The sequence below is a fragment of the Centroberyx gerrardi genome, chromosome 19 (genome assembly GCF_048128805.1).
Source record: "Centroberyx gerrardi isolate f3 chromosome 19, fCenGer3.hap1.cur.20231027, whole genome shotgun sequence".
Classification (NCBI taxonomy): domain Eukaryota; kingdom Metazoa; phylum Chordata; class Actinopteri; order Beryciformes; family Berycidae; genus Centroberyx; species Centroberyx gerrardi.
The window spans coordinates 1,181,980-1,296,143 of NC_136015.1; the positions used below are offsets into that span (position 1 = coordinate 1,181,980).

A 114,164-nucleotide genomic window follows, 5' to 3' on the forward strand; every position below is an offset into this window, starting at 1 on the left:
TAATAATAATAATAATACTTGTTACTTATTTGTATAGCACTTTGCAAAACAAATGTTACAAAGTGCTTGACACAGACGAATCAAAAAGGTAATAAAAACTGGATGAAGATAAAACATAAAAATATAGTCACCAAGTTAATTCAGATAAACTGTCAAATAAAACAAATTTACATAAAATGAAATACAATACAAAATTAAAGCTGCAAGCAGCGATGATCGGGCACTCGCACTTTGCGCACGTTGGGGTGTGCTGCAGCCGCCGCATCGTTACTGGACACTGACCGATGGACGCAGCTCAGAATTTTCAGTATAGAACGTGTCATTTCCTGTGTTGCCAGTAGGTGGCGCTATGACTATAACTGAATATTGGCATGTAGGTGTCTTCAGGCCGGGACTGTCATCAAACGTGTGAAGTTTGGGGCAGATGTGACCACGTACAGTGGAGTTACAAAACACTTCCTGTGTTGGCAGTAGGTGGCGCTATGACTATGATTGAAAATTGGCCTGTAGATGTGTTCAGGCCGGGACTCTCATCAAAGGTGTGAAGTTTGGGGCAGATTTGACCACGTACAGCTGAGTTACAAACCACTTCCTGTGTTGCCAGTAGGTGGCGCTATGACCATAAGTAAATATTGGCCTGTAGTTGTGTTCAGGCCGGGACAGGCATCAAACATGTGAAGTCTGGGGCAGATGTGACCATGTACAGCCGAGTTACAAACCAGTTCCTGTTTTGCCAGTAGGTGGCGCTATGACTCTAACGGAATATTGGCCTGTAGATGTGCTCAGGCCAGGACACTTATCAAACATGTGAAGTTTGGGGCAGATGTGACCATGTACAGCCGAGTTCCAAACCACTTCCTGTGTTGCCAGTAGGTGGCGCTATGACTGTAACGGAATATTGGCCTGTAGATGTGCTCAGGCCGGGACTCTCATCAAACATGTGAAGTTTGGGGCAGATTTGACCATGTACAGTGGAGTTACAAACCACTTCCTGTTTTGCCAGTAGGTGGCGCTATGACTATAACTGAATATTGCCATGTCGATGTCTTGAAGCCATGACACTTATCAAACATGTGAAGTTTGGGGCAGATTTGACCATGTACAGTGGAGTTACAAACCACTTCCTGTGTTGGCAGTAGGTGGCGCTATGACTATAACTGAATATTGCCATGTCGATGTCTTGAGGCCATGACCCTTATCAAACATGTGAAGTTTGGGGCAGATTTGACCATGTACAGTCGAGTTACATAGCACTTCCTGTTTCGTGGCGAAACATGGAAATTCGACGCCTCGCCACGCCCACACCGTTGGACGTAAACTCAAGCTTTTGATAATTTTTCATCGTCAAGGTCTGTTATATACGCTGATCAAGTTTGAGGTGGATCCGATTAACCTCCTAGGAGGAGTTCGTTAAAGTATGACCCCTGTAAATGGCCAAAAATGACACAATAAATACAAAATGGCTGACTTCCTGTTGGGTTTAGGTCATGGCAGCCATTGACCTTTTTTTTAAGTCTGGACATGATACATGTGCCTGGCAAATTTCGTACATGTAGGTGAAACGTAGCGCGACGGGTATTTATTTGAAATTTTGTAGGGGGCGCTATTGAGCCATTTTGCCACACCCATGTGCAAGACACATAAAATATAAAATTTTTCAGCACTTGTGAGGCATGTGCAAAGTTTCGCAACTATCCGAGCACCTTTAGCCCCTTAAAAATGCGATTCATTGGAGGGAAATATAATAATAATTAAAGCTGCAAGCAGCGATGATCGGGCCCTCGCACTTCGCGCACGTCGGGGTGTGCCGCAGCCGCGGCATCATTACTGGACACCGACTGGTCGACGCGGCTCTGAATTTTCAGTATAAAACAAGTCATTTCCTTTTGCCAGTAGGTGGCGCTATGACTATGATTGAAAATTGGCCTGTAGATGTGTTCAGGCCGGGAGTCTCATCAAACATGTGAAGTTTGGGGCAGATTTGACCACGTACAGCCAAGTTACAAACCACTTCCTGTGTTGCCAGCAGGTGGCGCTATGACCATAACTGAATATTGGCATGTCGATGTCTTCAGCCCGGGACTCTCATCAAATATGTGAAGTTTGGTGCAGATTTGAGCATGTACAGTGGAGTTACAAACCACTTCCTGTGTTGCCAGTAGGTGGCACTATGACTATAACTGAATATTGGCCTGTGGATGTGTTCAGGCTGGGACACTCATCAAACATGTGAAGTTTGGGGCAGATGTGACCATGTACAGTGGAGTTACAAAGCACTTCCTGTATTGCCAGCAGGTGGCGCTATGACTATAAATTAATATTGCCATGTCGATGTCTTGAGGCCATGACACTTAGCAAACATGTGAAGTTTGGGGCAGATGTGACCACGTACAGCCGAGTTACAAAGCACTTCCTGTGTTGCCAGTAGGTGGCGCTATGACAGTGATTGAAAATCGGCATGTAGAAATGTTGAGGCCGGGACACTTATCAAACATGTGAAGTTTGGGGCAGATGTGAGCATGTACGGTGGAGTTACAGGCACTTCCTGTTTCATGGCGAAACATGGAAATTCGACGCCAGGCCACGCCCACACCGTTGGAGGAAAACTCAAGCTTTTAATAACTTTTGATCGTCAAGGTCTGTTATGTACGCTGAGCAAGTTTGAGATGGATCCGATGAACCATCTAGGAGGAGTTCGTTAAAGTATGACCCCTGTAAATGGCCAAAAACGCACAAAAATGGCACAATCAATTCAAAATGGCTGACTTCCTGTTGGGTTTAGGTCATGGCACGTATTGATGTTTTTTGTAGGTCTGGACATGATACATGTGCCTACCAAATTTGGTACATGTAGGTGAAACGTAGAGCGTTGAGTATTTTTTTGAAATTTTGTAGGGGGCGCTATTGAGCCATTTAGCCAAACCCATGCGCAAGACCCATAAAATATGTAATTTTTCACCACTTCTGACATGTGTGCAAAGTTTCGCAACTTTTCCAGCACGTTTAGGCCCTCAAAAATGCGATTCATTGGAGGGAAAAATAATAATAATAATTAAAGCTGCAAGCAGCGATGATCGGGCCCTCGCACTCCGCGCACGTCGGGGTGTGCCGCAGCCGCGGCATCATTACTGGACACCGACCGGTCGACGCGGCTCTGAATTTTCAGTATAAAACAAGTCATTTCCTTTTGCCAGTAGGTGGCGCTATGACTATGATTGAAAATTGGCCTGTAGATGTGTTCAGGCCGGGAGTCTCATCAAACATGTGAAGTTTGGGGCAGATTTGACCACGTACAGCCGAGTTACAAACCACTTCCTGTGTTGCCAGCAGGTGGCGCTATGACCATAACTGAATATTGGCATGTCGATGTCTTCAGCCCGGGACTCTCATCAAATATGTGAAGTTTGGTGCAGATTTGAGCATGTACAGTGGAGTTACAAACCACTTCCTGTGTTGCCAGTAGGTGGCACTATGACTATAACTGAATATTGGCCTGTGGATGTGTTCAGGCTGGGACACTCATCAAACATGTGAAGTTTGGGGCAGATGTGACCATGTACAGTGGAGTTACAAAGCACTTCCTGTATTGCCAGCAGGTGGCGCTATGACTATAAATTAATATTGCCATGTCGATGTCTTGAGGCCATGACACTTAGCAAACATGTGAAGTTTGGGGCAGATGTGACCACGTACAGCCGAGTTACAAAGCACTTCCTGTGTTGCCAGTAGGTGGCGCTATGACAGTGATTGAAAATCGGCATGTAGAAATGTTGAGGCCGGGACACTTATCAAACATGTGAAGTTTGGGGCAGATGTGAGCATGTGCGGTGGAGTTACAGGCACTTCCTGTTTCATGGCGAAACATGGAAATTCGACGCCAGGCCACGCCCACACCGTTGGAGGAAAACTCAAGCTTTTAATAACTTTTGATCGTCAAGGTCTGTTATGTACGCTGAGCAAGTTTGAGATGGATCCGATGAACCGTCTAGGAGGAGTTCGTTAAAGTATGACCCCTGTAAATGGCCAAAAATGCACAAAAATGGCACAATCAATTCAAAATGGCTGACTTCCTGTTGGGTTTAGGTCATGGCACGTATTGATGTTTTTTGTAGGTCTGGACATGATACATGTGCCTACCAAATTTGGTACATGTAGGTGAAACGTAGAGCGATGAGTATTTTTTTGAAATTTTGTAGGGGGCGCTATTGAGCCATTTAGCCAAACCCATGCGCAAGACCCATAAAATATGTAATTTTTCACCACTTCTGACGTGTGTGCAAAGTTTCGCAACTTTTCCAGCATGTTTAGGCCCTCAAAAATGCGATTCATTGGAGGGAAAAATAATAATAATTAAAGCTGCAAGCAGCGATGATCGGGCCCTCGCACTTCGCGCATGTCGGGGTGTCCCGCAGCCGCGGCATCGTTGTTGGACACCGACCTGTAGACGCGGCTCTGAATTTTCTGTATATAACGTGTCATTTCCTGTGTTGCCAGTAGGTGGTGCTATGACTATAACTGAATATTGGCCTGTGGATGTGTTCAGGCTGGGACACTTAGCAAACATGTGAAGTTTGGGGCAGATTTGACCACGTACAGCCGAGTTACAAACCACTTCCTGTTTTGCCAGTAGGTGGCGCTATGACTATGACTAAATATTGCCATGTAGATTTGTTCAGGCTGGGACTGTGATCAAACATGTGAAGTTTGGGTCAGATTAGACCACGTACAGCCGAGTTACAAGCCATTTCCTGTGTTGCCAGTAGGTGGCGCTATGACTATAACAGAATATTGGCATGTAGAAATGTTGAGGCCAGGACTCTCATAAAAAATGTGAAGTTTGGGGCAGATTAGACCACGTACAGCCGAGATACAAAGCACTTCCTGTTTTGCCAGTAGGTGGCGCTATGACTATAACTGAATATTGCCATGTCGATGTCTTGAGGCCATGACACTTATCAAACATGTGAAGTTTGGGCCAGATTTGACCACGTCCAGCGGAGTTACATACCACTTCCTGTTTCGTGGCGAAACATGGAAATGCGACGCCCCGCCCATGACTATAACTGAATATTGGCCTTTAGATGTGTTCAGACTGTGACACTTAGCAAACATGTGAAGTTTGGGCCAGATTTGACCATGTACAGTGGAGTTTCAAAGCACTTCCTGTTTCGTGGCGAAACATGGAAATTCGACGCCCTGCCCATGACTATAAATGAATATTGGCCTTTAGATGTGTTCAGACTGTGACACTTAGCAAACATGTGAAGTTTGGGGCAGATTTGACCATGTACAGTGGAGTTACAAACCACTTCCTGTTTCGTGGCGAAACATGGAAATTCGACGCCCCGCCCATGACTATAACTGAATATTGGCCTTTAGATGTGTTCAGACTGTGACACTTAGCAAACATGTGAAGTTTGGGGCAGATTTGACCATGTACAGTGGAGTTACAAACCACTTCCTGTTTCGTGGCGAAACATGGAAATTCGACGCCCCGCCCATGACTATAACTGAATATTGGGCTTTAGATGTGTTAAGACTGTGACACTTAGCAAACATGTGAAGTTTGGGGCAGATTTGACCATGTACAGTGGAGTTACATAGCACTTCCTGTTTCGTGGCGAAACATGGAAATTCGACGCCTCGCCACGCCCACGCCGTTCGAGGAAAACTCAAGCTTTTAACAATTTTTCATCGTCAAGGTCTGTTATATACGCTGCGCAAGTTTGAGGTTGATCCGATTAACCGTCTAGGAGGAGTTCGTTAAAGTATGAACCTTGTAAATGGGCAAAAACGCACAAAAATGGCACAATCAATTCAAAATGGCTGACTTCCTGTTGGGTTTAGGTCATGGCACGTATTGATGTTTTTTGTAGGTCTGGACATGATACATGTGCCTACCAAATTTGGTACATGTAGGTGAAACGTAGAGCGATGAGTATTTTTTTGAAATTTTGTAGGGGGCGCTATTGAGCCATTTAGCCAAACCCATGCGCAAGACCCATAAAATATGTAATTTTTCACCACTTCTGACCTGTGTGCAAAGTTTCGCAACTTTCCGAGCACGTTTAGCCCCTCAAAAATGCGTTTTTTTTTTACAAAGAAAAATAATAATAATAATAATTCCTTGAAATACAATAGGTCCTCGCACCGGACGGTGCTCGGGCCCTAATTAAAGCTGCAAGCAGCGATGATCGGGCCCTCGCACTTCGCGCACGTCAGGGTGTGCCGCAGCCGCGGCGTCGTTACTGGACACCGACCGGTCGACGTGACTCTGAATTTTCATTATAAAACATGTCATTTCCTTTTGCCAGTAGGTGGTGCTATGACTATGATTGAAAATTGGCCTGTAGATGTGTTGAGGCCGGGAGTCTCATCAAACGTGTGAAGTTTGGGGCAGATTTGACCACGTACAGCCGAGTTACAAACCACTTCCTGTGTTGCCAGTAGGTGGCGCTATGACCATAACTGAATATTGGCATGTCGATGTCTTCATGCCGGGAGTGTCATCAAACATGTGAAGTTTGGGGCAGATTTGACCATATACGGTGGAGTTACAGAGCACTTCCTGTGTTGCCAGTAGGTGGCACTATGACTGTGATTGAAAATTGGCATGTAGAAATGTTGAGGCCGGGACACTTATCAAACATGTGAAGTTTGGGGCAGATGTGACCATGTACAGTGGAGTTACAAACCACTTCCTGTTTTGCCAGAAGGTGGCGCTATGACTATAACTGAATTTTGCCATGTTGATGTCTTGAGGCCATGACACTTATCAAACATGTGAAGTTTGGGCCAGATTTGACCATGTACGGCCGAGTTACAAAGCACTTCCTGTTTCGTGGCGAAACATGGAAATTCGACGCCTCGCCACGCCCACGCCGTTCGAGGAAAACTCAAGCTTTTAATAACTTTTCATCGTCAAGGTCTGTTATATACGCTGAGCAAGTTTGAGGTGGATCCGATTAACCGTCTAGGAGGAGTTCGTTAAAGTATGACCCCTGTAAATGGGCAAAAACGCACAAAAATGCCACAATCAATTCAAAATGGCTGACTTCCTGTTGGGTTTAGGTCATGGCACCTATTGACGTTTTTTGTAGGTCTGGACATGATACATGTGCCTACCAAATTTCGTACATGTAGGTCAAACGTAGAGCGATGAGTATTATTTTGAAATTTTGTATGGGGCGCTATTGAGCCATTTTGCCACACCCATGCGCGAGACCCATAAAATATGTAATTTTTCAGCACTTCTGACGTATGTGCAAATTTTCGCAACTTTTCCAGCACCTTTAGCGCCTCAAAAATGCGATTCATTCTGCAGAAAAATAATAATAATAATAATAATTCCTTGCATTACAATAGGTCCTCGCACCGGTCGGTGCTCGGGCCCTAATTAAAGCTGCAAGCAGCGATGATCGGGCCCTCGCACTTCGCGCATGTCGGGGTGTGCCGCAGTCGCGGCATCGTTACTGGACACTGACCGGTCGATGCGGCTCTGAATTTTCTGTATAAAACGTGTCATTTCCTGTTTTGCCAGTAGGTGGCGCTATGTCTATAACTGAATATTGGCCTGTGGATGTGTTCAGGCTGGGACACTTAGCAAACATGTGAAGTTTGGGGCAGATTTGACCACATACAGCCGAGTTACAAACCACTTCCTGTTTTGCCAGTAGGTGGCGCTATGACTATGACTAAATATTGCCATGTAGATTTGTTCAGGCTGGGACTGTCATCAAACATGTGAAGTTTGGGTCAGATTAGACCACGTACAGCCGAGTTACAAGCCATTTCCTGTGTTGCCAGTAGGTGGCGCTATGACTATAACAGAATATTGGCATGTAGAAATGTTGAGGCCAGGACTCTCATAAAAAATGTGAAGTTTGGGGCAGATTAGACCACGTACAGCCGAGATACAAAGCACTTCCTGTTTTGCCAGTAGGTGGCGCTATGACTATAACTGAATATTGCCATGTCGATGTCTTGAGGCCATGACACTTATCAAACATGTGAAGTTTGGGCCAGATTTGACCACGTCCAGCGGAGTTACATACCACTTCCTGTTTCGTGGCGAAACATGGAAATCCGACGCCCCGCCCATGACTATAACTGAATATTGGCCTTTAGATGTGTTCAGACTGTGACACTTAGCAAACATGTGAAGTTTGGGGCAGATTTGACCATGTACAGAAAAGTTATAAAGCACTTCCTGTTTCGTGGCGAAACATGGAAATCCGACGCCCCGCCCATGACTATAACTGAATATTGGCCTTTAGATGTGTTCAGACTGTGACACTTAGCAAACATATGAAGTTTGGGGCAGATTTGACCATGTACAGTGGAGTTACAAACCACTTCCTGTTTCGTGGCGAAACATGGAAATTCGACGCCCCGCCCATGACTATAACTGAATATTGGCCTTTAGATGTGTTCAGACTGTGACACTTAGCAAACATGTGAAGTTTGGGGCAGATTTGACCATGTACAGTGGAGTTACAAACCACTTCCTGTTTCGTGGCGAAACATGGAAATTCGACGCCCCGCCCATGACTATAACTGAATATTGGCCTTTAGATGTGTTCAGACTGTGACACTTAGCAAACATGTGAAGTTTGGGGCAGATTTGACCATGTACAGTGGAGTTACAAACCACTTCCTGTTTCGTGGCGAAACATGGAAATTCAATGCCCCGCCCATGACTATAACTGAATATTGGCCTTTAGATGTGTTCAGACTGTGACACTTAGCAAACATGTGAAGTTTGGGGCAGACTTGACCATGTACAGTGGAGTTACATAGCACTTCCTGTTTCGTGGCGAAACATGGAAATGCGACGCCCCGCCCATGACTATAACTGAATATTGGCCTTTAGATGTGTTCAGACTGTGACACTTAGCAAACATGTGAAGTTTGGGGCAGACTTGACCATGTACAGTGGAGTTACATAGCACTTCCTGTTTCGTGGCGAAACATGGAAATGCGACGCCCCGCCCATGACTATAACTGAATATTGGCCTTTAGATGTGTTCAGACTGTGACACTTATCAAACATGTGAAGTTTGGGGCAGATTTGACCATGTACAGTGGAGTTACATAGCACTTCCTGTTTTGTGGCGAAACATGGAAATTCGACGCCTCGCCACGCCCACGCCGTTCGAGGAAAACTCAAGCTTTTAACAATTTTTCATCGTCAAGGTCTGTTATATACGCTGCGCAAGTTTGAGGTTGATCCGATTAACCGTCTAGGAGGAGTTCGTTAAAGTATGAACCCTGTAAATGGCCAAAAATGCACAAAAATGGCACAATCAATTCAAAATGGCTGACTTCCTGTTGGGTTTAGGTCATGGCACGTATTGATGTTTTTTGTAGGTCTGGACATGATACATGTGCCTACCAAATTTGGTACATGTAGGTGAAACGTAGAGCGATGAGTATTTTTTTGAAATTTTGTAGGGGGCGCTATTGAGCCATTTAGTCAAACCCATGCGCAAGACCCATAAAATATGTAATTTTTCACTACTTCTGACATGTGTGCAAAGTTTCGCAACTTTCCGAGCACGTTTAGCCCCTCAAAAATGCGTTTTTTTTTTACAAAGAAAAATAATAATAAATATAGCCACAAGCGGCAATGACGGGGTCCTAGCATCTGGTGACCTCTGGGTTAAATGTGAGATATAGACACCAAATATTGCACATGTCCTCAGAGTAGATATGTGCACAAGTGTACCAGATTCAGTGAAGATAGCACAAAGCCATCACGGGTTATGGCTCATTTTGTCAAATATGTGCCACGGCATGAAATTGATTGGCATATTGCGGCCAAACGATATGGAGTACCAAATATCTTTTAATGTTTTTTAATGATGGGAGTCCAGAAATGAAGCATACCAAATTTGGAGTAGATAGGTTCAACGGTGTAGGAGGAGTTCGCCAAAATGGGTTTTTGAGAAAATCCAAAATGGCGGAAAGTCTAATATGGCGGCAATGGGCGGGGCCTATGAATATGATGTGGCTTCACCCAAGGAATACAGGAAAAAAAGAATTTAGTTTCTATGATTTATAGTGACTGAATTATGGGCATTTAAAATGTAAAATGTTGCTGTAGCGCCCCCTATGGGCATAATGACAGGACATTCTGGTTGGTATTTCAGAGTAGACATCTGCACACGTGTACAAAATTTGGTGAAGGTAGCACAATGCACTCATGAGTTACTGCAATTTTTGTAAAATAGACCCCGCCCACAACCTTTGACTAAACTTTGGAAGCTAATTATATCAGAACGGTATGGAATATCAAATATCTTTTAATGTTTTTTAATCAGGGGAGTCCAGAGATGATGCATGGCAAATTTGGAGATGATTGCCTCAACGGTCTAGGAGGAGTTCGCAAAAGTAGGTTTTTGAAAAAATTCAAAATGGCGGAAAATCTAGTCAGACGGAAATGGGCGTGGCCTATATGGCTAGATGCGTAATGATCCAAGGAATCCAGGAGTAGAGGAATTTTGATTCTATGACTGACGGTTCAGGAGTTATGGACCAAAACGTGAAGTAGGCTGTTATAGCGCCACCATCAGGTAGATTGGGGTAAGTTTTGTTTCCTGAGTAGTGGGTGAGATTTCCAACCTATGTGGAAAGTTTGGGTGCTGTGGGGCTTATGGTTTCTGAGGTCCAGATACTTTTAGGGCACGAGAAGAAGAAGAAAAATAATAATAAATATAGCCGCAAGCGGCAATGACGGGGTCCTAGCATGTGGTGACCTCTGGGTTAAATGTGAGATATAGACACCAAATATTGCACATTTCCTCAGAGTGGATATGTGCACAAGTGTACCAGATTCTGTGAAGATAGCACAAAGCCATCACGGGTTATGGCTCATTTTGTCAAATATGTGCCACGGCATGAAATTGATTGGCATATCGCGGCCAAACGATGTGGAGTACCAACTATCTTTTAATGTTTTTTAATCATGGCAGTCCAGAGATGATGCATACCAAATTTGGAGTAGATAGGTTAAACGGTGTAGGAGGAGTTCGCCAAAATGGGTTTTTGAGAAAATCCAAAATGGCGGAAAGTCTAATATGGCGGCAATGGGCGGGGCCTATGAATATGATGTGGTTTCACCTAAGGAATACAGGAAAAAAAGAATTTTGTTTCTATGACTTATAGTGACTGAATTATGAGCATTTAAAATCTAAAATGTTGCTGTAGCGCCCCCTATGGGCAAAATGACAGGAAATTCTGGTTTATACCTCAGAGTAGACATCTGCACAAGTGTACAAAATTTGGTGAAGGTAGCACAATGCACTCATGAGTTATGGCAATTTGTGTAAAATAGACCCCGCCCACAACCTCTGACTAAACTTTGGAAGCTAATTATATCAGAACGGTATGGAATATCAAATATCTTTTAATGTTTTTTAATCATGAGAGTCCAGAGATGATGCATGGCAAATTTGGAGATGATTGCCTCAATGGTCTAGGAGGAGTTCGCAAAAATAGGTTTTTGAGAAAATTCAAAATGGCGGAAAATCTAGTCAGACGGAAATGGGCGTGGCCTATCTGGGTAGATGCGTAATGACCCAAGGAATACAGGAGAAGAGGAATTTTGATTCTATGACTCACGGTTCAGAAGTTATGGACCAAAACGTGAAGTAGGCTGTTATAGCGCCACCATCAGGTAGATTGGGGTACTTTTTGTTTCCTGAGTAGTGGGTGAGATTTCCAACCTATGTGGAAAGTTTGGCTTCTGTGGGGCTTATGGTTTCTGAGGTCCAGATACTTTTAGGGCACAGGAAGAAAAATAATAATAAATATAGCCGCAAGCGGCAATGACGGGGTCCTAGCATCTGGTGACCTCTGGGTTAAATGGGAGATATAGACACCAAATATGGCACATTTCCTCAGAGTAGATATGTGCACAAGTGTACCAGATTCAGTGAAGTTAGCACAAAGCAATCATGGGTTATGGCTCGTTTTGTCAAATATGTGCCATGGCATGAAATTGATTGGCATATTGCGGCCAAACGATATGGAGCAGCCAATATCTTTTAATGTTTTTTAATCATGGGAGTCCAGAGATGATGCATACCAAATTTGGAGTAGATAGGTTCAACGGTGTTGGAGGAGTTCGCCAAAATAGGTTTTTGAGAAAATCCAAAATGGCGGAAAGTGTAATATGGCGGCAGTGGGCGGGGCCTATGAATATGATGTGGCTTCACCTAAGGAATACAGGAAAAAAAGAATTGTGTTTCTATGATTTATAGTGACTGAATTATGAGCATTTAAAATCTAAAATGTTGCTGTAGCGCCCCCTATGGGCAAAATGACAGGACATTCTGGTTTATACCTCAGAGTAGACATCTGCACAAGTGTACAAAATTTGGTGAAGGTAGCACAATGCACTCATGAGTTATGGCAATTTGTGTAAAATAGACCCCGCCCACAACCTCTGACTAAACTTTGGAAGCTAATTATATCAGAACGGTATGGAATATCAAATATCTTTTAATGTTTTTAAATCATGAGAGTCCAGAGATGATGCATGGCAAATTTGGAGATGATTGCCTCAACGGTTTAGGAGGAGTTCGCAAAAATAGGTTTTTGAGAAAATTCAAAATGGCGGAAAATCTAGTCAGACGGAAATGGGCGTGGCCTATCTGGGTAGATGCGTAATGATCCAAGGAATCCAGGAGTAGAGGAATTTAGATTCTATGACTCACGGTTCAGGAGTTATGGACCAAAACGTGAAGTAGGCTGTTATAGCGCCACCATCAGGTAGATTGGGGTAATTTTTGTTTCCTGAGTAGTGGGTGAGATTTCCAACCTATGTGGAAAGTTTGGGTGCTGTGGGGCTTATGGTTTCTGAGGTCCAGATACTTTTAGGGCACGGGAAGAATAATAATAATAATAATAATCGGAACAATTACAATAGGGTTCCCAGCACTACGTGCTAGGACCCCTAATAATCGTAACAATTACAATAGGGTTCCCAGCACTACGTGCTAGGACCCCTAATAATCGTAACAATTACAATAGGGTTCCCAGCACTACGTGCTAGGACCCCTAATAATAATAATCGGAACAAAAACAATAGGGTTCCCAGCACTACGTGCTAGGACCCCTAATAATAATAATAATAATAATAATAATAATAATAATCGGAACAAAAACAATAGGGTTCCCAGCACTACGTGCTAGGACCCCTAATAATAATCGGAACAAAAACAATAGGGTTCCCAGCACTACATGCTAGGACCCCTAATAATAATAATAATCGGAACAAAAACAATAGGGTTCCCAGCACTACGTGCTAGGACCCCTAATAATCGGAACAAAAACAATAGGGTTCCCAGCACTACGTGCTAGGACCCCTAATAATCGTAACAATTACAATAGGGTTCCCAGCACTACGTGCTAGGACCCCTAATAATAATCGGAACAAAAACAATAGGGTTCCCAGCACTACGTGCTAGGACCCATAATAATTCCTTGAAATACAATAGGTCCTCGCACCGGTCGGTGCTCGGGCCCTAATAATAATTCCTTGCATTACAATAGGTCCTCGCACCGGTCTGTGCTCGGGCCCTAATAATAATTCCTTGCATTACAATAGGTCCTCGCACCGGTCGGTGCTCGGGCCCTAATAATTCCTTGCATTACAATAGGTCCTCACACCGGTCGGTGCTCGGGCCCTAATAATAATTCCTTGCATTTCAATAGGGCTTCGCACCGGTCGGTGCTCGGGCCCTAATAAAATATAAAATAATAAAATAAGTAAGGATGCACTGATCTGACACGTGGTATCGGTATCGGGACGATATTGGCCTAAAATGCTGGAGCAATCAGTTTGGTATAACGAGCCCCTGGAGTAATAGACTGGCGTAGTCGTAACATGCCGTAAAACGCACAATTCACCTGCCATAAAACATGCCTGAGATTGCACATGACTCGACGAAAGTGAGTGAAAAAGTTGGAAAAAGGAAGAGAGCATGGAGGCAATGTGTGGATGTAAACATGTCTGCGATTGGGAATTATTTTAGCCCCAAAGGGACGCTAGTAATGGCATAGCCATCTGGCGTCAAAGATCTTTATCTAACTCACCGTTACCGAGAGCTTCATTTAGTGACGCCTTCCAAACGCCTGTTCCTTGGCTCAAACTTACATCGAGTGTCCTTGGGCTTAGTATCATGTACATGCCACCATAAAAGTTTCAACAAAGTCTTCCTTTTTCACAAAACGAAGCTTTTTGGAGCTGGGAGCTAAAGCTAATGCTACCGCGCTGATGATGCTGAAGCGACCTATGCATGCGTCAGCGTCAGTGACTGTCAACAGTCACTGAATGAAGGAACAGGCTGACAGCAGAGAGAAGTGAGATGCTTCTGTTTCTGAAGAAAAACCTGCCCCTTGTCCTTAAGTGATTCCGATGAGTGACTCAACCATGAGTCGTCCATATAGTTATGGACTTGAATGTCATGGCGACGAATGATTTGGCCGAGAGGAAGCATATACAGTATATAAAACAGGATCGGCCCTTGAGGCACACCGTATTTAGCCATTGAAAATGAGGACACATATTCTCCTATGGAAACAAAAAAAATTAAAGCTGCAAGCAGCGATGATCGGGCCCTCGCACTTCGCGCATGTCGGGGTGTGCCGCAGCCGCGGCGTCGTTGCTGGACACCGACCTGTAGACGCGGCTCTGATTTTCTGTATATAACGTGTCATTTCCTGTGTTGCCAGTAGGTGGCGCTATGTCTATAACTGAATATTGTCCTGTGGATGTGTTCAGGCTGGGACACTTAGCAAACATGTGAAGTTTGGGGCAGATTTGACCACGTACAGCCGAGTTACAAACCACTTCCTGTTTTGCCAGTAGGTGGCGCTATGACTATGACTAAATATTGCCATGTAGATTTGTTCAGGCTGGGACTGTCATCAAACATGTGAAGTTTGGGTCAGATTAGACCACGTACAGCCGAGTTACAAGCCATTTCCTGTGTTGCCAGTAGGTGGCGCTATGACTATAACAGAATATTGGCATGTAGAAATGTTGAGGCCAGGACTCTCATAAAAAATGTGAAGTTTGGGGCAGATTAGACCACGTACAGCCGAGATACAAAGCACTTCCTGTTTTGCCAGTAGGTGGCGCTATGACTATAACTGAATATTGCCATGTCGATGTCTTGAGGCCATAACACTTATCAAACATGTGAAGTTTGGGCCAGATTTGACCACGTCCAGCGGAGTTACATACCACTTCCTGTTTCGTGGCGAAACATGGAAATCCGACGCCCCGCCCATGACTATAACTGAATATTGGCCTTTAGATGTGTTCAGACTGTGACACTTAGCAAACATGTGAAGTTTGGGGCAGATTTGACCATGTACAGTGGAGTTACAAAGCACTTCCTGTTTCGTGGCGAAACATGGAAATGCGACGCCCCGCCCATGACTATAACTGAATATTGGCCTTTAGATGTGTTCAGACTGTGACACTTAGCAAACATGTGAAGTTTGGGGCAGATTTGACCATGTACAATGGAGTTACATACCACTTCCTGTTTTGTGGCGAAACATGGAAATGCGACGCCCCGCCCATGACTATAACTGAATATTGGCCTTTAGATGTGTTCAGACTGTAACACTTATCAAACATGTGAAGTTTGGGGCAGATTTGACCATGTACAGTGGAGTTACAAAGCACTTCCTGTTTCGTGGCGAAACATGGAAATTCGACGCCTCGCCACGCCCACGCCGTTCGAGGAAAACTCAAGCTTTTACCAACTTTTCATCGTCAAGGTGTGTTATATACGCTGAGCAAGTTTGAGGTGGATCCGATAAACCGTCTACGAGGAGTTCGTTAAAGTATGACCCCTGTAAATGGCCAAAAACGCACAAAAATGCCACAATCAATTCAAAATGGCTGACTTCCTGTTGGGTTTAGGTCATGGCACCTATTGATGTTTTTTGTAAGTCTGGACATGATACATGTGCCAACCAAATTTCGTACATGTAGGTGAAACGTAGAGCAATGAGTATTTTTTTGAAATTTTGTAGGGGGCGCTATTGAGCCATTTTGCCACACCCATGCGCGACACCCATAAAATACGTAATTTTTCACCACTTCTGACGCGTGTGCAAAGTTTGGTGAGTTTTGGAGCAGCTTTAGGCCCTCAAAACTGCGATTCATTGGAGGGAAAAATAATAATAATAATTCCTTGCATTTCAATAGGTCCTCGCACCGGTCGGTGCTCGGGCCCTAATAATAATAATAATTCCTTGCATTACAATAGGTCCTCGCACCGGTCGGTGCTCGGGCCCTAATAATTCCTTGAAATACAATAGGTCCTCGCACCGGACGGTGCTCGGGCCCTAATAATAATAATTCCTTGAAATACAATAGGTCCTCGCACCGGACGGTGCTCGGGCCCTAATAATTCCTTGCATTTCAATAGGGCTTCGCACCGGTCGGTGCTCGGGCCCTAATAATAATAATTCCTTGCATTACAATAGGTCCTCGCACCGGTCGGTGCTCGGGCCCTAATAATAATTCCTTGCATTACAATAGGTCCTCGCACCGGTCGGTGCTCGGGCCCTAATAATAATTCCTTGAAATACAATAGGTCCTCGCACCGGACGGTGCTCGGGCCCTAATAATAATTCCTTGCATTACAATAGGTCCTCGCACCGGTCGGTGCTCGGGCCCTAATAATAATTCCTTGAAATACAATAGGTCCTCGCACCGGACAGTGCTCGGGCCCTAATTAAAGCTGCAAGCAGCGATGATCGGGCCCTCGCACTTCGTGCACGTCGGGGTGAGCCACAACCGCGGCATCGTTACTGGACACCGACCTGTCGACGCGGCTCAGAATTTTCAGTATATAACGTGTCATTTCCTGTGTTGCCAGTAGGTGGCGCTATGACCATAACTGAATATTGGCATGTAGATGTCTTCAGGCCGGGACTCTCATCAAACGTGTGAAGTTTGGGGCAGATGTGACCAAGTACCGCTGAGTTACAAACCACTTTCTGTGTTGCCAGTAGGTGGCGCTATGACTGTGATTGAAAATTGGCATGTAGAAATGTTGAGGCCGGGAGTCTCATCAAACATGTGAAGTTTGGGGCAGATGTGACCACGTACAGCCGAGTTACAAAGCACTTCCTGTTTGCCAGTAGGTGGCGCTATGACTATAACTGAATATTGCCATGTCGATGTCTTGAGGCCATGACACTTATCAAACATGTGAAGTTTGGGGCAGATTTGACCATGTACAGTGGAGTTACAAACCACTTCCTGTTTCGTGGCGAAACATGGAAATTCGACGCCTCGCCACGCCCACGCCGTTCGAGGAAAACTCAAGCTTTTAATAACTTTTCATCGTCAAGGTCTGTTATATACGCTGAGCAAGTTTGAGGTGGATCCGATTAACCGTCTAGGAGGAGTTCGTTAAAGTATGACCCCTGTAAATGGGCAAAAACGCACAAAAATGCCACAATCAATTCAAAATGGCTGACTTCCTGTTGGGTTTAGGTCATGGCAGCTATTGACGTTTTTTGCAGGTGTGGATTTGATACATGTGCCTACCAAATTTGGTACATGTAGGTGAAACGTAGAGCGATGAGTATTTTTTTGAAATTTTGTAGGGGGCGCTATTGAGCCATTTTGTCACACCCATGCGCAAGACCCATAAAATATGTAATTTTTCACCACTTCTGAGGCATGTGCAAAGTTGCGCAACTTTTCGAGCATCTTTAGCCCCTCAAAAATGCGATTCATTCGGCAGAAAAATAATAATAATTCCTTGCATTACAATAGGTCCTCGCACCGGTCGGTGCTTGGGCCCTAATAATAATTCCTTGCATTACAATAGGTCCTCGCACCGGTCGGTGCTCGGGCCCTAATAATAATAATTCCTTGCATTACAATAGGTCCTCGCACCGGTCGGTGCTCGGGCCCTAATTATTTCTGCTAAATGAGATGTAACCCATTTCAGAACTGTTCCAGAGATGCCCACCCACCTCTTTAGTCTGTCGGTAAGAATGTTGTGGTCAATGGTATCGAATGCTGCACTTAGGTCAAGCAGCACTAGTACTGAGAATTCACTGGCATCTGCGTTCAACAGGAGGTCATTAGTGACCATAAGAAGTGCAGTTTTTTCATACAGGTTGTTACATTCTACCACAGCAAGCAGCCTTCTCCAGAACATTGGAGGTAAACGACAACTTAGAAATAGGCCTGTAGTTACTGAGGTCATCTGGATTGATTCCAGGCTTTTTAAGGATAGGTTGTACACATGCCATTTTGAAGTAGTCTGGGATGCAGCCAGTGGACAATGAGCTATTGATAATGGACAGTAGGCAAGGTCCAACAACGTCCATAATTTCAATGGGGAAATGAGTGGGCATAATGTCAACAGGGCTAGATGAGGGTCTCATATGTGAAATAATGTCCCTAAATTATTGCGAAGAAAGCGTGTTAAGGTGTTATGGTGAGGGTGAGTTATAGGCCAATTACTGGTTGTTGAGTGGGAGATCTTGGCTCTGATGTCACTTATTTTATTGATAAAGAATGATTTCAATCTTTCGCAGTCTGCATTTGAAGAGGCAGCAACAACGGAGGGAGTTGGGTTCACAAGGCGGTCAATAGTGTTGAATAGAAACCTGGGATTATGGCAGTTAGTGGATTTGTAGGAGCCTTTTTCTTTTGGTTTTGTAAAAGAGAACTACAAAGGCAGTCGCCTAGTTATGAGCGCGAGATGACACAGTCACCGTGCATCCGCCATCTAATAATTGACACAGGTGTGTCTAACTGGTTGAGACGCCAGGCAGATACTGTTTTTCAACCGTGCACTCACACACGTTTTTTCGCTTTAGTATTTTGTTTGGTTTGAACTAATGACGCTTTTTGTTGAACGTTTTGAAATCCACGTTAGCCTTTAGATGCATGCATCTAGCCTTATTTTGATAGCTTATACGCACCTGTACAGTCCCATCCTACGAGCAAAATGATAAGACATGCTTTTCCTAGGTCTTCAATTCCATGCGCAATCGACAGGTGATAACGGATAAATCACGTCCACTGCCAATTTCCATAAATCCCTCCCCCTTAGTTGTGGTACATGGCAAGAAAGAACCTAGACTGTGTGTGGACATGCACAGAGCAAATTAAGCTATAGTGCAAGAGCGGCACCCCATTCCCACTATTGACGAAATACTGGAGGACATGACAGGCGCCACAGTATTCTCTAAGTTAGATCTAAAGTGGGGATATCATCAGATCGAGACAGCTGAGTCTCGCCCACTGACAACATTTGTGACACACAGAGGTCTGTGGCGCTACAAGCGACTGATGTTTGGAGTCTCTTCTGCCCCTGAGATTTACCAGCACATCATTGGCCAAGTCCTACAGGGCATCCCAGGGGTCCATAACATCTCCGATGGCATCATTGTTTCAGGTGAAACCATTCAACAGCATGATCAGCGACTTCACGAAGTCCTGCGACCACTGCAAGAGAGGCAGCTGACAATGGCAGAAAGTATGAATTCCGCATGACAGAGTTGGAGTTCATGGGTCATGTGCTTTCCAAGAATGGCGTCGGAGCAGCACAATCAAAAGCTGAGGCAGTAGAGAACACACGCCGCCCAACAAACGCTGCTGAGGTACAGAGTTTTTTAGGGCTAGTCATCTACTGTGGCAGATTCATCCCCACTTTAGCCACCACAGCAGAGCCGCTGAGGAGACTCACGAGGAATGCCTGCGAATGGACATGGGGAAAGGAGCAGGAAACAGCCTTTATGTAGCTGAAGAGGCAGTTAGCCAGCTCACATACAATGGCATACTTCAACCAGGATGCTGAGACACACGTGATAGTCGACGCTAGTCCAGTGGGGCTAGGAGCAATCATGAGCCAAAAGCAAGGAGATGGAACACACAAACCAGTGTACTATGCTAGCCGAGCCTTGTCTATTGGTCACAGACCACAAACCCCTTGAGACAATATACTCACCAAAATCCAAACCGCCAGCCAGAATCGAAAGGTGGGCTTTGAGATTACAGCCTTACAGGTTTAAGGTTGTATATAAACCAGGGTCACAGAACGCAGCTCCAGATTATTACTCTAGATGGGTAGAGGTTGGTTTAGTCAAACACCCCACTTCAGCCAACATAATCAAATATCTGAGGCACTCCTTTGCAACTTATGGACTTCCTGAATGCATTGTGACAGACAATGGAGCTCCGCTTGTTGCAAGTGAATTCAACATCTCAAGGAACATGGCATTGAGCACCGCCGCATCACTCCATATTGGCCTCAGGCAAACGGCAAGGTGGAAAGACAGAACAGAACACTCTATCACGCTATACGGGCAGCTCACTTAGAGGGTAAGGATTGGCGCACAGAGTTACAAGTTTTTCTTATGGCCTACAGGAGCACCCCTCATTGTGTCACTGGCAGCAGTCCAGCTGAGCTGCTGTTCAATCGCAGGATTCAAACCAAACTCCCTGAGTTGTCAGCAAATTGCCAGCTAGATGCTGGAAGTCGCAACTGTACTGTTTGGCTCACAGATGCTGTGAGGAAGGAGAAAGGCAGAGCGAATGCAGATAAATCCAGGAGAGCAAGAGAGAGCAAAATCCAGCAAGGTGACAGAGTCCCCCTCCGTCAATGGAAACAAAACAAACTATCCACAGTGTTTGAATGAGACCCATACACTGTCGTGGAAAGAAAAGGGAATTCTGTTATCCTTGAGAAGGATGGCAGGCAGATGATGCGTCATGTTTCATTTGCCAAATTGTGGATATAGCCAGGACAAGAGACTGCTCCAACTGGTGCTGCTGTAACCAGCCCTAACACAAAACCTGTTACAACGCCAACACCTGATGAAACCAGCAAGCAGCAAAGTCAACCAGTTTATTAAGTCAGTAATTGTTAACAAATTGCACTGTGTAGCAAGTAGTATTGTTTACATTAAGTTGAGTACTTGAAAAGGAGTTAAATATTTTAAAGGAACTACAGCCTTACTTCTGGGATATTTAGTTGAGAGATATTAATGGACATTTGAAGTGTATGTATGTACTGCCTGCAAAACAGTTAAAAATGATGATGTTGGATCATATCTAAGAAGAGGAGGGATGTAGTGTATACGTCACCTCCGGGGTAAAAGGTAAACAGACGTGGCAGCCGCAAGTGCAAGAAAAAACATATCTTGACTCCTGAGTGTGCTTCATATTAGTATGTATAAGGACACTACAGTATGCCACTTTAACATGCAAAGAAAACACACTCTCTCCTGTCGCCTCCTTGGAGAAATACCTGTCGCTTCTGCATCCCAATCCACCAGTCTTTTTTCATATTATTTATGCCCCTTTTCCTCTATTAGCCAAGCTACATTGTCTCTTTCACCAGCATTATTCAACTTTTGTATCATTTTGGTTACAATGTAGCCCCAATGTAGCCCCAGTGAGTTATGTGCAATACCTCAGCTATAAAAGACTTTCCCAGTGTATATGTTTGATACAGTAAAAGAAATGCCTTGACTTCCTCTCATTATGATTTTCATTCAACAACCAATCAAGCATCATCTAACAAATTCCATTTTTACTGCCTCAATCTTTGGTACAAAGTGGATGTGCAATCTTTGTCTAGTTCTGTCTTTTCCGCTGGCAGGCTTTGTGTTTTTAGGCATGCACAATGTTGCTTCAATATTGTGTGTTTGCTCTGTGTTTCCCCTACAATTTTATGCATCAGTGGGGGAAACACTGATCACACCCATTCTCAGTTCCAGTGTTTGTGGTTTATAAAAAGCCCTTACTTGAATGCTTATATATTGAGATATGGAATAATTGTATTGTAATTGCCCTGTTTGGGTCAGCAATAAGGTCAGATGACATCCTTTTTCTTTTTTACATTTTTCTAGCAGTTGTGGGCAAATTTCCCATTTTGCTTCAAAGTGGTTTTCAGCTCTGGATGTAAGTGGTAAAGCTAGCTGTGAGAACTAGTTGTGACAATGCTGGTGTTGTGGAAATGAAAGGACACTGCCTGGAGCAATGATCAAATTATGTACTGAGCACCACAGCCCTTAAAATGACATCACATGCTAGGCAGAGAATTGGCCTTTGGCTCAGCTTTGTGCGTGTGTGTGTGTGTGTGTGTGTGTGTGTGTATACATATGGGTAAGACTTTAAAATAATGTTTATAAGCCCTTAATAAACAATGAATTATTGATGAATTAATGATGAGTTAATGTGGAGTTAATCATCAATTCATTATTATCAATGATTTATCAATAATATATTAATCATTTATAACAAATTAGTACATCATTAGTAATGACAATAAAATCTTTGTATTTGATTTAAGTCAAGAATACTTTTGCTAATACATAATTTGTAAAACATTACCTAATGTAGTCATTATTGTTCTCAATTAATGATGAACAAATAATTTGTTCATCATTAACAAATGATATCTAAATGCTCGACAAAGTATTTACACAGGTTTTATTCTATTATCATTTATTAAATTATAAATAAATATGTATTATTAAATAATAATATATTTTATTCTTATTTATTTATTGTATTATTTTATTATAAAATGTTTGTTAGAATATTTATTAACAATCTGTTAAACAGTTGTAGACATTTTGCAGCCCCTAATCTAAAGGTGCAGCAAATAACATTAATTTGCTATTGTTTAGTAAGACATTTGTTGCCATGACTGTGACACAGGAAAGACAAACAAAAGTACAATGACAGTAGTTATATTTTATTGTTCACTTCCTGCAGAAAAAAGACTGCTCTCAAACAAACTGGATTTGATCAAATAGACCAGTGTAAAACCACACCAAAGTGACACATGCATAATTACTTGGGTTACCAAATCAACCTCTAATAATAAATAAAGTTCTTTCCAGGAAACTCCTTTAGAAATTTAGGTTAACTCCACCAAACTGGTGTTCTGGTGTTCAAACTGTTTTCTATAACTACTACATAATTTCATGGTTCTTTCTTGGAAACTCCAAAAGAAATTACCAGGTACTTACCAACTCCACCATTGACCTCTTCCTCTATTTTCCCTATAATTAGTACATAATGTCATGCTTCTTTACAGAAAACTTCTTAAGAAATTAACAGTTACTTATCAACTCCTTTCTAGGAAATTGCTAGGAAATTGCTAGGAAATTGCTAGGAAATTGCTAGGAAATTGCTAGGAACTTGCGGACCTGGAAACTATAGTAGTGCCGGGAAGTTTGAGTCTTTTTGTTGATTCGTTCATGTCGGGTCAGTACATCTAAATTAATTGAACTTTCGAGTTTTTGGGGTTTTCAAGCTTTTTCTTAGACGTTATCTGGTCTTCATACAGCTCCAGGCAATGTCTGAGTGTTGTACTCATTTTAGGCCAACAGAGGGCAAGATATCCTATTTAATTGCTGTTAATTGTTTCTATTTCATTATATTTTAGATGACACAGTATCTGCAGGCTGTATGAGACAAGCAGCATGTCGAGCGTTCGATACTCCTGCCAGTCGAGTTCGAGTTTTCAGTATACTGGCACATGAAGAAATCATTCAACAAAGCAGTATCTAAGAGGGGAAAAACACAAGTCGGCACATGACACAAAACTATACAACCGCTCAATACAAGGACATACAGTTGTCATACTAACACAAACAATATTATTTGTTTGTTCAGTGAAACCATGTCTATCAACGTATCGTCCCCACAACAAAACCGTAGTTGTTCTGTGGTAAAATACCGCAGGCACAGTATCATTTGCAGGCTGTCGGCGACGAGCAGCAATTCAGTATCGCTACCATGTCGAGTTGAGTTCCAGTATTCCGTATGCGGGTTACGTACATACCAGCGGCGGTTCATTAATGCAGGGTGCTTGGGCGCCCCCCCCCTCCAACTAGAGAAGAAACACTTAAACATCTTAAACATAAATTAATTAGATAATGCGAAATAATTATAAAATAAAAATTGTTTACTCGTACAATGCGCCTGGTAGCCTGTCAGCGCCTGTCAGCATTCATTAAAAATTGGTTCCAAATTGTGTCTGTGTGAATACATATACTTCATGGGTGAAGGTCGCCGGCGAAATGAGTGTGTATGTAAGTCCTTCAACTTTTGGCAAGCAGGTGACCTGAGGCTCCTCTCTAATTGGTTGCTTCAGATTTTCCACGGGACGCAGTTCTCTGCGCCCCAGACACTCCCACTTTTATTGGCAGCGAATTCTCTCAGAAATACAAATTTTAAATGGTTTAGTCTACAGGAGAAGCTTCATACCAAGCAGTTTGGCCCGGACAGACCCGATATCGATACCCCTATCAGCATCAAACAGCGCTCTGGTGACAGACAGAGGGAGAGCTACACCTGAGTATTCTGCAGAAGCGAGTATGAAAACAAGCACAGATCCTGTACAGACCCACGGCGCACGTGTACAATTCAACTCAGTTCAGTTCAGTTAAATGCACTGAAGCACTGCACACTGTTATCGGATAAATAATTCCACTAAAGTTACTTAGAGTCCCACTGAAACGGAAGTTAGAGCATCTTTAGCTTCTGTACTGTGACGTATTTCCCAGTGAAACGGAATATTTGAGCGGTGTACAGTTACAAGAGGGATTTAAATCAAATCCTTCGCATTTGATTGGACCGCTAAACAGTGGGCGGGGCTTAGAGTTCAGCGCGATACAGAGCTACAGAGAGAAACGGAGCTACAGAGGACTGTTGGCTCCACACACACCTCCCTCACCTGTTGTTAGATCAGGAGGAGGACAAGGTAGAGATGAATGAATTAGACCTCAGCGACATTGTTTTGGAAATGAAAACAAAGTTTTTGCCCACTGATGTCCAAACACACATCTCTTCCTATCTCTCTCCATATTGCTCTGTCAGCTACTACGACCCAGATATGGTGAAGTGCGGTTTTATATGACCGGTGTGGTTAGCTAGAGGTTGAAGAATGATTGATGGGTGGATGTCATGATATTATTGGTTGAAATTGGTTGGTTCATGCTTACGTAAGCACGCGGCATATTTTGTTTTACAGGAAGAAAACATGATTGGATTTTGATATAAGAATACAAAGAAATTGATTTTTTGTATTTTTTTTGGCATATATTGTTAAATAGGTGATCTAAAAGGGTTAAAAATGCATTTTTCATTTCATCTCAAGTTTAATTTGGCTACCACAAGGTAAAAATGTTACCTACTGTTAAAGTGTGTAGGGCAGCAGACGAGCTATTAGGTTACTGTTGTTTACAAATCCGTTACTAACTAATCATGTGTGGCTGCTCCATTCGCAATGCAGCATTTTGTTTCCGTTCCTCTGCTGATGGCCAAGGTGACAGGTTGTGGACTGTCTTTTTTTAATTTTGTAAAAAGTAGCCTACACTGTCTGCCCAGCCCTTGGTTAGATGCTAGTTGGTTTGGTGGCAGCCCACTGCACCTGTGAATATGTGCTTCCATTGATTTTATTTCCTCTATTTATTTGAAATATATGTTAAGAGTTTTCCTATAATAATTAAATCGCCAATTAGGAAATATGACTTAATTTCACTATATCAAACTAAGAGTGAATTTAGACTAATACGTAGTAGTAGTTTGTTTTATTGTTTATGTTTTGTCAATCATCCATCCATCCATCCATCTTCAACCGCTTATCCGAGGTCGGGTCGCGGAGGTAGCAGTTCCAGCAGGGGGCCCCAAACTTCCCTTTCCCAGTTCTTCCCTTAAAGTTTTTTTGTCAATCAATGAGAGCCATATAGTCCTGCCCCACTCAGTCAGCTGATTACCGGCTGCCACTGGTACATACTGAAACTCGACAACCCGAATGAACGGCTGGCTCAGTGAGGAAGTAGTACTACATTGTTGAGCGAGCCGTTCAGTCAGGTTCTCGAGTTTCAGTACGTACGTAACCCGTATACGGAATACTCAAACGACTCAAGGAACCCCTCGACATGGAAGTATTGATGCTGCTTGTCTTGCACAGCTTGGATAGTGATTTGCAAGTGAAACTAGAAATCCTGAATGAACCGACGTAACCTCTTGTTTACTGTGTCCGATTTTCAGTACCCTACCACCGGTTGGATTTATCAGCATCATTGCCTTGAGTGAAAGTACATAAGTAATATAACTAGAACTTAATAATAATAAAGTAATAAAGTAAAATAATAAAGTAACTTAATCACACATACTTTTAATAAGGAGTACTTAGTAAAAAATAATATATTACATTTTTAAAGTAACTTCCCCAAAACTGTTCATCACTATGTCTGTTGTGTCTGTGTGAATGTCTATCCATAATAATTATGGAACTATATTTACACCAGAACAAATCGTATGTAACCCAAAATTGTGAAATGGTTCAATTGCGAAAAAAAAAAAGTAATTTGAAAGCCCAAACTCAGTTCTGTGAACACAACTATAACCTATGCTTTGCAAATGAAATCCTTATGTTATCCTTACACCTTCAGTTCTTGAATCTCTGTTTTTATTTTTTTCCGTTCAGACTTTTGGCTGTTTGTATCCTCACACATAAAACACTATTTTTACATAGACCGCGTTCTTATGATTCTGGACTGCAAGTAATGCATTTTTAATGTGGTTTCCACATTTGCAAAACAAGCATAGATCCTGTACATCCTGTACCCCAGGGCACGTGTTCAATTCTATGCACTGAAGCACTGCGACACGGTTAAATTACCTGATTCCACTAACGTTACATAATACCACAAGATAACAATGTTACCTACTGTTGCAGCAGCACTATCTACAAATCCTGTTACTAACACAGGCGAGTTTGGAGCAAATTCTGGAATGTTAAGTTTCACTTTTGTTTTCACACCGAGAGACTGTTGGCTTGAGTACCATGCTGCTGTTCTGCTGGTCTGTGCATCTCCAAATGACAAACATTTTCTATACACAGACCAACTTTTGATTTTGTGCCTCTGTATGGGAAACACTGCATCTCACAGTCAAAGATGCCCTCTAGAGGCCATTTCACGAAGCACATCACCTCACCAAGCGACAGATGACTGACTGACTGACTGAGTGCCTGCCTGACCTGAATTTGTCTCTTGATGCCCTCAGCTGTGCTGTGGTTTAACCAAGGCACTTTAATTACACCAGTAGATGGCAGTAGGCTACAACCTTGTCCTATTTGCTTTTATCATTATTATTATTGTTATTGTTATTGTTATTGTTATTGTTATTAATTGCAAAATATGACTACAATCATATTTTCATATATCTGGGATGTGGTAAAATTAGAACCTGCTGGTCCTATACATATGGCAAATTATTACACAATTCATGTAACGTCATCGTATCCCTGTGGCCGCAGCTGCTATGCCATCTTCACCAATGTAAAAACTGAGGCAAACAGACTTTTACATTGTAAAACCCCAGCAACTTCCTCTCTGCTTATGACTCCTTCCTGTTGGAGTTTTCCGTAACAATCCGTGTTTGTCTTTAGAGACATAAATGATGATACATAATCGTAACCTAAGGATTGCACCTGCAAAATGTGGGTTATAATCCTGTTTACAAATTTACAGAACTGAATTTGGTTTTTCAAATCACTTTTTTAAAGCTGAAGCATTTCACAATGTTGAGTTTATGTAAGATTTTTTTGGGGGGAAATATACCTCCATAAATAAGAAATTAAACACTATGCTGCCCACATTGTCATGTCTATGAGAACTATAGGCTACATCAACACAGAGCAGAGCAGAGGAGCAGGCTGTTGAAAGGACAGCAGCCGAGCCATAGGCAATATTCGCGGGGATTAAGAAGAACTTGCCGTGGTCACAGCAAGTTAACATTTATCATAGTAGGTCTAGAGACATTTCACTTTGTCTATAATGTCTGTCAGAGTATGCCACCAAGCCAATCATGTTAAAAACCTTTTCAATTAGTAGAACAATTAGAAAAAATGGTCCATCCATGCATTTCTCTGGCCCACCCAAGATTGGAATCCGGATACTCGTGGATTTGGAACAAGAGAGAAAAGTGTTTACTGTAAATTTTAAAAGACGTAAAAATATTTAAAAAGACATAAATATGTAAATATGAGAGAAAGTGATATGTGGCAATCTTATGAGGGAAAGAGAAATCAAATTTCATAGGCGCATTTTAATGCTAGGCATAAATGTAACCCAGCTGTATCAGATCTAGACACAATCCGAATACGTGACACATGTGTTAATGCCAGGTGTAAACCCCTTTACACCTGGCATTAACAGGTGTAACAGGTGTAACAGATGTACCAACACACATCTGGACAACATGTGTCCTTCTACCATTTTTTTCATCATAGCTTTTCAATTTGAGTGTAGATGTGCATTTGTGGTATTAAATGGTGTGTCTGTGTGTGTGCATGCGTCTGCGCATGCATGCCTTTAAATAGGATGTGTGTGTGATAGTATATCTGATTATCTAACATACTGCAGTATCATACTAAGAGTGCATGGCATTGTGTCAAAACATTGCTGCTATACTGTAAGTGCAGTCTTCCCTCCCTCGTCAGAAGGGTGTCCCCTTTGTACTGTAAAGCACTCATAACAACACATACATGCACACACTCATACATACACACATCTACTGCAGACAAATACACACTTGCATAGAATGTTCAAAGTTGCTCATCTCAGTAGCCGAGTGGTAACCAATGGCAACAAAGAAAAGTGGATGGGCTCTCTGGTTTTGCCAAACCTGCAACTCTGTCATATCCTGAAGAATTAGAAAGACACTGACAGATAAAGACTCCTATTTCTTTATAGATGCATAGTTAATGCATTATGATTCCATGTCGCTTTTGTATTTATTTGTTTTAGTAGTCAAGCTATCTGTACACCTTCAAAATGATCCACTTTGCTCTGATGATGGCCTAAGGCTGAAAGCTCAGCATTAAATTGTGATGTATTGCAAGGCAGTGTGCATGGAGTCTGTCGGTTCTATTTAGTATTTCTTTGTTTTAAAATCATTTCTTTTTCATTGCTTTCTTACATTAAGACAGAAAATACAGATGTTTGACACAATAAAAAAAAATGCATGCTGACTTTTCTGTACTAACATTTCTTACTAGGCTATGTATTTCATCATGACACTTCTGCCAATCAAATTAAGCAAAAGAAATAGTCCCAGGTCTCCTAGGTGTGTAATGGATCAAACAGAAATAATTTATTTGTGGTTTTGGTTCACCGTCAACCAAAACCACTAATCATAATCGCTGGACCATAGAAAGATGTCAGCCAAAACCACTAATCATAATGAGACTATGGAAAGATGTCATCCTAAATGCACTAATCATTATGGCTGGACTACAGAAAGATGTCAACCAAAACCACAAATCATAATGGCTGGACTATAGAAAGATGTCACCCAAAACCATGCATCATAATGGGACTACAGGAAGATGGTCTGTCTGCCTTCTGCTGGGAGTGCTGGAGACAGATGCTGTTGAAACAACATCACAAGGGCAGCAACTTGGACCCACAAGTAACCAGCCCACCCACTGAATAGGGCCTATGGGAGTTGCACTTTTCAAATGCTTGTGGCGCGATTTGAGGTTCTGTCATTACAGATGCCATCAGTATGGGAAACGTGTGTTTTTAATCCAGTTTCAGTTCTCAGTTTGAATTGAGGTTTTCACTGTCATACAAGCCACTACTTCCTATTGCCTTACTGTTAATAAAAGCTACTCTAAAATGTAAATATTTTGTAAATGTTTAAATGTTCAAATACGTAAAGGAGGGCAGGCATTGCAAAGTTCAGACCTGTACAAAAGGCATTCGCGGTGTTTTACATACGGTTGTGTGTGTGTGTGTGTGTGTGTGTGTGTGTGTGTGTGTGTGTGTGTGTGTGTGTGTGTGTGTGTTTGAGGGGGCGGTGATGATGCTTAAGTCAGATTTCCTGCAGGAAAATCAGCAGTAGCAGCAGAAGCAAAGAACTGTTGGCCAAGTGAGGAAACGCCGTTTCTCCTCATTTTCCGTTAGCTAGACGTTTCAATTACTTACAAACGCTAACGTTGGATATTTGAATATTTGTTTGTTGACTTGCTCAGGGATCAAGGCTATCGTTGTAAGGAAACTCAAGTGTCACCATGTCCAGAGTTGCGGATCTGTCGAAACTCCGACAAGAGAGGATGAAAGAGATCAGTCTACGGGTGAGTTGGCATTATGTTCAGCATTGACTATAGTATAACATTACAGCCGATGACAGTAACATTGACGGTCACATAGCAGACACCGACAGCTGGCTGACTTTGTTCCTGCCAACCATATAATATTTTTAATAGCACAACACAACCGCTCTTTTTCAGGAAGTTAGCGCAAATGGTGTGACTTCATTTACAAGAGGAAGAGGCTCACTTATTGCCAACGCTAGTCTCTCTCTCTCTCTCTCTCTCTCTCTCTTTCTCTCTCTCGCCTCCGTCCCCCCCCCCCCCCCCCCCCCCCCTCTCTCTCTCTCTCTCTCTCTCTCTCTCTCTGTCTCTCCGGGAACTGAAAGATGACTATGTTGTAAATATATGTTGGCAAATGTGCTATATTTACTGTGGGTTGTGTTTCCACATTCTATTATTATTTGCAAGCATTACGATTTTTATGTTCGTCCTTAAATCTCAACCCGATATGCCTGTAAGACTGCTGCGTTAGTTTGGGGCTAAAAGTGTATTTGTGGACAGATGTTATTTACTAATTTTGCCATTGTCTTAGCACGACAAACTACATAACCGTTTGATTTCACTGCGAATGGTCCACTGTTGAGAATTAGAAAGCAACCCGCAAGCAACAGCAACAAGGCTGATAAGGATGCTGACTGTATGCTTTCTGATTGGGTAGTTCTCAGATAATGACCTCCCCAATTAATCAAATAATTACCTGTTTCCTTTTACAAGTTGCAAATTTCATTTGTGCAGAATTGTGTCAGTAGCCTATTGTGACAGTAATAATAAAATAACTAATAAGAACCCGACACAAGTATTTCCACTGGGATATGTGCTCAGATTCAAGGCTTCAGGTATTAATTTAGAAAGAAGGTTTAGTGATATGAGTGAAACATCAGGCTGTGGATGTAGATACCAATAGAGTGGTTAGACACAGTGTATTCCTCCAGCTTGTATAGTTTCTAAAGCTGTATCAGCGAACAACACATTTTTATTTACACAAAACGACCTGGAGGTGGAAGGGCGGCACACATTCACACTGCCTTCTACTAGTGGCCACTGACTAGCTAAAGTGGAGCAGTTGGGGTTTAAGTGCCTTGCTCAAGGGCACATTGATAGAAGTTGTTGAGGGAGGGGACAGTGTTCAGCGTTCACGTCCTGACGAAAGAAGTGATGACCTCTTGTTGCTACAACTTGGAAGCGTTCACTGATTTTTGGTTGTGGGCATTCAGAGTTAAATAACTCAGAATGCCCACATCCATAAATCAATTATAAAATCAACCATAAATTAACTACAGCAGATATTGCTTGATTTTGGTAAGTAGAGTTGATTGTATTCATGTGAATATAACTGATCATTTTTGCCAACATCAGTGGAATGGACTGCTGACATTGGTGGATTCACTACCTGTTTGTGTTACCTGTGTTGACACACTATCACACTTCATGACGCCAAGTGGGAGATATCAGAGCCTTCTTGTAATTACTAGGAGACTGATGTGTACGGATTTTTCCAGTCGGTAGCTTCTACTTGTGGTAAATCCTATGTGACATGAACCAGGGATTCAGATTCAACCTTCTGGTCACAAGCCTGCTTCCGTAGCCAAAAGGCTACCACTGCCCTGCACCACTGCTGAATGAATGAAAACATTGTACTTCTAATGTAGATTTGATAATAGTCTGTGTGTGTGTTTGTTCACACACAGTATGCTTGCTTGCTGAATGTTCGACTATAGCAACTGTTGCCATAGAAATGCCAGTGGGTTGGTGTGATATTACTGCTTTCTTTGGCAATGTAGAAGGCTTCAAAAACCCTTGCCCTGCCAGCACCTTACAAACCACACATATACCCTGGATTCAGTGTTTGTTAACAGCCGTAGTCTGTCATGCATATACACCATTTCTTACATTTGAATCCCATATGACACATATGACATGACTCTAGCACTAGGAAGGAGGTGAAATTTACTTCCCATAAAGGTTCAATGATATTTAGATCCGCTGATTGGGGAGGCCCTGGAAGGAGTTTGACTACATCCTGGTGTTCATGAAACCAGCAGTGTGTATGGGGGCATTATCATCTTGGAATATGGGACAACACCCTAGGATACTCCTGGGCCTGTAAAATGGCCGCATATTCCTTGTCCATTTTACAACCATGCAGAACAATCATGACACCTAATGACTACCAGTAGATGGCTGCTTACAGATCCACCAACATGTTTAACAGTTGGCAACAGACATTGACTGATTATTTCAGGGTTTCCCCTAAAAAGTTTTTACAAGTGCTCTGCCTGAGGATGAGTGTATAGGATGACTGTTTCCAATAAGTTCAATATCGAATATAATAATGAACAGGCATAGACAGTATAATATTGTTGCTGAATGATACTGATGAAACTGAATTATGTTTAGGTTACCCATGTTTGAGCATGTTCGCACATCTGTGCAGTTTTACCAAGATGTAAATCTGGCAACCCTATGATTATTCCAGGACTGTAGTGCTGTTGCTGTAGTAACCTCTACTACTACTTGCTGACGCAAGCACAACTAATTGCTGACGCAAGCACAACTAATGACGTCCAGTCACTAAGTCTCACAGACCGAAAAAGTAACGTTAGATCCAAGTGAAGCTTTGTGTGACGTAGCCCTATGACTAGGAGTGTAAACAAGGAAGTGGAGGAGATTCACAACGTTTTTCTAACATTTTTCGGGCAATGTGCTTTGTAGTTTTTCAATGTTTTATCAGAGAATTTGAAAACTCTCCATTGTGTATTTAACTGCACCATGTAAATACAATGTTCTCACCCTGCACATTCAAAAGCATATAGCTTTCATTGATGAAAAAACAACCGTTTTATCGTGGCTCCAGTGGTTTCCACTGGCGGCATGCTAAAGAGTGGAACCTGCCCCTCCCCTATGGAAGGAAGTTTGTCTGACATAGTATATGACAGGACTGTGTAGCTCCCATTGTAATTGTGATTTAGTTACTTCAAAGTTGTGTAACTAAATCACAATTACAGAAGTGTACAGATGGCATTTTTCTCTTTTTGATTACTTCAAAGTTAAAATCCTTTTTTATGTGGTGTTTCTCGTTTTTCGTCTATCGCTCTGTGTTTTCATTCATTTCCATTAGGGATGCACCGATGCCACTTTTTCAATGCCGATACCGATTACGAGTATGAAAGTTTAAGTATCGGCCGATACTGAGTACCGATCCGATCCATTACTTTTACTGAACAGTGCAGGCTTACTTCCTTAGTTTGGGGTCAATGGACAAAATTATTGAGATAAAATCCTTGTTTTTCCCACTGTTTGAGAAATACAGGCTTCTATGTGCCACAAATGCATAAAATCAAGACAGTTTGCTTTTATTTCTTACATGTTACTCATGGCTTTCGGTATCAGATTTTAGTCTTGGGTAAAATCTCCGATACCGATATTCCATTTTAGCCTGGTATCGGCACCGATACCGATACCAGTATCGGTATCGGTGCATCCCTAATTTCCATCCTCTATTAGTCTCCTTTCAGTGTTTGGCATTGTAATATGTCGGTCAGGGAGGCTAAACTTAAACTACCCAAGGGTGCTGTGCTGCCCCTGAGGAATCAATCCGGGTTACAGGGCCACTTCCATCCTCACAGCAGCATACAGCTGTCCTCAAAGTGGAGCACCCGACATACACACCACAAACGCACGCATACACAACTATGTGCAAGCATTTAACTGTTGCTTTTACATTTTGGTCACTACTGATCTAATTACAGTAAGTGCATCAGTAGAATAATCTTAGATACCTGTGGGACAGGTAATAAACCAGGAGACGGCAATCTTTATCCAGACAGGCCATTATTTTGACATGGTGGAAGTGCTAAAGCCATCTGCAGCTAAAGCATTCCCTATCCTTTTCAGACCTGGGCCAAATCATATTTGCATGTACTTTTTCTGGCTTTGTTTCAGTCTGCTTTAATGCTATATTTGAACCTTTCCTTAAGAAGCCAACTCATTTAATTCCCTAAACCATTAAATTACCAGGTGGGCGATATGGTGACGCAGTCGGATATCAGCGATGATTAACTGCAATCCCGATGCCAGTGGGAGATTGTCCTTGACAGGCGACATATTCTGTCTATCTAGTCTTCCCCTGCTGGTGCTGTATGGCAAAAGATAATTGACGCGCCTAACAGAGAGGTTAAGGGGAGACAAGTAATTCACTCATTTGCAATACAATAACGTATTCACAGTCAATAGTATTAATAAATTGGGTAAACTCAGCCATAATAGGGATGGCAAAAATGTATACACAAGGCGTTTTGCAATGTCGATGCCATTATGACAGAGCTCCACTATTTGAGTTGCGTTGTGTTGCCATCAATGTTGCATCATGTTGTGATGCTGTACCTGCTGCACAGAGTGCGTTCAACTTTGGTGCGTTATTTGGACTTGACAGTGGAGAGGAGCAAAGGGGAACAGTGATTATACTAGTGCCATATTATATGGGTAGGCTGTTATGATAGGATGTTTAGGAATTTCTTTATACAGAGGCAGGACAGGTTTGGTGATACTGTAGGTTTTGGTGCAGGGACAGACAGTGATACTGATTGAGGGGAGGCGGCAACTCGCCAATCAGTAGCTACTTGGTTTTAGCAGTGAGTGGCGGGCCTCACTTGAGTGTTTTCCTCATCATTTAGACCGCCACACATTTAAGGACAAACAGCACCACAATAAAAGCTGAACTCTAAAACTGTCATGGACCAGAGCTAGCTGCTCACACAGTACCAGGAGTGGAACGGCATGCCACGGCCTAGCTAGCCAGAGGAACCGCCAGCCTGGCCCACCCGCTGCCCTGCCCCAGTAACACTGTTTCTCCCCTTCGAGCTAAACTTCAGTTTCACTAATTAGGTATAGTTAGGCTCAAGTCCATGTTTAATACACACACAGGGTAACGTTTAGGTTATGATGCTAGGCTAACTTGGTTAGGCAGACTAAGTCAGGTAGGTTTAATCTTCCCTAGACCAGTGGCAATAGGTGGCAAGGTTAGGATCTAGCTTTGAGTCGTAGCAGTAGGCCTAAAGCTCTAGTATTTTGTGCAAGTACTCAAGTGTTGCTAGCTGAGTGTGCTCTTGTTATTACTTGGAGTAGGTTATATAAATCTGGGGGTAGGCCTAATGTTTGTCCCTTTGAAAAATATACCACAACATCCATTTTAAAGTAAACATCATAGTCATTTATTTTATGATTTAATTAGTGATTAACCACACCACAAAACATTCAATATAAACTTTATTGGTCGTTATTGAATTATTATGATTTATATTACAGGTTTTCTCAATCGCTTAGATGCATTTTCCCAAACGCTAACCTCAATCTCAAAACTCTAGTGCAATTTCCAAAAGAGTAAAAGTGTTTCTCGCAACACCAACCGTGCAAAAAAACCTAAAACACTCTAAACATTAATAGCCTAGTGACTAACTGTCAAAAAGGGCTTTAGTTTTTGAGATACCCCTACCGGAGGTAGAACAAAACACAACAATGTTTTTCCTCATCTCTAAGGTCTCCCATATATGAAATGGATTCTTGTATAAAAATATTTTACTGCAAAAATGGTTTAATTGATAGATATTGTTATACACCCCAAAACTAAAAAAGAACCAAAATATAGCCTGGCCGTATGGGAGTTGAGACATATAAACTCATGTAGATTAATAATACAAGCTCTGAGAGCTTTCAAACTTGACATGCTAGCAGTCAGAAAGTTGCTTAACCTAATAGAAAAAACTTAATGTGAATATCTTGATGCATGTAGGAAATATAGACCTATGAACACATACCTAAAATAAGCGGAAATGTAAAAAAGGAATATCTATGCAGAATGTTCTCATTTACTTTGTAGTAGCTCTGCCTCGGATTGTCATAGAAACACAGATGAGGGCTTGTTGGAAAGGCATGGTTATGCCGAATCCAGCAATATCACAGGTGTAAATGTAGCTTGCATAGTCAGGGAGTTACATCACTAAATGTATGAGGTGTCCCAAACGAAAGAAAATGAAACATTGACATAATGAAGTCTCCAGTCTAACACCCATTATCAGTGGTGAGAAGAATGTTGACAAATTCAGTGTTACTATTTAACAACATAACATTGTGCCAACTAACCCCATAACCTGTGCCAACCAACCCCGTGATGGGGCTGGTTGGCACAAATGCACAACATGACTTTAATCACAAATCACCTAATTTTAGAAAACATTTGTGTATACCGTATTTCCTCTAATATTGGCCCGGGCCTTTATTTACCTCAACTGCAGAGGGTACCAGGCCTTTATTGGAAGCAGGCTTATATTAGAGACAGGCCTTTATTTCTAATTCCCTCTGTTTGATAAGTATATTTGCTCATATTTTAGTACGAAGCCTCCTTGTTTTCTGATCTGCTTCTGTTGGGGTACGTTAGGTAGACGTTTTTTTGTTACTGCAATGCATTATGATAATTACGGTAATCGACGACGGCATGCTCCAGAGACTTCCGCTGGCCGAGCCATCTTGTGGCACTTGTATGTTACTACAAACTACAGTTACAAACAGGCACCAGGAGTTTACTGGTATCCACCGTTGTTTGCATGTAAGCTGAAGCTAATGAAGCTAACTGAACCTGGGCGCCGATGTGTTCCCGGTGATCCGGCCGAGATTTCGGCGGCGGTCCGGGGCTTGGATCGGGAGGATCAATGCGGGCCATGGGTGCGGTGGAGAGGCAGCGGCGGAGAGAGGAGACGGACACGGTGCAGCCATATACTAGGTTTTGACCTAGTCTTGTTTCCTTTGTTTTTTCCCCCGGCCTGTATTTGAGACCGGCCTTTATTTGTTCGTGTCGACGACGGCCCCGGCCATTATCGGAGACCCGGCTTTTAATTGACTACAGGCCACTATTAGAGGAAATACGGTAGTATATACAAATTGTATGACATTATCAACATAAAGTACGTGATTTAATTAGACTTTTTGGGAATTGCCTCTGTTGAAATAAGTACCAATTAAATTAAACAATACTTACAGTCACTATAAGTTAAACTATAAATTACTTCTTGTGAGACCGGGTGTTCAGTAAGAATACCTACCTCCATGCACGCGTCCCTCTGAGCAAACGCTTGACGTTTGCCAAGGGGCCATGCACAGAGAAGCCCGGGGAGGAACTCAAGGCGAGAGCTGCTGAGATGGAGCGGAGCGCTCTCAAGGCAGTGATCGACCTGGTTGAGGTCAGTCAACTTGTGAACCTCCCCGTTGCTGGAACATCGTGTTGTCGAGGAGTGTGTGACCTTATTCAACTCCAACGGCACATACAGGAAGACGCAGAAGAGCAAGCTCATCCAGAAGCTCTCTCTCCAATCTGTAGATCTGCAAGAACACTACATCGCTCTCGTTGACATGGGCATGATCTGGAGGATGGCAACTCCATCAGCAGAAGATCAGCAGACGCAAGATGGCACCCCATACAAGTGCTCGGACTACCTCCACAAGGTGTCATCCATCATCCTCACCCGCCATGGTGATGCTGACCGTATCATCTGTGTGAACGACCCGTACAACGCAGCATACTCGACTAAAGATGACGAGCGAGACCTGCGGGTACAGGGTAAGGCACATGTCCCCAACACCTACATGAAATTGGGCAACCCCTTCCCCTCTGCCAGAGCGTTCAAAATGCTGCTGTGTAGCGTCAGCAACAAGGGGCGGCTGCAAAAACGAATATGCAGCTACCTGACCGACCTTGTACAGAATGTAGATGCAGAGATTGTCTACTCTGTTGGCTCCCACTGCACCAACTTGTCAACCCAGCAACCGATGCAGAACTACAGCTTTGATCAGTCTGCGGCTGACACCATCCTCTTCTCTACTTACGCAGTTCTGCGCGAGTCAGGCTACAGTGGCCCTGTTGTCATTGATACAGCTGATACCAATGCCTATGTCGTGGCAGCGGTCATCTCGCAGCAGCTGCCCGGTATGCTCTGTATCAAGAGAAAGCAGGAGACAGTCTTCTGCCGTGGCCTGGTGACTGAGGAGATGGCAGACTGTGTACTGTATTGTGCAGCTACACTGTATTACAGGCTGTGATGCCAACTCAGGCTTCTACGGCAAGGGTAAGTCGTTGGTGTATGACGAGGTGGCGAAGAGCCCTGTGGCACGATGGCAGCTCTCGCGGTGCGGAGATAGCCTTGACCTTGAGGAAGAGGTGGTAGAGGAGCTCTTCGAGTTCACACGACATGTGATCTATGGCGACAAGAAGAGTAGCACCATGGCTGAGGCCCGTGCTGCGAAGTGGAAGAGAATGAAGAACAAATCATTCATCCGTCTCCCTCCAGATGCAGATAGCCTACACCAACACTGCCTCCGCGCCAACTACTTGGCGTATCTAGTGCGCCACCCTCCCTGAAGCGCCACCCCTCGCCACTCGGACATGGCTGGGAGCTGGTGGGTGGTCGCTGGCGCCCTGTCTGCCACACGCGACCTGTTCTCCCAACGCATCTACCTGTACCAGGGCCAGCTGAAGAGAGCGAGGAAGATGAGAGTGAGGAGGATGATGAGGAGGAGGGAGATGATGATGTACAGAGGAGGAGGGGGGATTCATCGGAATCTGATGATTCAGAATCTAGTGAGGCAGAATGCTCTGATTCGGACTGATCATATGACATGTTTTAAGTGGTTTCATTATTCAACTATTCAAGTTACAGCTATTAAAAAGAGCTTATTTTGAAGTATAATTAGTTCTCTTGTCATACATTCATCAATTATTTTACTGCAAGAGATCCTTATGGAGGTAGTTTGTTTAAAGTACAGCAGTACCAAGGTAAAATGGGTTTTGACATTAACATCTTTTCAGTGAACATAATTATGAAATGACCCCCAAAACATAAATTGCCATTACTAAACCATACATGTTTGGTAGGCATGGATTCGTAATTATAATAGCTATAGTTTACCATTGTTATTCTCCTTCCTTACATACTGTAAAAATGGCAAACCCCAAACACCACATCTTACCTTCCCGTTCAAAAGTTACATTTTCACTCTACTGGATGGTGGCCATCTTGGATTTCTGGGTCAAAATGATGTCATAACGTCAAACTGATGTCAGAATCGGAATCCTCGTGGTCGACTTACACGAAAAAGTGTCTTCATACATGATTCTAGGTGCTCTGGTTCAAAAGTGAATTTTTCAAGATGGCACCAGTGGCCATCTTGGATTTGGCCCTCTGGCAAAAAATCCTGGATCTGGGGGCTAAATTTTTTATAAAAGGTCCATAGAAGTCAAATCAATCATCAAAACATCTTAGCCGGAGAATGGTCACGGAATTGAGGTTCTGGACCCAATTAGCAAGCTCCTGCCATTGTGCCCTCAGGCCTCTCCAGCTTATGGCTGTGTGTTTGTGTATGGGGTGTTTGGATGGGTTACATGCAGAAGATTAATTTCCCCATGGGGATTAATAAAGTAGTATTGTATTCTATTCTAATTTATAAAGAACAATTTGAAGCAGGGAAATTGGGAGGTAGTGAAGCAGCATTTCAAAGTTTGCTGCTACCCTATGATCTGAGTCAGTGGAGGGCAGATTGATTTACCCTAAAATAAAAAAATTCCTTCATCCAGATTTTAACTTAATCAACTCCATAACATTTCTTTTCTTTGGATGAGCTTAGTTCTCAAATAAAATTAAAACCTAATCCAGTGAGACTTCTCACCATAGCCAATATTTACAAAAATAGAAGGTAGTCTTATTCAAACTCAAACTGAAAAGTAACAACACTATTATTTTCCATTCTGTAGTAATGATTTGGCCAAAAAGAAACTAAAATGGATGTAAATATTTCAATAAAGGTGTTCTATTTCAATTTCAACCTGATTCAATTGTATCTTTGTTTCCATATATGAAATGTATCATAAATATATTAACATTATAGACCAGCACTTTTCCTCAAGTGACTTTTCTTTGCAGTAACATTGAATTTGTCAACATTCTTCTCACCACTGATAATGGGTGTTAGACTGGAGACTTCATTATGTCAATGTTTCATTTTCTTTCGTTTGGGACACCTCATACATTTAGTGATGTAACTCCCTGACTATGCAAGCTACATTTACACCTGTGATATTGCTGGATTCAGCATAACCATACCTTTCCAACAAGCCATCATCTGTGTTTCTATGACAATCCATGGCAGAGTTACTACAAAGTAAATGAGAACATTCTGCATAGATATTCCTTTTTTACATTTCCGCTTATTTTAGGTATGTGTTCATAGGTCTATATTTCCTACATGCATCAAGATATTCACATCCAGTTTTTTCTATTAGGTTAAGCAACTTTCTGACTGCTAGCATGTCAAGTTTGAAAGCTCTCGGAGCTTGTATTATTAATCTACATGAGTTTATATGTCTCAACTCCCGTACGGCCAGGCTATATTTAGGTTCTTTTTTAGTTTTGGGGTGTATAACAATATCTATCAATTTAACCATTTTTGCAGTAAAATATTTTTATACAAGAATCAATTTCATATATGGGAGACCTTAGAGATGAGGAAAAACATTGTTGTGTTTTGTTCTACCTCCGGTAGGGGTATCTCAAAATTTTGGGGGCATTGTCACTAGCCTATAACCACACATGTCAAAACACACAAAGTCAGTCAATCACTACAATACTGTCACCAAATGGATAGCACCCTTTGATCATTGTGTACACTGACACAAAAAATGCTAAGTATTTGCATCAAAACTGGACAGACTGTGTAGCCTATATACAGTGCTGTGAAAAAGTTTGGACACCCCTTGAGTTTTTGCACAATTTGTTGGGCTACAAAATTATTTTACTGTAAAACAAAATTATTTGAATTTTTTTGTCTGAGACCTATACAATGTTTTCTATTACAATAAAGTAATGAGGAAATTCTATACATTTTTATGAAGTTGGAAAATTCAAGTGAATAATAGGGTGTGCAAAAGTAAGTGCACCCATTGAGCTAAATTGTGTCACTGACAATATTTGATCAACATTTCATATCTTATGCTGCTCAGATCTCATGTCCATGTTGTAGCTATAGGTTTTGAACATTATTTGCCATTCAAAATTTTAGTTATTCTGCCTTTTTAGCCAACAAAAGCTGATGATAACAGGTCTCAATGGAATCTCAATGGATTTTAGGGGGTAGGATGGACTCAATCTCAGAAAACATGTAGTGTGTAATGTGAGGTTCACTTATGGATAGCACTGGGGTCCAGGTCTTCATGTTTCAAAGAAAAAATATACTGTCAAGCTACCCTCACTATATCCGAAAATACATATTCATAATACAAATTCATATGCATTTTTAAAATGTATTCATTTTTATGTATTTATTTAATTTTTTCTTAAAAATAAATTCACTAGGTAAGTGACTCACTGGAATCACACACAACACACTGGCCTTTTATGTACAAACACAATGCTCGTTGTACATAGTATTTTGCATGCAATGATTTATGCACTGTGTCAGTGTGAATGTGAAATGTACACACTCAAGTGTTGCTCGGGGAAATCAGTAATCAGAAAAACATTAACCAGCGGAGTTGTGAAATTTAAAAAAACTAAACATAAAAAATTAAACATGAACCTGTGTCAGTGCATAGCGGAATTCTAGAGCCACAAATATTCCACCACAGTTTCCATTATTTGTTTTTTGTAAAAGCTACAGTTACCCGACAAAAATATTGTTGGCCAAAATGTCTGGCGATAAATACGACAAGATATAGCAGCGATTGTAGGGTTTCAAGCACACTTTGGAAAGACAGACAGACAAAACATTTCGGAAGACAATCAAGATAGACAGACAAACACAGCCAATAAGTTATGTCTAATTTTGTATTAGGCCATGGCCTTAGTCAATTTTAGCATTTAAGTTATACACAATGGTACAGTTTCTGTTGGAAAATATGCCTATTGTTTTTGTCAGTTTATGCTTTTGAAAAGGGCAGGCCTGGATTTAAACCCACAAGGTTCAGCAGGGAGACAGATGCTTTACCTATTGAGGTAAACACCTTTGATAGATTTCTTGAGGTGAAAATAACTAAAGGGAGTATTGTGATATTGCAGCCTATGATTGATTTAGAACCCTAATAGAGTTCTAAACCCTCCCGTTAATTTCATTATGGCTTTACAAACATCATCTTGAGAGCATTGACCTCATTATGCTTTAGTTTAAAGGAATAGTTCACCCAAAAATGAAAATTCTGTCATCATCTACTCACCCTCATGCCAGTTGAAACACAGGTGAAGTTTGTCCATATAACACACAGGGAGGTTGCCAGCACAACTCCATAGCAGCCTTCTCCAAAACAACTGAAGTCAGTGGGGACCAGTTCTTCAGTGTTCCAAAAAGACCTATATTTACACCATAATTTAGTGCAAATCTTAACTACAGCTGATTGATTTGCAACAAATAATGGTGTATAGGTCTTTCTATTCACAGTGTCATTGTTTGGCTGTTTTTGTTTTGGAACTCTAAAGAACAGGTCCCCATTGACTTCAGTTGTTTTGTAGAAGGCTGCTACGAAATTGTGCTGGCAACCTCCCTGTGTGTTATATGGACTAACAAATTTCACCTGTGTTTCATTTGGCATGAGGGTGAGTAGATGATGACAGAATTTTCATTTTTGGGTGAACTATTCCTTTAATGAAGATTCATCAAACTATCTTGAATTTGACACTGTCAATTTCCTGGACCATTTAGAGTAGGGCATTTTGATCCACTGTACGCTCAATTTTTGACATCTTAACTTTAAGGTATGAAGATCAGAAATCATATTGGGGGTTTTTTCAGCAACTTATGGTCTAGGAGGACAATGCTAGAGGATCATAGCTGGTTTGACAAGTGGATTTCCATCTGTGGGATCAATCAAGTATAACTCATCAATCAACCTCAAGACAATTTTACTAACATACAGTATACATCATCCAGATAACTCTGACTTGTTGATGGCAAGTTTGAGATTTGAACTCATAGTCTTGTGCTTTGAAGACATGTACCTTAACCACTAGGCCAACTCCCACTTTGGTGTGCCAGAGGGGGGAAACAAAAAAAATGGAGTTTCATGTCCAACCTATGTTGAAAGCCTCAGAAATAATATTATAACTTTATTAGTGCCCCCCATCAATCAATTTAAACATGGCTTTACAGACATCATCTTGAGAGTATAGAAATCATTGGTCTAACATTGAATGTAACATTGACAATCTTACATGTCACAACTATTTGCAGATGGACATTTTGATATACTGTATGATCAATTTTGAAGATATCATTACAATTTTAGTTTAGGAGGACAACTTTGTGGGATCACAGTCAGTTTTTGCTATAAACAGGGGTTTGATTTGTCCTATTTGGCATGCAGATAACATCTGTTGAACAATGACTCCAGGAACCCTAGTCATATGTTCCAAATGTTTTCATATTCTGTTTGTTTGTTAAATGTTTTTGAAATTTTGGACAAGGAATTAAAATGAGAATTATCTCTAATGTGAAGAGGATCAGCTGTGCCTCACTGACTTTGACTGACACTGAATTTCAATGACTGAAATTGCATAGCCTAACTCCATATGCCTATTGCTGGAATTCCTATTACATTAGGGTTAAACTAAGTAGGGTGAAACTTTGTTGTAATTTCTGGAATATTAGCTCCACCTATGCTGCTTAAATCAAACTGGAGCATTGGTGTGTTCATACCAAGTAAGCCTATAGTCATACAAATCTCCATCAGGCATCCCAGGCATTTTTTTAGGAATTGCTGCCTTTATTCGACATTTGAAAGTAGAGATAGACAGGAAAGATTGGGAGAGAGAGGGGGATGACATGTGATAAAGGTCTTGGGTAGGGATGCAAATTTTAAGAAATGTCCTTAATCGATCGCCAGTCACGTTAATGACCAATTAATTGATTAATTATTATGTAAAAAACAGCTTTTGACATAGAAAATAGAAAATAGAAAATGCGTGTTTTTACACCTGTCTTTAGGCCTACTCAACAAGTTAATCAATCAAGCATAATTCAAAAGATTAACTAGTCGGGATTTTTTAATCCCGACTAGTTAATCTTTTGAATTATGCTCCGACAACGGACCTCTGTGTTTCCCACAGGCTGAAAATTTACTTTGTTAAGGTTAATTACTTGTCTTTACATTGTGTCCAATGCAACCCAACTGGTGGAATATGCAATGAAGTCTCTGCACTGCTCTCATGTTAACTTTCTGAGTGTTCAGCAGTGTTACAATTCAATCAGGAGAGACTAGGATGAATGCTCAAATGAAAAGTTTATTCATGACATAAAACAAGATGTAAACTTTGGCATAAGCTCCATGGAGGAACTCCTCCCATTCGTGAAGTTAGGAGTACATCCGGGATAGACGTAGGAATTAGGATGTCCCCCCGGGGAGTTCCTCTGAGCCTGGACATTGGTGGTGATGGGGTGGTGGAGGGAAGAAGGTAAGCACAGCGACTGGAATGACAGCAGCATACGGCATAGATCTGAGAGAAGGGCAATAGCATAGAAGGTGACGTGTATATACTCCCGTCACTTAGACGATTGGCTCTTTGAAAAAGAGAGGGAAGTGACGGCTAACTCTGATTGGTTCTCTGGAAAAGAGGGAAAGTGTTCACCAACTGATTGGGTAAAGAGAAAGCATGAGTGAATGATAAGTAGTCTTCCTGATTGAAATTACGTAATACTTCACTTGTCCAATTGAAAAGTATCAAGTTACTCTTTACAAATACCGTTACAACACATGTGAGTAGGGAGAAAATGTGGAATTTAATATTTTTTTACTAACGTTTTCAGAACGGGGGACAGACTGTCACATTGAGTACAGTGCTACTGCATCGCCAAATGACAGACATGACGTGATGTGCACATTAGGCTCATTACAGAGCGATTTAGATACATTTTTGGACATCTTTTTTTTTACAGTCTATGGTATGGATATGTCAATTCTCTCAGAAAAATTAAAAAGATTCTAGGCTGTAGAATTCAGGAGTTATTGGCCAAAACGTAAAGTTGATTGTTATAGCGCCTCCATCTGGCCAATCTGTGTCGCTGTGGGACATTTTAAATCTATCCCCCAAATTTGATTGCTCCAGGACTTATGGCCTCTATACAGATCATTTTAAGGCAGAAAAAGAAGAAGAATCCTAACAAAAAAATAGAATTCCAGCAGTTGTAGTGCTTGGACCCCTAATAATACATCCTTCATAATCATTCATACTCCTCCAATAGTCCATCCATACCGCAGTTGCAAATGGGCTAATATGGCAGTCAGCAGCCCGGTTGACTTTTTACATTTAAAACAAGTCACAAATATTCTGTTTTATGAAGCCTACCTTGGAAAGTATTATCTGGGTAAAGGCAAATCAGCTAAAAGCAATTTCCTGGAATTAAACGCAACTTCATTTTTTTAAAGGGGATGTGGAAGACACATTGAAAACCTCTTTGGCATTCCATGAGCCAGGCGTGGCAAACATAGACTGTTAAAAAAAATGGACGTAGTGAGTGTGATGTCACCCATAGGTTTCTGAAGGGGCGTTTTGAAGCCAAAAGATTTGGTTTACAATCGCTGCCATGTTGACATTTTTTGGAGCCAGTGCAGCAAAGCCGCAGCACTACCTACTATTGGCCCATAATCGGCGACCTGTCGATCACTGGACAGGCGACCTGTCAATCACTAGGAAAACAATCCGTTATATCCCGTTAATGACACAATTATTTTGAAAATCGGCATAAGGACACACATTAGAAGAAGTGAAATTAGCTACTGAGACCATAACCTCTTGTGGAAAAAAATTATTGACTTTATATTTTGAGTGAAAAGTTGGGTTGTGGTTGACTTGCATGGAGTCGGGCTGTGTTTTGAGTCTTTTTGGAGCCAGCCCCTAGTGGACATAAGAGGAATTGCCGCCTGCCGACACTTCCTTATTGGCTTAAAAATGCGCCTGTGGTTTTGGCTGCTTGGTTGCAAATGGCTGATTTCATTATCTTGGATGCACCGCCCCAAATAAAAATTAAGCATACATGTAGTCCAAGTCTGAATACAAATAGCTTTTTAAACAGATTTCCTGTCTTATCTGAAGAACTTAGGTACAGCCAGCTCAGTCTCACAGGCATAGTACTGTTATTAGATGAGAAACGGGGAACTATAGTTTTGGTGTTGTCGTTTTTCCTACTTGAATAGAATTTTACATAGTCATGAACTGTATATGTTGAGTGAGTTTCATCACAGGCCCTTGAAAACTGCTGAAACCCAACTGCATGTGCGTCAATGAAAAAATAAGATCATTCATGGTAAAGAGTTGCAAGTTTGTCCTTTCCCAATCAGGCCAGTCTGACTTCTGCTTTTACCATAGAGTCCATGTGACCATCACAAGGGCTTCTCCTTTTCTGAGTTGCAGCCTTCATCTAAGAAGAAAAGGGAAAGACAAATACAATATAAGTATAGAAATAGATGAGAAAATAGGTATTAAATAAACAGTAGAAACATCAAGAATAGTAAAAAAATAAAGAAATAAAATGATAATAAAAGCAATAAAATAGAATATAAATGGGTTATGTTATGTTGTGCAGTTATGTACAAATGTAATGGTAGTGTACAGAGAATGTGCAGAAATATGTCCAGAGGAAAAACCGCAGCAAATGTGAAAATTCTGCAGCACATATAATATAATGTATAAGTAGATATATCAGTATATATATATAGGTATGTATAAACACAACTTTGTAAACACGAAAATATCAATGTGGAACCTTTATGAAAATAAAAATGTCATTAGTATGTTATATTAATATACTAATTCCTGCTGCCCATGAAGTTTGAAATACCTCAACCAAAAAGTCATTTCTAGGCCTCTTTTTATGCTGACGGTATAAAATTGTAAATTAGACATAAGCCTTTATTCAGCCCACTTGAGTAAACTCTGATTTCAAATGTAGAGACTATTTGACCCCACTGCAGATTAGTAATGTCTGGAAACTCTATTTCGTGGTATCCCCCTCCTTACCCTTTGACAGTGTTGCTTTAGCAGCAACTTCCTTTCCCCACTGCAGCTTTAAAAATAGGAAGTCTTTGCCAACTACTTCCCCTGCAGGATACCAACAGGCCACACAGGGCCGTGCACAGACTTTTAGGAGGGCAGGTGCTCAACTGCCCTAAGCACCTTGAGATTACACTGTATTTTAAAGTGTGATATACAAATACAATTTCTTCTTCTCCTTCTTCTTCTTCTTCTTCTTCTTCTTCTTCTTCTTCTTCTTCTTATTATTATTATTATTATTATTATTATTACCTGTTTAGCTATGTATTCATGTGACAGGGATCATGTAGAGTAGGCCTACTAGTTCTATTTTAACATTTGGCATGTTGGCTAATGGCTATACAGATAAATTGTATTATTATTGTTAGGAGTTTAGAAGCAAATTTAGAAACCAGAGAAGCCAAACAATCAAGACCCATTCAATCAATCAAAACTGAAGTATTTACATATTATATATTCGTTACAAACAGGGATGTAACTGAAAATAAGTTCAAGTTACTTTTCAGCTGGCAACAGGTCATTCCGGTCTGTTGCTAAACACAAATTAATTGAAAACCTAAATTGAAGACCTTCAATTTAAGGACCAAGTTTAGGTTGATGACTAACCTGTCGGGTTCCTAATCTCTCCTCTTATGGGGGCGGGAGGCGTGTGTCGTTTTGTGTGTGGTTTAGCACCGCTGCACCGTGATCTCACCTCCAAACGCTATGCGTGCTACGCGCCCGCAAGTTTGAATAGGACAGGACTAAACCATTTCACAGAAACAGGAGGGGGGGCTGTATGGGTGGTTACTTTTTTTTTTTTACATAAGCAGTTTGGAACTGACAGCTATGCCAGTGTTTTGTGTCAGGGGCTGGCTGAGGGCACAAACATTAAATTTAGACCTGGTCAAAAAGGGCACTTTTTGCAATGGAAACCAACAGTGCGAATTTAAGTAAGTAACAGCAGCCATTACCTATGACCATTCATAGAGTGTAAAGGAAGGGAAATTAATGAAATGGGAGAAAAGATAACCTGACAGAACTTAGCTAGCAGAAACTATAAAATGTGGTGTCAATGGCCATTATCAAATAGATTTGACAATGATAGGTTTATAGAAAGTTTTGTCTTTAAATATACTTATGTTTTTCCCTATTTTCCTTTTTATTCAATAGTCTAACACCTAGCACAGTACTATCACAGCCCTATGCCATTACTATACATGCCACACAGCCTCTGGCTACACTCTTTGTGTGTATGGTGACCCTGAGCCTCTCATCATATGGCTATATACATTTATTAGAACCAAAGGAAAATATAGGAACAAAGGGGAAAAACAAGGAAAAAAAATATATAAATACTGAACAACAGAGAACATCTTTACAGTTTGAGATGGACTGAGGAACAGAGAACATCTTTTCAGTTTCAGATGGACTGAAGAACTGAGAATATCTTTTCAGTTTCAGATGGATTGTGTACTTGAGGTCCTTGAGGCTAATTGGAAGAAGTTGTTTTACCCCAGTGCTCATCTATAAATTCAGAGGACTGCAGCATACAAATCTAACGAATGCATTTTAGGTATTACATGGATGAAACATCAACTGTCTTATTAAGGAAATCAATTTGAGACAGGACAAGACTGGACTCGGATGTGCATTATCAGCTGCTTTACTAATTTAACTTGCAACTTTCAAGGGAGAATATTATGATATATTATGATAGCCTGCAAGATGACTAATGATAGCTCTATGAGTGAAATGGATATTAACGCTTTACGGAACAAGTAACAAGCTTGTCAGACAAAATATACTTATTGTAAGTCGCTTTGGACAAAAGCGTCTGCTAAATGACATAATGTAATGTAATGTCAGAATCTGTTGCATAGCTGCTCTCATCTTCATAATATAACAGTCACATACGTAAGGTTAATCTGCCCCTAAAAATTAACCATGGCTGTACTATACTGTAATAGCCATGATATTAGGCCTATATTACATTACTGAGCTGCAATCTGACACTCATGTTTGTGTATGTGTTTTTGGTGTCTAAGCCCCTAAAAGCTTTGTGCTCTCTAATATTGCCGAGTATGTTGGCATTCAGATCATATTGGAACTTAAGCTGGTCACATTAGAACTCTACCGAATGGACCTGTTATGGTATGGACCTCTTGGAAATATGTACCCTAAAAATACATTAAACAGCTATTGGTAATATACCTTGCAATCCCGGGCCCATTTTGTTGTTTGCTGGTGTATTTTTCTTACTCCTGTTGATAAGTCTCCAAACGAAGACAAGTTGCCGTCACCTCAAGATATTTCCACCGCAGCAACAATGGAGTCTGATAGCAAAAAAAAAAAATCTGTCTAAACATCAATCGGAAGACCTGGTTCAGCCAGGACACGGAACGGACGTATAGCAGAATTTTCTTGCGCCATGCATCAGTTCTCCCTGAAAGTGCACAGAGGAGAAATACTCCATGAAAATAGGCTATACTTACATTGTGCTCCAAGAGCTGAAGCAACAACATCCAAGCCTTATCTATTTTAATGTTGTCTTTGTAGAAAAAATTCTGAGGGTCATATAGCTCCCTGTTTTTTTCCACTGCGGTGATTAACTTTATATGGTCCATCTTCATTCAACACAGTCTCTCTCATACATTTCTCTCATTGATTTGTTTAGGATTATTTTTCAGCCAGTATTGTGACTTGTGATTGGATAATCTTTGGACAAGCATAGAATTTATCTCTATCTTTCTCTCACTGGACAGTGTGTTCTCTCCTGCCATTAACATGGGCGCTGAAAGGAATTGGGCTATGTACACTGCCAATATGCATCCATTCTGCGTCCTGTGTGAACAAGTTCTAAAGGTTAGGTATTTGTGTCAGTCCCTCAGAATCAAAGAGTAAGGGCTAGGGAATCTGACGGGAATGATACGCTTAGTAATTTATTGGACTAATAAAGTTATACACATATGCCATCAAGATCGTTCTTTACAATTTAAATCCTCATCAACATCTGGTGTTCCGAGCAATTACTGACTTCTGTGGATTAGAAGAGCCAGGTTACCAGTGGTGGGGTAGAGCAGCATCACTCTTTAGATTAAATTAGATGAAACATATATGATCCCTGTAGAGAAATTAGGTCATTACAGTAGCAAAAATAATAGGATGCAACAGGGAAAAGAGAAGAGACGATACATTTAAGCACAGTTTGGTGCAAAGAATTCAATTCTCTAGACCCATGATTTTGCACCAATATTCAACAGCCACACAGTGAGAAATCCATTGTAGAAGCCATCCATCAACTGTAAAAATTTGCTCTCTTGCTGATACTAAGCTATCGCTATCACTGTTGCTGTTCTGTTTTTTGTACAATGACCATGTTCTCTTTTATTGATTTATACTGCAGAAACCATGAACTTAACGAGTGGAAGCAATAAATGGAAAGCAGTCGATTTGCATTCTCTTGTCATGAACTCTTTAATTTGAAGCTCTTAAGTGGTTCTGGTTTTCTTCAATTGATATGATACAGTTGAACAGTTAATGCAGCTGTCTAAACCCTTGATAATTATGTAAAACTGTACATTTTCATTGTTTTCATGCAAAATACATATGTAATTTTTCACACCAAACTCAAAATAAGGTCCCTGCTCTCAAAATAGTTCACATAGCTGTCTCAATTCTTTATAACTTTTCAAAACATAGTGCCTTTAAGTACTAGTTAAATAATACCTTTTCATTGCTTTTACACAAATAACAAAAGTAACAAGGACTGTAAGCAGTCATGGATGGGGCCAGCAGATGTACCGTACGAGGAAAAAGAGAGCTACAGCAAAGAAAGCACATTTACTCAGTATTAAATAGGAATTAGGAATGGCTGGTGACTATCATCAGGGGGCATCGGTTAGAATGCCAGGCTCAATGAAGTCCAGTGGTGATTTATTTAACACAATATGGAAAACAAAAGATACACATGGGCTGATGAAGTAGATGATTTCAAGTGATAGTTGTCTGGAAAGCTGACAAAGACAAAGAAAAGAAATCAAAACATTTAACAATCAATATACATGAATACAATAAATCAATTCACTTTTGAAATGAAATGTCCATAATTAAGGATAAGGTAATATTTTGGACAACTTGTAACTAAGGTAGCAGATATGGACATAACAAACAGAACTAAACAATCAAGAGCAAATGAAATTGACTTACCAGTACTCATGCACAGAGGTGAACTGACTGCCACCCTATGACAAAGAGAATGAGACGGAGAGAGCAGTGCTGCTGCAGCTTAAATAGTGCTGAACAGGGGCCTCATTTATAAAAGACTACGTAGATTTCATACTGAAAGATGGCGTACTCACAAAACTTGAAAAGTACGTACGCACAGAAATTTTCAGATGTATAAAACCGTGTGCACGCCAGGTCCTGCGCACCTTTCCTTTATACATCCCAATCAACGTGAAATTGAGCGCACATGCACAAGCCTCTCACCCCGCCTTGTCTACTCCCAGAATTAACTATGCAAATGACTATAAATACGCCCCTCTTGTCACCTTCTTGTCAAAAACGATGGTGAATGTGCTTGTGTTCAGTGCTCCCCTCTCCAAATATTTCCAATGTGCTTTTACGCATGCAGTGTTTTTGTAAATAAAGGTAAAATTGCACAATTGAACTGATTCAAAGATTAAAAACAAAACCATATAATGTGACATGTCCAGTGTTCGCAGCGCTGCCGCTCCAAATATGGCACTGTGCTTTTCCATTTGTGGCACTTTTTTCTACACTATTTTTTTTTTTAGTTTTATGCACGGGTGGCCTTTCCTTTCTTACCGCTCAGTCCCGCAGTCAGCGCACAACTTCGGTGGTTTGTGTGAGCAGGTACTACACACAAATCGTTTGGACATCACACAGTTGTTCCAGGACTTATTCCGAGTGCATTTGCCCACCCGACACTGCGTTTTCTTCCCAGGAGAGATGGATCTGTGCGCCTCGCCTCCTGTGCGCCATGGATCTCTGTGCGCCTCGGCAACTGTACAGTCCCCGACGTGCGTTAACATCTCCATGTCACATAAACAAAGAAAACTGTCCAGTTTACTGGCGATCTTAGTTTTGGCATTGTGAGTAAGGCCTGATGTCATCTGTGGGAAATTAGTTTCACTAGGTTTTCATTGCGCTCAATAAGTCAGACCTACTTGAAGCGAGCCAGAGGAAAGAGAGACGTACATTCACACAAACCAACGCGGCGATATAGCGGAGAGTGCCTGTATCTATTTCCTAAGTGGCGTTTTTCATTCATTTAAAACCCTCATATTTAGGAAAAGTTATGGAAGGAGGAAAAAATAGCATTTTCCTCCAGTGTTGGAGGAACTAACAATTGAAAATGACAATGCCAGATGGGTTTTGGCCTTTCTAATCTTAAACATTATCCACATAACCAAACTATTATGGTGTATCAGCGGAAATAATTCTTGTTTTTCATAGACTACTTCATAGATATAGCAGTGAATTGAGTGAAAACGTTATTTTGAAACATTTGGAGAGTTTCACTACTTTGTAGTTTGGCGTTGCCAACTGACAAAACCAGACAAATGTAACGTACGCATGGTCTAAAGTTTGCGGGACATTCTCACGTCAAGTTCATTTTCATACATCCCGACGTGTGCGTGAAAACCAGCGTACGCAACCTTTTTGTACGTGCGCAACTTATACATGAGGCCCCAGGTGAGCACAATCAGGCTGATTAGTGGCAGAGACCAAGGTGCTAGTAAGGGGTGCTGAAGAAATAGTAAGGGCACTAAATAGGGTGTAAAGGAGAGTGAAGTGAGGAGGGCATAAGGGCAGAATTCAAATAATTAAAAAAAATTCAGTTCTTGAGATAGAAGTCTGAAATTTTGTACGTTTGATCTACCAACGTAGGAAAATATTTTCTATTTTTTACATGAAGATTGGACATCGAGTAAGCAGCAATTGACTGTGGCTATGTACAGTACCATTTACAGTCAGACATTTTGATGAGCTGTGCTCTCAATTTTTGATTAAATGAAAAACCCCACAATAGTTCATAATTTAGTATAGGTACCAGTGGATGAAAGTTTTGTCTTGTTTGGGCTGATAATATCAGAAAATTACAGAGCTGTAGCATGTATTGTTGATTTTTTATGATTTTTTTTTAATCATAAGTTTTAAACTTTAGACTGCTGCTGTATCACCATCTGGACTAATCGCCCCAGACTTTAGTGAGTGTTGTTTGGCATGGGACTGGAGCTATATGCCAAGTTTGGTGAGTTTTCATGCATGGGAAGGCAGTTTTAGTAAGATAGAATAATAATACATACAAATACAATAGGGACCGGCAGCGGAGCTGCTGCCGGCCCCTAACTAGGACTGCAAGCAGTCATGGACGGGGCCAGCCGGATGTAACATTAAGAGGAAAAAGAGAGTTACAGCAAACAAAGCGCATTTACTCAGCATCACCCAGAACTCAAACTTAAAACCTTTGACACCAAGGGCAACTCATGAACTTGTTGAGCTATCTGTTGGTGGTTTGAAGAGAGGAGGCGTCACGCTATGACTGAGGCAGTCAGGCTGCATGATAAGATCTGTCCATCCATATTAAGGCAGATTTCAAACTAGTGTCAAATATTCAGTTTTCAACATAAAATTCTGAGAAATTGCGTACTTTATCTAGACAACATAGAGATGTCTGTAATTTATTTGTACAAGTATGGAATGCTCCATGAGCGAAAAACTGATGTTTAAAGATGCTCTATTTTCCATTGACTACAATGGTTTCCATAAGGGCAGACTTCAAATCATTTTTAAAAATTCAGTTTTTCAGATAGAAGTCTGAAATTTTGTACCATTGATCTACCAAGACATGAAAATATTTTCTATTTTTTACATGATGATTGGACATCGAGTAAGCAGCAATTCACTGTGGCTGTGTACAGTACCATTTACAGTCAGATGTTTTGATGAGCTGTGGGCTCAATTCTTGATTAAATGAAAAGCCCAACTGTGGCGGACTCAATGGACATTATTCACCATAATCTGTGGTTTGGGTATGTTTAACACACGCAGTTATATTGTGTGCTTCTCAAGGTTAATGTGACACGGTCCCTTTAAGAAAGCTCAACGTAGTGTTGTTGTGTTTTTGGGCAGCGCGATGTAAATTGTCTTGCTCTATGAGTTTCAAATAAATGACACACGAGTTGGTGTAGTCAACGAGAAAAGTTGTCCGTCTCCACATTCCTGCCACTTCTACACTGGTGACCCCGACGTTTGTCTGCTGGACGTTTCCAGTGACAGCTCTTCACGAACATGGCGACTAACGCAGTTTCCCTCGAACTGCCGGAGTTCTGGGAATCGTCTGCCTCAGCCTGGTTCGCCCAGATGGAAGCGCAGTTCGCGCTTCGGGAGATCACCGCGGACGCCACAAGATATTTTTACGTGGTGTCGGCCCTCAGGAGTTCAACTGCACGCAGCCCACCTTCTCGTCATCCACCGCCAAGCGTGGGAGTGGAACACCACAAGCTCGGCCAAGCTCGCCATCGCCAGGACGGAGTTCGAGACTATGGCATCAATCGCCGCTCCAACAGCCCGTGGGCTTTACCCCTCCACATTGCCCCGAAGCCCAATGGCGGGTGGCGCCCGTGCGGCGATTACCGCCATCTCAACAACGTGTCGACGCCGGACCGCTACCCAGTTCTGCACATCCAGGACTTTTCCGCCCACCTGGCGGGGAAAGTCATCTTTTCCAAAGTGGACCTCGTTCGTGGATACCACCAGGTGCCCAAAACGGTGGTGATCACCCCATTCGGACTGTTTGCGTTCCTGCGCATGCCGTTCGGCCTTAAGAACGCCGCACAGACCTTCCAGCACCTCATGGACTCGGTGCTACGGGACCGGGGACAAGCACTTCGTGGTGGACGTCGGCGGCAAGCCGGAGCACGTTTCTGTGGACCGCCTCAAACCAGCTCACCTGCACTTGGACCGACCCGTTGCCCTGGCCCCCGCTCCCGTTCTGCGGAGACGTTGCAGCCGGGCCATCCGTCCCCCTCCACGTTGACTTTCTCTGTTATGGTGAATTCTGGGGGGACGTATGTGGCGGACTCTATGGACATTATTCACCATAATCTGTGGTTTGGGTATGTTTAACACACGCTATATTGTGTGCTTCTCAGGGTTAAGGAGACACGGCCCCTTTAAGAAAGTCTGGTTTTCTGAGTGACGTCAGCTCGACGTAGTGTTGTGTTTTTGGGCAGCGCGATGTAAATTGTCTTGCTCTGTGAGTTTCAAATAAATGACACACGAGTTGGTGTAGTCAACGAGAGAAGTTGTCCGTCTCCACATTCCTGCCACTTCAACACAACGATAGTTATATTTGGGCAGGTCTAATGATACTCTGTAGTGATTTTCATGTAATTTGTGCAAAGTATGTGGGACTAGTTAGATTTAATTAGCTTTACAGTTTTTAATAAATACTGGTGGACTTCATAATTTAGTATAGGTACCAGTGGATGAAAGTTCTGTCTTGTTTGGATCATAACTGCAGACAATTACAGAGTTGTAGCATGTATTGTTGATTTTTTATGATTTTTTAAAGTTTTAAACTTTAGACCGCTGCTGTAGTGCCACCATCTGGACTATTTGCCCCAGACATTAGTGAGTGTTGTTTGGCATGGAACTGGAGCTATGTGCCAAGTTTGGTGAGTTTTCATGCATGGGAAGGCAGTTTTAGTAAGAAAGAAAGAAAGAAAGAAAGCATAATAATAATACATACAAACACAATAGGGACCAGCAGCAGAGCTGCTGCCGGCCCCTAATAATACATACAAATACAATAGGGTCCGGCAGCGGAGCTGCTGCCGGCCCCTAATAATAATCATACATACAAACACAACAGGGACCGGCAGTGGAACTGCTGCCGGCCCCTAAATATACCATAGATATTCTGTCCGGACAGAAATGAAAGGGCTGATGACAAATAAGGTAATTGGTTACACCAGTAAACTTGGTGGTTTCTTTTGAAGGAAATTGTGATTTATCATGCTCATCAATATTTCTACCTATTTACTTTATCACACATATACAAACATGTAAAAATATCACATATGACATCACCAAAATTGACAGACATTACATGTGAAACTCAAAATTTTGAGGAGCAGAGGTTTTGCTTACTGTAAAACACCATAAAATAAGGAGTTACGGAAAAAAGGATTGTGAAGCTTTTCAATAAATATTTTTTACCATTAGTATACTTTGGATATTGTGGATATAGCTGAATATAAGGTATTATCTAATCAATAAATGACGTGTGTAGTTTTGATGTCAGTATGTGGTTTGTATTTTTCAATGAAATTGGGCTGTTTTGCAAAATGAGTTTGTTTCAATGACTGTGTTAACTGTTTTGAAGGCATGAAAATGGTGAAATGGAAAAATGGTCAAATCAGTTGAAAAACTGTAACCTTGTGTGGATTACATTCAGTCCAGCATAAAAACTGTAATATAGCCACTAAAACTAATGCTAACTAATCAATTTCCATTAGCTGGTGCAATTGTTTAGAAAAGCATTTGGTACACTTTCCTCAACTTATATAATCAAATTTGTCATTTGAAATATGGATGTATTCAAGTAAGTGTTCAGCCACACTTGGTGAACATAAAAGAAGGAAAGCCTTTATTGAAAGTAAACCAGCACGTTTGGCTCTCATAGCCTTCATCAGGGTACTGAAATCAGGGGGAATTTATCTATGGAATTTTTTGTTTTTTAAAACCAGTAATAGTTATCATACTCTTGCATTCATGGTAATTCATATGCCATGTTTATAAAAATGTTTTTGCATAATTCTTGCAATGAATCTTGAGGCTTCCCATTTGTTCATGTCAACCAAGTCATCATCTGATGCATCCTTGTTATTTTGCAGTTGGCAAACTAAACTTCTCTGTCCTTGGTGTTCTTTTGTTTTAGAATCGTACTTTGGGCATTGCAAATGAACATCAAATGCATCATGGAGGATACAGGAATGCAGATTGAGAAAGACCTTGTGCTTCATAGGGTCTTCAGTAGTTGCATAGCAACAACAGTGGCCACAAACAGAGCTTCCCACGTGCATCTGTTCTGCACTGCCAGCTAAAAAAGAGGACACAAGGCCTTACTCTTGATAGGAATGAAACTGAGATGTGCGAATGGCTCATGCTGACTCAGAATGAGGTCTGTCAGTCTAAATGCATGTCTACTACAAATGCAAAGAACAGTAACTACTTTTTGTTAAAGGTCACAGGTCATAACAAGAGTTCAGATTTCATACCAGTAAAAATCATTAAATAAATGTATATCATTAAATGCTACTACGTACAGGGGAACCCCTCAGGCCTTCTAGGTATTCAGGCCCCAAAACTGCCCCAAAAATGTTATTAATAAAAAAAAAATTTTTTAATCTTTTTACTCATCAATTATATCTTGTAATCTTTTGCGATTTCATTTGCTTTCATAAGAAAATTGCTAAGTTTCATGAAGAGGGAAAAAAATCAGAATTTTGGGCAGAATGACAATCACTAACAGCCACTTCAACTGGCTAGTGCAACTCTCCTGGCTGGGTCTTCAGTAGCTGAGGCAAAGGTCCTTGCCATTCAAGTGAAGCATATTTGTGATGTCACAGGTGGATTATCCAATCATATTTTGATATGTATTGGTGGATGCTTCCCCTTAGAATTTGTAAATACTGTTGCCTCTCTGTACATCTTTGACCCACTAGCCACCAGCTACTGTCTGCTCCTCTCCCTTAACCAGGGCCAGTGCAGGTTTCAGAAGCCTTTGCTGTATGAGTAAAGCAGCTCGGAAACATCCTGAAACACCCAGACACCTGCAGGCTACAGTGAACCTGAAATCTCCAGTTGAGTGAGCAGTGACACAAGGAACCCTGTCACTCAATGAAAAGTCAGAGCAGGAAAATACTAAAAACTTTTTGCCACCTTGCAACATCAAAGGTGTTCACCAGCACATCTAGCAAATTCAAGGCAGTTACTAATGTGACATTAGATGCAATAAAGGAGCAGATGAAAATGCCTTTTATCGCTGTCATGTTTGATGAGACTACTGACATCAGTAATGGCCCGACATCAAATGCCCTTTTTACTCCGTTATGTTACTGATGGGAGAAGGAAAGAGTGGTGAATCAAATTTGAAGTTGTCACTGATGACAAGCAAGCAGGCATTTTTCTCTAGATTGCCAAAACACATGCAGTTATTGGATGAGATTTGTCAGTGGTGTCTTTGGAGAGTGGATTCTATGCAGTGATACTTCTCATCCCACTTGGTCTGCATCATATTTGAGAGACAACTGGAGTTGAGAGAGGTTTTTGAGCACACAGTGGAGCATCGTGATGACTTTGATGCTGATAGCGTTTACTGTGCAGATGGATGCATCACTTTTCTGCCCAGCTTTGAGTTCTGCTTCCTCTTGGCATCCTTCAACTCCGTCCCTGCACACTGTGTGCTGTGTGACATTCTGCAAAGCAAAGAACAGGTTTTGCAGCACAATCAAAGGGAATTTCAGGTCCATTTATGAGAATACAATGCATCAGACCGAGGCCATCCAGGTGCATGGAGACGCTCAATACCAGCAGCTGCTCACCGCCCACTGAGCGCTAGACGTCATTTCAATGTTGCATCTCTGCGTTGGCTCTCATATAGCCCAGGATCTTTTTGGCTATAGTCCAGTTTTAGACCGAGCAGTCCATATGTACAAGATAATACTTTATTTTTGTCATATACCTCAGAAGACATAGTCTAAGATGTAGACGTCTACTAAACTTTCACTTTTAAACCCTGTGTAGCCTCATTTTAGCCTAGACGTCTATAACCATTTAGACGACCATTTTAGTCTTTAAAATGACAAAAAGACTCCTGTTTCTTGCACTCGTGGACCCACAGAAGTTCATTGGATACAGAGATACCTTTCCTAAAATTGTGGTGTTGAGGCTGGGGGGGTATAGGTGCCATTTTGACCTGAGCAAACCATAATGTATGGTATGTCTGATTTTGAGGGAAGTAGCCCTTCTGGCCTTCTCCATTTCCTCTAGAATAAAAGACTGACTGAGAGTTTGCCTCAGCTGTACCTCCTTGCCTATCTAGTCATCAGTATGCCAGTGTCCACTGCCTCTGTTGAAAAGGCATGTTCATCTCTCAGATACACTATAAGACCTACTGTCAGAACACCACTCGTCAGGCTGACCTGACTGTCTGCCTTCAACTCCAACTCCATGAGGAGTTTGTTCTCTATGGAGATCAAGTCCAAGGCAAAGGACAAACTGTGTCTTTCTGTGTGTGTGGCCTACAGGTTCTGTGGTGTGGCCTATTATTTGTGGTGCAGTTCTTCCAGCACACCTGTCATAATTTAATGGTAATGGCAATGGGTGCAACTGTGTGCTTTCCTTGCAATAACAAGCCTATATATTTTCAGTCAGTTATATACCCTACTCGTTGCTTTGTGTGCATCTTGGATCTGGTCTATTCACTCAGTAACTCATCAAAAAACACTTGATACTTGCTATTTTCTATGGTGCTTGGATATTGCACTAACTAGTTATTATTTTAATGAGATTGTATAGGGGATTGGCTAGGCTAATCTGTTTGCTATTTTATTAGATTATTTTGTGTAACATTTGGACCTACCAAAGGCCTATAAATCTTTCCCTCATTACATCACTGCCACATATGCTACTATCTCTGAGTTTTTTATGCAACTCATTTAATGTCATTTGCATGCTTTCTGCTTCCTTTCCAGAATAAAGAGAAAGAGCGCATGAGGGAACGAGAGAGGGAGGCGAGGGAGAGGGAGGCACGTTACAGCAATGGCCACCTCTTCACCTCATTGACTGTGTCTGGAACCACACTCTGTTCAGCCTGCAACAAGAGCATTACTGCCAAGGAGGCGCTCAGCTGCCCCAGTGAGTAACATAGCTGCTGCACTGGTGCTGCCGCAGATCTGGACAAAGATTTCATGGTCTCATTTAATGAGTGCATACTTGTGTACACTGTACAGGATAGCATGTAAGACACAAAAACAAATTGAACTGTAAATCAATATGTATTACACACACGCATACATATACTCAAATATACACTCAATTTGCACGCTTACAGTTTTTCTCAATCACTTAGATGCATTTTCGTAAACGCTAACCTCATTCTCAAAACTCTAAGTGTAATTCCTAAAATTGCAAAAGCATTTCTCACAACACTACCACCTGTGCAGTCAATCACCAAATGGATAGATTGCATAAACTCGGGCACAATAACTGCATAATAAGTATTTGCATCAAAACTGGACAGACTGTGTAGCCTATATACAGTGAAAACATTTTGGACAGCCCTTGAAGTTTTTGCACAGTTTGTTGCACTACAAAATGATTTTACAGTTAAATGAAATTATTGGAATTTTTTGTCTGAGACCTATACAATGTTTTCTATTACACTAAAATGAGAAAATTCTATATAGTTTTATGAAGTTATAAAAATTCAAATACAGTAAATGAAAAATGCACCCTTTGAGCTAAATTGTGTCACTGACAATATTTGATCAACATTTCATATCTTGTGCTGCTCATCTCATTATCAGGTTGTAGCTATGGGTTTTGAACATTATTTACCATTAAAAATTGTAGTTTTTCTGCCTTTTTAGCCAACAAAAACTGATAACAGGTGTCAATGGAATCTTAATGGATTTTAGGGTGTAGGATGGATTCAATCTCAAAACATGAGTATAGTGTGGAATGTGAGGTTCAAATTATCATGCTCCCCTCACTATATCGAAGATACATACAGGTGCACTTTCACTGGAGTTTATCTTTTCAGACATTGGACAGGTGAAAGTGCAACCATATTTACTTTTATGTATTTATTTTATTTTTTCTTAAAAATAAACTAACCAGGGAAGTGACTCACTGGAATCACACGTCACTCTGGCCTTTTCTTTTGTAGAAATAATACAAACACAATGCTCGTTGTACATAGAGTTGAAACATACACATGAGAGCTGAAATAGTGCTGTGGCACTATTAGCAGGCTGCCAGTTTTCTGCTGCGTTCTGGTCATAGCGGAAGGGTTAGAAGTGGAAGAACAGGGTTTCGTTGCTTCAGCTTGAAAATGTCCTTCACATGTTTTACTTGTTGGAAGGAGGTTGATGTTAATGGTTTTCCCAGTCGGCAATTCGTATTTACAGAAAATCTGATATGAAATGAAGGCAACATCAGAGTACTTTAATGGTCTACTTGCCAACTAGCTCACTCTAGTTAAAATAACATATCTAATACTGCAATATATGCAAGTTTCGGGCAATAGGTAATTGGAATTTGGATGTACAAAGGTCCCATTGAATGTTATTGTGTATAAAGGATGCGTTTTAATCGTTTTTTGGGTTCAACTGTTGGAGATTACGTTGGCACTGTGTTTGTGTGTATTGGAGAGCAGCGTAATGAACTGGAGGTATGTAAAGTGACAACATTTTGAACACAATAAATCATTATGATCGCAAAAACTAGGTAAATAAGGCCCTCGAAAACAAAAAAAAAGCAACTGACATCCTGTTGCAAGGCCCTAAATAGGAAATGATTTCAGTTGAGCTGGGGAAGTTGAGTGGCTACAATGCAGAAAGAGAAGAGAGTGGAGAAGTTTAGACATCATGTTTATGTCTCATATATGTTTCCCTTTCTTTTTTCCAGCATGCAATGTCACCATCCACAACCGATGCCGAGACACTTTGCCAAACTGTGCCAAAATGAAACAGCGGGTAAGGCACATGAACCACTAATCTCCACAACTCCAACCCTTATAACATGTCATTATTAGTATGTTCAGGACTTCTTCATTGTTGTATTATTTCCCAGAATTGTGATAATTAGAAGAGGTTTGTTCCAAAATTACATTTCCAGCATTTGAAAAAAGTAGCACCTACTCCTACAGAATCAGTGATAGCATAAAATTAAACAAATTATGGTACTTTTTAAAAGATAGTAGGTAACTTGTAAATTTCTTTTTAAACATTTGCAGACTAGATCCTTTATATTTTAGAAATACTGAATGATCAGTTTATGGTAATGGTTTTGTTTTAAGGAAGAGAAGAAAAAACACTCGTAACTCCGATGCAAAAGTTTAAATTAGTCGACATTTCGGCACATAATGCCTTCTTCAGGATAAAGAGATCACAGCATCTCAGTGACCTATATACTCTACAAAGCAGGTGTTCCAAATAAATGACATCACAGGGCAATCAGCGTAAGCCTAGAGCTAGAATGTCTAGAGAGGCCGTTCACATGCATTTGTCCATAATATTCAAGGAAGCACCAGGTTCAATATGAAGATTCACAGAGTAGTAAAAACAGTAGAAAGGCTTTAAAATGTGTATGCAATTGAGTAAATATAAAGAGAAAAAAGTAATAAGTCTACAACAGTAGAGGATTCAATAATGCATATTGACAAAAATTGCATTAAATGTTACATCGAGAACAGAGCAAAAATATCATCATATAATCATATTACATGAGTAATGCCCGTTAAGTCAGTGTATACATATGAGGGCATACAATTACACCCAATAGGAAACAAATCAATAACAATTTATCAGGAATAAGCCTACATGAAAAATATAAAATATGTAAGATAGGCCTATAAAAGAAAACTACAGGAAAGGTCTGAGGTCAAATTCTACATTGAGGCCAAGAGGAGCCAACAATGGTCTTGTTTTACAAATGGATGTAGCACTTTGGAAATGAGCTCAATTAACTTCACGCCTTAAAAGATGACTACTGTTATTATAAAAAGCTGCATCAATAACCTACTTCATTGAGTTGGGAGGTTTTCAGCATGTGTTTTTTCCATCCGACTGGCAAGTAACAGTTTGTAAAGCAGCAGAGAGGAGACACATGTCACTGCTATCAAGGGACTGCTGCAGCAGTCACATTTAAACAAGTTCTGACTGCAGCTAAAATGCACTATTTTAAAATCCTACATGTCAGAGGTGGAAAGAATCTTGAAATATGTTTCTCAAGTAGAATCACAGCTGTCCCAGTAAAATGTTGAGGGGACTTGTCTGGAAAATTACTTAAGTGAAAGAGTCACCAAACCAATACTAAGTAAGATTGTGACTATATGTCTTATCTAGAATACTATTGTACATACTGATCTGTGTCCTTCATCAACACAGCAACAGAAGATGGCCCTAATGCGGAATAACTCAGCCTTGCAGAATGTCACACTGCGCAGCAAAAGTGAGACCTTATGATCACACAGACACACACACACACACACACACACACACACACACACGCACACACTGACTTCTTCCTCCGCCTGTTGCTATTCTCCTGCCCCTCCTCTTCTGCCTGTTATTCTCCTCTTCCTCTTCCTCTTCCTCCTCCTCCTCCCTCCTTTTGTCATTCTCTTCCTCCTTGTCTTGTTCTGCCTCCTCTACCTCCCTTTCTTCTTACATAGCTCCAGTAATGCGGGAGCGTCCCAGTTCAGCCATCTACCACTCGGACAGCCTCCGCCAATCCCTGCTAGGTTCCCGCCGTGGTCGCTCCAGCCTATCCCTGTCCAAGAGCGTCTCCACCAATAACATCGCAGGGTGAGTCTTACTTTCACCTGGCCATCAGCTACAATACATTGTTGGCAAAGAACATTTCTCTAAATGTTTTTCTGCTTTTTCAAAATATTTTATAGAAAGACATTTGCATAGCTGAATCATATTTCATCTTTATTACCAAGCTTTCAATCTACAAGATATTTATCAGTGCATACCAAAGACAATAGATATATATATGATGATCCATTGTATGCTTTAATCAGGACCCAGAGCTTGGCAGTAAAGATGAAAACAAGTAAAAACAAGCTTAGCACTAGTTCCATTCTTACTAGCTCAGTGTCTTGGATAACAAGCTAATGTTGTAAAATGACTAATTTAAAATTAACAGTAACATATTCATCATATGAAACATACCACTAATATATAAATAATAAAGTTAATAATCTTATTCAGTCATTTGGAGTTGCATGTTGTGATCTATTAACACTTCAATCTACACATTACATATGCCTCATCTTTATATGTTTACATGTGTGTGTGTGTGTGTGTGCGTGCGTGCGTGCGTGCGTGCGTGTCAGGACAGCACACAGTCACAGTGTTGTTGATAGTGAGCCGCCATGGGTGCGTATTTTGTGCTCACTGTGACATTTATCTGTTGTGTTGTGTTGTGTTGTGTTTTTTGTTTCATATTTTTATGGTATTTGTGTTCTATCTGTGTGGTCTACTCTCTGCTGATGAGTCTTGTGAATGCATTTCTGTCTGTTTCATTATTCTTGGGTGAATGTTTGTGCATCTTGGTGCGTATGAAAACACACACCTCTGCATGGGTGGCCATTTTATTCTGTCTATATGCACATGTTTGTGCACCCGGTGGAGATGCATGTATGTGATTGTGTTTGCATGTATATGTATATCTGTGTGTGTGTGTGTGTGTGTGTGTGTGTGTGTGTGTGTGTATTTGTATGTGTCCTGGTCTATGGATGTATGCTGTAGGAACCTGAATGATGACTCTCCCCTGGGGCTGCGCAGGATCCTGTCCCAGTCCACAGACTCCCTCAGCTTCAGGACCAGAGCCATGTCGATGGAGTCACTCAATGATGAGGGTATCAGCACATTCACACCACATCACAAATGGAGGGGAAATCTGGAGACATTCTCAATTGTGTAAAGTAGTAAAGTAATGATGGTTTTAAAACCACCTTTTGATTGACTATAATCTATGAATTTGCTCCCCAATGTTATCACAGAAACCAATGTGGAAAATAATTCTACCATCTCTTAAATCATCATTTAAATCATCTCATCCCTTAAAATAACCTTACATTTTCAGTAATTTACATTAATTCACCCCTTAATTCATGCAAAATCCCCTTAAAATTTATTAAGGGAGTTATTCATGGGGGAGATCCCATCGAAACCTCCTAATAACTCATTAATAACCCTGTAAACCATGCACAAATGGCACAAAAAATCCCTTAATTACTAGTGTCTTTATGAATCAACCCATGAATAAATCCCTTATAAACCCATGATACAAACCTTACTTTTTTAAAGCTATGTTATTTTTAATGGATAATTAATGTTTATGTAATGGAGAAATTAAGGACATTTCAGGGATAAAATTAAAGGTATGGTTTCATAGTGCATTGTGTAGTGAGAAGATTGGAAGCAGTTTCACCTCAGTGTTCAGTATTTATTGCATTTGCTGCAGTGCATGCTAATGCTTTAGCACACTGTGTATGTTTAGTGACATGTACAAGCTAGCTTAGCATCATATCAAAAGCATCATAGTGCACATAATGCTGAACACAGAGGTGAAACTACCAGCTAGCTACTATTGTCTCCTTATCACACAACAGCAGGTTGATCGAAAAGCTTATTTGATATATTCCTTTAAGCTTGATCTGTATGCTGGCCCTCGTCATTTTTACCACCGCTTATCTTGATACAGGCATGAGAAAAAGAAGATCACACTGCCTGGTTAGGCCTTGGCATTAAATAACTCTAATATCATTATCTGTCTGTTACTCTTTGATGTTCAGGAGAAGTCTATTATGCGTCAATGCTTGAGGAAATGGAGATTGAGGGCCGGGACTTTGAGGCAGACTCATGGAGCATGGCCGTGGACAACTCCTACCTGCAGACACACCGCAAAGAAGTCATCAAGAGGCAGGATGTCATCTATGGTGACAGGAACATTATCCCTCTTTCAGTTATAGGTTGCTAGCTTCATACTCACCTCTTGTCAGATAAGAGGCTGGAATACTTAGCGTCTAATGTTGTGGGGTTGGATGCTCTTTGGATAAAAAAGGGTCCTCATGTGGAAAAAAGCACTTTTAAAATCTGTTTAAAAGCCTTTATTCTTTTTGGCTGGTCATAATTGTAAGTTAAAAACGGTGCCCAGTGGAATACATACAATAAAGGCTTTTTCTTCTTTTTATTGAATTTTCTACAGACATGACAAAATCAGCTCAGCAATTACAGGACATGGCAAGGTGTCTGTATTAGAGGAAAACACACCCTCCCACCCCTCCCCCCCATCCCATGTTGGTCGTGGCCACTAAATGAAAGGAAAAAGAAAGGATAAAATAAAAAAAGTTATATAAAATAAGTATAAAGTAAAATAAAAGGATAAATAAATAAACAGATGTAGAAATAGCGATTAAGTGCAACAAACCACCAAATAACTAATTAATAAATAAAGTAGTGATAATAATAATAATAATAATTAAAATAGATTAAATGGAAAAAGGCATATAGTAGAATAGACAATAGGTAAAGAGGATTGTAGGGAAGGAATAATGAGGGTCTCTCTCCCTCTCTCCAGTGAGCTATATTCAGCAAACACCATCAGCATCAGGAATGATAGTGAGATCATTAATAAAGATTAGGAGAGGACTCCATGTCTTGTTAAAGGATTTCAGAGATCCTTTCAGTGAGAATCTTAACTTTTCAAGTGTTATGCATTGTAAAACTTCCCGAGACATGTTTCCATTTAAGAAGGATGGAACGTCTGGCCAACAGGGTGGTAAAGGCAATGACACACTGTATTGTAGTGGGCCTATTCTGAATTGGGGGGAGACCAAACAAAGCAGTCAGGGGATTGGGGTCCCCTGCTGGGTCAGGGGATTGGGGTCTATATTTGTGTTGAGGGCCTTTTCGAGTTTTAAATACATTGGACCAAAAGTCTGTCAGCCTCAGGCATGTCCAAAACATATGTAAATGGTCAGCTGGAGATTGCTTACATCTATTACAGGCATCGCTGCTATCAGGAAATATTTTTGCCAATTTAGCATTGGTGAAGTGGGCTCTGTGGAGCACCTTGCACTGCAGTAGTCCGTGCCTAGCACATATAGATGAAGAGTGTACCAGGCCTAGGATGTCGCTCCACTGGCTGTCTGAGATGTCAACTCCCAAGTCGCGCTCCGAGGAGTCTTTGAGGGATACAGTGGGGGCTGGATTTAGGGAGTCAATTATGCCGTAGATTACAGATATCAGCCGCTTTTGATCAAAGCGAAGTGTGAGAAACTGGTAAATTATCGATTCAGGGGGGCGATTGGGGAAATGGGGAAATTGTTTTTGGACAAAGTGCCTTATTTGGAAAAAACAAAAGAGATACAATAAAGGCTTTTAACAGATTGTTTTTAGCAAATTTTAGGAGTGCCTCGAATTTAGTCTCAACATTTTCATAGTTCAAAGAGCCTTTTGTTCCCATGTTTCTTCAGCTTTGGTACCTCCTCTCAATACAGGTACATGACTATTTTATGCAGTTACATGACTTTAATGTGTAGGGCGTATGTCCTCCTCAGAGCTGATCCAGACAGAGCTGCACCACATGCGGACGCTGCGCATCATGGAGCGGGTGTTTCGGCAGGGCATGTTGGAGGAGGTTCAGCTGGAGCCTGGCACCGTGCACGTCATCTTCCCCTGCCTGGACCGACTTACGGCACTGCATTCCCGCTTCCTGGCACAGCTCCTCCTGCGGCGCAACCACAGCCTGCAGGCCGGATCCACCTACAACTTCACCATCCACCAGCTGGGGGACGTATTGCTAGAGCAGGTGGCTACCACTCACTCAACTGTGAGATCAACCCTGATGAAGGCAGCCTAGCTGCTGAAATGTCGGTTTTTGTTAATGTCTCATTAAATTATTGCATTGGAGCTACGAGTGTGCGGCTACTTTCACCATTTTTACCACTCACACACACACTGGTGCATTCCCTATAAACACAAATCAAGCAAATTGTTGCCTCAAAAGGGAACAATCATGAGGGGGGGGGCTAGTGCTGGGTTAAAAGACAATGAAGAATGCCTGCTAATACCGCACAAAAACATGCAAACCAGGGACACTAGAGATACACCAAGTAAACCAAACAGGAGTTCCATATTCCTCTTAATGAGGTATTTTCAGCAGGGAGCAACAAACTGGCTAGGAAAATCACAGAGTGTAAAGGAAAACAAAAACCCACAAGCCTGTGATCAAACCCTTTTCTGAACACGCCTGCACCTTTTTCTTTTTTCCATTTATCTTCAATGGTTTGGTCCCTGCAGGCACGTATCTACCCCAAACTATGTTTCTGGTGTTGTGGATATGGTGCGTTTTGTGGTGGTGCCCTGGAGGAAGTTGAACATGTCTCGGCTTTAGCCACACCATGCATTATATGACTGTCAGACAGAGAGAAACGTAGCAGTGCCTGGAGGGAAGTAAGCAGCCTCTTACAGTTTCCCAGAGAGTAACATTAACTCTGGCTACATCCTCCATTTAAGAATGGGCTCCTCATCCTCTTCTTCAAGACCAGACAATCACAAACTTCTTCTTGTCCATTTTTATTTTCAACGATGTTATCCCTTTTGCTACTTTAGGTTAGCTAGCTCATGCAAATTATGTATCTTGCAAGTTGTTGTCAAATTTTTTGTAGCTGATGATGATGTAACACTCCTCTTGCTCTCCCTGTTACTAGCAACACACACAGCTGACCTTTGCAGTTTTAGCAGGAGAAAAAATCTCCTATCTTATCACAACCTAACACAGTCTCTCTTCTTTTCTCGTTCTCTCTCTGTTGTTCCCTTTCACTCTCTCTCTCACACATACACAAACTTGACTTTGTGCATATGTGTATGTTCTTCTGCTAGTTCTCAGGCCAGTGTGCAGATGAGATGAGGAAGACCTATGCTGAATTCTGTAGCCGCCACTTGAAAGCTGTCAAACTGTACAAGGAACTGCTGGCCAGAGACAAGAGGTTCCAGTACTTCATACGGGTGAGATAGATAAATCTAGATAGATAAATCTTGTGAATGATTTATTTACTTGGCCCTCTCTTTTGTTTGTTTGTGTGTGTGTGTGTGTGTGTGTGTGTGTGTGTGTGTGTGTGTGTGTGTGTGTGTGTGGAGTGATTTGATTTGGTGTTTGTGTATAAAATGGCGAAATCTACAAAATATATACTCATATAACACCTACAATCAATTCAATATTATTGTTATTAATATTATCATTATTATTATTATCAACAAACAATTTAGGTTATCTGCTCCCAAGAGGCCTAAATGTTGGGAGCTCTAGGCCTGAGCAATCTGCTCTCTAGTGTCACTGCTTATTTTATCACTGAATCTGCAGGGCATCAATGACATTAAGAAGTGTATAAGTTGTCTGAACACAACTGATAGAAAGAAAATGTATGTTGCACTACTTCAGGAAATACACTTATTCAAACAAGATATACACACATTAGGTAATAATAACGTTTAAGTGGCTGCTTCTTTCTCAGCAAATACTGAAACAAAAGGGGTCATCTTTATACTAAGGCAAAATCTTAAAATTCCTGTAGTAGACAAATGAAGTGATCATGAAGCAGGATGGCCTTCATAAAAAAATATTCTAGATGGACAAAAAATGCATTATGTCTGTATATGCACCCAATTCATATGACAAGCATTTTTAGCTGTGACCAGCAGCTAATATAAGTCAAAACATTTCAAAAAACATTACCATGCATGTGCCATTGTGGGATAAAGCCTGACTGCTACATTACTTTGAGTTTAGCTTGGTTGGTAAAGCACCACAAGCATAGCACCTGATGTGTTTTTGATCCGGCATGACTTTTGGGTGTATCTATACACAATAAAGAAATAGAAAATGAATATATATCCTAGAATGCTCACCTATTATTTATTTAACTCTTTATGCTCTTGTGCAAATATAACTATTTGCATAATAAATAAAATGGCTCCTTCTTATTACAAACAAATTCTTTGGCACAACACACTGAACTTTTTGATGGCTACTAGTAAATAAGACTCTGAAGAACAAGAATATAAGGTGAGATTGAAAAAAGAAAGAAAAAAGAAAATAGCTAGATAAATATTAGTTCAGAAATTTGAAAATGCCATTGGAACCATTGGACAGTATGCCAAGCACAGGGATGCTCTGTATAGAACAGGAAGTCACATTTTTCTGTATAATTCTAATCATCCTTCTTGTGAAATCAGACAATAATTTTGCTTTGCTCGTAACTCAGCAAAGCAAAAATTTAACGGGAGGACCTTGAAGGAAAATCCTGATAAATTATTGTCTGACTCTGTTCGCTGTGTCCATTATTTTTATACTTTATTCTTAGAATTGTGACTTTATTCTCAGAATTCTGACTTCAAAACTTTTCATGTGGCCATAATCGTCTTCCATGTTCTTAAGAATTGTTTGTCTCAGATAGCTATTTATGCAGATTCTATAGTATTTCATTGGGTGAAATCATTTTTTGCAAATTGGTCTAATTAAACAACATGAAAAAATTTACATTATAGCCAATTTCAGTTTATAGTCAGTCTCTGTCTCTGTCTTCTCTCTCTCTGGTCAGCGGGTGAGTCGGGGACCCCTGCTGCGTCGCCATGGTGTTCAGGAGTGCATCCTGCTGGTGACTCAGCGAATCACCAAGTATCCTGTCCTGATCCAGCGCATCCTGGACAACACCAGCGGTGAGGCTGCCGTCATTATCACTATCCCAGGTTATGTCTTATTTTTCAGACTCAAAATGGCTCTGTTAGCATGACCAGTCTGACTTCTGTTGACAAAGCACTCATGGATATGACTACAAATGAATATAAAATCTTCACAAGTAAAAGCAAGTTTATACATGCAGATAATATTTACATATCTAATTTAACAGAACAAATGAATCAAAAACAATAAAACAAAACCTCAGGGATTACAGGAGATGACCCTGGAACCACAAGAAGAGCTCTATCAGAGGACCTGAGAGTACGTGGCTACTTGTATGGGGTTAAAAGCTCTGTTATACTATATAACTCAGTGCTAAACCATGCAATGCCTTGTAGATGATTAAAAGAATTTTAAAATCAATTGTATATTTGACTGGTAGTCAGTGAAGGGAGGCCATTTTGGGGGTGGTGCATCTATAGATGCTACAAATTATTATTTCTATATACATTCTATAGATGGCATATGATCTTTACAAGTGTCATGTCAAAAACAAAATATCTTAATTAACAGGCAGTTGGTGTGCATATAAATGCACTTATTGTTAGCTACAGTGTTGTTGTTCACAGCTTACATTTTGAATGTGTTACACCTCAGAGCGAATGGCTAGGCAAAAGCAAGTGGCTACTAGTGGCTGCTCACTAGTAGATATGTTGTTGGTTGCCTATAGTATTTCAGAAGAAAACTATGGTTAATTCATAGAGTAGATTCCTTGATATGTCATATTTTAGCAGTTTAAGGAAGACAGTTGAAATAGTTAAACCAAACAACGGTTTGGTTAAATAATGGTGGCTAAATAAAGGCTAGAAGACAATATTCTTTTCACAGTGTTAGAATTGTCCTGTGTTTGTATCATGGATTTGGTCTACTGCATGTTTAACCACAGTATAACTTTTGTCTCTCCCATTTCCAGAAGATGAAGATGAGGCCTCCTGTCTGGCCCAGGCTCTGTCCATGGTCAGAGAACTGCTCGGTTCAATTGACCAACAGGTACTTTCTCTCTACCTCTACTGGTATTAGATATTGCGGCAATACCAGGCTGAAATAAGGTATCACTTTCTGAGAATTTCCCAATAAAAACAAAATGGTTTGGTTTATTTGTTTCACTGATAGAGGGATGTTATATCTCTCAAACATTTACCAATGCACACGATTTGATGTTGCAGTCCTTTGTGCCATAATCCAGGGTGAGCATTCATACAAAAGCCTAATTCAGACATCAAAAAGAATAATGCACTATCCCACAAATGGTGGGTTGCGGGGAGGTCTGATTCAGAATGCATAAAGTTAAGTAGGGTCTGTAGCAGATCGAGATCCTCATGTTTGAGCTGTTCGTATTGAGACTGGACTATTATGTTGGTGCTGTTTGTATTAAGACTGGACTATTATATTGGAGCTGTTCCTATTCACACTGGATTATTATGGTGGACTGTTCCTATTCAGACTCGAATTTTATGTTAAACTGTTCCTATTCAGACTGGACTATTGTGATTCAGACTGGACTATTATGTTGCAGCCATTCCTATTCAGACTGCACAATTATGTTGGAGCTGTTCCTATTCAGATTGGACTATTCCATGTGAACACTAGGATTGTGTGCCTTTGCTTGTGTAACAGATGTGTGTTGCACTGTTACGTTAAAATCTGAAACCTGCCTAAAGTACTGGTGCCAGTTCAATGTAAAATGTATTTAGAGTTATTTTAATGTTTCCTATATTTTCAACATAGTTATTACATGTGTGTAATTAGTATTTTTGTAATTTAATCTAATATTCAGTAGCAGCTTTTGTTGCTACTGAATATTTTACATTTATTTCTTTTATGGTTTCCATGGTTGCTTCTAGGTTAAATAGCTGAACGCTGGGGGAACGAGCCAGACCGGGCTTGTATCCCCCAGGTGTGTCTATAGTAGTTCTATGATCACTTGAAATCTTATAAACATTAACAGTTATATTCTATCCATACTCAGTATAAATCTATTTATATCATTCACAAACACACAATATCATTATACAATACATATTACATATATATTGAAGGTGCAACTCCAAAACGAGAGGGGAGAGATATGAACCGTATGCGCTTAAAGCCGTGACGTCACATTCGAGAGAATGAATGAAGGGCTTGTTTCATCTGGGCTTGTCACAGTATCGAGTAACGGTGTAAATGATATACAGGGATATTTTTAATGCACCCATACATAGCACACACCTTCATGGGGGTCAAAATGGGAATAATTTTACCACTTATAATGAAATGGGAGGAAACAGTGATGCAACCAGGCAAAATAGTGTACAAGGGGAAACATTGTCCGATGTCATTCTGTAACTTGGCCTGCAGATTGGGGCAACTATTGCTTCACAACTGATCAGCAATTGCTCACTGCAGCTAGTGAATAATCCCAGTCCCCCGTACCCCTTCTCATGGGCTCAATAACACCAGCTCCAATTTCCTTGATCTATCTAAAGTAAACCTGATAAGTGAAATCAGATATTAAAGAGCCACCCACTTTCAATGGTGATCACACTGATAAATTTAATATACTGTATATTAATGGATTGAAATGATGATCACTATTGAAAGTGGGTGGCTACTGTTTTCAAGAATAGCAAACAAAAATAACAGACAGTAATTACAGACAAACTTCAGAAAGAAGTAAAAAGATGAAGAATAAGGAATGTCTTAAAAACACTACAGAAAAAATAAAATAAAATAAAAAAGGGGAACAACAAACAAAAAGAAAAAAAACAGCATATGAGGAACTAGAAAAGGTTAAATTTTCTGAAGAAAATTTGTGTGCTTGCCTCAGCAAGAGAAGGTTGAAGACAGTTGAATTCATTACAAAGTGTTTAAATGTCTGTACATTGAGTATTTTGATCTGGTGTTTGAAGAAGTATCTGTTATAGTTATAGTAGTAGCAGTAGAAACAGTAAAAGACTGAAAGCCAGTGCAAGTCTATAAACCAGCTAGAATGTAGTAGAGAGACTGCTGAAACTGTAGTAGCTGCAGTAGTAGTAGTAATACTACAGTACTAGAAGTTTCACTGTTTGAAGTAGTTAAAATGTGTAACTGAACAGTAGTAGGAACACTACTACTAGGAAATACTAGTAGTAGTAGTAGTAGTAGTAGTAGTAGTAGTAGTATTACAAGTAGTAGTAGTAGTAGTAGCAGTATTAGAAGTAGTAGTAGTAGCAGTATTAGTAGTACTAGTAGTAGTGGTATTAGAAGTCATAGTGGCAATAGTAGTAGTAGCATACTTGCCAACCCTCCCGATTTTCCCGGGAGACTCCCGATTTTCATTGCCCTCTCCCAGTTTCCTCCCGGGGTCACAATTCTCCTGTATTTATCCCGATTTATGACAAATTTTAACACCTTTTTTTCCTTTTCGTTATCACAACCTGTTTCTGGCACTGTACAGCGTGTATAAGCCCTACGACTCTAAAATTCTACTGTTCCCACCCGGACAACAATACAGCTACACCAAATGTATCGTTTCCATCAGCCCCCAGGCGTCAGGTCTCAGCCTTGCTGCCAATTTGACATGGTGGTCAACGGTAGTACTGCAGCCTAAAATTCACCTGCGGCCCAAAAAGCGTTTTTCCCATAGATGCCCATTGTAAAAGACAGTCCTCTAAAACTGTTAAGAAGATACCTACAACACCACACAAGACCTTAAAACACTCTTTGAATTATGTATTTTTTAATCATGAAGGCCAATTTTTATAGTGACAGAGAATAGAATGAGGATGGACAACTCTACCCTTTGCTCACTCCTTTCCTGCAAATTGCATTTCACAGGTCTGGCCCACACCTATGCTCCTTCAAGGATGGTGCTACAGGCTGCAAAGCATTGCACTTTTAACTACAATAAGCATTTGTAGATGGCCACAGAGGGCAGTGGCGTGCACAGACTCTCTAAGGGGCAGGGGCAAAAAATGAAAAAAGGGCACCTCCTCCACGTGCACCAACGTGGGGCCCCACTGGGTTGGGGTGAATATTAGTTTATGCCAGAGATTCACGCAAGTTCACGCCAGAGGGGCGAATTATTCTGTATTCTGTCCTGAGATTCTTAAAATTAAAAGTATTTAACATAAAAATGCTGTTGCAGTGTACTTATTATTTTGTTATTTTCATGCTTTAAAAGTCACCAGAATGCAGGAAATAAAGTCTCTGAAACTCAATTTTTTAGAAGTATTAGAGGTAGTAGTAGTAGTAGTAGTAGTAGTAGTAGTAGTAGTAGTAGTAGTAGCAGTATTAGAAGTAGTAGTAGCAGTAGTATTAGAAGTAGTAGTAGCAGCAGCAGCAGTAGTAGTTGCAGCAGTAGTAGGACTTGTTAAAGTCATAGGTCATAAAAGTAGCACTAGTATTAGTAGTAGAAGTAATACAATCAGCAGTAGTAGTAGTAGTATTTGGACTATCAGTATTAGAAACAGTAGAAGTAGCAACATTGTAGTAGTAGCAGCAGTAGTAGTAGTGAAAGCATTTGTCATTCTAGTAGTTGTATAATAACAATAGCAGCAGTAAAAGTTGCTGTAGTAGTGATAGTTATGGTAGCAGTACTTGCAGTAGTAACTGTAACAGTAGTATGTAGTTGAAACAGTACGAGCACAGGTAGCAGAGGTGGTAAAATTAATAGCTGGCCGGGCAGGTAAAGTGAACAGCAGGAAGTATGGGGTAGCTGGTTATTGGTCCTTGGTCTATAGACAGGAGAGCAGACTTGGGAGATGGGATACAGGTGGAAGCAGGTTCAGGTAAGTAGGCAGATTCGGCAGACAAAGAGCAGTGTGGAGCAGGCAAGACAAAGTATGGCAGATAAATATTGCAGGTACCGGTTAGAGTGCTGAGGCAAAGCAGGCGATGAACATGGAGAAACTAGCAAGGCAAGCGGCTGGAAGCGAGGACTGAAGTTAACGATCTGGCAGAGACTGGGAGAATGACCATGGCAGCGGCCACGCAGGTTTCGGGGAGGATCGTGCTCGGAGTTTCCAGAGGCTTCTCGTCAGAGCAGAACTGTCTAGAGAGAGCATCAGGTTTGCCATTCTTGAACCAGGCCTGTAGGTAAGTGTAAAATTGAATCTGCAAAAGAATAAAGCCCACCTTGCCTGCCGAGAATTGAGTCTTTTGGCTGTCTGGATATATGCCAGGTTCTTATGATTGGTCCAGACCACAAATGGATGTCCGGCACCCTCTAGCCAGTGCCTCCACTCTTCCAATGCCAACTTAACTGCCAGTAGATCCCGGTTGCCAATGTCGTAATTCCTTTCGGTGGATCATAACCAGTGAGAGAAGAAGGCGCAGGAGTGCAGTTTCTGGTCGCCATCCGAACGCTGAGAGAGTACAGCCCTTTCTCCCCTGTCGGAAGCATCAACCTCCACAACAAACTGTCTAGAGGGATCAGGTTGAGTCAGGATGGGAGCTGAGGTGAACTGGTCCTTGAGGGCCTGAAAAGCTAGTTCGGCTTCCGACTTCCACTGGAAGGGGGTGGCAGTGGATGTAAGGGCCGTGGGAGGTGCCGCTACCTGGCCATAGTTGCGGATGAAACGCCAGTAGAAATTGGCAAAGCCCAAAAGCCTCTGCAGTTGCTTACGCAAACCAGGAGTGGGCCAGTCTGCTACTGCCTGTACCTATGCTGGGTCCATCTTGATTTGTCCCTCCACTATGATGTAACCAAGGAAAGAAACTATGGGGGAGTGGAACTCACACTTCTCGGCTTTGACAAACTGGTTGTTCTCCAAAAGGTATTGGAGAACCAGACGGACATGTTGCTGGTGTTTTTGCAGGGTTTTGGAAAAGATCAGGATGTCATCAAGATAGACAAACACGAACTAATTGAGCATGTCCCACAGAACGTCATTGACGAGGGCTTGGAAGACGGCTGGGGCGTTGGTGAGTCCAAAGGGCATGACCAGATATTCAAAGTGTCCTAGTGGGGTGTTGAAGGCTGTCTTCCACTCGTCCCCCTGGCGGATTCTCACCAGGTGGTATACGTTCCGGAGATCCAATTTGGAGAAGATGGTAGCACCATGTACAGGCTCGAAGGCAGAACTGATAAGTGGTAGTGGATACTTGTTCTTCACAGTTACGTTGTTGAGGCATCGGAAATCAATGCAGGGGTACAGGGTCTTGTCCTTCTCCCCAATGAAAAAGAACCCGGCTCCGAGGGGAGAGGACAAGGGACGGATGAGGCCGGCAGCCCACAACTCCTGGATGCATTTCTCCATAGCTTCACGTTCCGGACAAGAGAGGATGTAGAGGCGGCTACGAGGTAAGGGTGCTCCAGGTTGAAGGTCAATGGCGCAGTCGTAAGAGCGGTGAGGAGGCAGAGTGGTAGCCCGCTGCTTGCTGAACACTTCACGGAGGTCATGGTATACTTCAGGGATGTTGGAGAGGTCAGTGGCTGAACTGCAGGGTTCAGGTGCAGGGGAGGCAGCTGCCAGGGCGGACTGCAAGCACTTCTGGTGGCAATGGACACTCCAGCTGGAGATGGTGCCGAATGACCATTCAATCTGAGGGTTGTGGAGGCGGAGCCAGGGATGTCCCAGGACCAGAGGAATACCAAGCGACCAGATGACGTGGAAGGCAATCTCCTCTCGGTGGTTACCCAAGAGGTGCAGGTTTACTGGGTCGGTGACCTCAGTAATGCGGGCTAACAGGCTGCCATCCAGGGCATTGGCATCCAGAGGACGGACCAATGATCTGAGAGTGAGGCCGGCCTGGCACGCCACCTCATGTCAATGAAGCTTTCATCAGCACCTGAATCAAAGCACATGAGGGTAAGACTGACCTTTCCACACAAGGGTAGCCTGAAGTTGAGTGCATGGACGATGGGTTAAGGAGTTAAGGAGTGGTTTGGCTCATCAGTATTCCCCCTGCTACTGATGAGCCCTCCCTTTTGCTGGACGATGGGGACAGGAAACAAGATAATGGCCTGTCTGACCACAATACAAACAGCAATTACTTTGAATTTGCATCCTTCTCTGTCAGTTTGGCTCTCCCCACCTGCATAGGCTCAGGCTCTGCTGACGAGGATCCCTCGGGGGCTTCGCGGGGGGACTGGCGCATCCCCAGTGACTACTCGGGCACTGGGCAAAGAAGGAGCTTGAACAAGGAGAAGAACAAGCTTGTCCTTAGACTCACCTAAGCCATGGGTGAACACAGTCTGTAGCGACTCCACATCCCAACCACTCTCTGCAGCCGAACTCAACAGAATTCAGCCACACTGCCAGTACCTTGGCAGAGAGAGAGCAAATGCTTGGCAGCTTCTTTCCCCTTGCACAGGATGATCAAACACTTTCCTCATTTCTCCCGTGAACAGATCATAAGATGAGCAGTGGTGGCCTAAAGGTTAGAGAAGTGAAGTGAAGTGAGCTTGTGACCGGAAGGTCGTCGGTTCAATCCCCCAGACAGACAGGATAAATCTGGGTGGGGAAAGTGAAAAGCAGCGCTTGCCCCTCCCTCATTACCACCACTGAGATGCCCTTGAGCAAGGCCCTTAACCCCAACTGCTCCAGTGGAGTGCTCAGTGGCCAGCAGATCAGACTGTGGTTGTACATGTCAGCTTCTAGGTGTGAATGTGTGTGTGACCGTGATCAGGGCGTTCCTGAAAAAGAGAGCATTGCTCTCAGTGAAACTCCCCCTGAATAAATAAAGGTGAAAAAAAAACAAACAAAAAGAGCAAATGGGAGTCTGTCTGTCCCAAATAGCGGTTGCCCAAGCTAATGCACTCCCCTTCAACAGCTCCATTATAAAAGCTATTTTAGAGCGGTCAGTGGAATACCAGAGAGCACTGTCAGAAATGATATACACAGACCTGGATCTCCGTACCATTCAGGGGTAGGAACATGGGGCTCTCGGACTGAGGTGAGCGGGGAAACTGGGGTTGGAGCTCTGGAAGCTAGTGAGTCTTGTGCGGCTGCAGAGGGCTGGCCAGCTGGGCATTGAGTTGATCCCGGAGGCTGGTAATGTTCACAGAGCGGTCGCGGATGTGATTCAGGACATCCCGGAGAACCTGGTCGTGCTGGCCGATGAGGGCTCCTTGGTTTGACAAGGCCTGGCGGATAGACTCTGAGTCTGCGGTCCATAAGATCGTTCTGTCACACAGGCAGGAAAAAAAACAACAAAGCGAACTCAGACAAGCACAGGTAAATTTAAAGCTCTTTTACTGAATCTCAATTGCAACAAGACAAAGGCAGTGGTCTGGCTGACAGGTGAGGTGACAACTTGGCGATTGGTGAGGCCTAACGGAGGAGACGGCTGAGGGAGCTGAGTGGCAGATAACTGGCCGGGCAGGTAAAGTGAACAGCAGGAAGTATGGGGTAGCTGGTTATTGGTCCTTGGTCTATAGGCAGGAGAGCAGATTTGGATGGGATACAGGTGGAAGCAGGTTCAGGTAAGCAGGCAGATTTGGCAGACAGAGAGCAGTGTGGAGCAGGCAAGGCAAAGTATGGCAGATAAATATTGCAGGTACCGGTTAGAGTGCTGAGGCAAAGCAGGCGATGAACAGGCATGGAGAAACTAGCAAGGCAAGTGGCTGGAAGCGAGGACTGAAGTCAACGATCTTGCAGAGACTGGGAGAATGAGCATGGCTTATGTACTGGAGGGTTGATTGATAACTGATTGCAGCTGCCGCCTCCCCGTGCCACTGGCCTGCAATTAAGTGGGTAGAGAGAGAGAGAGAGAGAGCAACCAGACCAATACACCTACACAACACACACCATACACTCACACAGAGCAGGGTCTAGCCTGGCGCTGTGACAGATGAATATTATCAAGAATTGCCTCCCAGAGATTTCAGTATTGAGTTCTTGTTCCTAATCGTTTCTTAATTTGTCATCGGACACCTCTATATTTCCCTATGTTCCTCATGTTGTTTTTAGGGGGGTTGTATAATAATGAATGGTTCACTGATGTTTGGCCAAATGAGTTGCAATTACTGAATGCAGAGCTCATATCCAATGCCCTATTTGAATTATATCTGATCGTTATAGCCTGCCTACTATTGGGCCCTCAGTGGTCCAGAAAACAGTCAAGGTGTTATGTAATAACAAAGCAACAGTTCATATTTCTCTCTTAAAAATGAGCTCATTAATAGTCTAATTAGACATTTAACATGGATATGTATTTTGGGCATTCCAGGAGTTCAAACCCTGTGTCCCAACACTGGAAATAGCAAGTGCTTCACTATACACATAGTTTTCTTCAAGTAGATAGTATATCCTGTATTAGCTGTTTATTTTGCTTATCTTGGGCCAACGAAGGGAAGGCCACACGGTGGCTAGTGGTGTGGTCCTGGTTCTCTGCCGCCCATGAACACTATCCCTTTCTAAAAAAACTGTGCAAACTTCTTTTCTTTTTTCTTTTTTAAAGATTTTTTTTTCTGTCATTTTTACTTTATTAGACAGGATATCAGTTTTGGGTGTGCTTCATGGAAATAATGGGTGCTAATAATACTAATAACAATAATAACAATAACAACAATGATAATAATAATAAAAACCTTATTTATATTTTGTTTATCTTATAACAAAGTTTACAAAGTTCTTTACAAGCAAGGAATAGTAAAAGCATAAAAGGAGAGAACATTTAGAAGACAATTAAAAAAGAGCTTAGAAAAAAAAAACATTCAAATGATACTTTAGGAAGCCTAAGTTCATCAGGCAGGGCATTCCACAATCTGGGGGCCCTAATAGCAAAAGCACAGTCACCCTTGGTCTTGGGTCTAGCCTGTGGAGCTGTCAAAAGAGCCCTGCCTGAAGATCTCAGGCTGCACTTTGGTTCATTGGGAACTAAAAGATCTGCAATATAGCTAGGGACCAGGCTATGCCGTGCTTTAAAAGTGATCAGTAGGATCTGAAAATCAATTCTAAAACTAATTGGTAGCCAGTGTAGGGAAAGTAAAATTGGGGCGATATGGTCTCTCCGTTTTTCCCCAGTTAAAATCCTAGCAGCTGCATTCTGATCAAGCTGGAGACTTTTGATAGAGGGAGTTGCAGTAGTCTAAACAAAATTAAATAAAAGCATGGATGACCTTCTCTAGGTCTGTGGTTAAAAATGACATGTTCTGAGAGATCCAGCACTTAATGTCAGCATGGCAGTTCTTGAGTGTGTTTAACCGAAGATATAACTGGGTATCATCTACATAACAGTGGAAAGAGATATTGTGTTTACAAGTGATTCCAAGTGGTAACAGATAGTGAGAAGAGAATGGAGCCAAGAATTGAATCCTGCGGCACCACACAGGTGAAGTCTGCTCAGAATAATGAATTGCCTATTACGATAGAGAAGGTTCTATTGGACAGATAGGATCTGAACCAGCTTCAATATAGAGCTATTACATCTTGCTTGCCTGGGTGCGTGCGTGGCTCTCCAATACAGTACTATAAGGCAAATGGACACTTAAAAAATTAAGCTGTATACATTTTATACATGTGGGCATGTAGACAGGCTGCCAGGAACCCAGACTGAAAAGAGTAAATAAGTAAGCTCTAATTGTATGAGACAGACATAACTTTCAGCTCAGTACTTTGCTGCGTAACATGCTATAGTTATCTAATGATAGATTGGTAGCTCATGCAATACACAATTAATCAGTAATTGAGGATTAAAATTAGTGCTTACAGATTTATCTGCCAATGACTTTGTAGTAGTATTTCATTTTTTCACATTGCTCATTCAAATTTAGGTTTTGAAGATGATCTGATATCGGAATTCTTTAAACCTCTTTGTTTCTGCATCAATCAGCATTATGATCAATGCTTTTATCAATGGATTCAGCAATATCTTCAAGCACTGATAATATTTGTGGCTATGAACCAGTCCAGAAACAAAAAAATAGGAACATATCAAATGATATGCAAATATTTACATGTCTGACCATACTTTAAACAACAAATACTGACCAAATAGGCAGTTTGTAAAAGACAGAAGAAAAGAAGCCCATTTTATGAGAGAGGAGCAAACCCTTTTCTAGCTTGGTCATGAAATGCTAATTTTTCCACCTTCAAGTACTCATTATGTTGAATTTACCAGTCTTGAAAAATGAATGGATTTTTGACTGGATTTTACATTTAAGATGATCAGCTCTGGGCTGGATTCCTAAGGTCTAAGGTCCCCTTTATTCCACTATAAATTAAAAGAACAAAGATGAACTTAGTATAAAGTTCATAAAGTTTTGGAAACTCAGAACCACCCTGTTTTGGACTCCAGATTGAAGATGACTTTGTTTTGTCCTGGTTGGCAGGTGGAGGATCTGGAGAGGACCCAGCGGCTGCAGGAGATCCAGGCCAGGCTGGACCCACGGTCCGAGGCCAAGGTGAAGGATGGTGGGCTGTTCAGGGCTGGAGAGTTGCTCCGCCGGAGGCTCATCCATGAAGGAACTCTGCTCTGGAAAAACCCCGGGTCCAGGCTCAAAGGTACACAACACACATTTTGGCCTGGTCTAAGTTAGCCACCATGGCTGAACAAAGAAAAGACCGGTACTTACAGAAACTCAAACTTCAATTTTATTTATGTATTGTATTGTATTGTATTGTATTGTCGTTCGTTTAATACAACCTGCCCAGGGACAACGGATGAAAATTAGCTCCTTAGCTAACTCCAGCACATTTACATTGATGTGGAAACTGAAATGTTGATTAATGTGCATTGTCCCTGTTAAATAAATACAATAAATTGAAAATCCAAGGAAAAACAAACAGATTAATCACTCAGAGGAAGGCAAGGGGAACCTGACCCGTCTATGAGCTAAAAATAGAGTGAACATCAGCATTGCCTTCCAAAGATGAAAAGCACTCAAAGATGTGATGGGACGATGCGGAGCAATGCAGATGTGTCTCTGTATCTTTTGGGCTGGTAAGTTTCACTATCACTTATTAGCCGCAGTCTACATTGAGTGTTTTTTTCCCACAGCACAGCCGAGGGCATCACGCGGCAAGTTCAGTCAGTGAGTCAGGTAACGCTTAGTGAGATGTCGCTTCGTGAGATGGCCTCTAGAGGGCGTCTTTGACTAAGAGATGGCCTCTCGCCTATGGGCTAAATGCCCCATTCAGTCTCGTACACTGATAATGCCATATTGGATCTCACACAGAGCCACACTCTTCGCTGTCAATTTACAGACATCTATATCTTCTTCTGTCCTGCAAACCTTAACGGTAGGTTACGTTATTACCTGTGGTATGTGATGTTAGTGGAATAGGTAATTTAACCGATAAACGTGTCACGCTAGCCGAGCATTGCTCCTGTCATCAGACAGAGGAAACAAATCTAGGCTATATAAAGGGGGTCAATGGGCTGGAACGCACTGGTACACCGTTCCAGGAGTGAATTCGACAACGTAACGCGCATTCCGGTTCCGAAAAAATAAATACAGAGCAGTACCGGTGGTTGTTTTAGGAGCTTAAACTACTGACTCAGTTCGTTTTATGACCAAAGTTTTCCGGCTGGGCAGTGTTTGGACCTTCGGGCCAATCACAGTGCTTAAAAACAGAAAACTCCACTCAACCGGATGCCGGGCCACATTAAACAAACGCACAATCAAATGACAAGCACAGACAGTTTAATCTGAGCCACGGAGCTGACAGGTTGTGTTGTGAAAATGTCGAGAAAGAAGAAACTAGACATTCTTTCCTATTTTCAACCCAATGTGAGTGATAAAACAATGTGTTCAAGTGAATTTAACTTGTTTCTATGAAGTAGCACCGTTATGAGCGAAGCTAGGCTACTGTATTTCTGCCTCTCCCACCATGCTGACATTCCAAAACAGCCCAATGGGCAGAAATCTATCCGTCAATATTTCTGTTCGTTTTCCGACGGATCAGTGGAAGCTAGTGGAATTCAACACACGCGCCGTGGGCCTGTACAGGATTTGTACTTGTTTATTATGTTAGGCCATGCAGTGCCTGCATTGAATGCAAAACACCAAAGCAATGATCACTTATCATCAAAGGTGTCGCCAAAATCAAGAGCAGCAGAAGCTTGCAGATTATCACTTTAAGGGCCCTGATTTCATACCTTGTGCCATTGAAGTGGCAGTTTCGTAGGGCCCAAGCAGATTTTTTCCCACTGGAGCCCATTGGGTAATTCCGTGGCTTGTCATGACATTGCCAAAATGGTTGAGGGAGTGCACTAGAGGAGAGTGTCAATTCAAATTGGGTGACGCAGTGCAATTTGCAACTCTGCAACTGTTGCAGAGTGTGGCAGATCTGGCCCAGATGCTGTGGTACCTTTTGCCAGATGCCAGGGGGGTAAAGAGTCCATGGGGGGGGGGGGGGGGGGGGGGGAAGGAAGGAAGTCTTGTGTGTGCAGCATTTGTAGATGCCAATCATGTTTTCAGCTGTCTTCACATTGCTGTCTTCATAGCTGTCTTCATATTTGCCTATTTTACTTTGATATGAATTCTTCGCCATGTTTACATGCATATCAAAAATGCAATTACAATGTCATAAAGGCAATAATGTAAATAAGTCAGAGTCTGTACTGGGCTAGATTAAGGGTGATTCTTACCAGTATATGTAATCCACAATTACCTGTGGGATGTGTTAGGGCAAACTATTTTGGTTGACGGAATCCCTACAGCCATCCAAAGCTCCATGAAAGATCTTCAGAGCATTCCAAAGTTCTCTCTCCACTGTACAACACTGAACTACCCAGTGCCACCCAATCCTCACTCCATATCCTCATCCAAAAACAGCAGGTTGCTGGGGTGCATCAATTGCATGTGTGGTTTCCTTCTTTCTGACAGGTTTCTCAAAAGTAAAGCTAGAGTCTAAAGCATGGCGTTTTGTAATTGCAATAAAGATACTTTCCCTAATAAGGTTTTCTTGCAGTTTTCCTTGCCTTCACTGAGGGTCTAAGGTTGGTGGTGGCAGGTAGGCTAGGCTGGGGTAAATAGATTAGGTAGGCCTGTTATGTCTCCAATATGCTATCTTGTGCTGTGTTTTGTTTCCTTGTGTTTTATTTTGTTTTTACACTGTATTACATGGTTTGTGATTGATTGTTGATTATTTAGATTAGGCTTGTTTTTGTCCTTTGCGACATGCCATAGTGCTGAATCAGGAATCAAGTTATTTTTTAAGGCAAAAAAAAAATAAGAATTTGGATAATCATAATAAGTAGTTCACTCATGTAAACAGGATTATTATGGGGCAAATGTAAACGTAGCCAATGGCTAAGTGAATGCAAACTTTTTCATCACAAACAACAGACAACCAACAAAATAATGGAAACACATTTTATTTGCACTACAAAGTTAGTTGTATCTGCACACAAAGTTAATGTGACTATATTGTATAATTATATAATTATGCACAGAAACCATTTTGACAGGGTTATGAAATTGCACTAAGTGCACTAGTGCCATGAACCAGCACCTGCGCTTTGAGTTGTACACCGGCTTTGTTCAGACTGCAGGCAAATCCGGTTTGTTTCTCAAATCCGATCTTTAGTACTGACTGTCCACACTGTTATTTGCAAGTGATCAGGTTGGATTTTTGTGTTCAAGCACCGTTAAACTATCTGCATTGGTTGCTGTGATAATGAGGTAGGTGGGTGTACGAACATTAACTGATGACAGGTTTTTCAAATACAGAACCAAAACAAAGAGATGTATAATCTTTGCCTTCACGCCACAGGACTATCTAGTTGCAGTGCAGAATTCCTCCATCGCAGCAGACAACATCAGCGACGGAGGAGATTTATATATACTACAATGTTTCGTGCTGCAGTCACAGCTGACACCAGTTTGTGTCTGTCCAGGGGCTGTTGTTTTCATTCTCCATTTTCATTTGTGCCGCTCTGGATGTGACGCCGTCATGTGTCACATTGCAAGTGACGTAAAGGACAGTTTGAAAACCGTTTTGAGTGGCCAGAGTGGTCAGACTGAGACGCATTAGTAGAACATACAATGTGGCTTGAAACTGATTTGAAAAATCGGTTTTCATGTGTTTTTTTCTGTTCAGACTTGATAAAAGCAATCTGACAATCTGGATATGATAAAAATCTGATTTGGGCGCGCAGTGTGAACATAGCCTTTGACTGGTCCTCACTTCTTCATGGGATTAGTTTAGGATTAGGATTTGGGTTGAAGATTAAAATCTGGTTTAGGTTTAGGTTAGGATATGGGTAAGGTTAAATTTAGTTTAGGCATATACTTGGCTTTAGGTTTACGTGTGTTCACTCACATATCTGTGTGTGCATGTATAGATGTACAGGTCCTACTGATGACAGACGTCCTCGTATTCCTGCAGGAGAAAGACCAGAGGTATATCTTCCCATGTCTGGTAAGAAAACACACTCACCACACACACACACACACACACACACGCACGCACACACGCACACACACACACATGCGCACACACACGCACGCACACACGCACACACACATGCGCACACACACACACACACACACACACACACACACACACATTTCCCAACAATACAACAAAACATGATAAATTAACATGCATAATTTCAGGCTGAAGTTTGAATCTCACATAAAACTGTCACAATAATTTGTTACAATTATAATATGTTGATTGTAAAGGATGGCAACCATTCATGCAGTCTTTCTCTCTGCCTTGATCCCTTTCTCTCCCCACCTCTCCCTCCTTCTCATCCTTATTCCTGTTGTCTGTCATCCATCCATCCATCAGGACAAACCACCAGTGCTGTCCCTTCAGAACCTGATAGTGAGGGATATAGCCAATCAGGAACGAGGCATGTTTCTTATCAGCGACTCCTCCCCTCCTGAAATGTACGAGGTCCATGCTGCCTCAAAGGAGGACAAGAACGTTTGGATACGCTACGTCCAGCACACTGTCAGCAAGTGGGTGCACACACACACAGGCACACACAGTTTGTCTCACTATACTTGTGAGGACCATCCATTAACAACATTTATTCCTTAATCCTTAAATTTAACCTTAACCCTCTCCACTACATCCCTTTCCCTAACGTAATCCTAATCTTGATCCCCAAACCCAACTCCTAATCCTAAAGTAACCCAATGTCTACCAGACGTGTTTTGAGATGTACGTGTACATTCTGGTCTATTTTTGCCGGACCCACCTGCATCTGTGTAAAAATACACTATGACACCTGTCTTGTGGCTGTATCTATACAAAATACAGAAATAGAAAGTCAATATATTATGCGCCAAAATTTTAGTTTCCTGATTGAAACCAATGAATGAATGATAACAGCCTTTTTTCCTCAAGTTGCTCTGGAGCCTAATTTGTTGTCTGTCTTGTCGACTCTGTACCTAAAGTAACCTCTTTATTGTGCCAAGAGTTCAGTTTCCTGAACTGACCGTCTGTCATTGCTCTGCTGCATCTGCACTGTAAACGCTGCTGGTGAACATTACACCCACAACCCCAACGGGATGTGACTGCTGTGGAGCCGGACTACACACATGCCGGTGGCAGTGGACATTGGTTTTAGGCTAATGTCAACTTAAAAATACACATAACATTAATGTGCATCACATCACTGCTAACATGTTTTGTGGTTTTGTGTGTTCAGTTGCCCGTCGAGAGAGGAGTTCCCCCTCATAGAGACTGAGGACAAGGCCCTTCTGAGGAGACTCAAAGGTCAGAAAACAAAACGTTACTGACACATTTAAAGGAACGCCTCCATATTTCACTTTGTTTTTTCATATTCACCGGGCACACAGTGGCTATGTTTACATACTGGATTAACCTGGCTATTGGTCATACTCTGGTTAAGGTCTTACTCAGGTTAATCTGTTTCTATGAACTTTTGATACCCTGTGTTTGATTGTTCCTATTGCCATGAATAAACCAGTATATTCCCGCTCCCTCTAATTACTCTTACTTCTAATACAAATGATGATCCCAATAATAATGGTAAGTACTGCTTGCCACCAAAATGTATCCATGCTGCTGTATGCTGTATGAGTTTGACAGATGGAGAAAACCAAAAGTAAAAGCAGTAACATGTTTCCTTGCCACAGTAACCTGTTTAATATGGGAGTAAATAGAGAGAATAGGCATGCTCGACTCAGAAACTTAAACTTGATCGGGTGCCAACTCAACAAAACATAAGCTATAGAAAAATGTCCACACTCACATAGTATGTATTTTTTTAATTTGCACAGCAGCAACAGCAGCGTACGCGTTTCAGCCAAAAAAAAGATGGATGTAGTGAGTGTGCTGTCACCCATAAGTGAAGGGCCGTGTTGAGGCCAAAAGATTGGGTTTACGATCGCCAACATTTTTTGGAGCCAGTGCAGCCAGAGCGAAGCCGAGGGTCGTCCACAGAGCTGCAGCCCCACCTGCTATTGACCCGTAATCGGCGACCTGTCAATCACTAGGAAAACTACCCCATTTTAGAAGGAAAACTACCCCGTATTATAACCTTTATATCCCGTTAATGACACAATTATTTTGAAAATTGCCATATGGACAGATATGGCAAGTGAAATAAGCTACTGAGACCATAACCTTTTGTCAAAAATATTTATTGACTTTATATTTTGAGTGAGAAGTTGGGTTTTGGTCCCATTGACTTGCATGGAATTGGAGTTTTTTTGGAGCCAGCCCCTAGCGGACGTTAGAGGAATTGCAGGAATTGTTTTCAGCCACTTCCTTCAAAATTCACCTGAGGTTTTGGCCGCTTGGTTTCAGCCCTTGGCCTTCTTCAGCGTTTCCACTTCCCTAAAGGGATTCTGACCCATATTTATAAATAACCAGGGTCCTCAATTATCAATAGAGCTTAGATCATAATTAACATAAGGAAAGCATGCATCTTAACCAGGTTTCTCATAATCAAAGTATGATCTTAGCGGGTTATACTAAAGCCAGTTATGACATTTACATGCACTGACCCAAAACCAGGTTTTTTGGAGTTACTGTCGCGTTCCCACTGCAAGCAACTTGTTTAATGACCGATCTATTCTGACCGATCGTGGGCAGTGTGAGAGGGATAGAGAGATAATTCCTCTTTGGGAGACCGGATGTAGTTTTATTTTTCAATTCTAATTTTAGTGTAAACCTACAAATGCAAAATGAGGACAGACCAATTACTGCTTTATTGACTTAAAAGCAGGAGCTGTTGTTGAATCTGTTCACAAACGTGTAACGTGTAACATTTTCGTGGCCTCATTCAATTTACAATTTACAATTTCCCATTTGGCAGACGTTTTTATCCAAAGCGACGTACACATGAGATTTTAATACAACACAAGCAAGGATCTAGTCAGGAGAGAACACTGAGAGTAAGTGCCATAAAGCTAAGTTCTAGTCCGACAGGACATAGGTGCCAAGAGGCAGTGCATAGAGTGCAAAGAGGCAGATAAAGGTTTTTTGTGAGAAGGTGTTTGCGAAAGAACTGGGTCTTTAGCCTTTTCTTAAAGATCGAGAGGGACTCTGTGGATCAAATGGAGTTTGGTAACTCATTCCACCACCGAGGAACCACAGAAGAGAAGAGTCTAGATAGAGACTTAAGGCCTGGATATGCTTCCTCAGAACTGCTTCTGAGAACCTCCCAAAACGAACTTCCAGAAGCCCCGAACCTTCATGGTTCTTCAGAACAATAGGGTTTGTAGGAGGAGCTGCAGGCTGTCCATCAAACAAGGGGGAGGGGTGGTAAACAGGAACTAGTCATAGGTCAGAGGTGAAAGCCTGTGTTCCCTGTTGTCTGTTCAAAGAAATGGCGGCAGGCTTGTTTCCCATGTCACAGGTTTATTTGTGGCGCTCTGCCACAATATCTGCAGGAGCCACAAATTCAAAAATTGGTCAGTTAGAAATTGATCTAAAGCGATCTGTATGTTATCTGTTGCACCAGAGACTGATCTCACCAGCGCTCACAGCTGCTTGTAAACTCACCCAACACACACACACCTTTCTTCCCTCTGTATCTCTCCTCCTGCGGCTCCACTCACGTAAACCCAGTGTTTCCCCTGTATATATTCTACTGTGGCCATCCGCCACGGTAAGATCATGACATGCCATGCTAAAAATATTTTCAAAATAATTGTATTTTTGGCCGAGATGGTCTCACTTGGCTATGCTGCTGTGCATTGAGGACTGTAGAACCAGTGTTTCTAGGCGCGGCTGCTGAAAATGCGCCAATTTTGTTTTTTTTTGTTTTTGTTTAAATCAAATGTATTTCTGCCTACATAACAGTCATGATCAAAGTGACAAATCGCAAGTGTGGTCGCGGACAGAGAGAGAGAAGCACACAGACACACTGCTGCCTCATTCAATCATTTCTATAATAACTGCACCGTAACGTTTCTATGATCATTCTATCATTTCTATAATAACTGCACCGTTTGCAAAGTTTCTATAATAATTCAGTAATAGTAATAATTTCCCCCAAAAAAAGCCAAAGCAGCCACTGTATTTTTACGCACGGCATCGCAGAGAGAGAGAGAAGCACAGAGATAAACTGCTGCCTCATTCAATCATTTCTATAATACCTATACCGTTTCTAGAATAATTCAGTAATTTCAATAATAATTGCAGCTATACCAGAATAATTCAGTAGGCTAATAGTAATTGCCAAAAAAAAAGCCAAAGCAGCCACGGTATTTACGCACGGCACCGCTATATATTGTGAGTCATAATGGCCTGATTGATCACACAGGAGGTCTGAAGGTATGATCTGATGTGCGTTATTCCTATTCCCACATTACTGTACGATATGGTGACAATATGGAAACTTACTCCACTAGTATAGAAATCAGTCTTGCAGGAAAAAGGATGTTAACGAACGCATCTATAAATATTTAACTCTGGTGAGACCTAACAGGCTGCTATGGACTGGAATAAAATGTCGCACAAATTCCCTCTTTGATATTATCCTTCTGTTTGCCACATAGCTATATCACACTCACCTCAGCTGACTCAGAAAGTGTACACATGCTTGCATGGAGGTACGCGCATTCCCACGGAATTCTCTCTCTCTCTCTCTCTCTCTCTCTCTCTCTCTCTCTCTCTCTCTCTTTCTCTCTCTCTCTCTCAGTCTCTGTGTATGTCTCATATGGACATATATGGATAGAATTCTTTAGGGAAACAATAATACTTGTATGATAGCGGTTTGCACTTGTATTTTTCATTTTCATACCTCCTTGTGTAACATATCACCAGGTAAAAATGCATTCCAAAAATATCCCCCCATCGCCCCACAGTGCGATTTACAAATCGCACCATGCTGCCATTTCTAATATCATTCAGTCATTTCCTATAATAACTGTGCTTACAGTGTTTCTATAATAACTCAGTCCTATAGTAACTGCTATAGTGTTTTCCCCCAGACCGTGCTGCTGCTGTAAGACAGGCAGCACCAGGCGCCGCTCATTGGCAGAGTGTAGTGAGCAAGAAGGAGCGTAGACCTGAATGAGGGAGTTCAGGTAGGTGGGTGCCATTTTGGTTGCTGCTTTGTAGGCGAGCATCAAGGACTTGAACTTGATGCAGGCAGCAACTGGGAGCCAGTGGAGGGATACGAATAGCGGAGGACATGTGCTGTTTTGGGCTGGTTGAAGACCAGACGTGCCGCCGCGTTCTGGATCATCTGCAGATGTTTGAGCGTACATGCCGGGAGACCTGCCAGTAAGAGTTGCAGTAGTCAAGGCGTGATATTACCAGGAGTTGTGCTGCATGCTTAGACAATAGGGTCTAATCTTCCTGATGTTGTACAGGGCAAATCGACAAGACCGAGCAACAGAAGCCACATGATCCTTAAAGGTTAATCGGTTTTTAATCATGACACCCAAGTTTCGGGCAGACTTTGTGGGAATGAGCTGAGCTGATTCGAGCTGGATACTGATCTGCTATTGTATAGAGGGACTGGCTGGGATGACAAGGAGCTCAGTCTTTGATAGGTTAAGCTGAAGGTGGCGTTCCTTCATCCATGCTGAGATATCGGCGAGCCATGCCGATATCCATGCCGAGACTGTGGGGTCTTCTGGCGGGAACAACAGGAAGAGCTGGGTGTCGTCAGCATATGAATGGTATGAGAAGCCATGTGAGCGGATGACTGCACCAAGTGAGGTGGTGTATATTGAAAAGAGAAGGGATCCAAACACTGACCCTTGAGGTACCCCTGTTGACAAGCAGTGGGATTTAGACACTTCCCTCCTCCAAGACACTCTAAAAGATCTCCCTGAGAGGTAGGACTCAAACCAGCGGAGAGCAGATCCTTTCAAAAACTACAAACGTTACAAACTCATCCAGCTGCATCCGATCTTGGAGATTAGTTTATATTATGGTTTTCATGGCGGTCAAGTGCCGAATAACCCCCATGTTAAAACTAAGTGGAATCTTGCTTTAAGTCCTAGTACCCTTTGCTGCATGTCATCCCTCTCTCTGCTCTGTCTTTCCTGTCTCTCTACTATGACTGTCCAATAAAGCCCCCCCAAAAAAATCTAAAACACCCTAACCCTTTTTTAAATTCTGTGACCATTGATGTATCTTTATAAGGTATATGCAGATTGAGAGACACAATGTAGATAAATTATTACTATAAACAAAGCAGGTGGTGATTTAAGCTTTTCTATTACAGCTTATGCTGCACATTCGAAACCAATAGTTGTTTTCCTGGCCAGGCCTAATCATCCTGTCTATTGCTTCTCCTCTCCACCATTCATCTTCCTCTCTCTCAGTGTGGGAGGACAAGTGTGAAGCCTCCCTCCTACTCAGGCCGAGTGGAAAAGCTCATCAAGTTTTCTATCTATCCTCTAGCCATCCATCACCGCCTCGCTATGTCTCTCTCTTTCTATTGCTGTCTCTCTCTGAATTTCAACTCTTTTTTTTTTCTCTTAGCTATTTATAAATATGATTTTATGGCATTTCTGCTTCATTACTAGACACTGACAGGAAAGATGGGAGGGTGGCGGGGGGAGGGGGGGTTGGTTGACATGTTATAAAGGTTGTTAGAAACGAAAAATGACTCAGTACACTGAGCCAGCAGGCTGCATATTTCTGTAATGGAATCTGCTGAAATTTTCCACAGGGGGGTGTTGTTACAGGCAGTCTCTGAAATTAACTTTTCGGGTCACCTGCCAAAGGCCGCTAAACTACAAAAATGTACCTGCCAAAAATTTTCATCAGCCCGATCTGTTTTGTTTGTAATTAATCATTAAAGGAAAATTAAAGGAAAAGTTATTTTGTGATGAAGTGTTGTATTTTACCTTTTTGTTGTACCCACTTTCCCTCAACCTGCCTCATCTAGTGCTATTCATTTAGTGGTTTCCTACATTTCCCATAATGCCCTTGGACAACCCCCAGAGAAGGGGCGTGAACTTGTATTTAGCTGTGGGTTATACCTGATTGGAGTAAAGTTAGCTTGATATTGGATATTGGATATATGGTGGATAATAGTTTTTCTACCTTCAATAACTTGTAAAGTAAACAACTAAGAACACATTAATGAATAGATTTGTGATTGCTGAATTTACAGCCATATTTGTCCATTTTGGTGCCATTGTTAAGTGTGGTGGTGGTGTGCATTTCTTTCTTTTTTTCTTTCTTTCTTTCTTATTTTCTTTCTTTCTTTCTTATCAGTGTGCACGTATTAATCAACAACAACAGTAAAGACATTGGTAGGTTGCTAGGTTGCTTCTGTGGTGCAAATGTGACCATCTTCAGTGTATTTCTACAAAAAAAAACAATATTAATTAAGATTATTAAAATATAATAATGGGGGGTCACTCTGTCCAAAGCTCATCGTATGTGCCACTGTGGCAGCTTTTTTGAGGTGAGCGATAGGCTATCTGAATCCTAAAATCGACAATATGGCCTTCTGTAAAACAAGTATTATGTTTGAAAATGCACACATGATGCTTCCAGTCTCTCCTCTCTCTCTTTGTGTGGGTTTGGTGTGTGTCAAGTGAATGGTAGGTTAATTCTCTCCACCCCCCTCCCTCCCCACATCCCCACCCCCATCCCCAGCTGACCTCCAGCAGAAGGACCGGGAGGTGCTGGAGCTCCTGCAGGAGAGGGTGACTTTGTTCTGTGAGCTGGCGGAGGTGAGGGGGGGTCAAGAGGCCACACTACCTCCCAACACTCGCTATCTGTTCAGGGCTGACACCCCCCAGGCTCCCCGTGCAGAGAAACTCCTTCTGGATGCCACAGCCGAGGGTAACACACACAAAAGTTTGATCTCATCTAAAAATATTTGCTGTATATAAGGTATTCTGAAATCAGTTTTGCCAAACCTCTTGGGCTCATTCGCTCCCATTCAGTTCCAAACGGCATAGAAAACAACTCTGGAGACTTTGAATGCAATCAGTTAAGGTTATCCATCAGAATGAGAAGCCAACAATCACATTTTGCAAAGTTGCATCAGAGCAATAATATCAGGCAAAATCTTTTACATTTTGAAAGCCGTTCCAGTCATAATTTCATATAAATGCGTGCATTTGGGAAGATCGAGACGAGACAGGAGGGAGCGTCTGCTTACTATTTCCGCTTACCTTATTTATTTAGTTATTTTTTTCCTGATTTCTGCATTTTCCAATTTTCAAACAATAGCTAACGTTCTCTGCGGTTACGTTAGGCCCCGCCTTTTGTCAATCACAACCCATTCAAGCCAGCAGACAAACCAAAGCAAGGTGCTTCTGCCAGCTATAATCCGTAAAATTAAATGGAAAATTAAGCTTGAATTTACACAATTACGTCTTTAAATCGCTGCCCTCTTCTTTGCTGGGAGTAGCCTTGTAACATGTAAACAATATTTATTTCAAAATATTTACTTTGAAACACAACTAAGATGAGGGAAAAATAATAAATATCTTATAGCATGATAAAAGCACAGGAAAACAATTTGCAGTGATGTAAAACAGTACATTCTCTGCAATACTCACTGTCTCCTTAAAAGAATGTTACCAGGGCAGAAAATTAACTGTTTCTTGCCACTTCCATCACAAAATTCTATAGCAACTTTCAGCATCTTTCCAAACCAAACTCAAAGAATAGAGCTTACCAATCATGTCACCTGGCACAATAGCTTGTTATGTAAGCAAATTCACAGACAACAGCCAAAGTCACTGGAATTAGATTGATGTTAATTTTAAACCCTGAATGTAACCACAAAGTACTGGAATTTCAGCCAGTGTCATACAGTATGCATTGCACAAGAACTGAATTCATGGTAGGTAGCTGTGCATTTCAGCGACAGCTTTTCCTGTGGTTTGTTGTTGAAGAGGCACTTTATCATAAAAGAAAGGTATTGTATTGTGCACATCTCAAACATATCACAAAATTGTACATGGTCATTTGGTTTGAAAGCTGTTGACAGTCATTTTGTCCGTCAGTGATATCATCTAGAAAACAATCCATGTAGTTTAAACACAGTCTAGTGGAATAATGAATATGAAAAAGATGGCATGGCTTGAAGACTCAAGTGAGGGATACTATTTGTCAAATACAGGTTTCAAATATAGTTTTCAAGTTAGTAAATTGTTTCATATTCTTGATGTAGTGAATAGGGCATTGAAGGAATTCAAAGCAAAGCATTAAGTGTTATATGGATGTGTGAGGTTTTGTCTGTTGTTTCTGTCCGTTTCCTCAGTGGACAGGCTGAGTGAGCTCCTTCTGGGCTCCAGTGTGGAAATCCCTCTGCCCTGCCACCACAACCACACGGGGGTGCTAGTAATCAGTGAGTCATCTTCCAGTGTTGTTGCCCAAAGTTGTCTTTACGAGCCTGTATTTTGTGCCTCTGTGAACCCTGACTTCTACAGAAGCCTAACTTTTAGATGTCAGATTTATTAGGTGTCACTCCAAAATGAGCTATCCTATTCGAGCACCCTCTCTAAAAAATCATTAGTATAAAAGTACAAATCATTATTGAAAACTATTGAAGTTATTAGCCAACCCAAGACCTTTGATTACCAAATAACATTTTTAAGGCATATTCATTAAATATTAAATAAATAATATCAGGTAAATAGGTAATTATTTTTGAAAATGGATATATAGCATTTTAGAATTCAAACTTAAACTGTTACACATTGAAGTAAGTACTGACATGTAGATTTGGCAAGAGGCCAAACGCTGAGTGACTCTTGTGTTTGTCTGTGCTCAGATGGTCAGGAGCTGTTGGTCAACGGAGCCCACGAATTCCTTGGAACAAAGGTTGGCCTTTTGCATGGACTTTTTTTTGCACTGATTAGCAGCTGTTTATCTCAGTACAGTAAAATACTCATTACAGCACAATGTTGGTAAGATTGTGCCTTTGAGATACTATTAACATCAGTTTACACTAGGTGTGAAGCACTACTGATTTTAATATACACATATACAGTCTTCATCTCCCATCTTTGTCACTGCAGAGTCCAGTATGTCCTGTTTTATTACTAATAACATCAAAAACAACTTGGGGAGACACACTGCACTTCAGAAGTGTATTCCCAGTGTAATGTTTTTTGCACACTAGTTGTTTGACTCAAAGCTATTTGCCTAGAGGAGATGCCATAGCTAAACGGAGCAGACAACTGCAGGCTACAGATCTAATAGGCCTACTAGTCATAATATAACTGAATAAACTTAAATTATCTGTAAAGAGCATTCTCATCTATTCATAATGATCAAATATGACTTAATCAATCCTATTTGGTTAGTTGTTTTCATGTGGACAATTCTGGCACCCAAAGCCAGAATATTTAAAATAATCATGGTAAATTAATCAATAGATTGTTTCCATTAAAGTGAAGTCAAAAAGAGTAGGAGTGTTCTCTCATGTTCTGTCTCAAATTCTGTTTTCAATTTACTCTGTTCCTGATGGGAAATATTTACATATGTATCAACATATTATTTGAGTTGCCAGAATGATTCAATTTATGGAAAAACAATTTTGAGCTATTATCAATTTATGTTCACTTAATTACTAATTTGTTATATTAAATATTCAGAAGAGTTAACAGTTCTGTGTAATTCAAATAGTGCCACTTTATTCTGAAAACAAACAGTTTAAGTTTTTATTCAGCTTTGTTTTAGAAACGTGAACTTGAATTTATTGATGACTTTCTGTTGTACTGTAAAGGTATTCCATTGTATTCTGTTCAAGTGTATCTTCTGTATCTTCCAAAAAAAATAATGTTCCTCTCCACTGGTTGATCTATATGTTTTTTAACATCTAAAAGGATCGCAATGGGAGTCGAGACAATCCGAGCGAGGTAAGTTGATTCAAGTTTCTTATTGTTTGTGTGTGTGTGTGTCTTTACAGTGCTGGCTTCATTTTGCCTTTGATTTTACAGGAGATCTGTCAGAGGCTGATGAATCTCAGTGCCTATCTCCATGCACTCCAGGTTAGTAGGTTCCTACACACATCTGTAACATACTGCATCCATATACAACCGTGTATAGCTACACAACACATTCAATTCAATTTGTAAATAATAAATAAATAAATAAATAAATCTTTATTGTCCCCGAAGGGTGCAGCATAAAAACACAGGAAACACATACTGTACACAATCAAATGTAGAAGCACAATAAACATGCCCCAACCCAACATATTACCACCCAAACCCAAGTAGTATTATTCTAATAAGTCTTCTTGTTTCCAGGAAAATGGTGGATGAGAATACAATTTTTCTCTTGCTTTATGAGAGTTTTGTATATTTTCCTATCATGAATGTAATCTTAAATTACTCCAAAGGTTAGATTTGCTTGATACTCAACCAGGATTAAAATTTTACTCCGTAGTGATTGCATCTTTCCCAACCAATCAGAAAATCCAATGCTGCTACCATGTCAGAAAGTTGGAAATTCCGAATTGAGGTTTTCAAGTCGGAATTCCACATAGAGATTTCTCGACCCTAATGTTTCCAAGATCTGATGTCACGTCAACATGATAACATACACTGTAAACACTACACAGCATTACTTAGCGGCTGGGAATTTCTGACTTTCACGGCATGAATTTCTGATCAGTCACAGAATCATCTTGGAAAAAGGTGGGCATAGCTAGCAACATAGACATTGAAAGTGTGGATCCTCCCTCACCTCCTGCAGGGTGCCATCATTAAACAGGACTCCATATTGGAGCTGGTCCTGCGGCCAGAGGGCGCCATGGTGCCGGTAGCAGGAGGAGCGTGGCGCCCCCTGTGGCGAGATGGCGGCATGGGGGAGGCCAGTGCGGGGTCAGCCATCGGAGAGCTGGCCCTACTGCAGAGGCAACACAGCCTTCTGCAGGAGGAGCTGCTGAGGCTGCGGGATGCCGAGGGCCGGCTGAAGGACAGTGAGAAGGCCCGGGCCAAGCTGGAGAAGAAAGTCCGACACATGAAGGTCAGCAGCCCTGCAGCCACAGCCTCCCACCAGCTGGGGGACCACTCTTCTCAGGTAAGAACCATTATTATTTGTTTAAACATTTGTTTATCCAAGGAAGGTTGGCTGAACTCCATGCACTTTTCCAGCAACATCCTGCATTCACACTGAGAGCTGGCCAGTATAACCACAGTCTTCCACTGTCTGCCCCTGGGAGCCTTCCAGTACAACCACAGTCTTCCTGTCCTGATCACTGAGCAGTTGGGGGTTCAGTGCCTAGCTCACTGGCACTGCTAGTCACAGTAACTCAGGGACTGACTCTCCTTCCACTGGGTTTCTTCAGTCCCTCTCCTTTTTTGTTGCTTTAGTTTCCATCCCTGCAGCCAGGAATTGAGGTCACTCCCGGAGCCGACACACCACTGGCCAGCCAGGAATCCATCCACCAATCAGAAGGTCCCCAGGACTGCAGCGACGTGGAAGTGGATGTGACGTCAGATGAGGACGATGGGATGGCATCGGCTCGCTCGGAAAGCCCCAGAGGTCAGTGCACATACGCACACTGAACATAACATACACCATTAATTCTAGGGGGTAGGAAAAGTTTGCTTCAACAAAAGAGTGTAGAGTGCTTAGACCAAATGTCCAGATGAATATATGTGGCAGCACATCCAAAGAATAAAGAGTAAGGCAGAGAGCTTACATTTCACTGATTTACTTTGCAGCAGCACATCAACGAAACGCTGATGCTTTTCAACTATAACAGCCTTCTTCAGAGCGTCTTACCCACAATCACAAGGTCAGAGTATACTGTATATATGGTCAAGCATACTGTACATCCAATCAGAACACAAGATAAGACTGCTCTGGCATGCATTGACTGTCTGAATGTAGATGCCAACAATGCATCCCCTGTGGCATATGCATCAATAAAGTTCCATCTTTTGGCACCGGTGACCCAGAGGTGGGAGCAGATTTTAAATGTAAGTGCTCTGTTGATTTAGAAGTGCTTATTATTGAAAAGACAAAATCAGAACAACAGAAAAAGCTAGAGAAAGTAAGAATCTGGAACTAAAATCAATGAACTGCCCAGATCTCATGCTGTTACTCAATGCAATGAGAAACTAAATCTCATTGGAAACATTCAAGCAACAATTGAAACAGTACAAACTCAAAAATTACCAGAGAGATCCCCATGACTACAAAGAGAGAAAAGTTTATCAATGGCAGAAGTGACCAGATTGGATTTGTGTGTTCTAGCAACACAGTTCTTTGCAGCCATATCTACCTTGGTTGTCATAGTAACAACGCAGGCGTCCTTACGCAGAATAGTTTCATGTTTTAATGTCACCCTCTAAATGTTACAGCAGCAAGTTAGCCATGGTTTCACCTTTTTTGATTTTGGCTTCTTATATGTTGGCAGTTTGTAGTCGAGGTACAGCTTGCGTATGCCGCTTTGGACCTTGCGACCTCCATCATGTTCCCTTTTCAGGTCGTTTCTTTTGATTATCAGAAAAATCAGAAAAATTACAGATGATAATAAATTTGTATAGTAGAAATATGGAGGTTAATAAGGAGGTTGATTTATACCACACTGTTTGGTGCTGCCATCACTGTGCTATGTTGCTGTTCATTTTTGTTGCTTACCACTCAAGTCACAGCATGTGACATCAAACATGCATTGTGCTGGAGTGGCACGTCCACAAATGTGTTTTGAATCACATTTCAAACCACATATGAAAAGTAGCTTGTATCTGATTTGAAAAGGTCGGATTCTATGTGTTTTTTTGCTGTTCACACATGGCAAAATACCCGATTTGTATTGGATATGCCATAGGGTTGGGCGGTTGACACCGTTAAACCTTCCCCAAATTTTCCCGCGGTATACGGTATTACCATCTGATTAAAAATCACATTGTATGGCTTGGAGGGAGCCGCCAATTCCAAATGATGAATTTATGTAGTCGCTGCTATACCGTTTCCCGCCACAAGGTGGCTGCAGTGCACTTCAACTGTGATTTTCACACGACAAAAATGATGATACATGTTCCAGTTTTATTCTCAGAACATCAGAAACGGAATAGCAAACGTTGCATATTTACAACAGAATATTTAAACAATAACAACAAAACATGTACAAAATTAACAACATGTCATCTATTAACAACAAATATAAAACTTGAGTGCAAATACAGCGGGTAGCCTAAGGTAAATAAAAAATAGTGCAAGGACATGAAATTAATTCTCGGGCGTCTGTCAACCAAATGGAATGAAATTAACAACAAATTGTCTATGGGCTACAATACAGTACAAATAAATTAAATTAAAAGCCTATAGCAAATAATTTATCAAATAATAACAAAATAACAATAAATAACAAAAACGGCAGTAACGAAAATGGGCATAAAAGCGTATCCTACAGACCGCAACGTTAGGCTATTCTTCAAGCCTATTCTAGGTTTTTCGCCAGAAAAACAAGCATATTTACTTTTTCCAGCTTGAGCAGGGCACGTAACAGACTTACAACTTTGCCTGCGGTGCTGAACACCCGCTCTGATGGTGAGCTTGTGGCACACGCGCACAAGTACTTTCGGGCCACCCTTGACATCAGCGGAAAGCGGCTGGCTCCATTTGATTTCCATCAGAGAAGGGGATCTTCGTCTCCGTGAATCACAGGCTCGCGACAATAGGCATTCATCTCTGATTCTGCTCGCTCCTCTATGGTGCCGAGTCCGACGGGACCTGCCGCGCCCGCCACATCAGCTTTTTTTTGCAAGAGACTGCCCAAAGTTATCTTTTTTTTCGGGGGTGCAGGTTGGGCATCTCTCTCCTCTTCTTCTGCCAGAAATTTTTTTATGACGGTAATGAAACGGACACCGTTGCTATTTTCAAATACCCCGGGATACCGTATTACCGTATTACCGTATTACCGCCCAACCCTAATATGCCAAAACATCTGATTTGCATTGTGTGTTAACATACGTACATTATAACAATTACTTGATCACTCTTTGAGTGATCAATCAAGCACAGTGAGTGACAGTGATGGAGATTTGACAACATCCACTCAAAGGGCAACTTTTTTGGACCCACTCCACCCCAAAAGCCAACCATAAAGAGGAAAAGGAAGATGAGGCGGGGTGAACGAGGAAAGAAACCACCCAAGGAGATCCCCAAGAACAGTCAATCACCTGTAGTCAATTTGTCCAGTTTCCCAGTCACTCATTCACACATTTCAGTACTTGGAAAAGGGCTAGTCAGAAAACATTGCCCAATTTTACAACACAGTCCTAGCCAACATACCTCCACTCTCGCTTTTCAGCGAGCACGTACTATTAAGGCCACAGTTATGAAAACCCATGAGTCAAACAAAATCACCTAGTTATCTACTGTTGAGATGTTTCACAGTGGCAATTGTACATGTTAAAATAACACCACAAATGTGAAAACTTTCAACCACCCCATGACTGGACGGAAAATACTCAAAACTCGCATAGCTAAGCATAAAACAGCAGTAAGAATGTGAAACATGGAGTATGCCATAACAAGGCATTATAAGGAGGCCAACTCCTTGCTCAGAGAGATGTACTGGATCCATTCACTCAAGACAATGATCCGTAATGGTCTGAATGACTTAGTGTCGATTATTTTATCATTGTTGTACAAACCAAATTGTACATTTGCTGGTTGATTATGTGATGTACTGATTGGTTCATTTTTGTCTGATTGCTTCGTTGATATGCTGCTGCATATAGTAACTCTACTACTACTAGTGACTCTACTTTCTCCCACACACCTCGTTCCGTTGGGCGTGGAGGTGGCACAGGTGCCCTCATTTCCAAAGACTGGAAATTTACTAAGCTTTCTCCTCTAAGCAATAAGGCCCCATGTCCACCAAAGACCTGTGAAAAAAGCGCTGGCGCTGTTCTTTCATTATTTCCAATGGAAAAGTAGCACTTTCAGCGCCTACGACCCAAAACGGGTACCTCATCTCTTTTTAGCGCTGAGCGCTGAGCGCTGTGAGCGCTGAACCTGTTCTCGAGTTGAAACAATGTCAACTTTTCTGAAGCGCACCGCTCGTCAATGTCACTTCAGAGTTCTACCAACCAATGAGGATGAATGGGGCGGGACCAAGAGCCGGCAGCTAGCTATTAAACGCCTCCCTCTAACATTTAGCATAGCAACAATACCAGGAGACGTGTTCTCAGCGCTCCCCGCTCCAGTGCTCACCTGATGAGGCCAAAGCACTCAGCACCAGCGTTTCAAGCGCTCAACAGGTCGGTTGGTGGACATGCCCCCTAACTCCTCCTTTGAATACCATGCAATCATGGTTACCACTCCTGTTAAGCTGTTTGTGGTTGTCATATATCGCCCACCAGGGCTACTGCGGAACTTTGTAGTTGAACTGGACATGCTATTCTCAGTCATTCCTGAAGATGGCACTCCACTGATTGTCATGGGGGACATGAATATCCATCTTGAGAAAGCTCAAGTGGCTGACTTCCTTTCACTTCTGTCCTCATTTGACCTCAAACAGGTCTCCACCCCTCCCACACACAAAGCGGGCAATACACTCGATCTGATTGTGACTCGGAACTGCTCCACAGCAAATCTGACTGTGACCCCCTTACATCTGTCAGACCACTTAAATTCACGGTTTCCTTACCGGAACATCTTAACGTTCCGCCGCAAATGGTCCCCTTCCGACGAAACCTCCGTTCCCTCATACCGGCTCAGCTTTCCAATGAGGTCTCAGCTACCATGCCTCTTCATATTGAATTCTCCTCACTCCACGTCACTGAGGCTACAGACACACTCTGCTCCTCGCTAGCCGCCTCTCTAAACAATCTTTGCCCACTCTCATCCAAACCTGCTCGTAACACCCCCCCAGTCCATGGCTCACTGGTGAGAGCCAGTCAGAGAGCAACAGGCGGGGCTCAGAGAAGCTGAGAGGAAATGGCGCAAATCCAGAGATCCCACTGACCTCAGTGACTATCAGTCTCTCCTATCAGCATTCTCCTCCCATGTAAAAGTGCCAAGACCACTTATTTTCATGACAAAATCAGCAGCGTCAAAGACGCTTGAAAAATATTTTCAGCTTTTAACACACTGCTCAACCCTCCACCACCTCCACCCTCAACTTCAAACGCGGACACTCTACCAAGACTGCACTCTTGTCTGTAGTGGAAACACTGCGATCAGCTAGAGCTGCTGGTCAGTCTTCTGTTCTAATGTTGACCTATCGGCTGCCTTTGACACAGTTAACCACCAAATCCTGCTCTCCACATTCGCTGAGCTTGGCTTCTCAGGATCTGCTCTCCACTGGTTTGAGTCCTACCTCTCAGGGAGATCTTTTAGAGTGTCTTGGAGGGGGGAAGTGTCTAAATCGCACTGCTTGTCCACAGGGGTACCTCAAGGGTCAGTGCTTGGACCCCTTCTCTTTTCAATATACACCACCTCACTTGTTGCAGTCATCCGCTCACATGGCTTCTCATACCATTCATATGCTGACGACACCCAGAAGACCCCACAGTCTCGGCACGGATATCGGCATGCCTCGCCGATATCTCGGCATGGATGAAGAAACGCCACCTTCAGCTTAACCTATCAAAGACTGAGCTCCTTGTCATCCCAGCCAGTCCCTCTATTCAACAACAGATCAGTATCCAGCTCGAATCAGCTCAGCTCATTCCCGCAAAGTCTGCCAGAAACTTGGGTGTCATGATTGATGACCAACTAACCTTTAAGGAGCATGTGGCTTCTGTTGCTCAGCCATGTCGATTTGCCCTGTACAACATCAGGAAGATCAGACCCTACCTGTCTGAACATACAGCACAACTCCTAGTACAGGTTCTTGTAATATCACGCCTTGCCTAGTACAACTCCTTACTGGCAGGGCTCCCGGCACGTACGCTCAAACCTCTGCAGATGATCCAGAACACGGCGGCGCATCTGGTCTTCAAACGGCCCAAAAGAGCACGTCACTCCACTGTTCATATCCCTCCACTGGCTCCCAGTTGCTGCCCGCATCAAGTTCAAGTCCTTGATGCTCGCCTACAAAGCAGCAACCAAAACGGCTCCCACCTATCTGAACTCCCTCATTCAGGTCTACGCTCCCTCCCGCTCACTACGCTCTGCCAAGGAGCGGCGCCTGGTGCTGCAACCACAGCAAGGCCCTAAGTCTCTAGCCAGACTCTTCTCTTCTGTGGTTCCTCGGTGGTGGAATGAGTTACCAAACTCCATTCGATCCGCAGAGTCCCTCTCAATCTTTAAGAAAAGGCTAAAGACCCAGCTCTTTAGCGAGCACCTTCTCACCTGATAGACTATTTAAATAATACAAAAAAAAATAAAAAATTCTTTATCTGCCTCTATACACTCTATGCACTGCCTCGTGGCACCTATGTCCTGTCGGACTAGAACTTAGCTTTATGGCACTTACGCACGTTGTTCTCTCCTGACTAGATCCTTGCTTGTGTTGTATTAAAATCTCATGTGTACGTCGCTTTGGATAAAAGCGTCTGCCAAATGGGAAATTGTAATTGTAGTAAAACAGTGAAATTAAAGCTCTCTGCCTTACTCTTTATTCTATGGATATGCAACCACATTTATTCATCTACATAATATATACCACTATGGAATATTTTAGATGCTTTGCCTGCTTTGGGTTTTTATAGGCTGTTAAATATTAATAACTTAATAATTAAGTGATCAATGCTCTGCAATGGTTTGCCTTTGACAAGTAGAACTAGATTTTATTTCCTTGGGCAAATGTCACAACGATGGAATTTTTTTGTGTGCAGTGTTTTAGGGATGGTATTCTAAAGACTATTGTACGGACATATGTTCTGAAAACATGGGCTGTGGAAGAGAGTGGTGGATCACGTTGTTATAAACTAGATATAAACCAGTAAGATATAAACTAGTAAAATATCAGCTTCATAACTATGGAGGAAAATGAATGTCCAGAGCAGGAATATCCTTATCAGTTCACCAAAATAGACTCATCTCAGATGTGCCTACTTTGCCCTCTCCATAATGCTAAACACACACACGCACACACGCACACACACACACACACACACACACACACACACACAGGCTTACATAAGGCATTGATTTTGCGATGAGGCACAAAATGGCTCATTCTCACAAAGACACACACAATGGCTCACTTCTCACCTCTTGTACTCTCTCCCTGTGTGTGTGTGTGTGTGTGTGTGTAGCATCAGTTCAGCTCTCTTTGTGTTCCATGTGTGGGTGGAAATGTTTTTCCAGGGTTTGCACTCATCTCCCTCCCTCTCTTTGTCCTTCTCTCTCATCACTCTCATCACTATTCAATACTGATATTAAAAATTAGATCAATAGATGACACTTAAGGAATGTAATACTATAAATATACTGATTAGTTAAATAGATCACTGTGCTGTTGAATACTGAATGTTACAAGCCTGTTAAGTCCTGAACTGTGTGTAGTGGGATGTTGGATCATTCTTCAAGAAGGAAAGCCTCCAGAGGTAGAAATCCACGTCTCACTCTGTTCTCCAGAACATCCCATGAAGGTTCAATGATGTTTAGATGAGGCCATGTGTTTCACTTCATCCTGGTGTTCATGAAACCACTCTTGAATTTGTTTAGCAGTGTGTATGGGGGCACTAACATCTTGGAACATCATGAGGGAAAACTGTTTGCACCATAGGGTGCAGATTGTTCTGTAAATTGGCCTCATATTCCTTGGCCGTTATTCAACCATGCAGAGCAATCACTGGACCTAATGACTCCCACTAGGTGGCTGCCCATACCATCACAGACCCCATGGTAGAATTGTTGATTGTAAAAACAAAAGAATAAAAAGTTTGATCAAAAAAAATAAGAAAAAAGAAAGCCAGACACAATCAAAATGTCATTTCCTTGTGACTTTAATAGCTGAAGGTTTAGAGATGAGTGAAATTTGAATTACTGTCTCTTTTCCAGATCTTCAAGATATCCCTGAGGAGAGTGAAAGTGGAGCTGAACCTCGACAGGCTAATGTTTCACATTGCTAATGAGCTTCTATCTATCTTCCCTTGATTCCCCAAAATGCACAACAAAGTACATCTTTCTGCAGGTCTACAATTATTTATTGAGTTGCTTTGCTTTTGAGTGATGATTTGTGGCAGTGTGTTGCCTTATTTTCAGTTTTGCTGAAGTTTTGTTTAGATTTCTATGACTTCCTTTTATTGCTGGACCAAAGGGGCGTGGATAACAGGAGGAGGAAGATATTGCAAAGATGATTCAAGAAAGAATAACATGCAGAAAATGATCGACCAAACCTGATTGTCTTTGGGCTATTTAGGGGACATTTCCTTTAAATGCATCTGCATTAAGTCTGGAGATTCTGACAAAGATTTAGAAAATGTACTGTCTATACATATATTCCAGTACACATACACATGAAAATTAGACACAAATGGAGATTTAGACACTTGAATTCTTTAATTTCTATAAATGGGGTTATCCAAATTTCAATGCTGTTTAATGTGGTGATCATTTATTTTTATTCATCCTTTATTTAAGCAGATACCCAGTATGTTTTCTCTTACTAATGAATGCTAAGCTGCAGTCTAAATAAACATAGAAAATTATAAAAACATATAACAGATACCTACGCAAGTTTAATTGTCAAGATAATTCAAATGCTATGACCGTTGTACATAGAGGCAAACTAACAGTAATACATGTTTGTTTGTTTTTTCTTTAAAAGACTTTGTCATATATTTGAGGAATAAGAAAAAAAAAACAGCTTTGAAACTCGTGAATTGCATCTTTCTTCAGATCTGAACCAAATGAACATGAGGACTAGTGATTGTGGCCCATCTGTGGCCAGGGGAGCCACAGATGGGCAGTGTTTCCAATATAGGCATTTGAAATCGGTCTTATGTTGCAGACACAGGTCAAGTGCAGTGTCAAAAATCATTATGTAATTTGGAACAAGACACTTCTCCATACAATATTTGTATTTTGAAAATACAAAAATAGTATTTAGAATAGTTTTTAGAAAAGCCAAATCCCTTGGAGGTATCAAGCACTGTTCAGTGCTATGACAGCAGGCTAATGATAAAGACTAGTAACTGATCACACCGGTGGAGATGGGATTAATGCCTCTCCACTGATTGAGCTCATATGGTGCTCAGCTCTGTAGACATTAAAAACAATATGTCCCATAAGAGAGAATAATTTATATTACTTCCTGGTTTCTGAGTTTGGCTTCCAAGTTTTTCACTTGGCATGAGATAATGGGTAGGATTTTTTTTTTTCATGTATATTTAGAAATTTCTGTTTAAAAGATCTAATTTGTATTTCCAAACTACTAAATGCATGTATTACATATGCTCTTTCTGCAAGTATTTTGTAGTTCATTTTGATACATTTGTTGAAGGAGTATTTGTAATTTGTAATAAGATACATTTTGATGTATTTTTGCCCATCTGTTAGGGTAACAATGGCCAATTTCTTTTTAAAATAAATTAAAAATTTGAATTAGAATCAGAATTAGAAAATGGACGGTAGCCCTCACAAGCTCACACATTCATTGAGAGAGAGCAAATCCTCTTCTCAGTGGCAGCAACATGAAGTCAAGTAGGTCCAATAGCATAATGGCTGGAGCCCAGAGCTACCATAAATAAGCAGCATAAATCAATCTTCTATCACAGTCTAAATATCATTTGTGTTGAAAGTTTACACTAGTAAGTGTATGTCTTACATGTTATTTTTAGTACACATGGTTTCAGAAGTTTTACTCAGGTTTTATCACCTTCAGAAGAATGATTTCCAAAAATTGGCCGTTGTTCCCTTTTAAAGGTGTACTGTGCAAGATTTTAATGTAAAAATACTTACTGTCCCTGAGCACAAAATGACCATAATATACGTTTCTCAATGTGTCAGTTGTATATCGCTCTAATTAGCTAGCTTACTCGTCCCTATTGTGAAAATGTGACTTATATCTCTTTCAATTGCAGGCCACTATAAACTGTGGCAGAGATCTGTCAATGTTGTTGCAATTCCTTAGTCACGGATAGAGGTCAATAAAAGTCATACATTTTTTAATGCCCTTTAAGAGTAAAATCCAAAACCTGAACAGCAGCTCCATCCAGAGAAAGCTGGACTCACCAACATTAGATCTTTTGCCTCTGTCATCCATTTGATATCCTTTGAGCATCACGGACATGCCGGGTTGGTAAATATGAGCAGGCTTACAGGATTTCTGGGTATTGAAGTTGAACAGTTAGGCTACCTCTCATTGTCATTTGGAGCCACCAACAAGCAAAGTTGCCTAATGCAGCTTTAAATGTTCCTGTTTAAATGCCAGATTGACACTCAGTACAACTTGTAATTTATCTTTGTCCTTTGCCTCACAGTACTATATTTTGATGGCTTGCTTGAGAATGAAATGGACAGTTATATTGTGTTTTTATGACTATATTTGAAGATTGTATACTGTTGCTGTATACATGAAGCCATACTAAAGATGTGAATGTCAAATCCAAAACAAGGCTCTCAGTTGCTTAGATGTCACACCATTACATCATTACATTACATTTAAATGTAGGACTTATTTTGTCTCCTCGTCTTTGATATCATTATATGTTATCAGTGTCTTAACATTTTGCTGATTTTCAAATTTTCATGACAACGGTTACACTTAAAGACACCTTAGATTTGTTTGATTTCACTGTAATTATCAGTAAATTTGGCACTAACTTTAATTGCTACACTGACGACACTCAACTCAATATACTCATTAAAAAACAAATGACCATTCCCAATTCTTAAACTTAGAGGTGTGCTTATCTGAAGTCAAACATTAGATGTTGGTTATAGGACCAGCTAGACACAGGTATCAGTTTGAGACCACCACAGTTTTGATAATTGCATGATTTCCCGGAGTGCTGCTATCTTGGCGATACATTCGTTCCTAATCTCGCATTTGAGCCACACATTAAGGCCATTACTAAAACTGTGTTTTACCATTTTTGCAATACTGCAAAGATTTAACAACGGCAGATGCCGAAACCGTAGTACATGCATTTGTATCATTGAGACTTGACTACTGCAACATCCTGCTCTCTATACAAAATGCTGCTGCCAGAATCCTGACCACATAATGCCTATCCTACCCTCCCTCCCAATTCCTGCCAGATGTGACTTCAGGGTGCTTCTGCTAACATATAAAATATTACACGGGCTAGCACCAACATCAGATCTCATTGCACCATATACTGTATAACGCTGCGTTCCCTGCGATCAATATGCTGGCTACCTATCTATCCCACCAGTCAAAAAGAAAACCACAGGTAGCAAAGCTTTTTCTTACTGTGCTCCCTTTCTTAAGAACAGTCGCCTGTTTGCAATTAGAGAGGCAAGCTCTACGCAAGACTTAAATTATTTATTTTCACTCCCATTTGGTCATCCGATTACTGGAAATGTCTCTTCTTAGAGTTAGCTAGCAGTTAGCTGGTTCTAGCTCACGTTCCTGCTAATGGGAATTTAGTTTGCTTGAGCTGTTTTCCCAGACTGTGTGCACCTGGTCATTGATGTTGGTAGTGTCTGTCTCTGTGAGTGAAAATGAGTGACTGAGTTTGTGTGCTGTGTGTATGGGGCCATCTCCTATTTGCTTCAGGCTTTGGCTGCGGCTGGGTAGAGTTGTTGTCCTTGTGGTCCCAGACATGTGTTTTAAATAGGCTAGAATAAATTTAAATAGCAATAAACAATACAAAACAAATGCAATCATCCAACAAATGCATTTTATTAACAGTCAAGCCAACAGAAAGGAAACTATTTCTTGCAGGCTTTTTGGCTGTCAGCGATCTGGTGGAAGTCTTGCTGCCTTCATGCGCTCCTCATAACTTTTTAGTGAGGAATATTAAAACAGACCCTGACACAAAAGTAGCTGTTTTTGCTGACTATTTCGGCTACTTTGTGCTGGCATGGCAGAATGAAGAAGAGACTATTCACATTAGTTTTGTAACTGATATTTTAAAGGTCCCATATTCTACACTTTCCAGCGTTTTATTTTATGTCTTGAGGTCCATTCAAAGCTGTTTGTGGTGTCATGTACCAAAAACACTCTCAATCCATTTTTACATGTTTATTTTCCAGCATCTCTCTGAGCCTTGCCAATAACAGGCTGTTTCTGTTGCTGTGTCTTTAAGGCTTATTAATATTAACGACCCCTCTGTTCTGATTGGCTAACCATTTCAAGAGTGAAATGTGAGACACCACAGACACAGCTACAGACAGGACAGGTAGGGAAAACTCTCCGGTAATAAACAACTGACAACTGCTCAACCGCTTTGAAAAAAATGCTTTGTTAAACTATTATTTCTTACAAAAATTATAATGGGCGAACCTTTGTGAAGCCACAAAGTTGTGGTTAAGTTAAGTCCAAACGGCTCGTTTAGAGGCTCGGTTTTCTAATATCGATTGTGTGGATTTAGTTGGCTACCATGCGTTTTGATACTTTCACAATGTTTAGATAGCACATCCAACTCCTTTATAATCAAAGAGGCAAGGGAAATCCTGTTTTACACGATATGGGCCTTTAAGTTTACTGGCTAAAAGTTGTATATGCGTGACACCTCAGCTAAATGTTCAACAAAGAGTGAGAATGTCACATCATGGCATCTTGGTTATCATGTAAAATTAGACTTTCCCATTTGTATTTAACAGTTTTTTGGGTTGCTTAAGTTTTTTGGGTTGCTCTTTCTGACAGCATTTGAAGGCAGCATCAGCTTGCTACAGTTGGGGCTGTGTGGTGAGGTAGACCAAGTGGGGAAAATCTAGGAGATAATGATGTAAATATTGGACTTTTGGACTCACAGTGCAATCGTTTCACTTCAGAACATTTGGATTATACTGTTATACTTTTGGAGCTGTCTTTACACTGAGAATTTATACTGGCATAAAGCCGAAAATATAAATTTTGTGTGAAGATGACATGCTGGTAAAAAGGAGGGCTAGTTATCACTGGGCACTGACCCACCTCTCCACCTAGTAAAAAAGCCGAAACAGAACCATGATTTATTCAGTAACCTAACTTTCTCTGAAACTCATGTTCTAGGATAATTCTCACCACAAATTCAATTTATAATTTGGAGATGAGGTGTCCTATCAATGAATATATTTGCTCCATTGTGTTCGCTATTGGCGGACATCAACCGGATACAGGTAGGAGGAAATACAAAGGGGGCTGCACAGCGGCTGCCTCTGCGGACTTTGCTGTACCTACGTTGTACCTATGCTGTACATATGCTATACCTATGACGTAGGTTCGACACAGAAGCATAAATTACCCTTAATTGGCCCGCTTTGTATTGTCTCCTACCTGTATCCTGTTGATGTCTGCTGATAGTGATATTTAAACCCTGCTCTCTGCAGCCATTGCAGGCCTGTGAGTCCTGGTATGGGGATCACTCTCTGAGTAGCCCTACCCAGTCTACAACAGAACCAGCCTTTTAACCAGTTGGTTTTACCAGTCCATAACAGAGCCAGCCTTTTGACCAGTTTGTTAATCCTGCCTGCATTCCCAGCCTTAATGTTGCCTCCACAGCACACACCAGTAAAGAAGAGTGTACTGGCCACCACTGATTGGTAGAACATGTTAAGTAGTCTGTTACATTTATTGAAAGACCTCAGCCTCCTCAAGAAGAACAGTCTGCCCTGCCGTCTCTTGTACAGTGCCTTTATGTTATCAGTCCAGTCCACCAGGTACTTGTAGGACTCAACCATCTCTACCTACTCAACCTGGATGGTGACAGGAGTGAGTTGGAAATCCACTACCAGATCCTTGGTGATACTGGTGTTGAGCTGCAGATGATTCTCCTTGATCTACCTGACTCTCTCCAACAGACTCCTGTACTTCTCCTTATTGCCCTCACTCATGCATGACAGCACAGTTCCACTAACTCCCCATGTTACTCTGCAGCATGTCTAACACACTGCTCTGGAGGCAGACAAACTGTGTCCTGGAATATGGACTATATGACATATAGGGTGCTTTCACACCAGTCTCGTTTAGTCCATTTGAATCAAACCCAGCAGCGTTTACCCCCTTGGTTCGAATCATTTGGGGTGGTGTGAACACCCTAATCGAACCCTGGTGCAGACCAATTCTTGATCTGCCACCAAATCAAGACCAACATGAACAGAACCTGACATTGCTCCATGATGTAAGATATAGTATAGGCAGAAGTTGCGAGGGTTTTGTTGTATTTTTACCTGCTAACTGACCAATAATCAAACAATATTTTCAACTACATGGCTTTGTTTACAAGCTCTGGACCGTTTGATTTTTGGCTTTGTGAAAGCGAACCAGACCAGCTGAAAAAAGAAACGATGTATCATTCTTGCGTCAGGTGCAAACCAAGGAAGTGGACTCTCAGGTGTGAAAGCGCCCATATTCTAGGACACTATGGTATTGTCCACTTGCATCACTCTGAGCTTCTCCCTGAGCAGGAGCAGCTGGATAGTGTGGAAATCACTGGAGAAATCAAAGTACATGATTCTCAACATGCTTCCCGGCATCTCCAGGTGAGAATAAGGCTGTTGGGGTTGGTATAAGATCATCCATACCTGTGTATGTCGTATTCAAATTGTGGAGGGGGTCCAAGGAGTCACCAGCCTCTCATAGGTATTCATTATATGTGTCATTGCCACTGGGACAAGACACTGGGGCAACTCTTCTTGGGCACTGGGACAAGGCAGGAGGAGGAGCTGGCTGACACCTTGCTGATGCCATCATGACTTGCAGCCTTGCCTGGAGCTTCCATAACTCCCTTCTCACCTAGGTGGCAGAGATGGAGAGGCTGGGGAGAGGCATTGATGGCGCCGAGACAGTAGTTCAGATCTCAAACCCCAGTGAAACATGCTCTGCGATATTTTAAGGCAGCCAATTACAACCATCTCTGCCACTTCCCACCATCTTGACTCTTTGTCTTTCTCTATTTCTGTGTTCATGTCTGTATGTGTCTTTTACACACACATACAGACACACACACACACACACACTCCCTTATTCTAATCCTGCGGACAATGTCAGCCAAGAGATGTGTATTAATATCCCAAGTGGGGCCTAGTGGGGGGAATAACTGGCATAGTCACCCCCCTGGCCCTTTAGTGTGATTCCCAGTCCCCCTGTACACTATCCATCACTAGGATACACCCAGTTATAGGCATGGCAGGCCAGGTGATGGAATAGAGTTACGGGACAGGCATTTCTCCCCAGTATGAGTTTGTATGTGCTCTTCTGTCTCACTGTTAATAAAAAAGCAAGTGCCTGAGGTACTCCTCAAATATAGCCTCTTCTGGCCATTATTGCCTATATTATGCCTGAGGGCAGACTTGTGATTTCAGTCATGAATTAAAGCATATTCAATCTTGAACACTGCTTTTACTCAAGTTGAAAGTCAGTAGTGTCATTTTGCAAAGTGAAATCTCAGGCATTTCTTGCACATCTCAAACACTGCAAAGTAAACACTTAGTGCACTTTCAGTACATAGCATTAATTGGCCACAATTAAAATCATTCTGAGCACCAAATAATTATTTAGCCTTTTTCTTGCTATGGAACCTATTAAATGAGTACATCAATTTTTGAATATGACTCTTGCTCTTCCTCCAAAACTAAATGTTTGCTAGACCTCTGAGCCTTGCTTCAAAACTTGACACATACTTGACCTTTAGCAGTTATGGTAACCTTGCTAGATGCCACTAAAACCTTAACCCTACCCCCTATGTCTTTGGCTGTCAACTTCAGAGTCAAATGGAGTCAAATGGATTTGTGACTGTAACAGTGCTCGCTCCATGGCAGTAACAGCTGTTGTTTAACTGCATAGTGACCATAAGAAGGAAGTAGAAATAAAATAGGAAGGCTATTTTTAACAATGGATTTTCATAATATTCACTTTGAATTGATGGTAAGTGTCTTATATCAAACGGAGTGGTGCATTCTTGTTTTTAGATATTCAGGATGCCAAATTAATTCAAAACATCTTGGAGATAACACAACAACTGAATCTGCTCATGATCTCATGATGAACACAAATCATACACCTGGAAACTAAAAGCGTCAACACTATTGGTGTAGTTAGG

At 41.5% G+C, this 114,164-nt stretch overlaps 1 protein-coding gene across 3 annotated transcripts; it reads left to right on the forward strand.

Annotated features, from left to right (window-relative positions):
• Positions 1-29,950: 29,950 nt before the first annotated feature.
• arhgef2a (Rho guanine nucleotide exchange factor (GEF) 2a) lies at positions 29,951-108,557 on the forward strand. Of its 3 annotated transcripts, none has more exons than XM_071910590.2 (24): positions 29,951-30,167; positions 60,031-60,193; positions 61,967-62,034; positions 63,448-63,511; positions 63,735-63,867; positions 64,819-64,928; positions 65,868-66,011; positions 67,635-67,885; positions 68,959-69,084; positions 70,677-70,794; positions 71,730-71,806; positions 82,056-82,227; positions 86,015-86,091; positions 86,467-86,639; positions 87,335-87,402; positions 93,727-93,915; positions 95,348-95,434; positions 95,861-95,910; positions 96,918-96,950; positions 97,032-97,082; positions 97,792-98,118; positions 98,412-98,583; positions 106,012-106,457; positions 106,493-108,557. In XM_071910590.2, the coding sequence occupies exons 1-23, from the start codon at positions 30,105-30,107 to the stop codon at positions 106,080-106,082; spliced, it is 2,787 nt and encodes a 928-aa protein (XP_071766691.1). In that variant the 5' UTR covers positions 29,951-30,104; the 3' UTR covers positions 106,083-106,457; positions 106,493-108,557. The 3 variants fall into 3 exon arrangements, with proteins under 3 accessions (XP_071766691.1, XP_071766692.1, XP_078146622.1); XM_071910591.2 differs by having other exon boundaries at positions 63,741-63,867; XM_078290496.1 differs by lacking the exon at positions 29,951-30,167 and adding an exon at positions 48,104-48,192.
• The last annotated feature ends 5,607 nt before the right edge of the window (positions 108,558-114,164 follow it).

Excerpts from the sequence above, each read along its gene's own strand:
- arhgef2a (XM_071910590.2), top strand. The coding sequence starts at position 30,105 with ATGTCCAGAGTTGCGGATCTGTCGAAACTCCGACAAGAGAGGATGAAA. Across the intron at positions 82,228-86,014 it reads CCCCGGGTCCAGGCTCAAAG|ATGTACAGGTCCTACTGATG; the intron begins GTACACAACACA and ends GTGCATGTATAG. Across the intron at positions 95,435-95,860 it reads CACGGGGGTGCTAGTAATCA|ATGGTCAGGAGCTGTTGGTC; the intron begins GTGAGTCATCTT and ends GTCTGTGCTCAG.